This window comes from Mixophyes fleayi, chromosome 7 (genome assembly GCF_038048845.1).
Source record: "Mixophyes fleayi isolate aMixFle1 chromosome 7, aMixFle1.hap1, whole genome shotgun sequence".
NCBI classification, from domain to species: Eukaryota; Metazoa; Chordata; class Amphibia; order Anura; family Limnodynastidae; genus Mixophyes; species Mixophyes fleayi.
The window spans coordinates 112,862,451-113,006,629 of record NC_134408.1 but is presented as its reverse complement, the minus strand read 5'-3'; the positions used below and the strand labels follow the sequence as shown (position 1 = coordinate 113,006,629).

The 144,179-nt window shown below is 39.2% G+C and overlaps 1 protein-coding gene across 1 annotated transcript; it reads right to left on the bottom strand.

The window, feature by feature from the left end:
* Window positions 1-31,048: 31,048 nt before the first annotated feature.
* On the bottom strand, window positions 31,049-138,946 carry COL6A3 (collagen type VI alpha 3 chain). Its single transcript, XM_075180382.1, has 47 exons — window positions 138,750-138,946; window positions 111,348-111,473; window positions 106,655-107,254; window positions 103,708-104,310; window positions 99,810-100,403; window positions 98,420-99,001; window positions 97,321-97,902; window positions 94,928-95,542; window positions 92,100-92,714; window positions 90,307-90,915; window positions 89,098-89,703; window positions 79,671-80,276; window positions 76,755-77,101; window positions 76,514-76,592; window positions 75,470-75,615; window positions 75,119-75,211; window positions 72,398-72,451; window positions 72,138-72,209; window positions 71,990-72,016; window positions 70,264-70,308; window positions 69,274-69,327; window positions 68,805-68,867; window positions 67,689-67,754; window positions 66,797-66,850; window positions 64,710-64,745; window positions 64,365-64,427; window positions 64,218-64,280; window positions 63,702-63,764; window positions 62,801-62,863; window positions 62,269-62,319; window positions 61,753-61,788; window positions 60,551-60,613; window positions 60,258-60,320; window positions 60,118-60,150; window positions 59,998-60,034; window positions 59,587-59,598; window positions 57,724-58,217; window positions 56,201-56,297; window positions 54,855-55,550; window positions 54,184-54,286; window positions 53,881-53,969; window positions 50,027-50,317; window positions 45,793-45,873; window positions 43,744-43,914; window positions 42,215-42,262; window positions 34,295-34,468; window positions 31,049-32,008 (listed from the first exon to the last, which is right to left on the bottom strand). Exons 2-47 carry the CDS (start codon window positions 111,442-111,444, stop codon window positions 31,968-31,970), a joined length of 10,077 nt encoding a protein of 3,358 aa, XP_075036483.1. The 5' UTR covers window positions 111,445-111,473; window positions 138,750-138,946; the 3' UTR covers window positions 31,049-31,967.
* Window positions 138,947-144,179: the final 5,233 nt, after the last annotated feature.

The window sequence follows — 144,179 nt, the reverse complement described above, 5'->3', positions numbered from 1 at the left end:
ACTCAGACCCATTGTTCAGTCTAAATAGCTGAGTTTTATGGTTCCTATCGTGATTATGGCATAATCAGTAGTGACGAAAAAAATATACCAATGTGGTCCAAATCCCTCTTTCCAGAATTGTTTTAACTTGTAATTAACTGTATGATGTAATCCAGGGGTTAATATGCTGATATCTACCTTGAAGATCTGCTTTATGTCACCTAGTAAGAAGTGTGTTGCAAAGACGCATGAATGTCACAGGCTATGGTTTATTCCGCTCCTAGATGTTAAAAGATTTCAAAAACTCTTTTTACTAGAAAGGAAAAGCGAGGGAATTATATATTTATGCTGGAAATACACCTACATTAAAAACAACACCTTCCATAATCCCTATTTGCGAAGTTCACAGTACACATTTATAATCAATGAAATCCATTAAATAGTATGTGTCATCAATAGGATATTAGCACCATAAGCAACCTATAGAATATTGTATCTTCCCAAGGAGTTCATATAATATAACCATGTTTCCTATGCATCTGTGTAGAAAATTATACTATGTTTAATGGGTTGATCATCATATATCTGTTTTAGAAGAGAGCTAAAATATGAACTTAGTACTAGAAGTGTGTTTGAACAAAGTGCTATAAACCAGCTGTAAAATATATCAGCAGCTTATATGTGAGATAAGATTGATCTTATCTCACATATAAGCAAACTTTAAATTCCTTCTGCATTCTAGCACTTCATGCAGAAAAGGCCTACGACAAGCTGTCATGGACCTATTTAAAGGCCCTACACACACTCTACCATGCTCCCATCACGATAAGCAATGGTACAGGCAAAGTTGCCCTCTCTCCCCTCTGTTATACACGTTATGCATCAAACCATTAGTTGTTATGATCTGAAGTGTATAGTCAAATTCAAATTACTAACCCTTACCTATAAAGCCACTGCAGAAACAACAGTATTCATGGTCTGTCTGCTTCATATGACACTGATGAAGATTGTAAGTGTAATAGGCCGTTTAACAGGATGATTTAATCCATTTTGCATGGGATTTACTAGCATTGGCTTTGACTTTTTCATATACTTCTGTGGCCTCTTTGGTTTGCAAAGACGTCTACTTGACATATGAACTGTATCAAATACTGTCTGGACAGATGTCTGTGGTTTAATTATTATTCATACTAAACAAACTTATATTTATATTTTCAAACAAGAATACCTATAAATGGGAATTAGTAACAGTTGGACTGTTGATCCATCTAGTTCACAATGCATATTTATGAATTTAACATTTTATGTAATTTATTAATAAAATACTTTAATTTAATTTATTTATTGGATCATGCTCATCTTTTACCTTTCCTATCATTAATACAATATCATTTAAAATAATAATAATAATAAAAAAAAAAAAAAATAGGATTATTAAACTCTCTTGGATTCCCAGGAACTATAGTTTATCCTCGGTATACTCCATTTCTTCCATACACTGCATGTTGGATATTTGGGATAAATCCATTTTCCCTAAATTGGACACACCCATCCTACCTACCTGTTAATAATTTTTGCAAATTTGCCTTCTCTGGATGCATTTTATTTAGAGACTATGCCCCAAACTAATTTTCTGATCTGTGTGAAAAATATGTTATCCAATGGGAAGCATGGTGGCTTAGTGGTTAGCACTTCTGCCTCATTGTACTGGGGTCATGAGTTCGATTCCCAACCATGGTCTTATCTGTGTGGAGTTTGTATGCTTTCACAGTGTTTGTGTGGGTTTCCTCCAGGCGCTCTGGTTTCCTCCTACACTACAAAAACATACTGGTAGGTTAATTGCAACTATAAAATTGCCATTGCGGATTTCCCTTTGCATCCCTATGGGGTGCGAAATGCAATCCGTAATGTCATAGTAATGGGAAGTATGCAGAAGCACGTGACTGCAATCTGCCATCTTAATTGAATATGCCCCATAGATTGTAGACTCATTTGAGGAGGGCTATCTATATATTCTGTATCATGTTATTTATTTGTATCATGATAAACTCAATCTACAGTGCTGTATAATATGTTTCACCTTATTAATTATAATAATATAATAATAACGCTGGACAGAAGATCAAGGCAATAAGTCATGCTGTGTTCATGTCTGCTGATTGTTCATTCTTGTTGCATACTGCCAGCGCTTCCTTGCTGACTGCAGTGCAGGTTTATTGGCATTTACCAATCGGAGAACACATCATAGGCTGAACATACCACCGGTTTAGGAAAAGTGGATGCGCTTGTACTCAAACACACTTAAAACTGCCTAGGACAATATAAAAAAATGAAGGAGTTAATTAAGTATTCTTCATACTTTGTGGTTTTTTGCTAAATATTTTCCAGAGTGTACCAATTAATAGAGAACGTCAAAAATCTGTTTAAAGTTAAGCATTCATCAATCACACATCCCTCGGCCTTGGGAAAGACAATACATGTAAACTGGGAGAACAGATGTTTGGAGAAAAGAATCCCAGTGTTTTTATGCTGCACAAACAATGCAGAACACACAGAATAGAAGGTTGTGGTGAGTTTCTATGTCGATTAGCTATCTGCTGTAGAACGTAGTCATCATTTTTTAAGCCATATGACAAGTGCAAAGAATTTGACAACACAGAGATCAATTGTACATTTATTGCTCATTTGCCTTGTGATTAAAATAATAGTAAATCCTCTCTTCTGGCAAGGATGATCAGAGCTGATACAAATGACGGCTGTATTGTGTGCAGCTAGTCTTGAGTATACAGGTCCAAAACAGAATATAATCAGCTTATTCCTGCTTCTGAGTAGCAGCAGGAGAACTGAGCTTTTCATTTTTCATAGAATCAGAACACCCATCATCATCATCATCATCATTTATTTATATAGCGCCACTAATTCCGCAGCGCTGTACAAAGAACTCACTCACATCAGTCCCTGTCCCATTGGAGCTTACAGTCTAAATTCCCTAACATACACACACACACACACAGAGACTAGGGTCAATTTTGATAACAGCGAATTAACCTACCAGTATGTTTTTGGAGTGTGGGAGGAAACCGGAGCACTCGGAGGAAACCCACGCAAACACAGGGAGAACATACAAACCCCACACAGATAATGCCATGGTCGGGAATTAAACTCATGACCACAGTGCTGTGAGGCAGAAGTGCTAATCACTAGGCCACTGTGCTGCACCCAGTTTAGCAAAATATAATCCCCACAGTGCCCATGTGGCATCCTTGGGTGCTGAGGTACCTTGCCTTGCCACTAATGTTGCTTAATAAACACTGTTTTGGCATGACAAGGAGCAGGGCGTTGGTTTAGTTGTTTAATAGCCCCTTGCATCTATGAGTACTTTGATCCTTGCAATGGTGCCCCATATTCAGAGCATCCAGACTTAGGAATAAAGGAATACTTGTCTAAACCACTCTAAAGAACAACTAAAAACACCCACTGAGTTTACTACAAACATATGTTGATTATGCTTTGGTCTCTAAACTGCTGAAGCCCCCACTTTCTATTCTCATTTGAAGCAAGCCCGGGATATATTATTGAAAGACTTGGCTGCTCTTTGTAACATATGGAAGATATTTAATTTGTAATGACTGTGAATGATTCAGTGTGACATCCTTGTACAATAGAGAGACTAGAGGGTAGTTTTACTAAAGTGCAGTTTATAAACACTGGTTTTGGTGTTTTCTTTTGTGCAGTTTGTAAATTGTGTAAATGTGAAGGTGAGAGGAGGAGCAGGAGCAGCACGGTGTGCTGCATAGGATCCGCAGAGTACAGGTCTCTAGATCCCTCTCAGATCAGGATGTGATTCAAATGTCTCACCTCAATCTCACAAACTTGTTGACTCCATGACAGCTGAGGGATGATGAGCCTTTACCTGCATGCTCCAATGAAGTCCAGCCCTGCAAAATTATTATTTGATTTACACTTCATGGCCATAGGATCATTTCAGTATGTGTACTCCAAAGTTAAAAGCAATACACAGGTGACATGTTCAAAGCACTTTTATCAAGTGCACTAAAAGATGCATACATATATCTGCTTGCCTAGCCAGGAGGCACAATGACATCATTTACAGTTAGTTTTCTATAATATCTTAGAACTCCCTATTATCTCGGGAGCTATAGATTGCACAGTGATGGATCTGAGGCCACCTCATCAGAGTTTAAGTCGTCATAATTTTCAGTCTCTGAAGTGCTAACATACGCATCATGAGTGTGGGTGCTTGCTATCTTGCTTCATGTCATGTCCAATAAAACAAGTTTGAGATAGGGGAAACGTCGAAGTGATGGCTACTAGGTATGTAAAACAATCATCACTTTGTAAATGAAGTTGTTTTATATGGTTCACATGTGCCACCCACCATCTATGTTTACTAAATGTAAAGCTAATTACACCACTGTTGAATCCACATACTCCTGCTCAGCACAAATTTAATGAGGGACATATTACGACTAGAGGTGTGATAGTATGTACATTTGGACTATTGAAGACCAGATTGAGGCTCCTTGATAAATCTGCTGGTGTACTTCTTTATACACCTGCAAAGGTGGCAGATATAATTACTGCTTGCTATCTACTGAACAATCTGGCTTTACAACCACATAGGCCAGTTGAAATTGCAGTAGACAACAAGGAAGCAAGGTTTTTTTGACCCTCAGGTGATGTGTCAGGTAAGAGAAACAATAATTCAACAATATTGCACATGTAAGTGGTGTTCAAAATGTGTTTTACATTTTAACAGTTCATTATAAACATAACAGATAATATTGAAGTTTTTTTAGAGGATGATTGACTTTGGAGGCTCCTGCAGTGGAATCTACCTATGCCACCCCTGGTGCGGAGAATGATGCTCACTATGCTTACACTGATATGTCCGGCACTTTAATGCAACATAAAAATTCCGAAGCCTAACAGCGTGGCATGGCATAAATTCAGACTTACCATTATACACACAGCATTTCCGACAGGCTTTCAATAAACTGCGTCTACTGAGAAGCGTGAAATTTACGTCACTTAAAAATGCGACTATAATATTTCCGTTTTTTTAAGCGGCAATGCATGGACCCAGCGCAGTTGGGTTTACAGTTAGGGTTAGTTTCAAGCGCCAGGTCTGTGCAGTGTCGCTTTAAAACCGTAAATATCACAGTCGCCTTTTTAAGTGACATAAATTTCAACTGTCATGAATTTTCTGTACAGCATTTTTATTAATGATTATAGTATTAACAGTTGTTATTGTAATTTTTTGCCCCATGCATTCAGATGGTACTTTCTATTGCAGTGTGCTATATCTGTGTGCATAAGGCGCGTACCGTATAACTAGAGCATACTTATACTCATTTTCAAATGGAAACATTTCTTGATATCCGCTGGCACTTGAATACGGGCAGGCATGCGTGCAAGTTACATGCGGTTTAAAATGCATATTGCGTTCAGTTTGCGTTTCTTGATGATTCAGGGCCCCAGAGTCTACCTGGCTGATGGATACCCCTGACTCACACCTTCTTGTTAATTGACATGCCTAATTATTATTATTTTTATTATCCTTTATTTGTTAGGCGCCACAAGAGTTCCGCAGCGCCGTACACAGTACCAACAGTAGACTATACAGGGTGAGACATAACTGAACAGTAAACAATAAATACCAAACTTCAGAGGCTCCAGGCAGGCTGATGCAGTACAGATGGAGCAGAAGAACAGGTATGGAGACAGGAGGGAAGAGGGCCCTGCTCAAATGAGCTTACATCCTAAGGGAGGGTAAACAAAACTCAAGCACAAAGGGAGCCAGTTGATGTGTAAGGGAGAGAAGAGGGGCAGGTAGGACGGGTTAGGTGGAAGATTGGTAGGCTTTAAGGAACAGGTGCCTAATACCTTTCAATACCAATATCTCACTATATTCACCCAAAAAAATCTTAATTTACAGTAACCTTTATGGATGGCAGGAAAGAATTGGATTATCTGATGGTTGTCCGTAAATATGTCAGGTCTATGACATGCATATGCTAAACTTGGCTTCCAGAGACTATACGTGCTCTTTGATTCGGGGGGAGGGGGTTATCTGAGGATTATTTACTAACAGTTATATATATATTTCTTTATTTCTTTATTTGGACATTGCCTTATATCACTACAGAATATACTTATAAGTTTGATTAATAAACATGAAGGGATACGCACATGGGTGTATGTGCATGCTAGAACTTAAAGTACCACATTTCTACACTATAAATTGTGTCATAACTTGGAATAATAAGCGTTGTCCTGTCACAAATAAATTCGTATTGCTCCCATTATAAAATAATACATTTATATTGCCTCTGTTATATAAACAAAATAAGGTAATATTGCTCCGTTATAAAATGATCACGTTATATTGGCTCCTTATTATTAGAACAGTTGCTATTCTTTACATGTGAAAAAATTGGTATGGCGGTTCCAGATAAGAAGAGCTACCCAAATGAGGCAATGAAGCACTAGGATCAAATAAGGTTGAGTGAAAATCTTCAGAGTGATGTTACATAGGTTCTGCTGCTACTGCAATCTTGGATCACCTGGACCTAGTGTCCACCTCCAAATCAGTGTAATTAGAATTAAACAAACACTTGAAAGGGGGACACCACCACCAATAGATTAAATGCAGAATAAAAATAAAGGGAATAAAGTATAAAATTAATTTAAAGTCTTGAGGTGTGTGACGATTTAGTAGTATATCTAATGACTGATTGTTATTTTCTGTTGAATTCATGTATGACAATGTATATTGTATGTAACCTCAGCGTGTGCTTTGCTAATGTCATTGATCTGTTGAAAATAGCCAGACCAGGGAGAGATAGGATCTTGGAGGAATTTGAAGCCCCAAAGTTGTAAACCATCAAGCAGAGCAGAGGTGAGAATTCAAGGTCCTGTGAACATTCCCGATCTCAGGACATCCTTAGCTCCCTTTGGAAGTCCTGTGATATTTGTGAGATCAATCTATCCTTATTGACAGCTAAAGTCCAAAGGTGGGGGGGTGAGAGCTATGTGGCAAAAAGGTTTTAAATCTTCTGACTTTTAACGTGTGCACTTTCATAAGGTGGTCTATCAAGACTGAAATGTCTCAACTTTCTCAATTGTGTTCCCTCACACACCAGGGGGTAAATGTATCAAGCTGAGAGTTTTCCAGCGGGTTTGAAAAGTGGAGATGTTGCTTATAGCAACCAATCAGATTCTAGCTATCACCTTGTAGAATGTACTAAATAAATGATAGCTAGAATCTGATTGGTTTTTCAAACCCACCAGAAAACTCTCAGCTTGATACATTTACCCCCAGGTCTTAACTATCAAGTAGTAACTCTGATTTTATTTCCTATTTTATTTTCTGAAATTTATTTGTGCAAATATATTGTATGTCTTGTTATTAATTTTTGCAATTAAGCCTTGGAACATTTTTTAGATTAAATAATTAAATAAATTTAATCTAGTGTGATCTCCGTGATTCTTTGTGAACTTACGAAGTGTATATGATTTAAATGTGAATCATTAATAAGTGGTTCTAATGAACGTAAGGACTGACTGCACTATGTACTCATGGAACCCATGCTCCAGTGGCAAACACTACAATGATATGACCCCACTACTACCCTTTCTACTTTTGCCACTGCGCACTCGCCAATGAGAAACTGGTTGAAACATGCACGTGTTTGCGTATTCTGAGTACAAATGTTAGCGTAAGTTTTTGGTGCAATACATTATTTTTAGGCGGATTTTTTTATTTTTAGTATCTTCATATACATATTTAAACATTATATATTAGTATTTAATGACTGTCATAGTATATGTTTTTGTTTACTTTTAGTTATATGTTAATTTTTTTATAAAAACTTTTTTATATGTATCATAAAGTTAAATAAGTAAAATAAAAAAAAATATATGAATTTTTCAATAAATAAATTGTTTTGCAATAAATGCAAATTCCTAACAAAAAAATTAGAACCCATTTTTCAAGGGGGTGTGAGACCATATTTTGAGATTCAATGGGGAGCTGATCACTAAAAAGGTTAAGAACCGTTGCTCTTACACATTTCAGAGGAGCACATTTGCCTCTTTACTGCCTCCTTCCTTAGACAAATGAACACTACGGGCCTGAGTCATTAAGGCATGTATACTAAGCACAGCATGTAACTCGGCTCTGCATAGAAAACATATCCTGGATGCCTTTTTTCTTACCTTTACTATACCTTGTATTACCGTTCTTAACTAAAATAAAGACACAGAAACTATATACGTGAAAAAATAGGTCACTGTTTATTATATATAAAGAACTTGGTGGTGATGCACTGCGGGACTATTATGCACGTTTAATCGCTATCCAATAACGATGGTCGAATCTCGATTTATGTTTCCAACGCACAAATATTTATTCTCAAAAAGTAGCAGAATAATTCAAGCGAAATAATAAAACTACAGCCGTTACTTATAGCAGACGCTATGGATCCAGTCAACAGTCATTCAGGTCTGAAGTCTGTGGTCAATGTGACTGAACACTAGATGAGAACTACTGCTTATATGCAAACAGAAATACAGTGAAACAATGCAGATGGTATGACTTGCTTCTATTGGTCCAGGCTTCAGGAAGGTCCAGGGGGTTGCAGATCATAGGCTAGTTCAAACTAAAGAATCCAAAGGTGGGGGTCATCTCTCCAGGGGATGTACTCCTTTCTTCCTGCCCAGACTCCAATTACAACTAGTCCATTAGCATTTTATAGTCAGCATCATATTAAAGGTTTATTCCCTAACATCAATAACTAGAGTATGCAATGTGCGATCTCTTCGCCGAATGCACCGGACAGCTGCTGATGTAAAGGGGATTAATATGATATCAGACATGACACCTTTCCTTTAACCTGAACCATATGTATCACTAATATGCATATAACTTATAATATTACACATAAACACTACTATATTTCAACATAAATAACTATGTGTTGCAACTACGATTAATGTGTACTATTTACAAAAGTGTGTGTTTGCGCGAATGTATATAAAAGTGTAAAAACTGTTATTGCCACGTGTTTCGGCTGGATACGCCCTTCCACACCGTAGCGTGCTCTACGCATAATTTCAGACAAAGACAATAAAGTTTGCTCGATATTAATTGAAATGACTTTATCCAATTTGCTGACTTCGACAGGACAGCTAACGAACTGATAACTGGAATTAAGTGTGGATGGCCAACTGGCCCTGAATCCACTTAACACACCGGGGGATAGTTCCTAACTGCTTGTCCGGCGCTAAATCGGCGGCAAGTGACCACACCCCCTATTTACTCACAATGATGTGCTTCTAAGCAGGTTAGGAAATCCCTCACACTAAAAGGACCAAGAGTAACTTTACCTCAAGGGGGGCAATCATCTGAGGCCAATCAGCGCTAGTGCCATATTTATCAGCCTCTGCTCGCAGTGCCCTTCCTACCACCACTGGCGTCTAAGGTACCGATGGCCCACCACCCTCAAGCCTAATGAAAGAACTTAGGGAGCTACAGATCCTCTTTATGAATCTACTTAAACCTTCTGTAGTGAGGTGTACCCCGTCTTTACAGTATAACAGGACTTGCTCTATGGATATCCATTGATGGTCGATTGTGAAACCTTCCAGAGAGCTAATGATCTTTTTGACTATTCGGTTGGTTTTCTTAACTAACTTGCACATGAGCTTTATCGGAAAGTTCATTCTCCAATTTAGGGGGGGAATTACCGTTGACCAAATAACTAACATGGTCGGCCATTTATTGTTAATGGCGGTCAGATCCTGTCTAATTCTAATGATTAAGTCAAGGGATTTTCTTTTACCTAGGTCATTTCCTCCCGTATGAATGACAGGTCAGGTGGGCCCCATCGCTCAATCAGCTTGGTCAGCCATGGGAGAAGGTCAGGCCAACATAGGCCACGCCTATCTAACCAATAAATCTCCACGTACACATGGCCATGTCGTGTCCGACCGCCCAGAACATATATGAATGGTTAATGATCCATATGGACATTGGTTTTTTCGAAGACCTATAAAAGAAACTACTACGAATCAGCATACAGCCATATGCAGTATTGTACAGTGAAGCCTCTGTCACTCCACCATCTTGACTGTTAACGCGCTAAGCAAAGAAATATAGGGGATATGAGAAGGAAAGAAAGGTAACCCATCTAAAGTTAAAAAAAAACAAACACACCACTAATCAGGCCTTGATCCGGGGAAAACCGGGAAAAATCCCTTCATGTCCTCGCATAAAAGCGACAAGCAGCAAAGCCCTGGGTAACTGAGGTAAAATTGGAAAGATAAAGGAGAGACAAAGACATATCAAATCAAACATTCGGCCTAATATACTTTTTATATGTGGCTGATTTCCATCGATCTAGATGTCTGTTACCGACGATCCAGCTAAAGCAGCAGATGTCGCTGCCCCAATGCAAAAAGCGTGGATAACAAATAGGCCGGGGTCTAAACCCAGTACTGTTAAAGTCTTTTTAAATATGTCCTGAAATTGATATCTGGTTAAAGGAAACCCATCCTTGTATACTAGAAAATAATGGACAATTATGGGGCCTTCTACCATTAAATTGTGTTGCTAGAGTAAGTCGGCACATTTCAGTGTCCGTTTGAGACTGTAATTGTATCCAGCAGCCTTTTCCTGCTTGATCCGTCTTGGACTTGCTAATCTTGCAGGAAAGTTGATTGCCATGTGTGACTGGATCACTTATAAGTAACCTATGGTATAAATTTATTTAAAGGAAATAGCGCAGGGAGCTTATTTATATAATTGCAAATGCACTTATTTTTGATATTGTGTATATTTTGGTAAGGGAAATCTTTATTGCTGACAGCAGGGAAGGAATTCATTTGTTACCTTACTAGAGGAAATGCATTATTTCTGCTGTATATATCTGATACAATAAGCCTTTGTTAGGAAGTCTTTTGTATATCTTGGTGTAAGGAAATGCCTTGTTTGAATTTTTGCAGCTTTTCTTGGGAAATTTTTTTCTTTGGAGGAAATCTGTATTCTGCAACTCTTGGAAGAAAGCACCCATGCTAATCTCATGTTTATTAGACCTTTTGATGTGAGTGTCCAATACCCCTTAAGGGAAAGGAAGTGGTAATTAGACTTGCTGTCAGATGTCCACTGTGTCCAAAATAAGATGCAGGAAATCACAGCAAGATTTTAGGATATCACAGATAAGCGTAAATATTGTTACCTTTGCATTGCACGTAAATCCATGTTTGGGTAAACAAATTGCATCCTGATTCTAAAAATAGCCTGTGAGGCTGTGTCTAAAACTGTACAAAAAGAGAGCCCTTCAAAACTGAAATGTGTCATTCTGATGTTCCATCTGACCTGACCACTGATACCCTTTAATCAGTGAAACTGTCCTTGTCAGGACACTTGAACGAAATAAACATCACTCTCTGCTTAAAGACCATGCTTAACAACTTCTTTAATATTGCTGTAATCCTGTGACCTACAGATAAGACCTTAAATCAAATCCGTCCTCCGGCTGTTCTGAAGTTTGGACCCAGCTCCTAGTTCCACCGCTCTGTCCGCTATCCAGCAGCTCTGGCCAGTGTGATAGGCCAGGGGGATCCATCTACAGCACCCTGATCCATAGCAAGCGGTCAGGGGTACCAGCACAGGAGTACACTAGCAGCGACAATTACCCAGAAGGAATGTGGTTCTGGATGCCATAAAGGAGTCCAGTGGTGGCAGCAGGCTCCTCCTACTGTGGCAGGAGGGGTGTATTCGGAATAACGAAAAGGGATGGTGGCAAAGTAAGCCCACACGGTTCCCAGCAACAACAGACAGGGTGGCATAGGCGGTCGATCCTGTCACACCCTGAATTACAATGTTTTGTGTCAATAGACCAGTTAATGCTTGAGATTTGGATTGGGTGACTAGTTAAAAAATTCTGAAGGCTAAAAAACACAAGTGCAATTGCTGTGTGAAATAATAATAGTTCCTAATTATCATTGGTAACCGTTTGCAGGGCTTGGATTCATTTAAATATCTATTGGTCTTCTAGAGTCTGCTGCAACCGGTCTATCTTGAGCCCAACCTTTTAAGGCTTTAGATAATATAAATCTCTTTATGACATCTGTGTGACCCTGTAACCGAGACATGAATGAGATACCTGCTAGAGTGGCAGCCATGGCTGTCTTTGATGTACCTTCGCTGTATCGTTCCCATATGAATGCTGTCATGGCATCTGCCTGACCTGAAATGTTTTGATTTGTTTGGTTTTTTTTTCTTGAAAAACATTTAAACATTTATTAGGGTGTACTTAATATCTACTGTACATACAGACATTTTTACAGTTGCTCTTGATTGCAGACACATGTTATAGCAAGCATACACGACCGTCATAACTAGGGCTCAGACTAGACCTCTCGCTGGGGCAAGAGATACGGCAGAAAACCAGCATACTGCTATGTACGCCCGGGTCTGACCTGGACGTGGCTGCACGGGAACGCTCTTACTATGCATTGTCTATGTGCACCTCCCTCCACTCCCTCCCAGAAATCATAGGCTGTAGTAAGCATCGTTTGCGCTCGAAGATGACTTGTAAGTGGCTGCATTCTGTTGCGTATCGTTCGGTTCTGAGCATGCACAGATTGATTTTGCGGACAATATGCACAAAATTGGCAGACACTTTCCTTAAGGACTCAGGCCCTACAGCTGCTGTAAAGTAGGCAAACTATTTATTGTATGTGCAATCATACAATAAATAAATATTTAATGACATATAATTTGTTATAAAAGAATATACCAAGTAAAAAAAGAGTTAAATAATATCAGTAAAATTGGTGACATATTAAAAGCTCCAAGTAGTAACAAATAATATTAATCTACCTCTGATGGTTAAAAAAGTTTATCAGGCTATTTATTTTTTTAAGTAAACTAATTAACTATTGACTACTACTGTGAGCTGAGAGTGGAGATTCGGATGGAATATATTTGAATGCGGAATGACATTCCATTATACATGGCCCATATTTCATGTACCTAAAACAGTGGAAATCCACTGAAGGATCATAAAATCATCAGCCCATTTGAGATAATATGTTTGAAAACATTTTGTTAATAAAAGATTAATTATGCATACGGTCATGAGATCAAAGCCAGCGCTTACTATTTAAGGTAAGGGCTCTTCAGTATAAATCCATTGAGCCTAATGACATTAATTAATGGTACCAATGTATTTGAGAATTCCCATCAAATAATTAGGGATATTTAACTGATATTGTTGGGATTGATGGCAGTGAACTAATTATAGGGTGCTCATTGAGCCTAAATATATACCTGGTCCAGGACTAGTTAGGAGTGCAACATAGACATTAAAGTATAAGGACATTACAAAACACACACAAGACAGTCTCTGTTGACTTGTAAGGGTTAAAGAGCATAGTCACCCTATTGCTATTCCACTCCAGTCCTATTAAGTTTACTAGGGGTTAAACAGCATAGTCACAGAAGCTAATTACACTAATCACAGAGCAGAGCTGCTGACACTGGTAATCAGTGTGACTTTGATAATCATTTGCATAATGACTTTGGAGATTAAACAGCAATCCAGTGTTATACTACGAGATAATTGGTTAATAAGGGAGAAAGTGGATACTAATAATATTCAGGATCATTTAATCAAGGTTATTCGATATAGCAAGCAATATGTAAGGGGGAAAACAAACAATAAACATAGCCCATCAAGATGATTTTACATGTAGGATTGGTGGATAATGAAAACTAATATACAAAATATATGAACGCCATTTAGGCTTGTGAATTAGAAAAATTGATGTGTGTTGCAATATAATTGAGATTGTTTTTTTTAGGATAATATCTGTGAAGTGAGCCAAAAATAAAGTCAATCTTGAAGGATTATAGCCCCTTGTAATGACATCAGAAACTGATCATAAATTTATTATAATTACCCTAGACAATGGAACCCGATGTGTTGGGAATCGGAGGAAAGAATGATAAGAAAGGGGAACATATAATAACTAATTAGAGAGGAAGTATTATTTATGTGGTGTTTACTATTATCCACATCATATAAAACTTATAAACCATTGATACGGTATGGCAATTAGTACAATGAATTAATACAATTGTGTGCAAGGTTAAAATATTATAATAAATATAAGATTGAGGCAGTGGATCTTTCTAAAAACACCTTACAATCAACATTCAACATTGTCATTGAATCCACTAGTGACAAAAGTATTTATTTGGAAAATTACAAAGGTTTTCTTTTCTCTTTAATCAATGGCTACTGTATCTATTCCATGAAACTTTAATAATAGAGGTTCAGAGTTGTGATATTCCATATAATATCTATATATGGTGTGTGTGTGTGTGTGTTGGATTTTAATTGGATATGTGTCACTGTAAGGTTCAGATGGTTCTTCTAACGAATTTGGTTCCCCAACGTCAATTCAACACATACACAACATATGTAGTGAGAATCCTTAAATGTTACATTGTTCTTTCTTGTAATATTAGAAAAAGGTGAGTGATTTTAAACACCAGTTTGTGCATGGTACATTTTTACAAGTCTCCCATATGTGATCTATCTGTTTGTTGGGAATAGCCAGGAGGAAAGGACATTTGATTTTTGAGGTTCAAGGCTTTTTTTAAATAAATTAATCTGTGCTTAACATCAACAAGAAGATCATTTAAAATTGGGAGCATCCTGAGTATACACCAGTTTTTAGTAACAGTCTTTTCCATAAATCCATTATTTTTCTTATCGCCTGAAATAAAGGTATAGGGGAAGTGAATTGCTTTCAGGCAGTGAAACTACACAATATCTCATTGAAACATTTTGGTCATGTAGCTAAATTAGTTTCAACTAAACGCAACGGGAATGATTCGTCAAGGAATGCTAATGTCCATACATGCTATATTTTACGTTGAATTGTTCTGTGCATACACAGAAACTAACTATATGGCAGACAATGCAAGGGTTTCCAATTCATCTTTGAGTGCAAAGGACCCATACTATAGTTTATGATTTCAGGGGCGGAACGAGGAGGGGACTGGGCGTATGCACATAGTCAATGTACAGTGAGGGCAGCAGTGTCGAATTCAAGATTTGTGCTTTTTTAAGGTGTATGTTTTTTTCTGTCGTATCACTTGCTTAAGCTACAGGTCTGGTGTTAGAGCCAACCTGTGATGACGATCATGTCTGTATACTAGAACATGTGTTTGCAATCAGTAGCAACTGTAAAAAAATAAATTTTTCATACAGTAGGTGATCATAGCATCCTAATAAATATTTTATGAGGGAGGAAAATTAAATATAAAAAAAATCTTCTTTTTTTCCATTAAAGACTTTATAATTAACAGGTGACAATCATTGAACACTTTTTTTTTTTTTTGAGTGTGTTCTTTTGGGACTTTATATTCCACATATGTATTGGACACAGGGGCTAGCAGAGCTGGGAGGCAGGGGGCATCTGTTCCCTTTGCTGGTCCCATAGTGGGTTACCTTTTGATTGGTCACTGGGCATTTGCACTTTCTTTCCCTTAAAATGTTTCCAATAGGCTGCTGAGTTGAGTCTTGCCCCACCAGGCTAATATTTACCAGCCCTCCCCTAATTGGACGTATCCTGCAGTGCATTCTCTGTTAGAGCAGAGAGTACCTTCACCTGCATTCAACAACAGACACATATCTTTACATCCGCTGATGTAAGTTCCCTGTACGGCATTGTGGAATTAGTGGCACTACATAAATAGCTGATGACGATCCTTGGTGAATATTGATGTGTGTATGCCTGATTTCCGTGTTTTGTTTTTTTAAAAACAAATTTACAATACTTTTTTACAATACATTTTGCGTGCCTTAATGAATAAGGCCCACATGTGTTGCTATAACCTGTCATAGTAAATCTAAAGCGGTTATTTAAATCACTCTGCTTCTGAAACACATAGCTACAGCGATAGTGGTTTCATTGTTGAAACCAGACTGCTATTTGATTAGTTCCATAGGCCTCAGGGGATGAACAGCACTACAATTAGAGAGGGTTTAATGGCAAGGCCAATTTATTTTCATAGCAGGGACAAGGCTACCCAGGGAGACCCACAGACGAACCTGCTATTTGTTGTCATACTTAGCTCTAGAGTGAATGGAAAATTGTCAGGTTGACCCTGTTGTGCTAGGCAGGGCCACCTAGTGGAGGGGTACTAATTACCTGGACCCGGACATGCCAGGGAAATTAGTACCCCCCTGTGACATCTCATGACATCACACCCGACATTCAGTGAGGAGCGGCGCAGAGAGGACCCAGGCAGAAGACAGAAGAGAGGAGATGAAAGAAGTCAATACAAAGGTAAGTAAAGGAATGGAGGAAAGGAAGGAAAACAGAAAGGCACCGAGTGATGAAGAAGGGGTGGGGCACCAAGTAATGAAGAAGGGTTGGGGGAGAAGGGAACGGAGTGATGAAGAAGGGGGTATTGAGAGAAAGGCAGTGATAAAGTAGGGGGGGTGGAAAGTGAGAGGCACTGAGTGATGGAGGGTTGGGGGCACCGAGTGATGAAGAAGGAGGTGGGGGGGGAAGAGAAAGGCACCGAGTGATGAAGGAGAGGGGGGGAGCAGCATGTCACTGTGATGAGAGGGGGGCAGGAGCAGCATGGCACAGTGATGAAGGAGGGGGATCAGCAAGGCACAGTGATGAAGGAGGGGGGGAATCAGCATGGCACAGTGATGAAGGAGGGGGGGAATCAACATGGCACAGTGTGATGAAGGGGGAGCAAAATGGCACAGTGTGATGGAGAGGGGAAACAGCATGGTACAAAGTAATGAAGAGGAGGGGGGGCAGCATGGCATAGACTGATGAAGGGGGCAACAAGGAACAGAGTGATGGAGGTCGGCACATGGCACAGTGTGGTGGAGGCGGTCAGCATAGCACAGAGTGATGAAGGGGGGCCAGGTGAAGGGGGTAAAAGCAGCATAGAGGGCGCAGTGTGACCATAAGGGGGCACAGCGTGGTTGTTATGAAGGGGAACAGTGTGATCATAAGGAGGTACAGCATGACGATGATGAAGGGGCACAGTAATGTGTGTGCGATGGCAGTGGGGTTTTGTGGTAATGTGTGTGTGATGACACAGGGGGCTTGTGGGAGTGTGTGTGTGATGGCATAGGGAGCTTGTGGTAGTGTGGTGTGTGTGAGGTAAGTGGTGGCTAATTAATGGGTGCTATTTTGTTTGTGGGGCGATGGTGGGGAAATTAAATAGTAGTCCCCACTATTTAATTTAAGATTGGGTGGTTTGGGGGCTATTGAATGTGGAAGTGAGTTTGGGGAGAATGAGGTCTCTTTATTAAATGTGACTGTGAATTCTTTAATGGCAGTGATGGTTGCGGGAAATAGGTATATTTATGAAATGTAAATACTATTAATTTATTGCTGGGACTGTTTGGAAGGAAGGAAATAGGTTTATTTATTAAATGGGAATACTATTATTTTAATGTTGGGGCTGGAGGAAGGCCTTATTATTAATGGGTGCTTATGATTTAACGCCGGGGCTGGTTGAAATTTTCTAAATCTGCCTTTTTTTTTTTTCAAATAGGGCTCCCAACATTCCAGGATCTAGACAAGCCACACCTAAAGAAACCTGCAACCACAGGTGGTGAAAGTGACAAGAGCAGGTAGGAGAGAGCAAGACAGTCTGTGAAATGCTGTGATTCTAGTGAGACAATCCCAATTTTTGGTGACTGTTCTGCCCAATGTAAGGCCAAGACTGTGAACTCTTTATGTACATACTGCATTCTTTATATACTACACTATGGTGCTAGGTGTTTGAAAGTCAGGAGTGCTAGGACATATGTCACGCTCTGGTGAGTGGGCACTGCACCCTTGTGCCAATGGTGTACACAACAATGCAGGTTTTTTTTCTGTAGGAGGGTGGCCTAGTGCTTTTAAACCTACTAGCCACGCCCCAATTATGCATAACCACGCCTGCAATTGTATGAACACATCTAAACACACTTTTGCGCCGCCGCAATTTTTTTTGCCATGCTCAACTACAAGGGGGGCCCCATGAAGTTGTTGTACCGGGGTCCTGAATTCCTCTTGGCAGCCCTGGTGTTAGGGACCTTACATTGACCAAAGTTAAGAAGCTCTCATGACAAAATTAAACATCTGTCAATCGCTTGAGAACATTGATCCACATACTTTCCCTAATTTACAAATTTACAGGTCGATACTCTTAGTTCCTCTATGAAAAGACTAGCACAATTATTCATTCAAGGTGGTTAAAAGTTGGAATTGTTTGTATTGTTACTGTTTAATAAAGGAAGCAAGGCAGAGAGGAATGTATGAGAAAATGAGTTGGTCACAGCTGTGGCTAGTCAAATGCTTATAGTCTGTTGAATCTGGCAGTAAGTTCACAGCTGTAGCCAGTCAAATACTGAGTCCGATCTGGCAGTGATTTTGTGCAAGACTTATGACTTACGTCATATGAGTTATGGTGGTGCTTCATCTGTGTACATAGAGTTTGATCAGCCTTTTATGTACAAAAGTAAAACTGAAATCCTGCATTCGTGATGTCATTGCACCTGTAGTTGCACATTTGCAACCAGTTAGGCAACCCAAAACATTAGCTGTACAGTGGCTCATCATCATTATTGTTTATTTGTGAGGCGGCGTAAAACTCTGCAGAGCTGGTTAGAGAGTGAAAAATATTTCAGAATGCAATCGCACCTGAAAGAGAACAGGACTAGACGCTGTTGGTGAAGTAGGTGCAGATGTGAGGCAAAAGGTAGAGAGGGCCCTGCTCTTGGGAGCTTAGAGTCTACAGGGAGAACGCAATACTGAGAGAATAGGAGATAGTGGGACACAGAGTGGGCATGGGACTGAAGCTGGTAGAACATGCAGACGTGGTAGTATCAGGTGTGGGTATGATTGGCTATAGTGAAGAGGTGGGTTTTGAGAGAGTGCTTCAAAGACTGAAGGTTGGGAAAGAGTCTAGTCAGGCGGGGTAAGAAGTTCCATAAGTGGCACAGGAGAAGCGCTACTCTGTTGTACTGAGGAGTTCCTGCCTATGCAGTCTGTGCTGTACTCCCATTGGCTGAGTGACATCACACACTCAGCGAATCGGAGCACAGACACACCCCTTACCCACACTGCCTCAAGCCATAGAGGAAGCTGGAGGTAGCACAGTAGGAACACGTCAGTGTCATGGAGTTTGTGTGTCAGTGTGTGTGTGTGTATGAGAGAGATAGTGTGAGACTGTTTGTAAATGAAATGTGTGTGTGTTTGAGAGACGGAGTGTTTGTGTGCGGTTGAGCCTAATAGTCCACTCGCTGCTTCCAGGAACCCCTTTAGACATGTTATCCATCCCTGCTACCATATACCCCAATCTGTCACATTCCCACTCCCTGCTTCCAGACACCCCCTCTGCCACACTCCCCTTCCCAGCCTCCAGAAAACCAATCTGCCAAACTCCACTTCTTACTGCCAGACACCTCATCTGTCACAACCACCCACCCTGCTTCCAGACACCCTCTCTGTCATATTAACCCTGCCTGCTGCAGACCTACCACACTCCTCTCCTTGCTGCCAGACACCCCAGCGCTATGCCACAGTGTAATGGATCAAGCCCTACAAGGAAAACCAGGCACACAATGCTACCTGGATGACATAATAGTAGAGGATGAAGGCCATCTAAAAAGTTTGGAAAGAGTATTAGCCCGGCTACAGAAATATGGACTGCAGCCTAGTCTGTATTATGTATTCCCATGGTAAAGGCTAAAGACAATGAGGCTGACAGCTACCTCCACATCTTCATCCAAAGTAGTCCTCCGTTCTGTTATATAGTTCTGATTTATTTAAAAACGAAATGAGTGACAAAGACTGCTTTTAAAAAGTCAAGTATAGCTGAGTTTCGAAAACACAGAAACTTAAACATAAGTTTGTTTTTATCTACTGCATATTATCCTGACGAGGGGGCACTATGAGAATATTAACTTAGGGTGGCCTGAACCCTTAATTAGGCTCTGCTCAGATACTTCATAAATAGGCTCCCCCATAACAGTAACCCCATTAAAACATCCAGGGACAAAAGAGATTTTCACTCTTTGGTAAATATGCCCCTTCATCTCTTATCATTGCACCACTGAGTGTGAGTGGGACAGACACAGGATTCCATATAACTCTGGACCCTGGGCTTCTGTCACAGACACCGCAATAATCTGCCATGCACTCCTCCAATGTTTCTCATACTTGCCTACTCTCCCGGAATTTCTGGGAGGCTCCCGAATTTTGGGGAGTCCTCACGGACTCCCGGAAGAGAGGGCAAAGCTCCCTCATTTGCCGAATTTCATGGCAGTGAATGGAGAGGGCGTGGTTTAATTGTGCCATTAAGCTCTGCCCCCTCCATTCAACGCCGTTCATTTTGGCTTTTCATAGTGGGGGCGGGGCAATGGTGACACAACTAATTCACCACGCCCTCCTCCTATCCAGGGAGATCTTAAAAGTTGGCATGTGTGATGTTTCTTGCTTGCTCGTTTTCTGCCCTACATTACAATAAGAACATTATATAGCATCAGGCTTAGTACGTTCTATCCTGAGCAATGTAGCCAACAGACACATCATTTCCCCTGCACTGTGTGACTGTTCTGTCACATAGTTTTTATAAGGCTGATGTTTTAGCTTCTGCTGTAAATAATCCCTTGTCATGGAGTACATTCTCCAGAAACAAATCTGTGCACAAGGATAACAATTGGAGCAAAGAACACAATATGTCCTTGGGGCAGTAAGAGTGTGATTAATTTTATCCACAGAATGATGAAGCAGTGTTCGCTGTAAATAGGACACTTTCTTCTAGTGCCATGGGGTATTCTCCATTCTGTGATGTGGGAGAATTATAAGAAGTAATTGGGAACTCGCCTTTCTTTACTAGGCAGGGAGCGCCTGATTAAAACTTCAGAGCTAATTGTTAACAGTAGAGTCATTCTGTGTCTTGGCAATGATGGTAAATCTAGTTGTTTGTCTTTACAGTATTTATATCAGTAGTACAATTCGAATCCAGGAGGGATTAGAAATCATTGCTGAATCTGTCATATAAATGGCTTTACAGGGTCACAAAAACTAACATAATTATAACAACGGATTTGTTGTAGTATAAAATATTTGAATCTTGCTGGCAGGGCAATTCTATTTGTGTCTGCTGGCACTGACTTCCTAAAAGAAATACATGCTGAAGTTTGATTTATTTTTATGGTAAATAAATCAAGTATACTATTATGTTTAAGAACTATTTTAATAAGGTGTAATTATTTGCTAATTCACTGCAAGGTCTACCATTTTTCATATGTATGCTTCCATTGGGAATCAATGTAAAAGGCCACTAAACCCCACAAATGCGTCTTTCCATGAAGGTAAAATGTATTGTTCATCGTGACATTGAACTGAAGTTCTATTACAAAGTACTATCATCATCATCATCATCATTTATTTATATAGTGCCACTAATTCCGCAGCGCTGTACAGAAAACTCATTCACATCAGTCCCTGCCCAATTGGAGCTTACAGTCTAAATTCCCTAATATAGACACACCCTCACACACACAGACAGATAGACAGAGAGGGAGAGACTAGGGTCAATTTTGATAGCAGCCAATTAACCTACCAGTATGTTTTTGGAGTGTGGGAGGAAACCGGAGCATCCGGAGGAAACCCACGCAAACACAGGGAGAACATACAAACTCCACACAGATAAGGCCATCGTCGGGAATCGAACTCATGACCCCAGTGCTGTGAAGCAGAAGTGCTAACTATTCCAATATATATAGGACAGTGCCCTGATGGGATCTGATGCAGTGCAAAAACCCAGTTGCTCTGCCATGACTGCCTCTGCCTCTTACTGCAAAGCAAGTCTGTTTTTTAGAGATGCACCTCCCTCCTAACTTGGTAACTTGCTGAGGGCCGAGAGAAAGCATATTTAGTTAGTTATGTATACTCCAGTTATTTCATATATTTTATATAACCTATAGTTTACCACTCTCCCGGAATATTAGGCGGTAGACTAAAGTGTCGCATCTCTGCCATGCATCACATATTGCAAGAAATGGCTGCCGTTCTCCATAAAGACAACAAAGGGTTACTTTCATTTAATATTATTGGTCTAAATAATAAATCATGAATTGTGCACTAATTATTCGGACATGAGAATTTTATTCTGAGCCCCGGAAACCACACCCCTGATGAAGTAGCAGATATGAAAAGCTCAGGCTGGCTTCCTGTATCGTGATCTTTAGTGGTCTGATTGACCAGAAATGATTCAGTGAAACCAAGAGGAACTTCCCGGGTACACTGAGTAAGTTTGGTGTCCAGAAAGTGGCAGAGGAAAATATTTACAAATCAGCCTAACAATACTTTTAAATTGCATGAGTTTTAAATGGTGCCTCATTAAATAGTGTTTAGATATAATAGACTATTGAGAGCTTTTTTGGTTGTCATTACTGTATATGGCTCATGCATGGTGGATGGTAATGATCCCCATTGCCTGAATGAATCTGCAGTTCCGATAAGCATTTGCACCAGAATCAAATGTATGTAAATGTATTGCGCATACCTTTATTTGAAATATACTACATTATTGCACACTCTATTTTTCTAATCTTTTCAATCGAGTAGATCCTTTTGTGCTGGTGGGTCCTTAGAGGAGCAGCTGCAGCGCAAATTGACTTTTTATTAGAATTTACAAATAATAGATTTCATGTAGCTGTGATTATTTGGTTGCGCTATAATGTGTAGTTCTATGTTATATATGCAGAAAGCAAAGAAAATTCTATGATGGCCAAAATGCTTTTTTTCTTCTTTTTTTTTAACATGATCTATAAACAGAGGACTTTATTTATTGATCCATGTCATTCGATGAATATTGGATCGACTTTTGCAGAAACATGGCATCCTACAATGAGCAACTCCTGAAATAAATGTTGAATCAGAACTAGTTTATCTTTCAATGAAAAACAAGCCAATACAGCTCACACTATTCTACAGCGTATTTAACTATGTTTTACTTCCATACTAATGTGTATCATATTCCAGTTGTCGGTATGCTTAAATGATTTATTTTTAGGTAATGTGTAAGTACCGATCTTTAATTGGCATTTGACGTAAAGCTCCTTATAGATTCCTTGAAGATTGCCTTTCAGTTTTTCAAGATTCCACAATGGGAAACTACTGACATAGTTCATGGAGTTAACAGAACATTTTTACAGCCAGCTTGAGAGAGGGGAAAAAAATGAAATTCCTGCACTTTTTATTGAGTAGTTACCATAGCAACAAGAACATAACAATGTATAGAGAGAACTCCATTTCCTGCCTTATTTTTTTAATGAGCTGAACTTGGAACACACTCCAGTTTTCCATTAGTTGGTTGTTTTAACCCCTTGCAGGCTTCCATCACATGGACCCTTGCCTATACACATTTTCCATTCTCTTCATTTCATTTTTATCTCACTGATGTGGGTTTTTTTCTCATCATCTTCTTGCCCTGCTCCTTCCTTCTGTGCCTTAATTGATTTGCTGTAGTAATAAGATGGGGCTTAGACTCCCCTAATGCTCTGTATCTTTTAATCTCCTATCCCACACCCCAACACTGGCCTTCTCTTTAGTTAGAACTACATCTGCTTTACATTTTTGTGATACTATAAATCAGCTGTCTGCAGCTTCCCTGGCTTTATCCTCAATCTCTGTCCATACCATGTATCCTTGCCCTCTCCATTACTTCTGATTACTAACTACATAGCAGAACAGTTATTAGCGTGTTTGCGCTGTTCTAAAAGAGATTAGTGAGAAAAAGGTCACACGTGTCACAAAAACTATACGTATGTCGTAACGTCCTTCAAACTGGTTCTGATCCCTTGGGTAACATACACTTGGTTAGTGAGACTCCATAAACTGGTTATGTAGTTTGGGTTTGTTCCAGCTCTAGGACAATGTGACTCATGAGAACATAACCGGGGGAGACCATCTATCCGCATCTTGGACAGACTGAGTCAGAAGATGTGTTATTGTCATTATTTACATGCCAGGTTACTAGGACTATTCAGCAGATTGTGTCTGATATATTACATGAATGACTGGAGAATCTTCTCTTCTCTGTCCTTTATGTTCTTCGTCCAGTGAAGTGCAGACAAGTATATGTCCCTGTTTTATATCAGTTATGCAGTGTTCAAATGTGTTCTGTACAGTGCATGCCTGAAAACACTGTTGGCTGTAGACTGCATTCCAGTAAACTCATCTCCTCTCAGGCCCTGCACTCCTCCATATATATCTTAATGCTAAAAGATATTTCTCCCTTCTGCATCTAGTTTTCCTTCACCAGGATATTTTATCTATCCAGTATCACAGTGTTACTATAATGTAATGTCTAATGTTTTTTCAGTTGTGGAAGTTTGATGATAATGTGCTCCCTTTACTAGTGTCATCACTGAGTTCTAGACTAGTGATTCTGGCAGTCACAGCAGCACCTAGAGAATGTGTCCTACAATAGGGTGAGTTTGTACTGGCTCCTGCATCTCCATGGATTATAGAGGGTAGTATTGGCTAATGTTAGAGGTAAGTGGAATGTAGGTGAAGGTTTTATAAGTCTGGTACATTATTATTATTTATATAATTATGATTATAACCTTTATATAGAGGCAACATGTTATTGAGTGCCTTTAAAGTGTCTAATAATTCACTTCAGTCCCGGCCTCAGTGAAGCTTAGTTTCTGTGTTCTCTACCAAAGAAACACACACTAGGGTTAATGTCATACTTGCCAACTTCTTCTAGCTGGCGTCTGGGAGCTGCTGGGGGGAGTCGGGCGTGTCCGGGGGGCAGGGACGTGATGTAATAACGTAAACGTGTCATTTTACAGCGGGGATGGGGCCAAATGCCGCGATTCCCGGAGAATCGCTGCAGTTTGGACCGAAATCTGCCTACTTCACTAGGAAGTGAGCAGATGCGGGAGACTGCCATGCACTCCCGGGAGTCCGGGAGACTCACCCCCAATCCGGGAGTCTCCTGGACATTCTGTGAGAGTTGGCAAGTATGTTTAATGTCATCAGAAGCCAATTCACCTACCAGTGTGTTGTTGGACTGTGGAAGGAAATCAGAGCACCCAGTTGAAACCCATGCAATCACGGGGAGAACATACAAACTCCCCAGCTCTGTAAAACAGCAATGCAAATTGCTGTGCTCCCTATGCTGCCCATAATATGGACTTAATTGTGGGCTTACTGCCTGTCATAAGTAAATGTGCAGCTGATCACACTCCAAAACCTATTGTTTCTGTGTTTTATACTAATTATTTTCTGTCACGGCTGATTGGCATATGCTCACCAAAACTGTAGAACACATTATTATTATTAGTAAACTGCATAGTGTTGATGTTTCCCTTTCATGCACCCAAACCTCCTTTGTATGTTCAGATTTATATTACTGTGTTGAGAGCGTAAAATAACCAGGGAGGGACACAAGTTTAAACTTGGCAAAAGGTCACAGTTTTATTTAAAATAAAGCTATTTATAGTGGCGGCGAGAGCAACACAGTCAGCTGACAACTAATTTCAAAACCAAACAGTGGAAGGTCAAATTGTCATTACACCACTGGTCCTAGGTGCTGGCCACCTTGCTTGAATTGCATGCAGATCTTCCCAAATAGAGATCAGTAAATCCAACAGCTTGCCCCTCCCTAAGTCGTTACCCTGAGGGGCAAGACCTGTACATCGAGGAGACCCATCAAAGCCACCTTGGCATTCAAGAAGGGGATAAGGGAGGACCATCTTAACCCCCTTCTCCCCATCCACCTGATGTCCAAGGGGCGATATAAAATGGACCACCAATCATGGGCTAGACTGTGTCTGGATGCCCAGCTCACATATCAATGGCTTATTACCCTAATACAAATCCTCCGGCCGGGAGTATGTAGAACAATGAAAACAACATCCAGTCAAGGGTAGGCCATAGTTGTACATGCTAGAAGTGGCCACTGGCAGAGCAGTAAGCCATACACATGAGAAGCAGACACCTGCCAGAGCAGTGGGCCGCACACAGAAGAAACAGCCCCTACCAGAGAAATGGGGGAAAGGAGGAGGAATAGTAACTCATATTAGGTTATAAAACCCGGAAGCTCATATCTATCCAGGTCTTGATCTTGGGAAAATGGGATTAAATCACTTCATACCCTCATTAAAAGCAACAGGCAGAAAAGCCCTGGGTTACCCAAGGATGGGGAGGGAAAAGAGCCCGGCATCACCTCAAAAATCCTTGGTCAGATGTAAGTTTTAGTGGCATCTGACTTCCATCACCTTAATTATTGCAATCAAAAGAGCCCCCGTCAGCAGCGGTAGTTAGTCCCCCCCCCCAATCAGTAAAGAATGGGTGGCGGAGAGGGCCGGGTCTAGACCCACGAAGTCCAAAGACCTCCTGTATTGCGCATTGATCCGAAATTTAGTGAGGAGGACTCATCAGCATGAACCAACGAGAGTGCACCCACATAGGGTCTAACCCCAGTGAATTGGGTAGCCCAAGCCAGTAGGCCTGGCATATGCCTGGGTAGGGTCGGACTGGCCTGCTGCGGAGCCGGGGTATCCCCCGGTAGGCACCGACCCTGATTGCGCCCCTCTCCTTTGGAGGGAGGGAGGAGCGAGTGCTTTAAAAAAAAAAATGCTCTCGTGATTGCGGCGCCAGCGCCCCTCCTCTCTGCAATGTTCGCACTGAATATTGCGCGTGACGTCATCACGCCCACCGTTCAGTTAGGAGCTGTGCAAAGAGGAGTCGTCAAAAAGTCAGTAGAAGAGTAGAAAAGAAAGAAGCCAATAGAAAAGGTAAGTGAAGGAACGGAAGCAAGGAGCTGCAAAGGCAGCATGGCAGATTGTGAAAGGGGAGCAAAGGCAGCAGGGCAAAGTTTAAAGGGGGACAAAGGCACCATGGCACACTGTGAAGAGGGGCAAAGTCACCATGGCACAGTGTAAAGAGGGGCAAAAGCAGCATGGCACAGTGTAAAGAGGGGCAAAAGCAGCATGGCAGAGTGTGAAGGGGGGCCAAAGCAGCATAGCAGAGTGTGAAGGGGGGCCAAAGCAGCATGGCAGAGTGTGGAGGGGGGCCAAAGCAGCATGGCAGAGTGTGAAGTGGGGCCAAAGCAGCATGGCAGAGTGCCATGTTTGTTTGTAAGTTTGTTTCTAGCATAAGTTACTGAACTACAACCAAAACCACTATTGACAAAGAAATTGAAAATATGATTACATTTAGATTGTTTTCCAAACCAAACCTAAAATAACTGGCCAGGCAGAATAGCGTTTCCTATGAAATCAAAGAAATTTTTAGAGTGGTCAAGTTAGCAGTTTTCTAGATTAAATCTTTCAGTCCTGGAGGGTCACTTTGGGCTCAGCATACACACGGACATTGAAAAACAAAGTAAGATCGAAGCTCTATAAAAGTGGTAATTTGATCCTCGCTTTACCATAGTGTTCAATGCATGTTTCCAATGTGTTTATTAACAAGTTTCACAGCTTCTCTGAATCATCTCAGCAGCATTGTGTACAAAGAACATACATCCTGTGACATACATCTTATTAAAAACTTACTTCCTCCAAAACACAGAGAGCCTGATTAATCAATTAATGCAAAATGAACATACTATGCGTGCTATTCGTTAAAGGAAAAGAAAGAAACACTCCTTCCCCATAGATACTGGAGAAAGGGGAGATACATAAGAAAAAAGGAGAGAGGTTGAAGTAAAATTGGAGTTATACAAAATTAATTTTGCTATTAACTTCTCTTTTAAGATATTTGGTAACTGGAGAAAGTTTCACCCCCTAAACTTTCACGTTTCTTCTTGGGAAGATAACAAAATTGTGAGATTGTACACAAGCCTTGTCAAATCCCCTTAATGTGCCTGAAAAGCAAAGTAATGGTAAAGGCTATGAAGGATATGCAGAGAGCTATCAGGAATTTGTGAAAATTATACACTTCCCAAATGACCTTGATACAATGGATGGCAAGCACATCTAATTCATATGCCGCCTGCAAGTGACTTAAAGTACCTATGTTGAAATGGTTATGTATGCGTCACTTTTCCTACATATCTTTGAATAAAAGAGAGAGCACAACATCAACATCGTCATCATTATTTATTTATATAGCGCCACAATGTTGAAGCCTCCTCTTCCTACCTATTGGAAAGGAATAGTTGTTAGTATTCCAGGGCGTGCACTCAAAATAAGAGACAAATGTGCCCAACACTGGTGGTCACGTATAGTCGGATGTAAGTCCGACTCATTGTTATGATCTGCCTTATATCTTTGTGTGCATTTTACCCTGTGTTATTATTTGCCTTGTTTCCCTCTGTGTATATTACCCTGCAGTACCTGTGATCCTCCAGAGGAGCTGCTGTTCAGCCTTATCCTACTATCAGGGGTTAACTACCACTGCTAGTTATCAGCCACACCTGTCTGTGGCCTATTTATGCCTGCTTGTTCCAGAAGCCTTTGCTGGTCATTGATGTTCCAAGCCTGCTCATGTGTTTCTCTGTTCCTGATTTACCTGCATGTTTCTGACTACTGCTGCAAACTGGTTTCAGTTAAGTCATCTGCTGCATTTCTTTATTATTTACTGCTTGTTTGCCAAGATCTGGAAATCCATTGTTCCATTCAGCCTGAACTGTTACTATTTATTTTTGCCTTACCTGGACTATACTTTTCTGCAATAAACAGTTTAAAACGTTTATATCACGTGTCTGGCTCCATGGCTGTAATTAGGGAAGTGGTTGTGAACAGAACCCTAATACTCATAAGCACAAAATGCTCTTTCAATAAGTGCGCGTGCAGAGTAGAAAACTTTACATCTCTGTCTGCTCTCGGAATGTTGGTTTTTTTTATTGAAAGCCTGAAAAACCTGCTTTCATGCCCAAGTGCTCAACAAAAAAGTGCAAAAAACTAAAAAATGTGCACAAGGGTGTGTTACTAAGTGCTCCTTTGGAGAGGAAGGGCCCTAGTCCTCGACCCCTGAAACCAAATCCTTTAGAGGGCAGGGGTCTTCAGACCCCCTTCAACGCAAGGCTGGGGGGGTCCCTTAACCCCTGCGATCTGCTGAAGCTTCACCCAGGGCTTGACAACAAGCCCAACCCCTGAAGGGAGGACAGACAATGGATTCAGGGGGGCCGGAACCTCAGAGCCACACAACTTCCCCTAGATCTTTCGGGGATGGACCTGCTTACTCACACCCCTAAAATCTTTGGGAAAAAAAGTGATAGTAAGAAAACATGGAGAAAAATAAATAGTGCACATGGATGCAGTCCCAGCCTAATGGCTGGGCTGGTTATAAAAATGTTCTTGCCCCGCCAAAAGACCAAGGCAAAGAATATAGGCGGTGCTTAAACAAAGTGGTCAAAAAGTGCTGAGTGCCAATAAAATCAAGTGATTAAGGTGTGACTCGTGATTTATGGCACCCCCGAATCGCCCCTCCGGAGGCATATTTTATCACAGGCTTAACTTTTTTAGTAATTCGTGCTATAGTAGCTATTCCTTGGGATTGGACCAGATGGGCTAGCCTTCACCCCCTACATGCATCAATGAGCGCCCATGGCCCTGTCACTGGATCACCAGTTGTCCTTTGTTATGAAACAGGGTCCCACTGGACTGAGATCTTTTTATTCAACACCCGATCTTTACAGTTTAATGTATTTTTTAACCCTTGGCCCAGTCTAAGTATATACACCAGCACATTGGTCTATTATGTGTATTGTGAATTCATGTTATCGGGTACCTTTGTCCTTGCTATTACCTGCAATATTGTATGTATTAGAAATATAAGCATATTGTCATATAGGATCTGATTCATTAAGGAAAGTAAAGCCCAAAAAATGAGTAACTTTGCACCTTGGCAAAACCATGTCGCATTGAGGGGGAGGCAAATTTAAAATGTGGGGACAGATATATATTTGGGGTAGGGCATGTCCTAGATCAACTTTAAATTTCAGTGTACAAATAAAAATATCAAGTATTTGTGTGCTATATGAAAAAACAGCCAGTATTTACCTTATGTGCAAAATAATAAACTATTTTGCACCCCTTGCGTTGTAAATGGTTTTGTCCAGGAGAAGACTTACTATTTCTTTGCCTTATTTTCCTTAATGAATCAGGCCCATTGTGTGAAAGTAGCAGAACTGCAGAACTCATTTTGCTTGTGTTAGCTAAGGTAATTAGCATTTGTCTCAAATTGCCACTGCTATGAGGTGTGGCTAAGGCTGGGTAGACACTACTGGTTTTTCATCCGATTATCGGGCCAATCACCCGTAAACAGACTGTTTGACCCGATATCGCAGTTGTGTGTAGACTTACATGATGACTGAGAGTCGTTCCAAAGCACCAGCTTGGAATTTGATTAGTTTGTAAAACTAATAGTCTCGTTGCAACCGCCTTCCGATCCTGCAGTGTGTATGCATTCAAAATCAAGATCTCCATACACTTTACAGAGTCATGATCCTTTCAGCCAATTTCGGCAATGAACATGTGTACATTGCATAAAGCAGGCCTGTCCAACCTGCGGCCCTCCAGGTGTTGTGAAACTACAAGTCCCAGCATGCCCTTCCAGCTATCAACTGGTTGTCTACTGGCAAAGCATGCTGAGGCATGGCATAAAGGGACATTTATATATATATATATATATATATATCAACACAAATCCAGCATAAGATATTGTTACACAGCTCTTGTATAACAATGTCTGAGGTGTCACAGTACTCTGATATGACCATAGTCATCTGAAGTTGTCCTTAAGATATCATAACAGGTCATGATTTCAGGATCTCCTGGCAGCAGATATGGTTCAACCATAACATGAGGCTAAGGATTAAAAGATTATTCTGCACTTATTTCTTTGAGTTAACACCATGATAAGCGGTCCTATTAAGGAAGGCAAAATAAACAGATTTAAAGTCTAGTGGATAAGAGGTTTTGAGCTCCATCAGTTTAAGTTCTGCTGTGTTTCCTGAAAATCACCACACTACAAAGGGTTAAACACCTCTTCATTCTTTATTCAAACTTTGTATCATCTCCCTTCTTTACAAAAAAAATAAAAACATATCAAAGACAAGAACAACCCCGTTCCCAAATTTAAAACAAGTAATTTCCCGACCCAAAGTTTACAGACACAAATAACAACAATAGACCCAACCAAACAAATTTATTCTTTCGCTCAGACTGCAATGATTGCAGCTATCTTTTTACATCCAAAGTGGTAAACCCTAAAACTTTTACCCCTATGCTGCCAGAAGGGCCTGCAAAGCACTGCTCTGCAATATTTTACATGCTCCCAACTAGCGGAAAAAGGGTTGACACCCGTCGCTTTTAAAGGGACCTGTTGGTGATGAAAATGTCCACAGTGCCCTGCTATGAAGAGTGGAACTTGTGGCTTTAAGTACTGATATTAATAGCAATATATATTCTTTCATTTGTTAAAGGGACTCACGGTTCATTGTCAGAGCACTTGATGTATTAAGAAATTTTATGGCAGCAATAGGGTTATAATTCTAATGGATAGTGGAGAAATGAGAAGGGAGGTTGGAGGAAGAAGCAGGTGTTATTTATAGAGGCACTGGGCTAAAATTTAGTCCTGGAGTCCTTGACATTGAAAATTAAATCTGACAAGAATTAGCTGTTGATTGGTTGGAGTCCAAATAACCCTTTCAGAGCTGTAGAGATCAGAACAGCGTTAGGACAAGAAGGAGCTCTGTACTGCTAGGCTCTCTAGAGCAGTGAAAGGATTAATATTCCCGCCACAGTCTGCACCAAGTCCACAGAAAAAATAGCACCATATTGATAAACCTTTTGGGCCTCCCTCTAACTGCAGGGGGGGCAAACTGATAAGGGGCAGAGGGTGAGAGGAGGGGCATCCAAGGCTGTCTCCTCTTGAGTGGTAAGAATCTGAGTCCATTATGTTCCAATTGAGGAGACCACACCAGGATTCAGAGGTGCTGTAAATAAATAATGGAATAAATAGTCAATTTATTTGAAAAATATATATATTCACCCAAAAAATAATAAAACACCCCATTACATAAGGTTAAAAAATCAGATTAGAATGTGTGAGAAAAACTCCGTAGGAAGTGATTGTTAGAAAGAAGCATTCTGGAATAACACCAGAGTGTAGTAGACCTGATAGAGTATGGATGGAATGTATGGTGACAGTAGCTTTCATGTACTGTTCTTTGGCAGGCAGCCTAGTGATGATGACTTAACACAACTCTAGCACGAAATACATAGCATTTCTCACACCACCTGCTTGTCTTAAATTAGTGTCAAATGTAATAAAATGTAAATTCCCAATAATATATTGAGTTACACACAGAGGCCAACCTTACATCTGCTTATCCTCACGGCACAATTGTGTTCGCTAAAGGATAGAACACCCATATAAGAAGGTTTGATACACTTTTTTACAGCACAGTGAGATGAAAAGTTTCCTACTCAATTTGCTCAATTTTAAGAAATGAACACATGGGTGGGTGACAATCTATTCACAATACAATCAAATGTAGATGACCAAGTGGATCAATCACTTATTCAGTTTCAGTGAAAAAAATTATTCAGAAGGATAGTGTTGATGCACAAAAGTCTTTATGCTGTGTTAAATAGTACCTGAATTGTAATTTTATGGCCACAATTGTAAAACATTTTAGCATTTTAGTACCATTGTATCAATAATGGGTTTTTTTTGTTAGATTTTTTTTGTGCTTTTTTTTTAATAAGAATAAGGAAACTTTCATCAGTTTCTTGTGAGGGGATTCTACTATAACAGGATGCTGTGTGGATGAGGCACGGAGGTTGTGCTGGGTGTATTTTATGACTGAGGTAAGTTCGAAGGAGGAATACAGAGATGAAGGAGAGAAGATTTAAGTATTGTTCAAATAGTATATGAACACATGTAAATTATCACTCTCTGACATGCATAATAAATGTATAGATATTATTATCTGTGATGGCTAAAATTGAGGATATCTTTGACAGCTGTTTATATAAGAATTACCACCACTCATGTATGACATTAATATACAATATATATGTCAATGACTAGCAGGAAAAAGCAAATAAGGTAAATATTTTACTGATCTTTAGAAACAATAATGAACACCTGGGGCTAGATTTACTAAGCTGCGGGTTTGAAAAAGTGGGGATGTTGCCTATAGCAACCAATCAGATTCTAGCTTTCATTTATTTAGTACCTTCTACACAATGACAATTAGAATCTGATTGGTTGCTATAGGCAACATCCCCACTTTTTCAAACCCGCAGCTTAGTAAATCTAGCCCCTAATCTTTTATTAATAATTATTAGTCCTACTAAACAGGACCTGTGCCATTCTGGAGAATATTATAGATCAATATGTATGGAAGGTGACTGTGTATAACATGATATGTAACATATTAACTAGTGCATTGTTTTGACACAATCCCAAAGTCAACAGCATTATATATTTATTCTTTTTGGATACTATTTAGGTCACTGAATCCCAACTATTGTGTCACAACATATGTGTGTATCATCCCGACATTCTGGTCACAAGAATTCAGGGATAACCCAAAAAAGCGATTTTTAGAATATGTTTGAAAATATACAGTGGAGATTATATATGAACCATAATGGTAAATGCCACAAAGCTGTAATTCCATTTGGTCTTTAAACATACAATTTATTCAGATTTTTTTTTTTTGCAAGAATATTTTAATATTGGTGTTTAACAAAAAAAAACCATCATGCCACATCTGTATCACAGAAGTTGGGCACACTTTATATAGATGTTCAGCCAATACAACAAATCGGCACGCCTTGTGCCTACTATAACATAATAGTAATTCATTAAACAAATGGTCATTACAGCACAGATGATTAAGACATTTCAGTCTTTAAAGTTAATTTCCAACACAGTCAAATAAATATTCAGGGGGTCATGTTGAGTTGGAATCAAATTGTGTTTTTCAGCATATAATATGCTTTTTTACTACTGAGCATGCGTGCAAAACGCTACTCCCAGAACTACTGTTATGTGCACTTAGGAGAAATAAAATAGCGCATTCTGCACCAAAAATTTAATTTGTGTCCAACTCAAAAAAAAATTGCCGTTTGAGTAACAAACAACTTATTAAAAATTGTACAGATCATTTACCTATAGTTCATATGCACAATGGTAATACTTGTCAACAAGTCTATAATTATAGTTTATTGATTCTACATTAAAGTATTTTTTTTATTAAGTTACCCACCTGGAATACAAATCTTTTCACATTCTTTCTGTGTGCTGAACCTGTTCTCGTTTCCTCCACAGCCACCGTACCAGAATCGGGCACAGCTCTTTGTTTCTGGGTCATAGTGCCACTTCAGAACAAATTCCCTGCAAGTACCTTCCTCCTTCTGCAGTGTACAAACCTCAGGACCCACTAGGAAAAAGACCCATAAGTTTAGTAAGAGTAGAAATCCTTGTGCAAGGATACCCATGCATGCATATTTCTTGGTAATATAAAATATAAACCTAAATATATTTTATGGGTTTTGAGTCATTGTTTGACAGTGTAAACAGATGCAAAATGTTTTAATCTTGAATATCAAAGGCTATGAAATGTCAATCTGAATATTAAAACTTTATATCCTTCATCTAAACCGAGAAAGAGATTTTCCCAACTATATATGACTTTATTCATTTGCTTGTCTACTATGACTACATCTTCTGCCAATATTACCAAGGATGTTGCTGCGTCAGATGTAAGAAAGCAAAATTAAGCAACTCTGCCCACTGATATAAATACATACCTGGGGCCTGATTCATTAAGGATCTTAACTTGAGAAACTTCTTATTTCAGTCTCCTGGACAAAACCATGTTACAATGCAAGGGGTGCAAATTAGTATTTTGTTTTGCACATAAGTTAAATACTGACTGTTTTTTCATGTAGCACACAAATATCAACTTTAAATTTCAGTGTACAAATAAGCTATCAAGTATTTGTGTGATACATGAAAAAACAGTCAGTATTTAACTTATGTGCAAAACAAAATACTAATTTGCACTGTAACATGGTTTTGTCCAGGAGACTGAAATAAGAAGTTTCTCAAGTTAAGATCCTTAATGAATCAGGCCCCTGGAGAGCACAAAGAGAAGCTATAAAGATCAAATAAATTAGCAAAGGTAGCAGATCACATGTATAAGTAATCTGAAGTTGGAAAACCCCTTTAAGCAATAAATGTTGGCTACAGTGCTGCAAATGCAACTAACTAGGCCAAAATAAATTTCTGAAATCAAATTGAACTTGGGATTTGTACATAGTTCAAGATTAAAACAAACCAGTTTTAAATATTTTTCTGCACTCTAAAATTAACGCCAGCAAAGATGCATTGCATTGGAATGAAAAATACAATAGGGATTCTTTAAGGACTTTTAAAGGTTATGACACATTTAGGAACTTGCAGCTAGATGTTTATTGACAAATATTGCATTACCCCAGGGCCCGCTAGGACAGAGGGTCAACCTACTATGAATTATTTTTATAGGAAGGCCATGAATGGGCTTCTACTTCATATCTGAGCTTTCATCACACCCCACAAATACTACAATCACAATAAAAGTGTAGCACTGTGGTACTTTTGCAAATAATCCTGTGCTGTAAAATAGGAGGCCAACTAAGGTCTTAAAGGGCCAGTCGCTGATTATTGAATACAAATGTATTAGTCTACTATTTACAATAGTTTTCATCATGTTTTATGGTCCTATTTTAGAAGCGCTAGCAAAATGTCCTCCACTGGTTAAAAAAAAAAATGCTTGCAATTTTCTTGCTTCTTTGACACATGTTCAAGTAATAAAAAAACAACTAACATTTGTCATGCGATAGGATAGCTGGATAATGCGTTGCAAATGCATGCATGTTGGATATGATCTACTAAATGTCAAGACCTTGTTGGCAACAAATCACAGTTAAACAAAAAGCATATGTAGTTGGATCAGGCTGAGATTATGTCAGCTTGGCTTTGGTGGCTTTCCCTACAATGATTGGCTGTTATAATTAGCTTTTTTTTTTTTTTTTTTTAAATCTGAGTTGAACTCTATAGGCCTCTACTTGCTATATAAGCGTGTTTCCAAATTTGAAGGGGGAGCGAGTAAAAGCCACTCCTTCAGGGAATTCTGGGTAAAATCGAATGAATTGCTGCGTGACTATCTTTATGCTTATCAGTTTCATGTGATTTATGTATAAGGATAACGCGACACAGATGGGCAATTACTCAGAATTCTATAGTACAGCAACCTAGTTCTTAGCAAATAGAGGCTAAACATATGTCCAAAAGCCTAAAACCTTCACCATGGAATTATAGGTAAAGCCTTTAGCTAAGTTTATTGGAAATTTATAGCTGTAGGCTTATGTATGCCTCAAAAACAGCTTTATGATATAAAAGAAAAATGGTGGTAGATGTTTTAGGATATTCTGTAACTGTCATATTGCAACTGGTAAATGTGACTGAAGATATGGGGGTAAATGTATCAATATGCGGGTTCTTCAACACCCGCGTGTTCAGCCTCTGCCGCGATTAAATTTCAAGCGGCGCTGCATTGTAAAGGGAAGTTAACCCTTTACAATGCAGCGCCGCTTGAAATTTAATCGCGGAAGAGGCTGAACATGCGGGTGTTGAAGAATCCGCATATTGATACATTTACCCCATGATATTGTGTGTTATTTTGTCTACATTTATTGAAATCTAATGACTACCTTAAATTTTTAAATGGTAATCTTAAACCTACTTTTTAATTTAATGGATTACTATATAAGACATTTCGGCCTGATTCATTAAGGAAAGTAAAGCAAAAAAAGGAGTAACTTTGCACATTGGCAAAACCATGCTGCATTGGAGGAGGAGCTAATTTAAAATGTGGGGACAGGTTTATAGTTGGGGTAGAGCATGTCCTAGATCAACTTTAAATTTCAGTGCAAATATAAAGCTATCAAGTATTTGTGCTACATGAAGTTGCAGCCAGTATTTTCCTTACGTGCAATATAATAAACTAATTTGCACGCCTTGCATTGTAACATGGTTTTGTCCAGGAGAAAATTTACTCCTTTTATGCTTTGCTCTCCTTAATGAATCAGGCCCTACATATTTATGTACCATGTATCTTTCCATATTAAATAACCGAGGCAAAAACATCAGGTAATCACTCCAATGTTCAATATCACGTATAAGCTTGAATTGACAGCTCTATGCATGGGAGGCTGTTAATTTGATACTTGACAACAGTATTGTATATGCACATATCAAATATAATTGGTATATTGTAAAGAGTACAATACAGATGCTTAAACTGTTTTGGAAAAGGTTTCTTACTAGTTTGTGTAATCTACGCAAAAGTTTGAAATATCGCATAAAATTCTCCAAATTTTGCAAATTTGAAACATTTTACTGCAATCTAGGCCTGTTGGAAAAATCCAGAACTTTTTCGACATTCGTTATGAATGCATTCAACCAGCGTGTTAAATGTATGCGCAACACATTTCTTAAACATTAAATGCATCTGAATTACGTTGCCATTCTAAAATCGAACTGAGAGCAAAACCAGCTTCAAATCATAAGTGAACTATGAACATGTTTGAAGCTGTTAAACTGGCTCGAGAGTTTTGGGAAAGCATTTCTAAACATAGATTAAGCAAAGTTTATTGCAGGGAATGGTTAAGGATTAAATGATGAATCTGCATTATCTTGCTTCAGATCATTGATTCATTTAGCTGTGAATAGGTCAGGGTCAATATAACTGCCATGTTATATGCCATAGCATGCCGTACACTGCAATAATCTCTTAAACTCTCATAATCAGTAAAAACCACCATAAAAGAATATATCTACATCATATGCTCATCGGTAACTCAAAACAAGCATTTCCAATCTGACCATTTGAATAGGGAATATATCTGTGAACTATATATGGTTCAGACCTTTGGTAAGATAATGTTAAGTGACAATAGAGTAGTTTTACTTCTTCTGGTACCTAAAAGGAAGTATACTGTGGGCTGTATGAACTGAACATGTCATTTTAAAAGGGGTATCCTAACTCTATGTTTTAAAAATCTAAGTATATAAGTCCTAAGAGGAATACATTTAAGGCATACACATATGAGCATAATTTTTCCTCCCAACCTCTGTTGCATTTTCCCGATGATGAACAAAGCTTGTATAAAGAGTGCAGAGAAATATCACTGATCCTTGTGAGCAGATGGAAAGAAGCAGGGTCAAGGTTGAAACTTGTTACTAAATGTACTGACATTCCAGTAGAATGGATTCAAAGAATCTTCACCTGTCAGTAAAAAAAAAAAAAAAAAAAAAAAAAGACCCCCTCCTGACCCTATAACAAGATTTACTGAAACACTTAATTACACTCATTAGTTTTTATCTGAGAAACTGTTACTTACAGTCCCTGATCCCACTGTTAAAGTTGCTTCTACTTTTAATTTTTGGCCTTTTGTAAAAAAAATATCTAATAGCATAATAAATTCCTAGTTGAAAAAAAAAAGCTATCAGTACATATATTTTTTTAAAGGTCAGTAAATACATATTTTAAAATGTTGGCAGCCCTGCCCTGTGTGTATGAACGCAAGCATTATAAGTAACTGCCCAATGGACTATGAAAAGAAGAAAGTAGAACACGTCTCCATTGTCTGTCACCCTTGTCTCCCTTTTTGTCCCTCATTAGCCTATTGCCCAAGCTTTGGTCACCATTAGGAAAAGGTGATGGAGCTTGAAAAAAAGAAAATCACCTATGTGAAAGCAGGTGTCACAAGACCCGTGGGTTTATTGTATCGTTACCAATGAGAAGCTAATCAAGATCATGTACCCAAAACAGAGGATCATTGTGACACACAGTTGACTGTAATAAAGTTCATAAGGCCTATGATTCAAACCTATATAGAAATATGTAGGAAAGAAAATCCTGCCATTTATTATGCAATTTTATGCTCCATGCTAGATTCCAATAATGGCCATGTTTAAACACCATCACTGTAGGTGAACTCTTGTTAATGTTGTATTTTAAGCAAATTCATTCTCCTCATATGTAATATTATGTATGTAAATCTGTCAACACACAGAAGGCATAATTTGTGAGGTCCATTTGTATTTATGAGAATGCAGCCCATACATTCACATGTGGCTAATACCAGTATTTATGAAAATACAGCCTCCCAAACACACTGAGAATTCCCTATGGGTCTGATTAATTAAATAAAGGCAAAAAAATTAGTAAGTCTTCTCCTGAACAAAACCATGATACAATGCAAGGGGTGCAAATTAGTTTATTATTTTGCACATACGATAAATACTGGTTGTTTTTTCATGTAGCACACAAGTACTTGATAGCTTTATTTGTACACTGAAATTTAAAGTTGATCTAGGACATGCCCTAAACCAACTATAAATCTGTCCCCACATTTTAAATTTAGCTCCCCCTCCAATGCAACATGGTTTTGACAAAGTGCAAAGCTACTCATTTTTTTGCTTTACTTTCCTTAATGACTCAGGCCCTAGTGCCATCACCGGTTCCGACTAACTGTATTTTCATGCTGGTTCAGGCCACAAAATGGTACTTAACAGCATAACAACTCCTAAATTCTGCTAATGGACCCAGCAATTTCTTTTATGTCCCTGGATATCAGTAATTGTAAAAATATGTTGTTAACACACTGGAACTTGTAACTAACTTATTTCTGTATAGAGAATATTAAGTCAAATCACTGGTTTAATTTGGAATACTGCCTTGTTAACTTCTTTGTCCCCATTTACTGAATTAATATGTTCAGCACTTATAAAAGAACACTGGCTTATTCATTATGTAGTTAGTTCAGGTTGCTTTCTGTGTTTCCATCATATATCAATTGGAACTTTGTTATTAAGTTGTTCATTTTGGTTAATGCCTAGATGTAAATGTGTTTTAAGTACATTTCTGTTGGGTGGTATCTCTTTACACTAACCAGGCAAGCATCGTAGGTGGTTCTTGTTTTAGCCCAAACACACCTAAAAAGGTTCATGTTTTACGTTCTTGCAAGATTCAAACTAGGAATGATACAAATTATGAAGAATAGAATGTATCAGTGAATGTTACAAATCCCAGTAACTGACCATTCTTATTCTAACATTTATCTTTTTTTCTTAAGCAATAATTTATTTATACAGTTACAGTCCGTTGGCTGCACATTTGCACTATTTCACAATTTGTATCACCTGTCTTCATTGGCTGCCTCTCTGCAAACAAGAACGGTCCGTACCAAAATGTTGGCTATGTGACTGCCACTTCCCAAAGTTCATTAAATGGCCCAAGTAATGAACACTCACATGTGCTTCAGTTTACTTTTTTTATTAAGTTTGCATCTGTTTGGGACCAAATTACATTTAAAAACTGAAAACAGATTCATGAATCATTTAAATGAAATATTTTAGAAAACAAATTGCAGACTCACATGTGTGTATTAGATTTTCCATGACTTGGGAGTACATTCCTAGGAAGAGGAACACATTTGAAGGAACGATTCCCCTAATAAACCTCTATGGAGATTTTACTCTTAACCCTTACATGCAATCACAGAGGTTGATTTAGTGTAGGGTTTTTTTTGTATTCGATACATATTTCCATACTGTGCATGTACACCAAACATACGTATATAGTATATAGTTTCTTGGGTATCAATGACTTGATTCTCCTTACACCTGGAGAGGCAGAAGAAGGCAGACAGAGGTGGAAAGCCCAGGCCGAATACAATGAGTGTGTTCACGTAACTGCGACACAATTAAACATGGCTGCATCTGCAAGTATGCCTTTTAGGAGGAGTATCTCTTTCAGGTGCTGGAGACAATGATATGCAATGATAATGATATCCCCTCAGGCTGATAGTACTTAAATCATTAGTGGTTATATTATATTGAAGTTGCGGCCGTGTATTCGCATTTCTTAATTGACATTTAAATTGGGATAATTGCAGGAAAGAAGATTCCTATTAATTTTTAATGGGGAAAACAGATGTATTTAATTTGTATTAATTACAATATATATAGAAAATGTATTTGTTAATGGCACAACACTATTCTAGCTTGTGTATACTACACTTCATTATATTATTAAATTGTGTACAAGTATGGTAATGTGATTTCAGCATTTACTACTAACATTGTCAAGCCAGCTTTCTATAGTATCCAAGTGGGAGTGTATACATTGGTATGTTATACCGCCACTTCTTCATTGGAAAACTATCAAATTCCATTCACTTACATTCCCCTTACATTTCTCAAACTGCCACTTCTAAACTTCCTCTTCGACCACTTATACTATCTCAATGCTATCACGGTGGGTAAGTATACACACTTGTTATGCCTGACGTATGTCTTGAGCAAATACTAATGTTTGTGGTCTGGATGGGTCGGACTCAACATATAAATGAATACACGCTTTTTTAATGTGCACTTTTTCCATATATCAGTTCTGAACATGTGTGTGGCCATCTCTTAATGGGCCCCACAATATATAGTCAAAGGGGTCCATATTATTATAAAATAAATCAAAAATAGTGCCTTAAAAATACGTTATGCTCAATTTAAAAATGCAAACTGTGTTTATTTACAGTGAATTTAATAGGAAAAAAAAGTCCTGCTCAAAAACTTGAGGACAAAGTAAATTTCACAGCTGGATTTCCAGTGGATTTAAAACCTGGTTATTCCTAGAATTTGCTCTATCTACTGTTATTTCATGAATTTATTTGTCTTGTCTTCAGATGTTCTTCATTTACATGCCTCCCCTGAACCTCCCACCCCAATATAGCATGGTCTCTTGTGCTGGTTCACCTCTATCATCTCTTCAGTTTATCGCCCTCGTTTTCTTTGTTCTTTGAAATCGCATAATATACCACAGCTTAATCTGAGACAAACCATGGGAGATGAATCATCAAGGGGTCTTTACCTATGTAAAGTACACTCATGTTGTTTCATAGGGGTTAATGTGAGGTTCAAAGTGGCAACTGACAGATGCCTTTCTTAAGACAAAAAAAAATCCATCAACATGCGTGTCTTTAATTCATATAAGTCCTCTTTTGAAAAAGGTGAGCTCTTTCTGGGTGAAGCCTTCTGCGTCTGAGCAATGGTCTCATGCCTGGACGTCGGTTGTAATTACCTGCTAGTGCTTTCCTTTCCAGCGCTGGTAGAATGGTTTTCTCAACTGCTGAGAATAAAAAATGAGATTTACTATTTTTAGTATTGTTGCATTTAAGATAGATAAAATAAAAATATGGAATAGTAATTAAACTGCTGGACAATGGTGTGTTGGGTGAAGAAGATATTTTCAACAGATTATGGAAATCTTATAAATGACCTCTCGCTACTCAACTAGAAAGAAATAATTCATTAGCAAAGCAAAACAAAGATGCTTGTTATAGAAGCAACCTAGGGATGATAAAATGAAGTTAGTTATGAAATAAAAATGGGGCGTGAGGAACGTGAGTATAATTAAGTTTACACAATTGTTACATCTTTGTCTGTTTGTTTTATTGCTGTACTTGCAATATATATATATATATATATATATATATATATATATATATATATATATATATATATATATATTGCGAGCAGGGCCTTCTCACCTCTTTGTCTGTTTTACCCAGTTTGTTTATTAGTTTACTATGTTTGTCCCCAATTGTAAAGCACTACGGAATATGTTGGCGCTATATAAATAAATGATGATGATGATGATATGTAATGTGTGTGAATAATTATTATAATAATAGAAGTGGATAACTGATACCATGGTACAAGAATAATATATTGTATACACCAGGGCTAGAGACATCCCAAGCGGCAGGAATTGAAGCATAACAGTTGAGGATCTATCCATGCATTTTCAATATAACTATACTGTGATTTAATGTTATTCTATCTTTGGACCATGTATAATGTTGGTCCTACTCTCTTAAGATGCATATATAAGATTCGGTTTACTATCTCCCTTTGTGTTACATTTATTGAACCATCACAAGTACACAAGAGTATACTGGGTAGCACAGGAATCCAAACAAGTTCCAGATGTTTAATACATTAGGGTATTTTATACCACCCCCCTTTTCCCTTACGCTATTATAATTATGAGGCCCCTGCCTTGGGATCCCTGGCATTTGTGAGATGCAGCTGTCACCCAGATTCACTTGTATTGTAGAATGCTGCTAGGACCACAGCTGGAGTACAACCGGAGAGCCGAAACACTGGGTACAATAAGGACTGACTTCTGACTGCATATCAGCAGTACTTATACATTCAGCAGTTGGCTGACATTTCAGTCAGTGCTTCATATCTCTCTTTTTGGTCAGCTGTCCCCCGGGGTGGTCCAAATTCACTGCCCCATGGGTTAATCCAGCCTCATGCACTGAAGCAATCAGCAGCTATTATTTTAAACTAAGAATGCAAATTACTGCCCTGTTGCTGAAGATGATTGATGGTTGGGTTATGATGATGAATGTCATTCATGCTTAGTATTTTCATGCAAGACAAAGAGTACAACAGAAAAACTAAAGGTAGACTTCATCCCTCAGGTTGCCTCTGAATGCTGTAAAATGTAAAGCCTGTGGGGGAAGAAAAGGTCCTTAGACCTTATAATAGTTATTTCAAAGAAAAGCGAGTAGTAGAATACACCCCTTGTGTGATACTTACTTGTCTTTTGACACCTACTGACGCATTCAACTTCTGTGTCAAATCTATTGGCATTGCCACCACACCCACCATACCAAATCTGTGTGCAAATCTTGTTTGTCTTGTCAAAGAACCATTTAACCTCATTCTCCTTGCACTGGGTGCCCATGTCCAGATCTAGCTCACAAGGATCTGTTAAAGTGGAATTTCAGAGAGTGTACAAAGAGTTACAAGGTGATCAGGTGAAGGCTGGGCATACCTGTAGGATAACCATGGGAGGGCTTGTATCCCAATTCTGTTAGAAGACAAGCTGCAAAACAGTGGCCTCCTATCTCCTGCACTCATTTTATGCAGAGAATATTAACCAAAGTCTAGTCTTAATTTTAACCCAATCTCTCCTTAGACCGAGATATCTTATAAACTCTAAAATCATTACTACCAGTTTAGGAAATGGCAAAAATATATACTCCTGAGATCCAAGCAGATGAATGATGACTAATACTGGATGCTGCATCTTTAGCACAATGTTTCACCACAAAATAGTACCATCAAATAATCATGTTATGGCTGAAGGACAATACATCACATTCAAAGCTTTGAGAGTTGCTAGAGCCTATAAATGGCTAAATGCTATCATCATGTAAACACAGCTGAGTTGCAACATATTTTGCAGCATGTATGTATAACCTGAAGATACAAACTCCTATATGGGCTTTTGTGTGTTCTAGGGTGATAGTAAAAAGTTCTTGCTGTGTTATAAGAGGACAAATTGGCTGTTAGAATGTTAGATAAGACTGTCAATAATAAGTAAAAAATGTCTACTGTATATCAAGAAGAGCCTTCACTTAAAATCCAGTAGCATATTGCTAAAAACCTACTGAAAAGCCGACAAGAATATCCCCGACATGAGCCGGCACCTCCTTACATGAGCACCTTAATACCACCAATCACAGTGTCGCTCTCAAAAATGACGCCATTTTGCCCCAACGAGTTGTTGATTCGTCGCATTTCCTTTAACTCTGAAGAGACTGTCGGTAAGCAGAGTATCGCTGTTGTCATGTCGGGGAAATTCCTGTCGGGTTTTCAGTAATCGGTAAAGTGACTACCACCGGCTCATGTCACATTTAATTGGCATAATTTGTGATAAATGATCATTTATTTGAACAAATTCTGGAAACATAAATGCAGCAAGGAGTTTTCAAAAGCAAAAATTCTTGAACCTTAAACTAAAGCTTTATAAAATCATAATCCATATTCTGGTAATATCCACAGTATGGACCTTTACCCACTGGCATAAAGACATGCTTTTAATAGTGTTTTTATTTATGCTAGGAAAAGCATGTAAAAAAAATAAGGGGGTGAAATTTATTGGTTCTCCTGACCTAATAAACATTTGTGCTTGCGGACGGGAGCGTTTGATGTGTGATTGGGTTTCTGGAACCTGCATGCTCCATTTACTGTTCGCAGCAAGTTAATGCAGTGGGGTAAGTGGATTGTTCTTCATTGATTCCACCCCCCTTCTCCCCACCTCCCTCCCTGCACAGAATGTGAGTGCAAGCTCTGGGTAACCAGCCTATTTGTGTGGATTAGCAAAAGTAGTTGCTATGTGCTTTCATGTTTCATAACTACCTTACAATGTAAATGGTAAAGTTATATATTCAGTCCTTGCCTCTGGTAAATGCACAGTGTTTATACAAAGAATAGCATCTATTTTTAATTATCTCTAATAACAATGATTAAGTAACTATGCACAATGCAGGCCTTGCTTATAATACATCTTCAAATCTCAACAATATTTTACGGTCATAAGTAGACTGCCTGAGCCTCAAATGGCATGCATGAAAGAACTGATGAGTTTCTTGTTGGGGAAATTCAGAGGTTCTTGTAGCAGGATCCTAGGACCCAACTGTGAAGCACTGTGCCCCATGTCCTATTTGAAATGGTTCTTTCTTAATAAACAGAAGTGTGTGTGTGTGTGTGCGTAAGTGTATGTGTGTGTGCGTGTACATGTGTGTGTGTGCGTGTGTGTTATTTAAGCACAATTTATTCAGTCCCTTCCCCAGCACTCACCTATTGCAGGTGTGTCCAGAGGGTCTGTGCTCAGTATCTTATCAGAGCTCTCCACAACATCTGGCTCAGGCTGAGATTTACCTGTAAGACAAATACAACCATTGTCTGGCATTGCTTTTGCTGTGTAACAAACGCATACAATATAATTGAACAGACGATTTGCAGCAATTGTTCTTAATTTTTTCTGCTGCCCTCAGTTGAAAAACAGCATTTCAAACTATCAGCTATTAGACTGCAGGGGTGGGCAAACCTGTCCTCAAGGGCCATATCCAGTTCATGTTTTTAGGATTTCTGTCTGTAGAAACAGGTGGGATAATTACTGACCCAGCCAAATAGATTAACTCAGCTGTACATGATTAAAGAAATCCTAAAAACATGAACTGGATATGGCCCTTGAGGACAGGTTTGCCCACCCCTGTATTAGAGGATTAACTATTTCGAAAAATGTTTCAATCAGTCTTTAAAAAGCATTAATGACCTGAGTTAGGTTATTTCTCATAGATGCTTTTTTATGTTCTTAAAATGGCATTTTTATGTCCTTCGCTGTGTCATTTAGTGGAGTGTAAAAAATGATGCCAGGATGTGGTGGTTTTGAAAGACAATTGCTCTCATATGTTTACTGCATTTATGAGCGGATCTTATAAAATTTACATTGTAGCTAATAAAGATGCATTTTAAAGTGCACATATCACCTACAAACAGTGGAGGCAGCCATTGTGTGAGCTGAACCAAAATTCATGAAAATGCAGCATAAATTTACTAGGAACCAGTAGCTCATCAATATTTAAATGTGAAAACATATTTTAAACTTTGTAGTTAAGCAAGACTATTATTATTATTATTATTATTATTATTAAGTCATTAAGGATATACCTGTCACAATGTCACCTTCTTAAGCTGTACCTGCTACAATGTGAGTATCTAATAGGACAGAGTGCTAATTACATAAGTAGCAATATGGCACATTAGTCTAAATTACATAGCCATTTTATCCTCATTACTTTCCAAATGGTGTAAATGCCTGAACAAATTAATTATGAGGCCCTAATAACTTTGTACTTTAAGGCAAATTTTTCCTTTGGAACTAGACTGCAGAGCCCCATAGCAGTCAGATGGACTGATATGGTCAGTGGTGGATTCAGGAGGGGACATTTGAGGCACTTTCATCCCCCTGTCATTACTTCCCGGTGCTATACTCCCTCCTCCCTCCTTCTCACTGACTGTCGGCGTGACGACATCATCACGCAGTCAGTGAGAGGCCGCGCAGAGAGGAGCCACTGCCAGAAGAAAAGAAGAATAGAAGACTGTAGGAAAGTAAGCGGAGACTGGGATGATGAAGGGGGCACAGTGCTGATGAAAGAGGGGAGCTGTGCAATGAAGGGGCAGAACAATGCGACAAAGAGTGGGGAACAATGCTATGTAGGAGGGAAGCAGTGTGATAAAGGAGGGGAGCAGTGCGATGAAGGGGGTGATGAAGGAGGGAAGCAGTGCGATAAAGATGGTAACCAGTGATATGAAGAAGGGGGTGATGAAGGAGGGAAGCAGTGTGTTAAAGGAGGGGAGCAGTGTGATAAAGGGGGTAACCAGTGCTATGAAGAAGGGGGTAATAAGGGAGGGAAGCAGGGTGATTAAGGAGGGAAGCAGTGTGATAAAGGAGGGGAGCAATGCTATGAAAAAGGGGGTGATGAAGGAGGGAAGCAGTGTGATAAAGGAGGGGAGCAGTGCGATGAAGGGGGGGACCAGTGCTATGAAGAAGGGGCTGATGAAGGAGGGAAGCAGTGTAATAAAGAAGGGGAGCAGTGCGATGAAGGGGGTGATCAGTGCTATGAAGAGGAGGGTGATGAAGGAGGGAAGCAGTGTGATAAAGGAGGGGAACAGTGCGATGAAGGGGGTGACCAGTGCTATGAAGAGGAGGGTGATAAAGGAAGGGAGCAGTGTGATAGATGGTTCATATTTAACAAAATTCAATTTTACAAAATAAAGTGCTCATTTAAGATGCTGATGGCATGTTAATATCTGCAGAGGTCTATGATCATAATACTACCCTGTAGTGCCAATACACATGAGCTTGTAATAAAGTTTACGCATCACCTAGATATATTAAATGCAGTTTTTGTATGGACTGAGCTAATATTGCAGCCTATCCATTCAAAACAGTCATACTTTAGGGATTTCCCTTTCCTACACCAGCCTCTGTGCTCATCCCTTGCATGTGCCAGCCTCTCTGCTCATCCCTTGCCTGCGCCAGCCTCTCTGCTCATCCCTTGACTGCACCAGCCTCTCTGTTCATCCTTTTCCTTGCGCCAGCCTCTCTGCTCATCCTTTGACTGCACCAGCCTCTCTGCTCATCCCTTTCCTTGCGCCACCCTTTCTGCTCATCCCTTGCCTGCGCCAGCCTCTGTGCTCATCCCTTGCCTGCGCCAGCCTCTCTGCTCATCCCTTGACTGCACCAGCCTCTCTGTTCATCCCATTCCTTGCGCCAGCCTCTCTGCTCATCCCTTGACTGTGCCAGCCTCTCTGCTCATCCCTTGACTGCACCAGCCTCTCTGCTCATCACTTACCTGCGCCAACCTCTCTGCTCTTCCCTTTCCTGCCCCAGCCTCTCTGCTCATCCCTTTCCTGCCCCAGCCTCTCTGCTCATCCCTTGACTGCACCAACCCCAGTCTCTCTGCTCATTTCTTGCCTGCGTCAGCCTCTTTGCTCATCCCTTGTGTGCACCAGCCTCTCTGCTCATCTCTTGCCTGTGCCAGCCTCTCTGCTCATTCCTTGCCTGTGCCAGCCTCTCTGCTCATCTCTTGCCTGTCCCAGCCTCTCTGCTCTGCCTTTGTCTGCCCCAACCTCTCTGTTCTTTCTTTGCCTGTCCCAGCCTCTCTGCTCTTTCTTTGCCTGCGCCAGCCTCTCTGCTCATCCGTTGCCTGCCCCAGCCTCTATTCTCAGCCCTTGCCTGACCCAGCCTCTCTACTCTTCCATTGATATAGTGATATAACTATCATTATACTATATTGGTAATTGGTCCATTGATAGCAATACATTAGTATTATGGTGCCCCCATGTCATTTTGTTCTGAATTTGGATATGGTTATAGTTATGCCTTTGGTGTCGCTGTACAGAGAAGGTTTATTCATTCACCTGCACCAGTGGTGCTTACAATCTGGTTTACCTATAGCAGACACTCCAAAGTATGCACACACACAAGGGCCATTAGTTAGAAGCCAATTAACTTACCAATATGCTTTTAGACTCTGGGAGAAAACTATTTCACATACAGCATTACACAGTTGCAGATAAGAGTGAAGACAGGCTGTGTACTAGCTTATTTCTGTTTGAGTCAATTATTGCTATCAACTTATTAGTATTATTGTTTATTTACATTAAGCCATCATATTACACAGCGCTGTACAGAGAATTTTTATCATTCACATCAGTCCCTGCCCCATTGGAGCTTAAAGCCTAAATTCCATAATACACAAAACACACACATGTACTAGTTAATTTTGTCCAACGTATATTTTTCAACTGTGGCAGGAAATCGGAACACCCAGAGGAAACCCATGCTAATACACATCAATGGTATCTTTTCGTGAACTAGCCTCTAAATGAGTAGATCCCTTAATAACTTACTATATGTTGTAATGTTACACTATATGAAAGAAAATTATGTGTTTTGTTTGTTTGGAGATATACTATTCATAACTATAGTTTTGTAGCTCTTCTTACAATATGTTAGTTAGCACCTAATTCTCCAAAGCTGACATAAAGGTATATTTATTAAACTGCGTGTTTGAAAAAAATGGAGATGTTGCCTATAGCAACCAATCAGATTCCAGTTATCATTTATTTAGTACATTCTACAGAATGACAGCTATAATCTGATTGGTTGCTATAGGCAACATTTCCACTTTTTCAAGCCTGTAGTTTAGTAAATATACCCCATAAACATATTGCACCACTACAAGAGCAGTGATTTAGAGATGCTTAACTACAGTACTTTTAATATAATCACCATCATAGATGAAGTTTTACTGTATGGAAGCAGTGTGTGATATTCCTGGGATTTCTTATGTTGTCAGTCCGTCTATTTTTATGATGGGAAAATGTATTTTCTGTATGAGTCACCCCTTTTAAGAATCTGTATCCAAGATTTGTTTTACTATTGATTTTACAGCCTCTTTATTCTTGAACCCTTTTGTTTTTTAAATTGTCCCATAAACGACATTATTATAGAGCCACTTACTTGTACTAAATATTGCTTGGTCGCTGAAAACACCATGGCTCTTGTGCTGCCCTGTAACAGTGACCTGGTAAAGTTGTCCACTCTCCAGCCCTCCAACAAGCTTCTCAGTGCCAGTAACATTTTGTTTAAGAACTAGAGTCTGGTCAGATAGTGAGGTGACGCTTAGCTCATAGTCTTGATTCTTCAGGGGATCGGCGCTGGCCCAGTTCAGACTTACGCTGTTCTCTGTTACATCCAATACTTGCAGGTCTGCCCCTGACAAAGTTGGAATTTCTGGAGCCAGGGTATAATCTTAGGAGAAGTATAAGAGAAGTATAAGAGACGTATAAGCGTTTTATATGAGCTCAGTGAATGAAAAGGTTAAAATGTTCAGGCATCAACATGTACACTAATAGTAACATTTAAAAATATATGTCTAAAAACTGGAAGAAATTATCAGAACTACAGATATTAGAGATAAGGCATCTATAGTGGAATCCGTCATTCCTATGGAATCTGCAGTAGGGAATCTTTCATATCAGCGTGCATCTGGTACTTTAAGTTTAGTGACACTATAACGTTGCAGAAAAAGTTGTCATGATATTTAAGGAATTGCATGGCTGGCCTGACCTCTTTCATCATTAAACATTTAATATCCATAAGCAAATGACTGGCTATTGACAATGACTGAATTCCTTACACTTGGTTCTTTGCTGATTAATTCTATGCATACACTGCATAGAAAGTAAAACTTAAGCACACTCGCGCAAACAACACAGACTAGATGGACCTTTAAGGTATTTTCTGCTGCTAATTTTTATGTTTTTATGTGTATGCAAGTCATAACATTATCCAGCCATGCTAAAGTTGTCCCTTTGGATCTGGTTGTTTGGCCTGAGTGCTGAATGGACAGATCTTACAGATTTGACCAAATAAGTGTATGTAGATGTATTAACAAATCTGACCTAGAGGGTCAACCGTCAAGCTGAGCTGTCAAACTGTGTAGGTACTGTACTTATATACATATGTTTGTTTGTTTTGTTTTTTTTATTGAATAAAGTATTTTTATTGAGATTTATAAGTTACAACATACAAATAACATATTTGACATCTAATCTAACTAACCTCTAACTCTGCCTATGTTGCTATAAACATTATACAGTGATATCTAGTGAACTTTTAGGTTGATGATATCATCATAGCATTTTCACTACACTCCAAGTCAGATCAGTTGAAGCTGCACTGGGCTGAGAGTTATCCATCCACGCGGTGACTCTCCAAACCCACCATATCATCATGGTGAGGATGGATAACATAACTTGATTCATACTAGTGGTGCCATATCTTATGGTATTTATGTATGGCCTTTCTACATTCATACATGAACCGTTCATGCCTCCATACTTCAATAACTAGATTAATCCAGTGCGGTACACTAGGTGGTTCAGTCGCCATCCATCCCCTAGCTATAATAACCTTAGCCAGGGAGGTTAAGGTAAATATATATTTTAAGTGTGGTTTACTTAAATTTTCTTCTAATGTAGTGCCAAATAGACAGATCTTAGGGCATACCAATAGGGTCACAGGTAGGGTGGAGGAGATGCAGTCCCATATATGGCCCAAGAAGGTCTGGACAACTGGACATTGCCATAAAAAATGCCAAAAAGTGCCCTATATAACATATATACCTATGTTTTTATTGCAACTTTTGTAAAATACTAGAAGGACGATAGTTTAGTTAGCTATTTAAGCGCTAGAATGGCTAGACCCCCCCCCCCTCCCTCCTGCAAAGACTATATTTTCTGTTCTATACAACAGTATGTAGATCTGGTAAGTGATGGCAGGAGGGTCAAGGGGTCATTTGCCCCATGTCAGGTTTTGTTACAGAGGGGGCAAGCCCTAAAAGATGGGTGGGATGGGAGCAATTCTGCAATTAGCTAACTAGCTCTGTACAGGTACTTTACAAACCACAAAATCTGCAGCCCTGCAAAAAAATTTTCTATGTGTAGACGTGGCTACTTCTCTGCAAAACATATCTCGAGGTGCACACATAGTTAATGGTCTTTGGAAACACCCCTGTAAAAGCAATCTACAGCTAGATTTATAGGTTGGCGTCTCCTCTGGAAAATATACTGGGTGAAAACTGTAAAAATGTCACATCAAAGTACAACCTACAACTGTTATACTTCTATACTCTTTGGTCATTTACACATTTACATTTTTCTAAATTTTCAAAAGTATATTTGGTAGTTTTACACTTTACAGTTGGCCCTTTTATGTCTATTTATTTGATCTCATTAGCTTCAATCATTCCACTTCCTATGGGCTAGTTTTATTATAGCATTATTTCAATGGAATTTTCCTATTGCTATTCTATTTTTATTTTATAAAATTTTATTAAATTTATATACCACAAATGTTAACATTTTGGTATCTTTTCTTTATTATTTGGTTTAAACATTCACCCTTCACCCATTACTATGCCTCCAATTATATCACAATGACCCCAGGATGTGCACTACACTACACTATTTCCACTTGTGTTCTCAATAAAAAGAAATTCCTATAGTTATTGAAATAAACTAATAGTAAGTACTTTTTCCAAATGTGGTCTTTGTTTTGGCAATATTTTACTATACTTGTTTCCAAATCACTGAAATTAAGCACAATGGGTAACTTACAAAATGTACCTTGTACAGTGAAAATACGTCTTGCATCTGTTTTAGCACAAATGCTTCCAATTTTATGCAATGCTTGTGAAAATGTTAGTGTCTGCGGGGTGCAGCATTTTGCATCTTCTGATTGGACAGGGAGGATGTGGGCCTTCCTTGTAGGCAGCACGGTGGCTAAGCGGTTAGCACTTCTGCCTCACAGCACTGGGGTCATGAGTTCAATTCCCGACCATGGCCTTATCTGTGAGGAGTTTGTATGTTCTCCCCATGTTTGCATGGGTTTCCTCCGGGTGCTCCGGTTTCCTCCCACACTCCAAAAACATACTAGTAGGTTAATTGGCTGCTAACAAATTGACCCTAGTCTCTCTCTCTGTCTGACTGTCTGTCTGTGTGTATGTTAGGAAATTAGATTGTAAGCTCCAATGGGGCAGGGACTGATGTGAGTGAGTTCTCTGTACAGCGCTGCGAAATCAGTGGCGCTATATAAATAAATGGTGATGATGATGAATGCAGGCTTGGTGCGTAATCTGAACGTACCTAGTTAGGCACCCATGTGCAAAAGTGAGATTATTTAAATAAGATTGAAGGAGTTGAGAAGATGCAATTAAGGGGGTATTCGTTGCTTAGTGGAGGGCCACAGAACATGTTTTCCATTGCAAAGCACTGGGTTTTTACTTATGTGGTGAAAATCAGGCCTTTGCCCACACCAGAGGCAGAGCTAGCGAGCTGTGTGCCCCAGTGCATGGAGGCGGGGAGGAGGGAACCGGGGCCCCCGACCCTCTGTCACTCTGCCATGCAGTGTGCCCCATTACCTCCATGGGCCCCGGTGCACTGGACCTGCTGCACCAATGGTAGTTCCGCCACTGGCCCACACTTTCAAAGGGGTACCTTCTGCCTCCTTCAAAACACTTTATATGGGAAAGCACATTCTAGGCGGATTTTGCCCATTGTCACCAAATATTCAAGCACACATAAGTGATATGTAATAGAGTCAGTCAGAGGCTGAACTAGCAAGCTGTGGGCCCCGGTGCAGGGCGACGGCAAGGAGGGAACCGGGTCCCCGATCCTCTGTCACTCTGCCATGCAGCGGGCTCCATTATCTTCATCAAAACAGGCTCCCTGGCAGTCATCCCACTGAAGGAGAACAGGTGAAAAATGAATACATCTGTGATTTCCTAAACAGGAAACAAGTAAGGTAGTTACCTGCAGGGGTGTCGGGACTCGCACGCACTGTCATGACTTGAGGTTTCTTACTGGACAATACCTCATCCGGTAGTACATCGTTGTCTGATCTGTAGTCCATACAGGAGAGACAATGGGGTTAGTTATACAAAAAGGGAAAATCGGGAGTAAATGGGGTTTACTATATTTACTAGCAAAATGCAACAGTAAAACATCTGCAAAATCCTGTATCAACTAATCAGACATTTGCTCTCGTTGTCAAACTTGTGACATAGTAATCAAGTCATCAATCCTTTAACTTATGAAGGATCAGAACACACTCACCCTTCATTGGTACTCTCATTCTCGGTGGTGCTTGCAGGCTGGTCATTCTGGAACCAATTACAGTGCTTCTGGATTTCAGGAGACAGATGGAATGCATTTTCACCTATGAATAAAGAGGTAACAGTAATATTAAAACGATGAAGCCCAACCGACTCCTCCACTTCTGATCCGGCTGCCATACCTCTATAACCCGGTTGACGTCTCCACAACTGTGCTAACCCCAGACCACCCAACAAGATCATATTGCTCCATATCTGTGAACTATGTACCCCCCTTCTTTCCCCCATTTAGTTTTTCTGTACCCCCCTCTCCATACTATTAAACCCTTAATAAAAAGCATTGATGTTAAAACGACGAAGCCTACTCAATAACATAAGGTTATTGCTGTAGCCCTGCTCAGTGCACAGTAAGGGACTGTAAACTCTGAGCACAGGTTAAAAAAATGTGCTTGTTACATTTTTGCTGTGTTCCATCTACACTGTTCATATGGGATCAAGCAGTGAAGTTTTCTGATGGTGATCACAGGGATCAATTATTTCCACACCCACCTGCATTTTCAGTGGGGTTACCATGCGTCACTTATGTAAAGGGGAATTGCATAGAGACTCCATTTACTTTTGTGGACGTTAGGTTTAATGTGTGCTTAAAGTGATGATTGTGTTGGTACTTACTGCTGATGAATCCTGGCAGTTGCAACCCAAATCTCAGCAGTGTCTCCTCATGTAGCTCTGATGCCTTATCGGCCTTCTTGGAGAAAACACTTTGTGGCTCGCTAGCCATTGAGCTCAAGTGTCCAAAATTCACCTTCTTCCCTATGCCCAGGATTACAAAGAAGAAACCCTTGCATTTGGCATCGATGACAGTTTGACGAAGCTGTTTGAGTTCATGAGTCTTCACTTCTCCAGTCAGTATGAGGAAGATGACCTTCATAGTCCTGGGATTAGGTGCACTCTCGAATACATGTTCCACCACATACTTGATGGCGCTGTTCAGTGACAGTGTTCCATACAGCTGAGTCATTTTACTTTGAATAAATTCCTGAAGTTTCTCCTTTTCACTGTACTCAGTCAGTCCAACGTCTATTCTCACAGGGGGGAAGCTTGTGTTGGTCTGATGCTCATAGGGGGTATGTTGAAGTACTGATATGCGTGCGTGATGTGGGGAGTCTTTAGGGTCTGGGCTAAGCTCCAACTGACCCACAACATGTGACACAAACCTCTTTATCTCTGCAAATTGGGCTGGATTTGTGGATTCAGAGCTATCTATCAGGAAGGCTAGGTCAATATCTACATCAGTGGCAGCTGAACGCCTGGCACGCAAATCTCCCCTCCTACCAATTCCACATTCACCAGGTGGCTCACAGACATCTATAGATATAGTGTAAAATGTAGTTAGTTTCTTTATATAAGAATGATAAAATGTGTTTGTAAAACTGTGCGTTGCATTATGATCATGGTCTAAGGAGCCATGCTATCCTATGCTCAGAGACATTGTGTTTTAAGCATGCAGTACCTATTAGAGGATGCTATATTACACTTCCTAAGTATAAGGACTAAGCATCAACTTCCCGCAATGACCATAATAATAAAGGTTATTTAAAGTTGTGTTTCCTTAAAATTTACATTTTGCATCTGCTTTGGCTTGACATTAACTTTACAACATAGAAGAAGTGTAACATTCACAGTATTCCCCTAACACCCACTCTGCAAGAAATTCTTTCTTTTAAAGTTAACTAACACACATTTGCTCCATGTGTCATTTATTAAGGGCACTGGTTAAAAGCATAAACAAACTCCTATTATGTACTCACTTTAACAGAATGTACGAGGTGCATTCATTAGCATGTCTCAAAGTTTCCTTGCAACATAGTATACTATGTACTTAATGACAGTGTACACCTCTAATTGCTGCAGGCAACATTGCAATTGACACAAAGCAAAGTGAACACTTGTAGGACAGTATATGTACAAGCCCATTCACTTACAGTAATTTTACAGGGAAAGAAGGTATCACTTACCCAGACACACATGACAGGAGAGTATTTTGCGGATAGTTTCATTCAGTTGAGCTCCAGCAGTAAGCACGACAGCTTGACCCACGTCTGTGTTATTAACCTAAGAGATAAACAAATGAAAGAGAAATATTAGAACGCTATTAACATGGGACAATGTTAAATGAGTTTTCATTGGGAAGAAATAGTTTTCAAGAGTTGCCACTCTTCTCTGAAAGTCTCGTACACCAAATCAAATTTATACCAGTTTGTTCATATTTAAGCACTAAAGAGTCATCAATTCAGATAAGCTTCCCATAACTGCCTTCTACATCAACAGTGTTTTCCCAAACAAGACACACTAACACAGGGCCCTTAGATGGACCATAGCTTGTTTCTCTCTTATTAACGTTCTCCTTTAGATTTTAAGTTTTCTCTGATAGGTCTTCCTTTATCAGTTTTTTGTATGTAATGAATATTTAGCCTTCACTACATCCAAAGCAACTGCGGGAGAGACGTTTCCACCGTGAACATAGAAAGTTGTTTTGCACCCTAAGGGTAGTCAGGCTGTAGCATTCCCTTCTAAGGGAGGTAGTGCTGGCCAATCAACTAAATGGATTTTAAAATAGTTTGGAATTATATTTTTTTTTACAAGAAATTGTATTCACAGCTTTAATTATTATATCATGATTGGAGTGATTAATACAGAGAAGTAAAGGAGATGTCCTCCTAAATGAAATTGCTAATGTCAAAGGTGTTTCCCCCCCCAGAGGATTTTACTTTATTGTCTTTCCCTCTTGAAAGGCTTATTAAATACACTGCATTTCTGGTAATATAAATATATGACTATAAAGAAATAGCAAAGTACTTAAATGTTGTAGGAGTCTTGTGTAAGCCAATAAATTAAACGTGTTCAAACCCCTCTCCTGCAATCAACAGATTGGCAAGAGTCCAACATGGATATCTGCAGAATACCCCATGGCGGGTCACCTCTGTAATGGTTAATTCCCCAGCTTGCGAGATCATTTTGGGGGCATCTTCTTTTATCTGATTACCACATTGTCTGGAAAGATGTTTTTGCAGTAAGTTTAAATTGGCAGTTGCCTTATTGAATGTTGTCTTTTGCATTGTCCTGAATTAACACAGCTTCAATTTAGAAATGGTTAAAATTATTGGACTTTTCAGCCCTGTATAGTGCTGCATTAAACGTTTAAAAATGTTGATTATTAATAACGACAATAGTTTTTAATAGGTTATTTAAAGTAAACATTCTAAAACAGTCATTTCCAACTTTAGTACATGCTGCGAACTGTTCAGGTTTCTATGACATTCCTACTTAAGAAACAATTAGATTATCAATAACTCAGTTATTTTGACTGATCATTCTTGTGGTTTAAAATGTGACCCGTGTGTGACGACCACTGAAAAGTACTAATTGAGAAGATACAAGTTAAATTGAAAAATCTCTGCCTGGACTAATTCTTTGTCCAGTTGCTGGTTTCTTATAACTTACGTCAGTGTCAAGTCGTCTGCTAACGTGAGTTACTCACCCTCAAAGCATTCGTCAAAGGCCTGTCCTCTCTGGCTGTTAGGAAAACTGAGGACACACCAGCATCATATAGTTTGAGCACAGCTTCATTGAGCTGTGGTGAAGCTCTTGTTACGGCATTACTGAAGAAAACTGCCACCTTCCTTGCCAAGAATCCTCCACGTGCCCTCTTAAATGTGTTCCGGGCTACAAAGGACATGACTCCGTCCAGGCTTCTCTGCTTGCTGCTTGAGATTAGTTGTAAATTCTGGATCTTTTCCAGCAGCTGTGACTTCTTAAGACCTTCAGAAAAGCGAACCTCTGTGGTGACATCACTGTTGTAGGTAAGCAGGGCAACACGGGCTCCTCTAGGACAGTTACTGTTTGTAATTGTGAGCTGGTTTACCATCCTCCGTACTGTTTCCATCATGTTGTTAAACTGGTTGCGGTTCACATCCGAAGAGGTGTCAATTGCAAACACGAGGTCAGTGGGAAACACAGGGCATTCTTTTGGACCTGAAGATTGAACAATACATGATAAATCTGTTTGGAATCTGTCCAAGTTATCAATATTCACATGTAATGTGCATACTTTCAAACTTATTCAGAGGGGTTGTTATACATTCATTGCCCTAAATAGCCAATTGTTGTATTAAAAACAATCAATGTGGAACACAGCAAAAACTGAAAATAGCATGACATGTTGAACCAAAGCTGCTAGTGCATGACTGCCTCTTGTGACCTCTTCACACCCAATCACGTCTACCTCTTCATCCCAAAATGCTGTTCTTTCCAATGATTGTACTGTGTCAACATTCGATACAACAACAGATAGCACAAACCTTTCAAGAGAGAACTGCAGATTGTAATAAAATGTTATCCAAACTCCCCCTCCCCCAACTAGTTGAACTGCATAGGTCCTTCTGATGGTATAACAATTATTAGTTTGATAGTCACCCTGTCTGCCTTCTCCCATGGTATAACTGTGGCTTATCAAATAAGCCGAGTCCGACATATACCGTCTGTTTTATCACATCAGTTGATAGTATAAGTCACAGTCAGCTCCAATCAACACCCAGTCAGTCCCATTCACTATTGTTATTATCCAGGCTCAGAGGCACAAAGAATACACAGAGCAGAAGAAGCACCATAAGTGTTGGGCAAATAGTGGATGCTCTGCAGAAGGGCTTCTGTACTCCAACTAGGTGGTGGTAAAGGGAGGAATATAATTTATTGGAATATAAGGCTATCAATTAATAAAAAAAATAGTGAAAACAATATTAGGAACACTTAGGCCAAGATCCATGTTATTTTATAGCCAATCAGAAAGACTATCTGATAAGTAGGTAGGACTAGCAGCTGTATGGGTGTGAAGGCAAAGTTTGCGGAGCACTTCTATGGCAATGCACCATTTGTAATGCTGCACGGTAGCTACGTGGTTAGCACTTCTACCTCACAGCGCTGAGGTCATGAGTTCAATTCCCGACCATGGCCTTATCTGTGTGGAGTTTGTATGTTCTCCCCGTGTTTGCGTGGGTTTCCTCCGGGTGCTCTGGTTTCCTCCCACACTCCAAAAACATACTAGTAGGTTAATTGGCTGCTATTAAAAATGTACCCTAATCTCTGTCTGTCTGTCTGTCCATGGGTGTATGTTAGGGAACTTAGACTGTAAGCTCCAATGGGGCAGGGACTGATGTGAATGAGTTCTCTGTACAGCGCTGCGGAATCAGTGGCGCTATATAAATAAATGGTGATGATGATGATGATGATACTTCCTATTTCAAAATAATATTAAATTTAAAACATAATTTTGTGACTTTATATGGTATTATCTGGAATAATAAAAACTGGCATGTAAAACCAAGCACAATGTAATTATACTCACCATAACAACAAGCTGTGACAAGAGAAGATCAGCCACCATGGAGAAAAAGATAAAGAAAATGCTTAGAGCTTAAACGAAAACACATGACTGTTGTATCAGATTTAATAGTAGTCTGACATAAAATCTGGCTCTCCTGTCCTGATTAATTTGTTAGGTATGAATACAATTAAATCTTCAATATATCACTCTAAAAGTATACTTTATATATTTTTATATTTTATCATACTTGGCAAGTTTAATAGTATTATCTGTTATCATTCCAAAAAGACGTTGACAGGATTTACCAGCACTGGCTGTTCGTTCCCTATTTTCCAGAATAAATCACAATAAGCAGAGAGAAGCTAAAGCCTTAATATGATACGCAGTAATTTCATCAGAAATTCTGTGGCAGGAACTTTTGATGATACTTACGACAATTATCTTTGATTTTCTTCACAAGAGCACATTGCTGTAAAGCAATGAAAAGTGCATTAGAAAACAAAATGAACTTTGGAGCAAAGCTGTACCAGGTCTGTGTGGTCTAATACTTACATCTTGGGAGCCCCCTCTTTCTCCTTTGAGGCCCTGGGGGGGAAAACATGTTTCATGGTAAATGTGAGGTCTCTGATACAACTGAAGATAACAAAGTATCTCCCTAATACAAAGACATATGCTAGCTATGTGTTACTTACAGATGGTCCTGAATATCCTGGGTCCCCTGGAGAGCCAGGGATACCACGAGGTCCTAGGCTGCCCTGGGAACACAACATATAGAAAACACTATAAATGGACATCCAGTTGTAAGAGTGGGTTCAATGACATGAGTATTCAATAATACAACGAACATGCATTCTGTTGACAAAAATAATTCCAATTGTTTTTGAGATATAAATACAAAAAAATGGCCCCGCTTCATGATTGGCTCAAAACAAATTGTAAATCTAGGCTTGTGTCCTCTCACTGAAGTGCAACTATTCACACTCACCCTGCGACCTCTGCTTCCTTTAGGCCCAGGATCACCATTTGTTCCTTTATCTCCAGAGTCTCCCTAAAAATAAACATTAATAACATCTTTATTAGTTTACTATTCCTTATAGAGTATACCCATGAACATTAGACACCTCTGTGTAGCTTAAAAACTGTACAGGAGCTATAGCCACTGCAGTACAGAACCTGGGAACATATACGCTTATATATTCATACTTGGCAGTTTTGAAATATCGCAATGACTTTTTATCTGTGTTCAATTACAATTGAACAAGTCTCCACGTTAATGTTGTAACAAAGATCCAATAAGAAAGATATAGCATCAAAATACTGTGTGGTTGTAAATATGGTTGTAAAAAGGGGCCTCATCCCTGAGCAATGTAATTATTTTCTAATGAATGGACTGAGTGCATTTTAATGAATAATGTTTCATGCCACATAATAGCTTTTTATACATCTCCAGTGTCATTTTGATAAGCTTTATTCCAGGAAAATCACAGATGCTTTGATTGGTCCTCCAGCCCACACACCCCCTCTGCAGCAACACACATCCCTGGTTTTTGGGTAGGGCTGTCAGATGAACCATTGGTGGGAAAATCTAACATTATATGTATGCAATGTACAATGACTTCTATACATTTGAAACAGAAAATCAATACACCCATGGGTCCTGAAATTTCCTTAGGACATAAAAGTCACTTTATGTTACCTTACGGATGCCAACTGCAGGTAAACTGCTTTTGGATTATGTTCCCACAAGTCAATGGCAGCTACTGAAGGGGTGTGGCTGCTACAGGTCTGGAGCTATGGGTGGGCAGCCATTCCGGACCACTCTCCCTCCCAAGGCCCCCACACTGCTCTTCTCAGAACGTACAGAGACAGCACTTGTTGCTATAAGGCCCAGCGATGCCAAATTCTGCCCCTACCTCTAATCATGTGTTTGTGTAAATAACTCATTCTGGGATCCAGTTTTCTAATGAAGATCTATTTATGTTTTAAAACTTTTTTTCATAAGATAATGAAGGCTGGATGCCCATTGTTGTAAATCTCATTATATGAAGCACAGACTAATCCAGATGCAACCTACAGTATCTTACAGTAAGTATAAATTTTAAGAACATAAAAATTCGGAGTTAAAAATTTAAATTGGACGAAAAAGGGAACACCATGGGAAAACTGGGGCAATGAGTTTTCGCTTACCTTTGGCCCATGTTTTCCAGGGAATCCAGTTTCTCCCTAGAAAAATACAAAAATACAAGTATGAAAAATACATTTTCCAGCCTTCATAGACGTGAAAAAAGAGTGAAACTGACACAGTACGTAATGATCTCTATGAAACTACATAAAACAAGTCGTGGAGGACAGTTCATTTGCTAGTTATATTGTTTAGTTTTACCACATAATATAATATTTATAGATGGCTTGTTCAAGCTTTAGGCTGCACATGGGGTCTTTGTTTACCAGCATCTTTTAACCCTTGGAAACTGGCACTAACACGTGTGCACATAGCAAGCAGTGTAAGCGCTGATCTGCAGCGTTCATAAAATGTTTCAGCGCTAGCATGCCTGGGACTGATCCTGTACACTTCCTGCCATGTACAGGAAAATAAAATGCAGAAATGTGAAATTCAATATGGAAATGCCCAATGTCTGCTCCTGCGCAACTAAACCTTTAGATACAGGGACTACATTTTCAGATGGACACGTTCTGTCTTACTTTTCTGCCTTTCTGTCCTGGTTTTCCAGCTCCGTCCCGTCCATCATCTCCCTATAAGAATAGAACGAGTGGATGAATGAATTTCCTAATAAGTTGCTTACACAAGGACACATGCGAGATGAATGGCTTGAAATAATCTGTGCTGCTGTTAAGATGGTAATGCTCTGATTGGCTTTGGTTTGTCTGGTCTCCACACACTTTATTTTTTGCTTATCTGTGTGTCACTGGTTTTGAAGATAGAGAGCAATTGGTGCTCTGATCCTAGTCAAATGCCTCTAAAATGTTGTTTTCACCAGTGGAATATGCAGCTGAAAAAGCTATTTTATTCAAATTTCTTTAGTTAAAATAAATGTTTTTTTAACCAAATTAATTTCAATTCATACATAACCAATTGATCTTACAATTCTGTATTTGTTGAAAGAATCTCCTATTTCACACATTTGTCTCCATTGGTCTAATTTTTCAAATGTGTTGAATCAATGAGCTGCTATGGTTAGACTGCCACGGGATAGAATGTATAGAGTATACTCACTATCTCTCCACGTGGTCCAACAGGTCCATCAGAACCTCCGGGTCCAGTATCTCCTGGTTCACCCTTAAAAGTGGAAGAATGGGAATAAAGAGAGAATTATGGACAGTTATGTGTAACATGTTCTTACACTCTGATTACCTGTTATAACACATTTGTGTTTACTACTTGTTTCTGTCTGTTATCTATTTACAGTACATTAAGTTTAAATCCTCTGAAAATCCATTTAATACATGATTTACTCATACTGGGGAAATAATAAATTAAATAATGAATAAACTAATTAATTATCCATTTCATATCTGGTTTCATAAATAAATACATTTTAACATGAAATTAAACCAGAAAATATCATTTACTGTATAGGAGGTAATCATATTGTCTTAATGAGCTTATTATAAATCAGAAGTTGTTCACTGCATGCTGATGAGCATTGGTGTATTGCTGTGATACATCTTCCGGCATAATATAACATTTAGCCCGCATAATATAATATCTAGCAGACTTTTTTTAAATACATCTTTTACCTGTTTACATAAAAAAATAGTTTCCAAGTCTTAAATATTTCTAAGTGATCGTGAGATTGCAAAACTGATTTAAAGCAGTTTAAATCAACAGTTTATTAATTTCACATGGATTCATGAACTCTAAAGTAAGTGCTTTCATTTTTTTGATTGCACTTAAACTTTTATATGGAAAATATACACAGCCCTTCTGATTCATTGAACACTATAAACTTTTTTGTAGTACAAAGCAATATGTGTAATACTTTAAAAGGAATTCATAGCTTAAGTTTTCAACTCTGCTCACTGATATTATTCTTTACAATGGGAAAAAGTGAGTGGGAGTTATAAGAATGAGATATCTCGAAAAGATATAGGAAACACTGAAGCTAGAGACAAACCTTGCGTCCAGGTGGTCCGGGTTTGCCACGATCACCAACAGGTCCAGGAGTACCTCCTGCACCCTAAGACAACATAGAGAACAGGATTATGTTTCTATTCACAGAAGTCCTTCCATATTCCCTTCTCCAATCATGTCCTCTAGATCAATCTACACTGGACAATTTTTGGTTATATCCAAAACATATATAAGCACTGTATTATCGCTACGTAGCCAGAAACCTACTCTGATAACTGGTTTCATTGCAATCTAAAATATTCAAAGGTCCAGAGAGTCTACACCATTGTTGGTTCGCTAATTTAAAAACATAGGATCATCATGCATTACATGCACTCAATAATTATCCAATATTCTTATTTATGTATCCAAAAACACTAGCTAAGAATAACTTCATTGCATACTGCTTCTAAGGGTCTTCTTGTTATTTTGATATACAACATAGTATTTGCTTATCGAGTTTGAATTGTCTATTCACCAATATTAGCTTATATGTGAGATTCAAAGCTTGGAAACTTACTCTTGGTCCAGGGATTCCCTGCTCTCCCCTTGTGCCTGGAGTGCCTAGTTGTCCTGGAGGGCCCTGAGCATTAGACAGACATATTGTTAGGGGCTGGGAAGCACAGATTGGACAGTTAAGATACTAGAGATTTTCCCAGTCACTTACCTGAGGACCCCTCAGCCCTTGTTCTCCCACTCCACCTGAAACACCAGCGCCCCCTCTGTTGCCCTAAGGAATACAATTAATATTGTATCAGAGAAGCAATGTACTACTGTAGACAGATGATACAGGAGAAGCAATGAATGGATCAATAGTGGAGATAAGGAAGAGCAAACAAAACAAGAGAATATTACCAAAGCAAATATAAAATAGACTCAGGGAGAATGAAAACAGCATGTGTTTAAATGTCAGTAACCAAACAAATTGGTCACCATTGATGTACCCTCACCCCAGGGGAAACACCAACACTGTACTCCCACCTGGATGACTGGCAGTATTCATGACACTTACCTTGAGTCCAGAAGGTCCTCTACGACCCTGAGGTCCCTGTCATACAAAAGAGCAGAAATGAAGAGGTTCAAAAAGTGCCAGCTGACATCATCCTACTAATGTTACTAATGGTAGCTTAGGAATAAATGTTCTTCATTTCACTTTTATCTGATTTAATGCCATTGTCAAAGGGTAAATTATGCCAAAGGGTTAGAAGGTACAATAAAATAAATAGACAGCACTATTAAGAGGTTCTGATAAACTCATGCCTGTCGTTCTAGTGCAACACTTGCAGTTATAAGAACCTATGGGCTTTAGTTCTAAATGTGTAGTGTTGTCATACTAAACACAGATTAATTAACTGGTCATTCAAATGTTAATATTTTTTAAAATAATTGTAAGTAAACAACTTCAATAGTTAGAGAACAAGTGTTATTATATAAGGACTTGTTTTATTATCTCTTGTTGTCAGCATATAAGAGATCTTAAACGTCTTTAAAAAATGTAGTTAGATATACAGACCTATAAGAAATGCTCTGATAGTGCCATCAGCGTGTAAATTAGTACAGCCCTAAACTCTCTAGCCTTACACAACTTTTTACTTCCTCTTTATTCTCTAGAAAGGTCAACCACACCATTTCCCATGTACAGAACCTACACTTGTTTCACCTCTTGTTCCCTTATCTTTCAGACACCCAACCAACCTATCTTTACTGTAGGTAACCCCTCTAACTTCCAAGAAGCTTAGCAGTAGCCCCTATGAACCATGAACAACTTACATTCTTGTTTGATGATTAGATCAGAATTTCACAATTTTCTGTAATAGTAAACTATACATGTAGCCTCTCTTATCTCCATACATCTCAGGACTACTGTTATATTTTCTATCATACAACACTGTAACAGTGTCACTCTCTCTTAGAACACTACTGCAGCAATGCCTGTATCTAACACAACACTGTTACAGTGTCACCCTCTCATAGACCACTGCAGCAATGCCTGTATCTAACACAACACTGTAACAGTGTCACTTTCTCATAGAACACCACTGCAGCAATGCCTGTATCTAACACAACACTGTTACAGTGTTACTCTCTCATAGAACACCACTGCAGCAATGCCTGTATCTAACACAACACTGTAACAGTGTCACTTTCTCATAGAACACCACTGCAGCAGTGCCTGTATCTAACATAACACTGTAACAGTGTCACTCTCTCTTAGAACACCACTGCAGCAGTGCCTGTATCTAACATAACACTGTAACAGTGTCACTCTCTCTTAGAACACCACTGCAGCAATGCCTGTATCTAACACAACACTGTAACAGTGTCACTCTCTCATAGAACACCACTGCAGCAGTGCCTTTATCTAACACAACACTGTAACAGTGTCACTTTCTCATAGCACACCACTGCAGCAATGCCTGTATCTAACACAACACTGTCACAGTGTCACTCTCTCTTAGAACACCACTGCAGCAATGCCTGTATCTAACACAACACTGTAACAGTGTCACTCTCTCTTAGAACACCACTGCAGCAGTGCCTTTATCTAACACAACACTGTAACAGTGTCACTTTCTCATAGAACACCACTGCAACAGTGCCTTTATTTAACACAACACTGTAACAGTGTCACTCTCTCATAGAACACCACTGCAACAGTGCCTTTATCTAACACAACACTGTAACAGTGTCACTTTCTCATAGAACACCACTGCAGCAATGCCTTTATCTAACACAACACTGTAACAGTGTCACTCTCTCATAGAACACCACTGCAGCAATGCCTTTATCTAACACAACACTGTAACAGTGTAATCCTAAAACAATACTGTAAAACTGCCTCTCTCTAATATTCCCATTATCATAGTTATGCATCTACATTTAACACTTTTCTTTAATTCTTAAAAGCATATTTGTAGCTTCCAAAGACCTCCTCAGTCACTTAAAAACAGGAATAGAAAAGTGTAATACAAGCAGAAGGTGTGAATGAGTATTTATAGCTTATCCCCACTATAATCTAATTAAATATTATCTTTTAGTGAGGAATAAAACTCTCTGGAACACTTGGGGAGCATAATGTTCATTCTATAAAATACTTACAGGTTTCCCTGGACCACCTGGCTGTCCTGCTGGACCATCCTTTCCATCCTCTCCCTGAAAACAAGAAATTCAGTGAAACAAAACATCTTCCTGTGATAAAACTATTTTCTTTTTTTTTTTCCTCAATGTGATATGTTTTTAAAAAAATCTGCAAATTGAACATTTTACTAATTGTTTTTGTCCAAATAAACTCACTAGTCATTTTCTTTTAAGATGCAAACTGTAATTAATACAAATAAACTACTTAGCAATTAGTTTTCAACCTTTTTTATTTTTTTCTCTCTGATCCTATGCATTGTCTATATGGAATACACATACAAATTTTATTAAGGAAACAAAATTCAATGACGATATTAACAAACTGACTGGTCCATCTAGTCTGACCATTACAAGAGCTATTGTAGGTTTATGTTTTCTTTTGGAGAGTGGTTTTGTGTATACATTATAGGTGTACACATAATACATACTTTATATATTTTTGTTATTGGTCTCTGCTAGAGAGTAGTAAAACTACTGATTTCCATTGACAAAATATTTAATATTGGGACAACATTTCTATTTTCATCAGATCGACACAACACTTTTATTTCCGGTTTATAGAAAAATAATAATTTGTCATGAATGACCTATGCATTTAAAGAAAAATATCTTCAATTTTTATGTTCAGTTTTTCACATTTTCCTTAGACTTTTGGTTGATTTGCTAAAGCTTCACCAATAGCAACCAATCAGATTCTAGCTATATTTTATCTAGTACATTCTATAAAATGCTAGCTAGAATCTGATTGGTTGCTATGGGCAACATTTCCCCTTTTCCTATTTGGAAGCTTTAGTAAATCTATCTCTTAAACTCATAACCTCACCCAAAGATAAGAATATTAGTGATACATTACCACACTTCCTGCTTCTCCTTTAAGTCCTTTTGGCCCTCTCTGAGTAGAGTCCGATCCTGCCTCACCCTAAAACAGAAATCAAGAGATTAGGAATGATGAGTAGCTATTGATCAAAGTGAACGTTTATTGTCTGTAAGTTAAACATAGAATTATTACTATTCCATCCTAATTAATCTTTATAGGTTATCTGCTGCACTGACTTTTCTTGATGTTTCAAAGGAAATTCAGCTCCTGTCATTAAGTAATGTAATGTTGCCACCTCTCAATAAGGGTAGAACCCAGGTCATTACATTAAGATCACCAGGGGGATCACAGAATTTATTTTACTGGTAGCATACAGGTTATAGAGCCAAGCATCTGGAAGACAAGTCGCGCTAAGAGTAATTCATAATCGATTGAAGGGAAGGAAGCGTGTGAGTGAAGATTTAACCTGACTGATCACCCTTCACTCACACAACGAACTTCTACATAGCAAGAATTTCTCCTAGTGGCTCATTGCCAGCCGTTCATGACCTTCCTGTCTTCCAGGCATCTGATAATCTAATAATTGTGTCAGTCTTCGCAGTGATTTCAAAAGAGGGGAGTGAAGTTTGCTTAACTGTCACCCGATAAAGGAATGGGGACATTATGTAGGGTAGGTAGTAATGTTGGTAGATAGATCTCCCATTTAGTAATATGATATTAGATAAGGATATTCCCCAAAATATAATTTCTATACCATAGGTAAACCAGTACACTCAGCATTGCTAAGACTTCCTGTACCCTTATGCACTCTATGTAAGAATGTGTAGTTCCCAGACATCCTGAGATTGCCTGACTTTCCTGATAATCCCCAACATTCCAATGACATCTCCTAGACCACACTGGAAGTCAAGCCTGTATTGGAATCTTACATCTAAAGAAAGAGCTGGACAGAATATTATGCAGATCTTTCACTACACTTTTCACGTGACAGGTTCTTGTGCTTTTTATTTATAATATTTGTCTCTCAATTTTACCGCAGAATAAAAAGTGTTGACACAATTATGGTGTCCTGATTGAACTCTATGACAATAAAAATGAATCATTTGAACCATTAGAGAATTTAGATCTATAAGGTGTTTTTAAGGCTCTTACCGGATCACCTCGAAGTCCTTGGTCTCCTCTATCTCCTATATGTCCTTTCAGACCCTTCTCTCCCTATGGAATAACGATAACATCAGTCAGTCAGTCTATAAAAACATACAGGCTAGTTGGTCTATATGAAGAGAGATAGAGACCCAATCATATGACCCAGTATTTCTAATGAGTAGGATATGTTTAGGAGAATTACAATAGGGAATAAGTGCTTGTTTCCTTCTCTGTTTGCCCTTTTAGAGTGAGCAGGACTAGAAATAATGTGAAGTCAATCAATTCAATCTGCACATTGCAAAGGGCAACAAGCAGAAGTGTGACTGGGCTCTATAGAAGATCCTCGTACCTGTCAGTGCTGTGTTAATATTTAACGTTATGAGTGTTATGTACACACAGCTGAAACATTTATGATAGAGGATGTGTCCTACAATACACACAAACCGATTTCTTAATAAACAGCAAAACTACTAACCCGTGGTCCAAAGCTGCCTCTTTCCCCTGCAGTACCAGGGCTTCCCCTTTTGCCCTAAAAAGGAAAATGAACCATTGAATTTTACATTTTCTCAAAACACAAGATAACATATTTTATTTGTACATTGTTACCTTAAAGAACAATTATTTGTTTTATGCAACAATGATAACATGCTACTTTTAAATATTAGGGTAATTTACACCTGAATGGCTAATCGCAAATGTGCGTGCCTTGTTCTACTGCTGATGATGCATACACTTACTGTGAAATTGTCCAGGGTGGCACAGTGGTTAGCATTACTGTCTCACAGTGCTGGGGTTATGGGTTCGATTCTAACCAAGGCCCTATCTGTGTGAAGTTTGTATGTACTTCCTGTATTTGTGCAGATACATATTGGTAGGTGAATTATCTTCTTATAAAATGGATCTCAGTGTGTTTATGTTAGGGAACTTCTAATGTATGCGCCAACCGAGCAGGGATTGGGTTGAATGATTACTTATTCTCTGTACAGCTCTACGTGATATGTTTCATAATAAATGATAATGATATAGGTATTCAGTAGAATTAGCCTTTAGTATTTACCCTGGTTTTAAATTCTGCAGACATTGATGCTGTCTTTATTTCAAGTTTGCTGGCGCTATATAAATAAATGTTGATGATAATATGTATGGATTTTAGAATGTTAAATGCATTGATTTACTTGGCCTGACAGGTCACTGTTTATCTTGTGCATATGGTCTTTTACTTGGTGAAAAAGTCCTGAACTGCCATGGTCAGTATGTAACCTTTCAAGTTTGCAAGCTTAATAAAATATAGTTTTTACACCTTTGTAAACAGGTTGGAGCGCAAATGCAGCTAGATCTTTATACAATACAGAATGCCCCGAATTGCCCAGATCCACCCATCATTCTTAGCAAATAACTGCCTCATAAGATGATGTCTTAATGCTTAAATAACAGAATCAAGGATTGAAGATATATGATAACTTACTTCTTCTCCATCAATACCATCTAGGGCAATTTCTCCTATTTCACCCTGCAGAGAAAGTATATATTAATATATTAGTGTGCTTTTCATGTTCGTCTAACACCATCACAAGAAACTGGTTTGGAGAGGTGAAAATAAAATATACCAAGTAATATGCAGAAATAAGCCACACAAGACAAGTGCAAGTTAATAAAAAAAAGTTAGTAAATGACTAGACAAGGAAATATAATTTGTACCATTATTTTGCATTAAACACAGACAATCTTACCCAGTGCTGTAAATTGACATTTATATGCATGGTCCACTTCCTATATTTATTTAAACTGGTAAACTTAATACTAGAGGATGTAGCAACACAGAATGAAGTGCTTTACTTAAGGATCCTGCAAGGGACTATGAAAGGTATTTCATAGTCTTATTGGCAGTGTTCAAAACCACTGAGAAAACTTCTACCCAAAACTAGGACAATATTGAAATGCCCTTTTGAGTCTCTAGATGTATTTAAGGGTATAGAGGAGGAGATCCTCTCTTCAGCTCAGACAGCTTTTTGGGGGGTTGTCAAATGGTCTTGACAATCCTGGTGTCAAGTGTGAATAAGGCCTGCTCGTGCCAATCTCCTGGTTGGAGCCATTTAGATTTATCAGGTAACCCACCAGATCAACTTGGCGCAGATATGAAACATTACAATTTTTATTCTGTTTTACCTAAGTACACTCAAATCTAAATGATTTTTTTTGGTAGAATTAGCATTTAATACATACCCTGGTTTTAAATATTCTAAAATCAAAAATTAAATGCTGGAGAGGAAAGTTGTAGGGCAAAAAATAATACCAACAGAAAGGAAAATTGAATAAAGAAGAATGCAGATGAATGTTAGATAAAAACATATTTTAAAGCACCAATCCCAAGTAGAATGTTTATCTATTTGGTTCTTTAAATAGCTCGTAAATGACATATTAAGCATGCATCTGATATTCATTTTCATTTGCTGTCCTTCTAAAAATCATGATCTCCTTTACAAAATCTCTCTGGAGGGCACAAAATATGGCTACCAGTGACACACAGGCTCATAGGTCTCCACATCTCATGTGAAGAAGGGGGAGGATATTACAATACACTGTGCAGACAGTGCTTAGAGGGGCGTTCCAAAGCCTCTCTATTCACTACATCTGTGCAATGTGACTGTGGTCACCATGGTAATCCATGACTCTGCAGAATTATAAATCATAAATAAGAGCTTGAAGAAACAAACCAAGGAAAATGATATATACCAACATTCTTCTTCTAGCCTGCCACAGTTATGTATTTAACATGAATAACTATTAATATAATAATATATAATAATAATATTAAATAATAATGTAGTGCAATATATTGCACCAATTACACACATTTGTAGGCATCAGTGTTACTACAGTGTGCTAACAATGATGCTTACAGTGGCAATGTGGCTGCTGAAAACCAAAAAACTATAAGTTTAAGGATGAAATCAGTTTAGAATTTTTGAAAGTCATTAGTATCTCCTATGACCAAAATACTCTTAACAATGTCTGATACCATAGTGCACATCTCATTCACAAAATATCTATACTGACTGTTAGCAAAATTGACATCTGTTAGTGACGTAGCAAATATGTTTTCAGCTATGAGAGAAATTGTGTTATTTAAAGTGCTGTTAGAGAAGCAGCGTTATCCAGAGTTAACTAGAAAGTAATTTCAAATGTCTTACCTTATCTCCAGAGTATCCACGAGAACCCTAAAAAGATAGAAAAATGCATTCTTTGTAAATAAACTGGAAAAGATAGATAAATTATGGTTTATGTGATGACTCTGTTGTCAATGTGTACTCAGCTGCCAGAAGAAAGAGATCATCCCACCTTGCTTCCTCGTAGACCTGGACATCCCTGAAAGCCTTGAGTTCCATTCACACCAGGAAGACCACGTTCGCCCTATGAAATAATGCACAATATTTGTACTGTCCATCGGATGATATTGCTTCAATTTATATTAGAACTCCATAGAAAGAATGGCCTTTACATGGAATAGAACTTCTATGTTTTGTTAGCTTTTGAATATGCAAAGAAGTAGATCTATTTAACATGAAAAGACAAGTATTAGATAAGTCAGCAGCACTTACTGGTCCTCCTTCTTCTCCTGGGAAGCCTTGGTGTCCTTTCAGACCTGGTTGACCCTACAAAAATAAGACAGCAGGGATTTAAATAGACATGGTTTGATTAAAAATAATATCCAGAAACTAATAAACTAAATAAACTAATAACTTTATCATGCATTCTACCATATAATTTTAGAACATTTTTGTAAAACAGACCAGTTGAAGGCTTGGTGCTAGCAACAACACCCCTTTTGCCGAATGTCACAATGGAGTAACAGGATTTTGAAACCAGATGGAGAAATGATCAAGCTAGAGATTTATTTAATAGTGTAGTCAAAGCTACAGGGGCAAGTGGAGGATAGTGTCTAAGACTCTATTAGGTGAGAGAGTCTGATGATTCCTTGATACCTCGGAGGACAGCAGATTGTACTGGGAAAATATGTTGATAAAGGTTCCATTGTATCTGTCACAAGACTGGATATTTAATCACCCCTAGGTGATATATACACTACCATTTTGATAGGATTTGATGCATTATAGTTTGAAACAATGAGCTGTCTTGTCAATTTGAGATTCAACTGTCCAGAGAGGGGCAAAGAAAAAAGGGCTATTTTTACTTTTTTGACAAGTCCTGGTTTAGACAGGACAATCAATGGTATGAAATGTTTTAGAGCCTATGGATGTCATGGTAGATCTATTGGATTTAGTCCTTTGGAGTGTTGGGAGTTTAAAGGGCAGCACTGAAAAGTTTTAGAACCTCTTAGATATAGAGATACAATATTGAGATAAACAGTAGCTGTTGAAGTACATGACAATATTTTGGATAACTATTGACGAGGTTCAATTAATGTAGTACCATATGCAATTTTTGGATGTGCACTAGACTGTAATGCAAGACAAATTACTGGATATCAAAATGCTAAAGAGATATTAACATGTAATCAAAGGGTAAGAAGGTGTTTAGTCTTCTTCATATAATGGTTAAATTGGGATATATAAGCTACTTGAAGTATTAAGCCTTTCAAAATTCTAAATCTTAGAGCAAGTTGCATTTTTTTTAAAACGAGCACGGAATTTGAGCTTATGTGCGCCCGTATTCAAATCCAAGTGGATTCCATTTGAATCTGGGTATGAGTACGCTAATCAGTACTTGTTGTATCTTAATGGACAGAACAGACTGCAGGATATGCACATGCATATGTGCAAAATAAAGTCCCATTAAAAAGTAATACACAAATCAGGATGTTGCGTACTGTACATACAATGCATTTATATTGTCAATCTTCTTTGCATGCACAGTTTATTTGCTATCTAGTGGTACGCATATGGAGGGCCTTAACTAGGGCTGTACGAGAGGGACAGCAACCCAGGGCGCAAATAGGAAGTGAGGGCGCAGGGAATGGATATTTTACATTCATTTACAATTGAGGGTTTGGGGGCATCACATTTCCTTCTTGCCTTAGGCGCTAGAATTTCTAGTTACGGCTCTACGCATACGTGTAGTTTTTAATACAAAGACGGTGCCGTGACGGTCATTATTGTCATTCCCCACTTACACCTGCTCTGTAACTGGTGCAAATGATATGGCTACAAATAAAAATGTACTTTCGAGAAACACAGACCTTGAATCGGCCACATCTGCATTAGTATGTCCAAGTAACACCCTTATTGCACATGTGCCTATGTTATTCCGCCCTTTCCCTCCCCCATTCTGCCTCCAAAGTAGTCAGGACAGAGCTGGAAAATTTTAGCCTGGGGTGCAAGACTTGACTCAGCAGCCTATTAGGAACATTTCCAAGGGAAAAAAATGCAGGTCGCCCAGTGACCCAGCCCAAGGTAGCCCACTATAGCCCACTATGGGGGGGGTGCAGCCCAGCTTGCCTCTGAAAGTAGCAGGCTGTCACAAGTGTCATTTGCATTCAGACATGAATTGCATGCACTTGCGTTCACTGGCCTAGGGTCCATTTCTCAGCATGTGCAGAGCTATGTCATACAAGATACAGCATGCAAACGGACTCATGTCCGAAGATGGATCAGGCCCTCTATGTTGAAACTCAATATTTATGTCTTATCTGCTTCAAAATAATGTTAAGGTGGAAAAGTAAACCTTCCTTCAGCAAATTCTAGTTGCTGATGATAGTTGGTAAAATATGATTATATTGAACCTTGCCAATGACAAAAGAAGGTTTCATGTATGTTTTGATAATGTTATCTTTTATCATAGAAACGGGTTTGACTAGTAATAAAGATTTACATTGTTCACAAGTGGTGGCCCTACCAATTTGTTTGCAATACATAAACAGCATCTAAACAATAGAAAATCTGACTGAAGCTTTTCCTGTCTCCATCCCATTGCAAAATCCAAGTTTTCTGGTTTGCCAAGCGACAATCTAAGAGTTTATTTGTCCCGTTGGCATAACATGTTCCTTACCCCTTTCTTTTTTACAGGATCACATTTAGCATTAATAGTATCAGACGATAGCACAAATTTTTTGTATTTTATTCTGTTTACGCTTGACTTACATGATAGTCCATACTTTATGGTATACTGTATTGTGTATTATACATTTGGTATTACATTTCTGGTTCTGCCTAGACTCGGTTAGAAACACTTTAAAAAAACTTAATAAATAATACGTTTTTGTACTTTATTTAGATTTGTGTTTGTGCAGAAGTCACAGTCTGTTAATCCATGTCTATAACCAAGGATTCTTAATGCAGTTACATCTCAAACCATGTTGTTACCTTTACTCCAATGACTCCTACAGGTCCATTATCACCTCTATGTCCAGAGCACTTGCAAGGAACGCGACAACACCCTTTCTCTGCAATGCTATCCTGTGATAAAGACAAAAACAATTACATGTGATCCAATCAGCCACCAGGTCATTTATGAATTATGTCACGTCATCTACTTATCATATCTTATTGATTCAGTCTAATCTAGATGACAGTGCTGTAAATACATGTGTAGTGACTGTACGTATGGTGTATATCTGGAATACACTGACATGAGAAATAGTACTGTCTTCTGCTAGCCAAAAGTTTTAGTCAACATTAAATTGATTTCCAAAGACTAAAACACCAATGACTTACTAGTTCTTCAATGATCTCATAATCCAAATCCCGTCGGTTCAATCTCAAAGGGTTTTTGTAAGTGAATCCTCTGCCAAACTCTAACTCCATCACTTGATCAAACTTGGGAACACTTTCCAGTCCAACAAAAAGCAGAGCCCTCACTCCTGTGGAAGATAAATGGTGTAAATATTGAGGAAAACTAAAACATAATAGTCGTAGTAGTAGTAGTAGTGTGATACAGGCTTAAAAATGACAGAAATCTGTATTTATTTTCCGATCTCTGCCTGTTATACCATATGTACATTCCTTATTTCTGTCACAAATGCTGCATTTCTCTGACTAGAAACCTCTGTGTTTCTCAGCTCCTGTTATTCTACCTGAAATTAATGAATAGATCATATAGCAAATCTCTTACTGCCTATCATGGAGCCAGTTCTCCGGTTTAGAGAAAAGAAGACTTACTTTACCTGACAGAATAGAAGAAATGTATAATATGGTCCTGTACTGTAGAGTTGTGTTGTGGTTAACTATTACCATGTATAGAGAAACGATGAGCAGTAGTTGGCTTGTGGGCCGTATAGAGTCCTAACAGGGGTAGCATAAGATCCACCTAACCTGAGTAATTGTCTTTGGTCATTTTCTTAGTGATTCTGTTTTCACAGTGCGAGCACTGTATATTCCCACAGTACATGTATCAAATTAGTATATGACTGGATGGTGATGTCTACTCACCAGCTTGACTGGCCCTTACTTAGTGAACACTTAATGCTGGAGCTCTAATATCAGTGTAGATATAATGAACAGTGATTTGTTGCTTATCCAAAGTTCCCATTTACTAACATTGCATTGAGGTGCAAAACTTGCACTGAATCATACCAACCAATCAGGTACTTGCTTTCACTTTAACTTGCACTAAACAGGTAAGTGCTAATTGGTTGTTGTGGTTTAGTGTAAATGTTTCACCTAAATACTATGTTAGTAAGAGGACTGCAATGTATCGCCCCCTTTATGGGAACAAGGACCACGTGTGACTTTCTTGCCCAACATTAGTATAGAGGTTACCTGCTTTCTGCAGAGCTGAGGAAGCTTGTTGTAGTTCAGGCATGGCTGCATCAATGCCATCTGTCATGTGAATAACCACCTGTGTGTCAAACAATCAGTTATCAATATCGTATAAAAAGCGACCCCAACAGCAAGCTATTATATATTTTTAAAAATGTAAATGAGTGCAAACCCGCTATGTCTTAAGAAATTATATCATAGAGTATATGAGATAATCTTTAAACCATCTTATCTTTCTTACCTTAACGCTGTTATCTTCTCCAGAGGTCTTAAATTTGTTCAGATATGTCTGTAGTGTTCGACCGTTCAACACAAATGGCCCTCGTGTTCCCATTGCAGTGATTTTGCTGAACAGTTCTGGCCGGTAATCTGAAAAGTCAAATGCCTCTACTGCACCTGTTCTCCCCTGCGACAAGAAGGCAACTTTCACAACAGGCTTCTTATCGCCACTACAGCTTATTTTCTCCATGTTGGAAACACGTTCAAGAATTTGCTTCACTTTAGGCTCCAATTCCCTCTGAACGTCAAATATGTTTTGCCCAGGGCTGACATCAACATCAAACCCTATAATCACCTCCAGATTACACTCTGTAAATAAATAATAACTTGAGTATTACAATATTATCATTGTCCTACAGAATAAAATACACAATATACAGTCATGTCAATAAAAAGTATATCTTCTTTAAAATCTGTGTTTTTTACATCTCAGGCCTAACAATAATTTATTCCTTAATTAAAATTTGATAAATCTTATCGCGTTACAGATACATTATCATAGATTTTACATTATTATATTTATTCAACAAAAGTAAGCCAACATGAAGAAGCCATTGCTGAGAAAGTAAGTGCACCACTTGATTCAGTAGCTTGTAGAAACACCTTTAGCAGAAATTTAAGGATTTTTTTCCAATCATTACAACACTACTTTAGTTCATTGATAATGGAGGTCATTCTAATCTGCACAGCTCTTTTTAGACCCCAACACTGCAGCTCAATGGGGTCGAGGTCTGGACTTAGTGTTCTATAGATTTACTGGTGGGCTTAGGACCGTGATTCTGTTGCATGATACAATTTGGCCAAGCTTCAGTGGTTGGACAGTCATTTACCTCCAGATTTCTCTGGTATAAAGAGGAGTTCATGTTGGACTCAATGATTGCTAAGCGACCTGTGGCTGCATTCAACCTCAAATCTCCACCTCTGCACCACAGTGCTTGACTATTGGTTTATATTGAGTGGTGTTACACTGTGTTTGGTTTTCTTCTTAGCCTGTGTATTAAGAAAGACCAAACAACTCCACTTTTGTGCAAACCTAAGTTGTAAAATAATGATATTTTGGGAGGGAAGGAGCACTCTTCTGGCGGCTCTTAAAAGAAAGCCATACTTGCTCAGTCTCTTTTTCTGATGGTAAAGTCATGAACATATATTTTACCATGTTAACAGGCCTGTAAATGACTGGGTAGTTACAGGTGCTGCAATCTTTGCAATTTATCTAAGCATTACATAGTGTGATCTTTGGGGGAATTTGATGGGACACCCACTCCTGGAACGATTGGCACCTGCCTTCAATGTTCTCTGTTTGTAAATAATCTTTCTCCTTGTAGAATGATGGTCTTCAAATTGGCCTCATATACCTTTTAATGCCGTTAAGCAGCTACAATTGTTTCAATGACATCATTGCAGATGTCTTTTTAACTTGGTATGATGCTAACACAAATATGAATGCCCCCAGATTGAAGTGTTGAAGGATCTCTTTTAATATAGCATACCTCCCATCACTGGAGGACTTCAAAGCGGGACAGTCGACTAAAGGGGGTATGCCTGCGTCATCACGGGGCGTATCTATGACACTGTGGGGGCTTGTCTGTGTCATCGGGGGTGTGTGGCCACACCCCCGGGGCATGCCTAGAACTTTTCAAGTGCTAGGTTGACACATACTCCCCTCTTAACATCATTTCCACCCCCCATTCACTGCTGCTCTGCCATGCAGACTAACAGTGACCAGAATACCTCTCAACTTTCCCACCAATCGGGGCTGTACCGCTTAAATTGGGCCAGATGGGAGGTATGATGTAGAGATATTAGCACTTCCTGATGATGAAGTAATGAAGTGTACTTGATTGGCAGCATTTGGCTTAATTTGTCTTCTTTATTAATATAGAAACAGTAAGGGTGTACTTACTTTTGCACACAAGGCTTTTTTATGTTACTTTATTTTATGTTAAATAAATAATGGCAAAGTACAAACTGTTATGTATTTCTTACCACAGGAGATTAGTTTATTCAAAATGTAAGATTTTGTGAGGACTAGATAATTAGTTATTTATGTCCTTAAATAAAAGTACTCATGTAGCTGTAGGTACAAACACCGAAGGGTTCAGTGGGTAATGAATACCTCCTCCTCCAAGCCTGTCAGTACTAACCATTATGGTAACATGTTTTCAAGTAAACAGCAACATCAACAGTAATAGAATGTACAGAACGTAAAGGATTTTTTATTGAACCTAGCCTTAGGTGGCTAAGCACGAAGAATCACTATGGGTCATTTACAGATATGGAAAATAGGCTGGCTGGGCTAGGGGACATGGGGGCAACTGCCCCCCAAGTAGGACCCATAGTGGGCTACCTTGGGTTGGGTGACTGGGCTACCTGCATTTTTCTTCCTTTAAAATGTTCTTAAAAGGCTGCTGAGCGCCCGGGGCTAAAATTTGAGAGCCAGCCCCTGCCGGAAAAATGCGTGGGCACCGAGCAAATGCCATTGCTTCCTCTTCTGTGATGTGGTGTGTACATTTTGGCACATTTCTGCTCATTTTATGGATCAGTGCATGGATTAGTGCATCACGATAGCAGCAGCTACATGGTAGCAAAATTCTGCCCCTTCATATGGGAGGAGAAACTTTAAAGTTTGGGGGGTGCACATTGAAAGCATTAAAAGGTAAATTACAGTTTTTGGCTTTTTTTAGGGGTCAAATTTTAGACTGATCTCCTACCTATAACTGTTTCCAATATATAGCCTCTAGTAGAGCACCTGTGTATGTTCCCACCAGACTAATAGGGACATTTAGGAAAAAGGAAATATGTAATGCATGCATTTTTAATGTTCACTAATCGACTCCAATTGAAAGTTTATATGGTGTGAATAGGAAAGACCACCTACCTTTAACAGCATCCACTAATTTTGGACAAAAACTCCTTTGCTGTAGGGCAGTATCAAGAGTCACCAATATCTGCTCATTCAACTCTGAGAGCTCCTGAACATTGGGCACTCGGAAAGCACTTGCAGCATCACTAGCTATCTTGGTAATCTCATCAGCACTGATGCTTCCCACTCCGATGGCAAACACTTTGACTCCCTCACTAGTTAAAGCCAGGGAAGCGGCTTGACCCTCACTGACTGATTTTGCCCCTGTGATAATGAAAGCAATCTGAGGTGCACCAGTGCTTATTCTACTGCCTGCTTCTTTTACAAAGTGCTTATCCTGCAAGTGACGAATAGCTGTGCCTAGGTTGGCCAGACGACCTCCTTTATATTCTGCTTTTGGCACAGCTTCAATGACAGAATCCTTTTTGCTGAAGTCCTTTAGGAAAAATTCATCTGTCACATCTGAGTTGAACTGAGCCAGCCCGATTTGAATAGAATCTTCTTCCTCAACCGCAGAATCCACTATGTCTGACACAAACTGAAGAACCGCTTTGAAATTGTCCCTTCCCATGTTCATGGAGCCATCCACAAGGAAAACAATATCTGCTTCTTTCTTCCCAGCTAAAATAAAATAAGAAGAAGATACTTGTTAGTGTTGCGTGGCACCTGCATTTGTACAAGCTAGTGAAAAGTTGGTAAGGGAAGTAAAGAGCATTCCCCCCATGGTCTGTCTCCTCTCTGAAAGTGAAAGTCAATTCATGAAAATAGCACATCAGGTCTGACTTCCTACTACTAGGCTTCTCACTTGGCAGCTGAGTGGTATAGCCAAAGCTGGCATGCTAAAGTTTAATATCATGTCTTCGCTGCAATCATTCCCTCTCTTTATATTTGTATCAAGTCTAACTTACAACGTATGTGCAGTTGTTTTGGGAGTGATTAACTGCTGCAACTGTCTATCTAGTGCTTTGTGTGGCTTAATACCTATTTGTTCTATCATGTCTTCTCAGTTGCAGTGTTTGGTTTCCAACTGATTATATGAAAAGATTCTCATTAAACCAAGGAATTATCTTTGCAAATACACCTTAAAATAATTTAAATATTAGTTCTCAATATAAAATATATTTAACTCCATAATTTAGATCCTTTGGTCATACACAATATGGAAACATCTTCTCATTACATAAATGTGAATTGTGTGCATCATCATATTATCATTGTCATATGTAATGAAATAAAAACTATATTTACAGTGCCTAAATTCCATGTGATTGGCAAATACAAGGTAAGAACATTTTTTGCTCCTTGTGATGGGAGGAGCTTGGCGGGTCAGGATATTCCTTGCTGAATGGAGATGAAAATATTCAATGGAACTTCAATGATTGTTGAGTGCACTTTTAAAGGTAAACTCCATCCATGTGACAAGATGTGCTTACTACCACCATGACAGGGTTTTACAGATGTTTCTTGGTTTTTCTCTTACCATCTACCCCACAACTGACCACTCCTACTGGTGCTACTTGAACTTCAGACACTCATAGACTGTAAGTGTCAATGACAAACCACCATTGCCCTGACACTTTCCAGCACCTGGTACTGATTGCTTCTGGGTGGTGTGCATATCTGCTGTAGCATCTCTATGGCTGAATCCTTTTGACCACTTACTTTGGATCAGGATATCTGGGTAGCAGACAGAGCACTTACTCAGAACAGTGGGCTCAATTCAGCCCAGCCGAGCATAGGTGAGAGTGTTAGCCCTTATCAGTAGGTTCAGGAATACAGCAGGTATATGTGTCTAGCAGGATCTTTAGGAATAGTAACATTTATGACACAATAGATCCTAAAAGACAGGGCCTGATTATCCAATAGGCACATTCCTTCCTTTATACAGTTCTGGTTTTAATGAAAACAAAATAAGTGATAAAGATTGCCGTGACCTTTTTAAAAAGTCACGTGGAGCTGAGCTTAGAATACACAGGAACATTTACATAGGATGAGTTATTACCTACCACATATTATCCTGGCGTGGCAGGTGAGGGGGCGCTGCAAGCATATTAGCCGAAGGCGGACTGAACCCTAAATCAGGCCCTACTAATAGAGCTGTTTCGCCCACCACCTACTTAAGGGTAGTGGATGTGTTAGCGATCATTACTTCATATTGTATAGTTGTAATATATTCTGATTGGTCTTGAAATGGTCAAAGATAATTAGATAGAATGAGAAAAATATACTATATAATCTGTAACAATTGTATTATAGGGTGCTTCATGTAACCAGCCAGCCTTGCTATGTGACATATATGCTGTTTTTGTATCTTCCTACTACTGCCCGCAAAGACTGCAAATAATAAAGACTGATTGAAGATCTTGGTGTTTTCTTAATATCGGGTAACAAATACACTCCCTAGACTTATACATTATTTACATGGGGGTTTCTGCCCTTTTTATAGAGTTGTAGAGACACAGGTAAGCAGGGGATAATACAGCTCCCCGACCCTTTAACTGGTGCATACATTTAGTATCTTGGATATGGAACAGCTAGGACAATGTTCTCACATTGTCCACAGTGGCTTGGGTGTGTGATTTCCCCACATCCCCACTGTCCATGCTGTGCCATGGTGAGGAGAGGTTCAGCCCCCCTCTCACCCTGCCTCCACTAAGTCTGGGCTTGGAGATTTATCTATTAATATCCCACCCAATAATCTTTCTAGGATATGAATCTTTGAGGTCTGGTGCCTACTTCAAGCCTAAAATGGCTCTAGGAAGATAATAAGCAGACGTTGGAGCAACAGAGCTAATGCTGCCACAGCCAGAACTCTTTGAGCTCAGCTATGGTGCTTTGATCCCTGGGAGCTGCAAGTGGCAGTGCACCAACAGGATTCCTCAGAATCCCTCTAGTGTTACAGAAAAGGGGTCTGGCACAGCTGCTCTCTGCTCCTCATAAAATACAATGTGGACAAACAGCTGTGATAGGTGCATTAGTGCATAAAAGTATGACCTGTGTGTTTTTTTCTTCTGCTTATAAATAATTCCTATTGAACTAAATATTTTAATAGGAAATTTACCAGGAATTTTGAATTTGTGACCAGGAATTTCCAGGAATTTGGGATTGAAACCAGGGAAGCCAGAATTTGAAAATGGTAATACTGGATATTAAATACTCCATGTATATAAACTGTGAATTTCAGATAAGGAAAAATGACAAAGGGATAAAGTAAAAAAAAGAGTTATTAGGAGCCTATAGAATAAAGTAAAAAGTGATATATAATCTGACAGGAGAAGAATTTTGAGAAGGAAAAATCTAACCTGAGAAAGTTGACGTAGAGGGAGAGACGGATGGAAAACTTGGAAAAGAAGGCGAGCTGAGAGAAATAGTTGGAAAACCTACAGGATAGACATTGAGGCCGTGGTGCTGAAGGTTATTTTGCTGCCGGGAATGCTACACGTTTAGAAGTTAATTAAGATGTGAATAAGCAGATAGAGTGTAATCTTATTTGAACGTTAACATATAATTCGATAATATTTATTCAAGGCAAAAAAAAATCTAAATGGGTATAGCACTTGCTGTATCACTTGCTATTTTGGAAACCTCATTAGCACCAATGCATCCTACACCTTTGGCAAGCACTTTGATTTTCACTCGCTAAAGCCGGGTAAGCAGATTGATCCTCACTATGTGACTGTGCCCCAAGCTCCATGTATTGTACACTACAATTGCTCTTATTCTGTATATAAAGCATAGTTGCCTACTCTCCCAGAATGTTCGATAGACTGACGAATTTCTAGGAGTCCTCCCGGACTCCCAGGAGAGCAGAGCAACCTCCTGGTTCCTGGACATAAGTAATTAAATGTTGGGGGGTGGGGCTTATGATGAGAATCACACGTCATCGGGGCCTGCCCCCTAGCTACAATAGCATAGAACTGATGATGTTTATTTAAAGGGCGGGGCCAAATTACACGATTCGCCAAGCCCCATCCCCACATGCCCACCTGTCCCCCACATCTCCCGGAGGCAAACTTGCCCAAATTGGCAAGTATTATATAAAGACTTCATAAAATTTCATTATAGCCAACACTTGCTGCCTTACCTGACTCTATTAGTGTAGGAATTGTAGGAAAAGCAGCCCATTGGGCAGATCCAGGATTCTTAATGCTCACCTACGCAATTGTCTGCTGGGAAGAATACATCTCCCATCAGCCTGAGAAACATGCCGATAAATACTTCTCTAGAGCTACTATTACACTCCATCTGTGGGCCAGGAATGAGGGAAGGAACAGCCTGAAGTTGGTTTCTGCGTTAAAGGACTGCATACAGGATTTCGAGCCTCCATGACCTGATTCTCATGGAATTGCATAATTTTAGCCCACCCTAGTGATAAAATGACAGATTTGAACCATTTCAGCGTGGGGGGCGGGACCAAAATAATGTGATTTGCCTAGCCCCGCCTCTACACGCACGCCTCTCCCGGAGGCCAACATTGAAAAGTTGGCTTGTATGGCATATACACTAATGCGATATAGGGCCGAACGGTCGTTTAGTGTAGTGTGTATCCAGCTTAAGTGCATAGCACCTATTGATGAAGGTTATCTCTCTCTCACATATCAGCTGTAATAAACTTAGTCACACTGCATTGCGTTGTTTTATCATGTCATTTCACTGTGATTGCTTTATCAAATTACCTTTTTGAAACTCCTACCTTATTATTAATTTTATTATTCGTGTTAATTTATATTTTGTATGTAAGCACAATTTCCTCAGTCTCCCAGCCCACTGCCTTGGTGTCACACTTGACTCCGCCATCTGCTTTATTCCTCACATCCAGACTCTCTCCCATTCCTGTCAATTCCACCTTAAAAATATTGCCAGAATACACCCTTTCTTACTCAACATGTTACCAAAACTCTTATCCATTCTCTCATGATCTCCTGTCTTGACTACTGCAACCTCCTGCTATATGACATTCTCGACACCCATATATCCACACTTCAATCCATCCTAAATGCTGCTGCAAGACTGATCTTCCTCTCTTACCGCCCCACATCTGCTGCACCACTTTGCAGATCCCTACATTGGTTCCCTGTGTCCTCCAAAATCCAATTCAAATTACTCACCCTTATCGACCAAGCCCTCAATAACACCACCCCTACATCTCAAATCTCATATTAAAATACTCTCCCTCCCGCCTTCCAGGGGCGGATCTAGGCAATTGCTCTACCCGGGGCGATTTTAGGGGGGGCGATTTAGGCCCCACCCCCTTTCTGATTTCTAAGGCTGCAGGCGTCTGCACAGTATGTGAAGGTCCGCTTGGCAGTGACAGTGTGCTGCCCTGCTGCTCTGATTGTGTTTAAAACACAATCAGAGCAGCCGGGCAGCACACTGTCACTGCCGAACGGACCTGTACAGTGTGCAGCTGTCGGCAGCAAGCCCCTGCTAGAGGGGGCGATTGCCCCGATCGCCCCCCCACCCTGGATCCGCCACTCCCGCCTTCTTATATCTACCTCTGACCTACGCCTTGTCTCGTCTCTGGTAAGCATCTCTCACTTACACCTACACTTATGGAATTATGGAATTCCCTACCATGTCCAATCAGGCTTTCACAGAGCCTTCAAATATTTAGATGTTTTTTAAAGCCCCATTTTTTTTTTAAAGCTCACCTTATCCCTGATGATACTATTCACACTAATGCATCCTCACAGCTCTCCTAATCTCCACTCTAAGTCACACTCTCTTCTCTTGTTTTAGCTGTGCCCTCTTCCAGTTAGAATGTAAGCTCTGTAATGAGCATTGTCCTCCATACCCTTTATTTTCATGTCTGCATTCATTTTGTCTACCTTGTATGTCCTTGTTTTATGTCCTGTTTTCCCTACTGAAAGGTGCTGCGGAGCACTGTGGCGCCCTGCAAATCTATGATAATAATAATAATAATTTGTAACGTGCCACAGTGCTCAGTGGGGTTAAAAACAAAGCATATATAACACTGACATACAAAAAAGACAAATAAACTATACAAATAAGTAGTGAAATAATGGGAAGGGCCATGTCCACGAGAGCTGACAATATAGAGGGAAAAGGGGAGGAATTTGAAGTGTGGTATCTTAAATGCGGAGCTGCGAGAATGGAATATTTTTTTTGCCACAGCATTTAGGCTAGATTGAAGAGAGGGTAGATGGCTGTGGGGAATGGTAGATAGGAGAAAGTTATGGTAGTCAAGGTGGGAAATGATAAGAAAATATTCTGAAGGTGAAGATGAGAGGACTATCTTACGTTTATTCACAGACCCCTATTTCAAACATGCTTCCCTGCAATGAATGTGCCATGTTGGCTTGCTCCCCTATATATGTGCGCATTTGATCTGCTTTTGGCGGTTCTGACCGAGGTTCTCCCGATTTGACCACTGGTGGGATGGTGGGGTTAACATATCCCCTATTACCTACTGCAAGCCTTTTGAGCACCAAATGAGGCTTCACTGCACAAGTGCCGACCCCTGTGCATGCTCAGAACAGCAGCGTGGGGGCTTCTTGGAATGCAGTTGCTGTGTCCCCTGCACTGGAAGTAGTTATGTCATTGTTGAGAATTATGATCCCACAATTATTATTATTATTAGTTTATGTATTGGTGCTGAAAGTGGCTGTAGAGTATATGGTTAATATAGGGAATCTGGATTGAACCAGATGGAAGCAAGATGGGTGTAAACACCTTTTCCACCTTCAACTCCCTCCTCTCCCCCCCCCTTCCTGTCCTGCCCTCCCTCTCCGCTACTGACTTTGCCAACTTTTTCTCCTCCAAAATTGAGGCCATCAGACTGAACACCTCCTCCTCCCCCTCTCCCGCCACCCTCATCGCCTCACCTCCCTCCAAAAACCAACTCTGGAGCTCCTTCCGTCCCACAACAGGGGAAGAAGTTCGCTCCCTTATTCTTTCCTCTCCTCCCTCTACCTGTCCTCTCGATCCTATCCCCTCCCACCTTCTTCGCTCTCTTTCTCCCACTATCTGCTCTTACCTTGCACACCTCTTCAACTTATCTCTCTCCTCCGGTGCAGTCCCCTCCTCCTTTAAACACGCTCTTATCTCTCCTATCCTTAAAAAACCCAATCTTGACCCCACGACTCTCGCTAATTATCGCCCTATCTCACTACTCCCCTATGCCTCCAAATTACTTGAGCGGATTGTCTGCAGCCGCCTCGCCAGTCACCTCTCTGACTTTTTCCTCCTTGACCCCCTCCAATCCGGCTACCGTCCTCTCCACTCCACCGAAACTGCCCTAGCCAAGGTTACTGATGACCTCCTATCGGCCAAATCCAAGGGTCACGTCTCCCTACTTATCCTCCTTGACCTCTCCGCAGCCTTTGACACCATGGACCACCCCCTCCTGCTGCAAACTCTTCTCTCTCTCGGCCTCTCCAGATCTGTCCATGCCTGGTTCACCTCTTACCTCACTAACCGCTCCTTCTCTGTATCCACGTCTGGCTTTCCCTTCCCCCTACCCCCTCCCTGTTGGTGTCCCGCAGGGCTCTGTTCTTGGCCCTCTTCTCTTTTCGCTCTATACTTCCTCCCTTGGTGCTCTCATCTCCTCCTTCGGTCTTCAGTATCACCTGTATGGTACATTCAACTCTACATCTTTTCTCCTGACCTTTCTTTCGCCGTCCTCTCTCGTGTATCTGACTGCCTCTCCGCCATCTTCTCCTGGATGTCCACGCATTTTCTCAAAATCAATATCTCTAAAACAGAACTCATTGTCTTTCCTCCGTCGAGACTCCCATCCCACCACGACTATCATACACTTACTCATCATCTCCCGCCTGGATTACTGCAACCTCCTCATCACCGGCCTCCCCCACTCCCCCCTCTCCCCCCTCCACTCTATACTCAACGCGGCCGCGAGACTCATCTTCCTCTCACGCCGCTCCTCTTGTGCCTTACACTGGCTTCCCTTCCCCTACAGAATCCTTTTCAAACTCCTCACCACCACCTACAAGGCTCTCTCCCACTCTACTGCCCCCTATATTTCTAACCTCCTCTCCATTCACACTCCTGCCCGCTCCCTGCGCTCAGCCAATGATTGCCGCCTCTCCTCCACTCTTATCACCTCTTCCCACTCCAGAATCCAAGACTTTTCCCATGCAGCCCCCCTTCACTGGAATGACCTCCCTCGTTCCATCCGCCTCTCTCCTACTCTGTGCTCCTTCAAACGTGCACTGAAAACCCACCTCTTCCTTAAAGCCTACCAACCATCCGCATAACCCCTTCACCTCCTCCACTCGCGCTCTCCCTTGCCTCATTTGGTTCCCCTTGTGCCTGTTCTGTTTTCCCTCCCTCTTGTCTCCCTACCCGTTCTTCTGCTCCGTGTTTATTGCATTAACCAGCCTGGAGTTTCTGAAGTACTGGTATTTTTTGTTTATTGTTTTGTACCGTTTCACCCTGTATAGTGTACTGTGTGTGTGGTGTACGGCGCTGCGGAAATCTTGTGGCGCCTAACAAATAAAGTATAATAATAATAATATTAATAATAATAAACATGTGGGAAAATGTACAAGATGAGAAAAGTGTATGCCTAGCAGTAGTATCATAGGTATGATATAATGGCTCAATAACTAGCGCAGTACTATAACTACTAGCAGACTTGCAATTCCCTAGTAATGTCACTTATATATCATTCTACATTGTCATAGGTGAGCTAATTGCTATAACCATCTACAAGATAGTTATGACTATATATTTTTTCTCTACTAACTATCAGCCATATACCGCATTTACAGGAGCGTACCTCATCATAGGCAGCAGAATGTGGAGGACAGATGTAAGTTTGGACAGTAGTTTCCTTGCCCTAGTCTGACATAACTGGCTGGCTCAGATGGCGCTACGGCCAGCAAATTACCTGAGTAACTGTGTGCTACATGTACCAGCTGCAGTGTATACAAATACCTCATCCTCCTCTTAGTGGCCAGCATTTCAATGAACTATAGTCCCTTTAAAACAATATTCTTGCTCTGTGCAGAAAAACTGTGAGCCCTATACTGGACAAACCTGGGGAGATATACATATCCACAGGGCAGGCTTACGTAAGGATTAACTACGATATGAGAATGGAGTGAAAGCATTGAAAACAATTGAAATTATATGTAATCCTTTAGGTTATTAGCTGTCTTCAGTGTTCCTACATCACTGACTTTCATAAAGTGACATCTTGTTGTGCCCTTTTAAGAGACTAAAGAGGTCCTACAGGTCTAGCAACCAGGAATTGTAGTCTTTATATGGAAAATTACTGCACAACCTAAAAATTTCCTGAAACTTTTACAGGTGCGTTTGTTAATGCTTTTTTATATAAAGTAATTTTCGCTTTAGATTGGTTGTTCCTTCAATCATACATCTAAAAAAAACAACTTAATAATTAGTTATTTGGGTAATATGGGGACAGGAGAGTATATGATAAGGCAAAACTACTTACTGCCTGATGGTTGCTGTACTGTTGGTCCCACATCTGTCACAACAGGACCTTCAAAAGACTTTATTAAAATGCTTTCGATATTTGGAAGGTCCTTAAATTCTTTAATAGGGAAGACATAGCGTGGGTCTGTTACAATGCTCTGTACTTCAGTGCTGTCAGCGTTACCACTTGCTACAACAAGAGATCTGATCCCATTATCACCAAGTATTCTGACTGCTCCACTGATATCATCTTCAGACTTCCCACCAGTAAGAAGCACTAAATGTTGAGGTACTCTCTCTTCTATTCTGCTTCCAGCTGATTTCACAAAATGATTCTTTGCCACAAAATCCAATGCTTTCCCAATGTTTAGTGGTGTACCTCCCTTGTATCGCAGGCGACGGATATTCTGGACCAAGGCAGGTTTGTTCATGTTAGTCCTTAGGAAGAATTCTGTGGCAGGTTCATTACTGAACTGAACCAGGCCCACCCTAACTTTAGTAGGTCCAATTTGGAAGTTCTGTACAACTCTCAAAATAAAATCTCGAATGTTAGCCAGGCCATCCTGGCCAGTTTTTGTGGAACCATCGACCAGGAAGACCACATCCCTTCTGTCCGGGTCAGTTCCTATGAAGAAGAGGGCGATGCATGTGAGAAAAAACTGAATAAATGGTAATGCTTTGGTAGAATATATCACAGCTGTTATACTTTAACACTTTTGATGTGTTGTGGAGCTGTAATTTCATTTAAAGCACAACAGACAATAAGTGATGTGATTTAAGACTACAGTACATATCTACAAGAAATTGCAGTAAAAATCCAGGACTTACAAGACTTACAGATCATTAAATCTATTGAAAAATACAATTTGCTACAACCCTTGAGGCTTTTGGTACAAAGCACATTATAAAATCACTCATTAAATTAGATAAAATATGGTCAGCCAGAAGAGGAGGTGTGAAATACTATACAAATGCCAAGTGAATCATATTCAATAAAATAAACCATACACACCATAAAGTTAGTCTTGAACAATGTATTAATAAGTCTTAAGTACTTTCACGAACAACATTTAGTTGTTGCAGAACTTTCAAACAGTCATAACATTTTACTACATCACCATGATTATATAACTTGTTTTATTTTGCGTAGCTTCACAATCTCTTTGAATTTTTTTGAGTTTTGATACATTCTTATTTGGGACAGTTTCATAAAATCTGGGCCCCTTACCTGTAGGGGGTCCAGGTTGTCCTGCAATGATTTCAGTTATCTTTTCATGGTCCAGGCTGGTGACAGATGAAAGCAGTTTTGACTCTAGGGTTTGTAGTTCCTGGAAACTAGAAACAGAATTTATAAAATTGCCTCCAAATGTTATTTTATTGGCTTGCTCCGTATTTATGTTCTTTCCAATTAAGAAAGGTACCACACTAGACTCTTTAACCTGTCTTGCTCCCTCTTCTACATCATCTGATGACGGTCCAGAGGAAGTCACAATAAGGAACTGTGGAACTTGTTCTTCTATCCGGCTTCCAGATGGCCGTGTAAATATATTCTTAGATACATACTCTAAAGCATTTCCAGTGTTTACTGATGATCCACCCTTTGGACTTATCCTTCTCACTGCATTTTTGACCTCATCTTTGGTGGAATGTGCATTTAACAAGAATTCAACCTTGGGATCTTCACTGTACTGGACAACAGACACACGCGTACTATCTGGACTGACATCCATAGTCTCCACAATCCGTCCAATTAGCTCTTTGACATGTACAAACTCAGGAGTAGCGGCCCTTGAACCATCTACAAGAAACACCACATCTCTCTTTGCTCCTGCAAGGGCTTTAAAGTAAATACAAAAACATAGTTATTAAATTATTGATGATAGCACTTATTTTTTTGTAATAGTTTGCACATTACTTTGACATATAGGACCTGAGTTATACGCATATTGAACGTAATTTACTCTAACAAAGGCTGCGCGTAAAAACTGCGTGTTTACATCCATATGCTGAGACGAACACATCACAAGATGCATCAAGCTCTGCATCAGTGGCATATGTACTAGGTTTATGTTAGGCATACTTACATCCAGATACACTTACACCCAACCAGGTCATAAAAGCAAGAGACTTCGTTAACATTTGATTTGACTGCAGAAAATGCATTCATTATCTTGTTTGATTTAATTAAAAAAAAACTCTATAGTACAGCAGAAAAAATATTTCATATGACATACAAATGAAAGTAGTAAAAAAAAAAAATCATTTTCAAAATACGCCCATAAAATCGTGTAATATTATAATTCAATGAAGAAAGCACCTATCAGCTTTAGAGCTGAATTCACCAATCAGCTTGTATTTGCACCAGCCCTCCGGCACCGGCAATTGATACTCCCAACAGGCATTCTTCTGCATCTGTTCACAATTACAAGAACATTCCCCTACTGTACTTGACCTATGTTAGACCCTTTCCTCCCCCATTCCTACGTTTCCAGGCACAAGTATGCAAGTGTCAGATATGAGTAAATCTGCTTACATGGCCTTATTTGTGTGGAGTTTGTATGCTCTCCCTGTGTTTGTGTGGGTTTCCTCCGGGTGCTCCCGCTATCAAAATTGACCTTAGTCTCTCTCTTCCTCTCTGTCTGTCTGTCTGTGTGTGTGTGTGTGTGTTAGAGAAGTTAGACTGTAAGCTCCAATGGAGCAGGGACTGATTTGAGTGAGTTCTCTGTACAGCGCTGCGGAATCAGTGGCGCTATATAAATAAATGATAATGATGATGATTACATGCATATGTGTGCAGCTTTTCTTGTGGGAATGTGCAGTACAACGTTGCAGATTTTACACTACTCAAACAGGTGTCTGTCCAACTCAGTATCAGGTAAAGTGATATTATATTAACGTACAGTAGTTGTATATGGTTTTTATAGCATTGATATTATATATTTGTTTTACATATTTAATTCTATTATGATTGTGTCCTACTCATTAATTCAAGGTCATGTTTTAGCCACCTTTTTCACCTACCTGGGTAAGTCACCGATGGGATTGACTGTCTCACTGTTTCTATTTCACGACTGTTAAGCCCAGTAACTCTCGTTGCTATGGTCTGGTAAAGAGTCAACAGCTGGTTGACATCAGAAACAGAAACTGCAAAATCTGGTGTAAAAGAGATGGTCTGCAACTCAGTTGTGTCAGCATTGCGGACTCCAATAGCAAATGGAACAGCGCCAGAACGCTTGAGTTCTGTGGCTGGTCTCCTGACATCATCCCTGGACCTGCCTCCAGTCAGCAAAATCAAGAATTGGGGCACTCCCTCAGCTGACCGACTTCCTGCTGAGCTGGTAAAGACATTTGTGGTGACATAGTCCAAGGCAGCCCCTGTGTTCAGTTGGGATCCGCCAACAGGTGTTAGACGTTGAACAGCACTCAGAACTCCTTGGCGATCGGGGTGAGTGTTAAGAAGGAAATTGGGTCTTGTGGTATCACTGTACTGAACAACGCCAATCCGAATCCTATCCTTATCCACATCAAGGTTCTGCACCATACTCTGAATGAAGGACCGAAGAGATGGAAAGTTGGATCTGCCAGCATCAGATCCATCAACCAAGAACACAATGTCCTTTCTATTGTTTACATCATCTAAAGAATAAAAGGGGAAAAATAAGGGAAGACAGGTCCATGGTATGTCAACATGTAGATAGCACCTGTCACATATTTTAATTGTTTAAAGAAACACAGCAGGCAAATGACATTTTGTTTAAAATTTCCACAATCTTGAAGATACTAATTGATATATTTGGGTACATGGAGCAAACTGTGGACATATTGTGGTAGATTCAATTAGCCGAGTTGTTCGCATTATTGTTACTACGGTAATTTCTCAGCTGATTTGTGCTTGCAGCTCTGTGAGCCACAAGCAAATATCCGCTGAGAAATTCCCGTAGTAACAGTAATAATGTACTGGCCGCGTTGTTCTAAAGAACAATGCAGGGAATTTAATCTACCCAATTGTTTACTAAATATGCAGATGGATAGGGTAGCACTGTGCAGGGGCAACATTGAAATTAATTTATATTTGTTTTCTTTACTTTTTTATTTATCATTTCTATTTTTGCTGCTCAGTCATTACCAACCACCTATTCTACATGAAAAATAATGGAGGTGGGATTAATTGATACTACTACACATAATAATTTAGTGTACACTCATTCCCAATGCTTAGAGCTAAATATATTTTATATATACTATGTATGGCAACATGAAAATAGAAATGCCAGATTGGTTGTTGCTACCTAATGAACAGTTATTTACTCTAGTGTTAAATAGTACATATACAATTCACCTAAAGCTAATGTTATTTTAATATAGTTCAAAAAAAGAAAAGGATAGTTGTCTGTATATGGTGCACCCTCTTCTATTTCAAGTGATATAACATAATGGTCATTAAGGAAAGCAAAGCATAAAAAGGTGTAAATTTGCAACTTTGCAAAACCATGTTGCATTGGAGGGGGAGGTAAATTTTAAATGTGGAGACAGATTTATAGTTGGAATAGAGCATGTCCTAGATCAACTTTAAATTTCAGTGAAAAAATAAAGCTATCAAGTATCTGTGTACTACATGAAAAAGCAGCCAGTATTTAACTTATGTGCAAAATAATAAACTAATTTGCACCCCTTGCATTGTAACATGGTTTGGCCAGGAGCAAATGTACTCTTTTTTTGCTTTGATCTCCTTAACGACTCAGGCCCAATAACTTTTAGCACTACTATTAAAATGGAAACAACTCCATAAAAGGCAAAGTATTAAAAATATATGTTCACACTTCAATAAAATAAAACATAACGGAAAGCTACTTATGGATATACAAAATGTCAAATACATATTAGTGGTGCTAAGTTTTCATAAAAAGCTCTTGTAGAAAAATGTGCATGGATAACCATAATAACCCACTTTATTCTCTTCATTGTTGAGGTCCACTGATTCAGACTCATTTCAAGATTGTGCTAGATCTAGGCACTGCCTGCTTTGATTACAATATATATTGGCTAGTCTGACAGTGGTATCAGTGTGGTGTTATTGACAGTCTAGTGTGAAGCCGGACAGGGGCCTTCATTAAGGACCTTTATCCCCAGTACTAAAGAGACTGTAGTGGCACATCAAGGATGCTGAATAGAGAGAATGTCCTGGTCCTCAAATCACATATATGAAAACTAACCTGAATAGGTTAATAAAGGGTTAATTTTTAATTGGGCAGCACAGTGGCTTAGTGGTTAGCACTTCTGCTTCACAGCACTGAAGTCATGAGTTCAATTCCCGACCATGGCCTTATCTGTATGGAGTTTGTATGTTCTCTCTGTGTTTGCGTGGGTTTCCTCCAGGTGCTCCGGTTTCCTCCCACACTCCAAAAACATACTGGTAGGTTTATTGGCTGCTATCAAAATTGACCCTAGTCTCTCTCTTCCTCTCTGTCTGTCTGTCTGTGTATGTTAGGGAATTTAGACTGTAAGCTCCAATGGAGCAGGGACTGATGTGAATGAGTTCTCTGTACAGCGCTTCGGAATCAGTGGCGCTATATATATAAATAAATGATAATGATGATGATTACGTGCATATGTGTGCAGCTTTTCTTGTGGGAATGTGCAGTACAAAGTTGCAGATTTTACACTACTCAAACAGGTGTCTGTCCAACTCAGTATCAGGTGTAGATAAAGTGATATTATGTTAAGGTACAGTAGTTGTATATGGTTTTTATAGCATTGATATTATATATTTGTTTTACATTTTTAATTCTATTATGATTGTGTCCTACTCATTAATTCAAGGTCATGTTTTAGCCACCTTTTTCACCTACCTGGGTAAGTCACCGATGGGATTGACTGTCTCACTGTTTCTATTTCACGACTGTTAAGCCCAGTAACTCTCGTTGCTATGGTCTGGTAAAGAGTCAACAGCTGGTTGACATCAGAAACAGAAACTGCAAAATCTGGTGTAAAAGAGATGGTCTGCAACTCAGTTGTGTCAGCATTGCGGACTCCAATAGCAAATGGAACAGCGCCAGAACGCTTGAGTTCTGTGGCTGGTCTCCTGACATCATCCCTGGACCTGCCTCCAGTCAGCAAAATCAAGAATTGGGGCACTCCCTCAGCTGACCGACTTCCTGCTGAGCTGGTAAAGACATTTGTGGTGACATAGTCCAAGGCAGCCCCTGTGTTCAGTTGGGATCCGCCAACAGGTGTTAGACGTTGAACAGCACTCAGAACTCCTTGGCGATCGGGGTGAGTGTTAAGAAGGAAATTGGGTCTTGTGGTATCACTGTACTGAACAACGCCAATCCGAATCCTATCCTTATCCACATCAAGGTTCTGCACCATACTCTGAATGAAGGACCGAAGAGATGGAAAGTTGGATCTGCCAGCATCAGATCCATCAACCAAGAACACAATGTCCTTTCTATTGTTTACATCATCTAAAGAATAAAAGGGGAAAAATAAGGGAAGACAGGTCCATGGTATGTCAACATGTAGATAGCACCTGTCACATATTTTAATTGTTTAAAGAAACACAGCAGGCAAATGACATTTTGTTTAAAATTTCCACAATCTTGAAGATACTAATTGATATATTTGGGTACATGGAGCAAACTGTGGACATATTGTGGTAGATTCAATTAGCCGAGTTGTTCGTATTATTGTTACTACGGTAATTTCTCAGCTGATTTTTGCTTGCAGCTCTGTGAGCCACAAGCAAATATCCGCTGAGAAATTCCCGTAGTAACAGTAATAATGTACTGGCCGCGTTGTTCTAAAGAACAATGCAGGGAATTTAATCTACCCAATTGTTTACTAAATATGCAGATGGATAGGGTAGCACTGTGCAGGGGCAACATGAACTTAATTTATATTTGTTTTCTTTACTTTTTTATTTATCATTTCTATTTTTGCTGCTCAGTCATTACCAACCAACTACTCTACATGAAAAATAATGGAGGTGGGATTAATGGATACTACAACACATAATAATTTAGTGTACACTCATTCCCAATGCTAAGAGCAACATCACAGCTAAGTATATTTTATATATACTATGTATGGCAACATGAAAATAGAAATGCCAGATTGGTTGTTGCTACCTAATGAACAGTTATTATCTAGTGCTAAATAGTACATATACAATTCACCTAAAGCTAATGTGATTTTAATATATAGGGCATGTCCTAGATCAACTTTAAATTTCAGTGAAAAAATAAAGCTATCAAGTATCTGTGTGCTACATGAAAAAAGCAGCCAGTATTGAACTTATGTGCAAAATAATAAACTAATTTGCACCCCTTGCATTGTAACATGGTTTGTCCAGGAGAAAATTTTACTCCTTTTTTTGCTTTGATCTCCTTAATCACTCAAGCCCAATAACTTTTAGCACTACTATTAAAATTGTAACAACTCCATAAAAAACAAAATATTAAAAATATATGTTCATGCTTCAATAAAAAAAACCATAGTGGAAAGCTATTTATGGATATAAAAAATGTCAAATACATATTAGTGGTGCCAAGTTTTAATAAAAAGCTCTCATAGTAAAATGTGCATGGAAAATCATAATAACCCACTTTATTCTCTTCATTGTTGAGGTCCACTGATTTAGACTCATTTCAAGATTGTGCTAGATCTAGGCACTGCCTGCTTTGATTACAATATATCTTGGCTAGTCTGACAGTGGTATCAGTGTGGTGTCATTGACAGTCTAGTGTGAAGCCTGACAGGGGCTTCATTAAGGACCTTTATCCCCAGTACTAAAGAGACTGTAGTAGCACATCAAGGATGCTGAATAGAGAGAATGTCCTGGTCCTCAAATCACATATATGAAAACTAACCTGAATAGGTTAATAAAGGGTTCATTTTTCATTGCCTGAATAATGGGTCTTTTTTCATATACTGGATTATGATGTACGGACATCAGAGCACCTTTTGTTGCTGCTCCTTTTAAGTTAAGTAATTTTAAACAAATGGACTTCTGCCATTTACTATAACATACATTTACTAATTTTACTAATACATAATATTACAAGATGCCTGTTCATATAGGAACAACTTGAATTTTCGTTTTAGCTGTCTTTTAAACTACTATATTATGTGCAATCCATTAATTGTGCCAATTTTTTGTAAATGTACTTTATGTATAATAAATAGTTTTTCTTTACCCTATGCACCTTTTATTCTTCAGAATACAAAGATAGAAAATACTTACAGGTCTCTGTTTGCACCACGACTGAGGCGGTTTTAATGAGATTAACAAAGTCGGATTGGATAGTGGCGAGATCTCCCAGGGATTCTGAAGTCACAATAAATTGTGGTGCCAAAACAATCTTCTCGAGATCCTCAGCTTCAGCCCTATGTGTCTTGACGGCAAAAGTCACAACACCAGCTCTCTTTAATGCATCAGCTGCTTGGTCTACACTGTCTCCAGATTTCCCTGCAGCAAGCAAGACTAGGTATTGTTGTACCCCCTCTCGGATCCTACTTCCTGACTCTGGTGTGAAAAGATTGTCATGGGCATAATCCAGAGCAACTCCAAGTTTGAATTCTCTGCTTGGTCTGAATCTTATCTTTCGCACTGCACTGACTACCTCGGCCTTGGTGGGAAATGAGTCAAATTTGAACTCCACTTTGACATTATCTCCGACTAAACCCACAGAGACACGAGTTTCATCTGGGCTAACGTTGAGGCCGTCTATGATGTTTGCCACAAAGTCTCTCACAACTGGAAACCTCCCAGCAATATTGGTAGAACCATCAATCAGGAATAAGATGTCCCTTCTGTTATCTGTTGCTGCACAAGATAAACAAACCAAATATTTTAACTGGTAAATAAATTCAAAAAACATGCATGCTCTCCACAAAACGTTCTGTATAAATCTAGAATGTCCTACTATATAATGTAGATAATCCACTATAGTGGTTGGTTAACATACTATAAGCAATAAATGAAGCAAAATAGCTCTAAATTACATGCATACTACTATTGAACCTCAAGATTTCAAAGGTGGGATTACAGGTTTCATTGTTTATTTATACCCAACCATTAGTAAGCACAGTAAAGCTGTAATTACATTATTATCAACAAGACAGTAGCCTGAACTACATATACATTCCGTTTATCCTCAGCAATTAAATGCATCAATATACAGCAAGACTGAGAGTCTTTAGAAACAAAGGCTTTCATATGTGTCCTGGGAACCCTGTGCTTACAGAGCCCTGTAACAGTCCTTGCTCAGTTTCTTAGTTATGTTGCTATGTGATAATAATATATATATATTAAATAACCTGAGCAGTTTAGATGGCCTTACCAGTGCTTATATCCTTTGTAGTCATTGCTTTGACGCGCTGGGAGAATGTTTGGTAAGCGCTTTCCAGCTCAGTGACATCCGGAACATACAGAACAAAATCAGGCTTGAAGGAGATGGCCTGAAGCTCAGCTCGATCAGCTCTACCAGTTCCGATGGCATATGGCACAACTCCTCTAGACTTGAGAGAAGTGGCAGCTCTTCTTACATCATCTCTAGACTTCCCAGATGTCAAAAGTATCAGGAATTGTGGTACTCCTTCAGCTGCTCTACTGCCAGCTACCGCAGTAAAAACATTGCTTGACGCATAATCAAGGGCAGCTCCTGTGTTCAATACAGAGCCTCCAATAGGAGACATATTTTGAATGGCTCTTATAATATCTTGACGGTCTGGATAGGTGTTAAGAAGAAACACAGACCTGGCGGAATCACTGTACTGGACAACTGCAATACGTACTCTGTCTTGACCCACATCAAGGTATTCTACAACTCTCTGAATAAAGCTCCTGAGATTTGGGAAACCAGATCTGGCAGCATCTGATCCGTCAATCAAAAACACTATATCCTTCTTGAGATCTTCACTCTCTATTAACAGGAAACAACAGAAAATAGGTAAGATAGGATCCTTTTTAGTAGAGCATAATTATTGTGAGGTTAGTGAGTACAGTATTTATAGCTTGATATTAAAATGTAAATGAGCCACCTACTATATACTAAATATATCACCAACACCCCAAATTAAATGTAATATGTAATTGTGAAAGGACTCTCTGATAATTGGATTTAGTTATCCAAAAATATATAATTTAACTGTCTTAATCTATTCATAACATAGAAATGCTGTTAAGGAGTAAACTGCGGCTATTTTGGTTATTGAGGAACATAACAGAGAAAGGATGGCCAGTGTTTTTTCCGAGGTGAACTTATTAGGTCAGGAAGAATTGACCTTGAACTATGTTACTATTTTTCCTATTTCTGTTTATTGACTAGACTTCCTATTATGAAATTATGAACCTGTATTTCATCATTGGGCAACAAATAAAAATACACCCTATTTCTCAGGTTAAATGGTTATTCTAGTGCTTGGAATCCCATCAAGTCAAGAAATAATGTTCAAAAGTAAAAAAAAAAGTAGTAAAAGAAGCCATAAAACCTACCAATGACCACCAAGTGGCAATACAGAGCCCTGCTGTTCTTCCAACCACATATTTATTATACACTGTAGTTTGTAGTGTATACTAGAGTGTGATTCATATATACCATAGCTGTGTGTACTATATATACTAAAATGATGTTCACTGAAGTCTTTCAATGAAAATATTTTTGAAGTGCATTTTTTTTAGGACTACCTAGATTAAACAAAGAAGACTAGACAAAATGAGTGAGATTTTACCTGAGGTCACTGTCACTTCTGTAACTTCTCCTCTAACGTAGGTGGTAAGAGGTGATAGAATCTGCTGGCTGAAGCCAGACAAGGAACTGAAATCATCCATCGTATAAACCAGACTTGGATTGAATGCAATTGTTTCCAGTTCTTGCCTATCAGCATTTCCAACCCCGACACAAAAGGTCAACACCCCCGATCTGGTGAGGTCATTAGCAGCAATCTGAATGCTGTCTGAGGACTTCCCAGCCACCAGAACCAGGAGAAGCTGTGGAATCTTGTCCTCTATTCTGCTGCCCGCACCTCTGGTGAAATGGTTGCGGATAACAAATTGAAGTGCAGAGCCAATATTTAGGACATTACCCCCCTTGATTCTCAGCTGCTCCACACGGTCAACAAGGTCAGATTTGGAGGTCAACGTGTTTAGATAGAACTCAGTTCTGGGGGTGTCACTAAACTGGGCTAGGCCAACTCGAGTACCTTCACTGCTGATACCAAGGTTGTTAATTACATCGATGATAAAGTCTCTTACTACTGGAAAGTTGGCACTTCCAACGTTGACAGAACCATCCAATAGGAAGACGATATCTCTTTGGTTAATTACTGTAAATGGTTTAGTGGAGGATACAGAAAACAATGAACATGACATCACAGCAAATTCAGCAGAGCAAGATTATGTAACGCATGTGTTTACGCAACGTAGACACATAACTCTTAATAACGCTTACAGGGCATGAAAAGAAAGAAGTGATAATGAAAGTAGAATACTATAGCATAGTTAGTCTTGGAAAATCCCTTCCATCTACTGAAAACCAAATCCTACGGTATACAAATTCTATCAATCTATCTATCTATCTATCTATACACACACACATCACCTGAATATATCGGAATTGGACATTTTGATAATTCAGATGCACTAGTATTGGCTTTAAACTGTTTCTGAAAGTCAACAGTACATGTTTTCAGGATTCTCAGTTTCTTTTTTTGTGCTATTTTGTTGCTAATTGATACACAGTTGTTGAGTAATAAGCCTGAGAGTAAATGCTTTAAAACAAAAGCCTTTCATCCTGTCCATCTTTCCTTGCGGTCAGTATTAAATGTTAACATACTATATTCAAAAACACTGTGTTCTAAAGTTTTCAATTGACTGCTCAACTTAGCTATTGGCGGCAGTGTTAGTTTCTATGGAATTATCTTCAGTGCTCCATTTCCAGCAATGTTAACGGCAATTTCTACTGGGATGCAAACCATCACTGGGCAATAACCCAGGAATGACTGGTGAAGAATAGCAATCAGTAATTTCCATCAAGCTGCTTGACACAACATTGATATCAAGTTTTTGATGGGGGCATATACTTTCAGTGAAACTAAATGCTGTATTTGACAATTTGACAAATATAGTAATATGGACTCTAAACATTAAATTAGATAAAACATCTAAGTAGATGGAGGCTGTAAAGGGAAGTAAGGAGAGCAAACACTATTTAATACAAGAATAGGACAAGAGAAGAAAAAAAGGAGAAATATAGTATATAAAAATCAGTAAAGAAGAGTAATAAAAGGGTCTTAATGCTGCATGTTTCAAGTTTGTTTTCATGTCATCTCACATACTGATCCTAAACAATTTATAATCTCAGCGATTGAAACTGAATGTAGTCATCTGTTGCTAAACTAGGGCCTAATTCATTAAGGATCTTAACTTAAGAAACTTCTTATTTCAGTCTCCTGGACAAAACCATGTTACAATGCAAGGGGTGCAAATTAGTATTCTGTTTTGCACATAAATTAAATACTCACTGCTTTTTCATGTAGCACACAAATACTGGATAGCTTATTTGTACACTGAAATTTAAAGTTGATATTTGTGTGCTACATGAAAAAACAGGCAGTATTTAATTTATGTGCAAAACAGAATACTAATTTGCACCCCTTGCATTGTAACATGGTTTTGTCCAGGAGACTGAAATAAGAAGTTTCTTAAATTAAGATCCTTAATGAATCAGGCCCCTAGGGCTAGATTTACTAAGCTGCGGGTTTGAAAAAGTGGGGATGTTGCCTATGGTAACCAATCAGATTCTAGCTTTCATTCATTTAGTGCTTTCTACAAAATGACAGCTAGAATCTGATTGGTTGCTATAGGCAAGATCACCACTTTTTCAAACCCGCAGCTTAGTAAATCTAGCCCCTAGTGTGTACAGCTGGATTATCAATATTAACAGCACAGGGTAAGATTCAATTATGGCATGAGATAGTTCATAAAATACTAAGCTACAGACTTTGAAACCATATTGTATTATGCCTTTTTTTTATATAACAGCATCAAAGAGCTCACATGGTTAAACTTTATAACATACTAGCTGTTTTGCAGAGAGGTGCTCAGGTTCGATGACACAATCTTTGAGTTTGCCTTTGCACTGCAATTCTGTACAAAGGCATCATAAACTACATTAATAAATTCTGGATTTGGTGTAAAGTAGAGTCTATGAATAAAGCTGTGATGAAGGCAGTGTCAGTTCATTCTGATCTACCGTGTGGTTGGGGTAGGAGTAGGGGATGTAGAGAAATGTGTGACATTCAGCACCCAAATGTGGAAATGGGAAATATTCTTATTGAATATTGAATATGATTACTTTTACTGTTGGGTGCTAAATATTGTTTGCAATAGATGATTAAAGCTGCCGGTAAAGTTGGCATATCTGGAATGGATGAAAGTAAAAAAAATAAAAACTTAACTAAGAAATTATAGTTTAGTGTAACACCCCTCTACTTGGACAATAGCCTTTTATCTATTATATTAGGGATAGGGGTTCCCTATTTCCTCAGGCAGCTCCACTTGCAATAGAAGTGCTGTACTACTCTTTATCTCTATCAATAGCCATTTATGAGATGCTCCAACTACAGCAGGATAATTGACCATTGATCAGTTGCCAGAGGAGCAGAATATCTCACAAATAGGTGTATAGACACTGGTCCCACGCAAGTTAGTGATAGAATATTTTTGCACTATAATTTAAACTAAATTGTAATTAACAACTGGAATCCCTCTTTGAACTCCTTGTTCCTTTAGGTATAAGTCTAATGTTCCCAGCTATAAATTTAAACATGTTTCTACCATAAGGTTACTACCTCATGTCTCCAGACCTCAGTTTATACAGTAGTTTCTACAACTGTTGGTGGTCTAACATTTTTCCATTTAACCATTATCTTAAGTGACAAAACATCTTAACAATTAATGTAGTCTTCATAGGGTCACATGGAAACGGACATACACATTTTTGCATTTTGCTTCCATATGTTCAAATTCCCCCATCTTAAAGGTGGGAATAGCAATAAATGGCAATTGTTCTACCTGCCAGGACCACAATGTTGTCTTGAGCCCTGGTGCTGCTACTTCTTGTGGTTGCCCTCAGGTTGTGCATACAACCTAAACAAAAGCCAATACTACATGCACAGCCTAGGCAAAAGCCAACGCTATGCATGCAGCCAAAGAAAGTTGTGACCGTGCAGACCAATTGGAAACTACTAGTCCGTTGAGCCACTTGGCGCAGCCTTTAATGTGGCTCAACTGGGGTCGCCCCCAGCATGATCTGCCACTGCTATTCCACAAGGGAGGCCCAGCTCCGAGTAACTTGTACTTGCACCACTGCCCTCTAACTGCGCACAGACAAGAGTAGTGGGTAAACGTGATTACAACTGACATTCAGAAATAGATGATGTACCTAGGTATCCACTAGGCTAGTACTCCCCAATGTTTAATGTTTCTATATAAACTACTATATAACATACAGCATACTCTATAGACAGGAATATGCAGGGTAAACATTGTAGATAAGCTTCTCAGGGCCACCAATTCAAGAGCACTAAACACATTTGAAATATAATTATATATTTGAATTGTTGTTACCTTCAGTTGGTCCTTCAGTAATCACAACTCCTGTGAGTGTTTTCAAAGGAGTCAGCACCTTAGGCAATAAGGCTTGTAAAGGATTTTGTTTGAATTCTGCTGGCTGAAAAGCCAATGAGGAGTCAAAAGCAATTTCTTGGAGCTCAGCTAAGTCAGCATTCTTGGACCCTACTGCGAAGGTCAGTATTCCTGCTCGCTTGAGATCCTGTGATGGCTGAACAATGTCATCTCTTGACTGTCCACCAGTAAAGAGGACAATCAGTTGTGGGAGTCTTTCGTCCACACGACTTCCTGCAGAGGCAGCAAAGAAATTTCTCTGGACAGCGCTCAGGGCAGCACCAGTATTTAGTGGTGAGCCATTCAAATGCTTTAATTTTTTCAAATGTGTGATAACATCTTTCTTATTATTGAAGGTGTTAAGGTAGAATTCAGGCTTAATATCTCCGGCATACTGGGCAAGTCCCACTCGAATAAGATCCGGACCGATTTCCAGCCTGTTGATTATCTTTACAATTAATTCACGGATTGCTGAAAAACTTGCCCCTCCTAAATCACTGGAACCATCAACCAGGAACACTATGTCCCTCTTGTTGACTTCAGTAACTGTAAGACAAAATATAATCAAGTTAAACCTACCCAAAAGCAGCTAGATTACCTTTATTTAAACTTCAAGGTCTTTCCGAACTTAAATAATGTTTCTTGGTGCTTGACCGCCCACCCCCCGCAATAATTTCTCTTATAAGTTCCAAACCATGATTTTATTTTGCAATCCACAATAATGTAATTAGCAGCTGAGAGTTAAAGTTAAAAGCTGTCTGAAGCTGTCTCTTATACTAGTTGTGACTGTATAATAAAACCTTTACGATACTATACAGCAGTGGCGCACGCAGGGGGGGTTTCTGGTTCTCCAGAAACCCCTACCCTCCGGGAACCAACGATACTGTACAGCAGCCGCGGCGCTGTCAAAGAAGCGCCCGCAGCAGTGCTGTATTGTAGTATAATACAGCACTGCCGCGGATGCTTCTTGACAGCGCCGCGGCTGCTGTAGAATTCAGACTCGCTGAAATGGAGCTGCTATTATGTGTAATAGTGTAATAAACAAGCTTCATTATAGGAAAAGAATTAAGAGAAGCTAAGGGGCAGATTCAAATCCTCTAGGAGCCACTGATTTTTACTTGAGCTGCAAGCACAAATCAGTGGAGAAATTGCTGCAGTAAAGGTAATAATGTGTACCCGCATTATTTTGAAGAACAAAGCAGGGAATTGAATCTACCCCTAAGAGTCTAAACTGACGCTATGGGTCAGATTCAAATGGCCGCGATGTTCCCCAGAACATTGCGGCTGCGCTTTATTACTATTTATACGGTAATAAATAACACTTACTTTGCTCGCACCTATATGAGGCGAGAGTAAAAGCGAGCGTTACTTTCACTAAAAAAAAATCGGGACACTATGTGGCGATTTTTTTAGAATTGAACCTGCCCCTTAGAATGAATTGAAGCCCTCCTCCCATCTTCCCCTGAATTAAAAAAACTGATTTCTACTGTATATTAAATTCTGTCAACCAGAACGAAACATGTCACATACTTAAAATGGCCAAATGTTTCTGATAATGAAGACTGCAAAAGGCTTTGCGATTGAATTGGAGATGATCGCTTGACACAGTCTCCAGCTTACATTCAACCACATGGCACCTTTATCGGCTTGGAATACCCCACTGTTTTATTCTGCTGAGTGGTCAAGTTAAAAATAGTTTTGTCGGTGAATGCCTTTTATGTTAAAAATAATGACAATTCACATTGTTTTATTTACTTCTAACTTATTACTTATTAAACTAAAAGTTTTACAGACTCAGATTTACATGATTTTCATATTATAAACATCTAAACCTGTGCTAGGTTATTTCCATGTATTTTTTTTAGAAAGATAAGTTGCCTATCCGTACTCGGACCACGCATTGCTACAAAGCAAAGAGAGAGAAGTTAAGGGCTGTCACAGGAAAAATAGCCCTGGGGGGCAAAATATTTAATTTCAAGCATGTGTAGAGTAGCGTGAATGTAACCAGTTTATGTTGGCCACAAACATAGCGATCCTACCGCTCACCCTGTCAGTGTCCAATGGGTGGCCAAATTGGTGGTTGGATTATAATTTGGCACACAAGTTTGATTATTATCTGGCAGTCGGCTCGCTTTGGGAGACTCATGCTGCAATAAGTGGCCAATTGTCCAACATTGTAGCATGTGTGACAGCTATACCCTTCGTTTAATATCAAACAGATCTGCTTACTCTGTGACTGTTACTGTCCAGTTAGATGGAGCTAACGGCAACCACTGTACCAGCAGTTCTTCTTTTCCCCGGACTCATCAAGTGGGAATTTTGCTCGCTAAGGTCAGGGGAAACTGTCTGTGACACCAGTAGTGACGCGGAAGACAGATTTTTAAAAACAAAATGCAAAAAGGGATGATGATAAGAGAAGAAAATCAATGAAAAAATGTTTTATTCTGTTAATAAAGCATTTTTCCAATGGTCAATATTTTTGAAATCATTTTATTATATTTTTACATATTTTTTCTATTTTTTCACTATTTTTTTGTACTTAGTAGAACTAAAAGCCCAAGCTTTTCTACCAGTGGCCCCAAGCTTCTCTAGTATATTTGATATAGAAAAAAAAATAGTCAGATAACTGTAATTATCTTCATGTATCAAAACATGTCTCCAAAAAGTCCACATATATGTATTTCTAGGTATTAAACTATAAAACCATACATTATTTAATTTTGAACTGACAATAGACCCAAAAAGGATATTACATGATGGGTATATGTATTTTCTTGGTAAATGTTAAATACTATCACCAGGCAATATGTGACCACATTTTTTTAAATATCCTTTTTACCTTATTCTGGGATACAGTAAAAATCCACCAAGATGCCACCTTCCTACCTACCTTCTGTTATAATAGTTGGGGGCTCTAGGATTATGGTCCTTTGGGCTACCCCAGAAATGTATGGAACAATTTGATTCTCAAGTTGACCAAGAATCCGGACCTGGGGTACGGTAAACACAAAGCTGTCATCTGTTGCAACCTGCTGCAATTCAGAGGTGTCTGCCCTTTCCACACCAATGCCAAATGTGATAATACTATTAAGTCTTAAAGAATTGGCAGCCTCCCTCAAATCATCACTTGATGGTCCACCAGTGATCACCACCAGTGACTGTGGAATCTTTTCTTCTCTTCGGCTGCCTCCAGCTGGGCTAAACAGCTGTTCAACCACATACTCAATGGCAGCCCCCAAATTTGACTCTTCTCCACCAGAATACTGTAGATTCTTCAGGGCATCTATCAGGCCACTTTTGGTAGTATGCTCATCCAACGTGAATTCTATTTTGGCATCATCACTAAACTGCACCACTCCCACTTGCATCCGACTCCTTCCCACCTCCAAACGCCTTTCCACATAATTCACCAAGAAGTCACGTATGGTGGTGAAACCCGTACGTCCGACATTGTTTGAGCCATCAATGAGGAAAACCAGGTCAGCTGAGTCTGGTATTATTGTTGGGACAGTGATGATGCATGGTTGGTTAGATGAAAAAGATGGAAAAATGCAACAACAAAAAAATAAAGAAAAAGTAGAAAATAGAGGAGAAAGAAATGCAAAAGGTGACAGAGTTAATTTAGGTGCAGTGGTAACATGCGGATGTATAGTGTACACATGTTTCTCTGAAACCACACTAAGAAACATGATGCAATGGATGCAAGGGACTTTTACCATATGCATAATAGGTTTGTGGCCAATTTCATAGTGTATGTTGACACTGGAATGGGATGATTTAAACTGTTTTCTGTTGTTTTATTAATTTCTTTTTTATTGTTTTTACACTTTTGGTAAGTTTAGAACTTTTGAAAATGTGGAGATGTTGCCTATAGCAAACAATCAGATTCTAGTTATTATTTATTTAGTACATTCTACAAAATAGCAGCTAGAATCTGATTGATTGCTATAGATAACATCTCCACTTTTTCAAACCTGCAGTTTAGTAAATATACCCCTAAGTCAAACAAGTAGTGAAATACAGTCTTAAGACAGTATTACACATATTTGTGATATGTGATAGTAAAACACTTATCAGCAAAAGTTATGTCCTATCTTTTGGACCAACAGCTTTATTAGTTACAACTTTTCTCTTTTTCTCTTAATTAAGATATGAGAGTAAAACAATATCAAGACCATATTATTACAAGTACCGGAATTGTACATTGTAATGGTTTTTCAGACTAGTTTATAGTTTTTAGTGTGCATATAACTGTCCATCCTGGTTCAATTACACCAGGATGATGAAAAAGAAATTGAACGGAATGTCTGGATTCAGCATAGAATGCCCTAATCTGCCCAAGACTAGCCAACTCCTTGTATAACAAGGAACAATATTTTGCCCCAACAGACGCTATATTGATGTGCTAACCCATGCATGTGCCCATAAACAGGGGTGGTAATTTGACAGTGTTGCCAAAAATAGTGCTAAATTATTTGTCAATAATTATTTTGTGAAGGTGATCAGTACAACATACACTATGCAGAGGGCATCAGGAACCAAAATGCTTTATGTTAATTGGTAATATATCCATAGCAAACACTGCATAAAACAACATTTTCATTACATGATAGCAACATTTAAAACCAGCGTTCTGCATTCTGATTGGATAGGAGCTACCAGACCATTAGTGTGGGTCGATCCAAACTAATAAGCATTTGATATGAAAAATACCTCAGTGTGTCATGTTCTGTGAAACAGTATGTATTACCTTTGTAAATTGCTATACTATTACTATTCAAGGAAGATTAACAATATGAAGCAGCTTAACCTGTTGTTACCAGTTGATTTTAATTGAGTTGCTTAGAAACGTGCATTTACAACACAACAGATGTTATTATGAGTGTGAGTCTTGTTGGGTGGGTGTAGGGTCTTATGTCTCTATAGGGTATAGTGAAATATTACGATCATTTCCAGCGGACAGATTATGTTGCGCTGATATAAATATTGTCTATACAACTTAGAAAACAATTGTTTACACAATATATAAAAACTCTTAGGGGCATATTCAATTAGCCACGTTACTCGCAAAAATAACGCGGCATTAAAAGTATTGCCGTTATTAGGGTAATTCTAACCCGGATTTCAGCTCCCAGCTCCATGAGCTGCGAGCAGAAAGCCGGCGGTAAAGGTACCGTAATAACGGTAATTACATGCACTATTACCGTAATAACGGTAATAGTGCCCAAGCCGCGTTACTTTTGACAGTAACGCTGCCAGTTGAATATGCCCCTTAGAGTGTACTTGGTATCTTCTCACAGTGGTCGCTTTGATCACAAAAATGTCTGGTTACTTTGTGTGTAGTTGACAAGAGTACTTTAAGCCTAGCACTTTTCTGACACGTCCTTTTAGTCTTGGTTTTGTGTTTGTGTTTAACTTATAAGGGTTTATAAAACTAGTCACACAATGTAATCTGGATGGATCTGGTAAACAATTATTCAAACAAGTAATGCAGAATCATGTTAAGGCATTCAGGACAATACCAGTGATGACCAGACCTATTCCAAGACTCCAGCATTGTTCCATACACGGGACAATAATGCTAATAGTTTTGTTTAATGCAGTATATTTAGTTTGAGATGTAATAATTAGTGGTCTTTGTGAATAAGTGTCTTGTGATACGGTTTTAACTAAACTATACATTTCAAGAGTTAAATGGTGTTTCAAATAGAAAGCTGTTATGTGCTTCTAACTCTTTTAGAGATTATTTTAGCCTTAAGCTACCTAAAACATAGAATTTAAGCACAGTTTATCATTTTTTTCATTAACCAAAGATCTTATATAGTCAGGCTTATGTCACTCATGGTCCATGTGCTGGGGTGGTTAACAGGCTAGAATCTCACTTAGTGAAAATAAAGATATGTGCCATGATGGAACAAAATGGCTTCACATAACTGCAAATTCCATATGACAGATGGAACAAGATCTAGCTTGGCACAGTTCCAAAATTAACCACTCTGTTTTTTTCGCTCCATTTGAGAGTACGACTTATTTGTATAAGAATTTGTGTGGTAAATAATTGCATGAGCATTAAATACAATAAGATTAGCATTCACTGGGTGGTCACTGGAGTTAAGAAGAGTCATCACTGTATAAATTACATCAACAATTAACATTTAAACATTTTCAAGCGGCTGGAATTTTAAACAGACCTTGAAATGGAGATATGGATACTATACTAATATATAATACATTTTATATGTAATAATATATACTAAAAGATGATAGTATATATGCTAAAAAACTAAATATTATATATGGTACCTTATATATAAATACCATACATAATATATACATTGCACTATAGTAAAGCACAATAGCCATTCCATACACATCCTTTGCGAGACCTGAACTCCAGCCTTTCAATTAACATTGGAACAAGATGGTGGGCCACACAATAAACATGCTTCTGATATCTTCAGAAAGCATGTATTTTGACAGTGCAAGCTAAGATTCAACATCTAGTGAGAGTATATGAGAAAAGATATACTTCAGCAAAATATTATATTTTGCACAAAACCTTCCTAATGGAATCTTCTTTACCTCATGAATTGTATAATTGCCATGGCAAGAGGGTGTGAAGTTTACAGAGAGATGTTGCATCATGGAATTACAAACTCATTAGGAGGTTAAGTGAGTACATGTTGCATCAGTCGTGACCTTGAATCTTGTAAATCTAAGGTTTACAAAGTCACATATTCCAATCATTAAATGTTGTGTGTAAAGATATTTTTGGGTGGTAACTGGCTGAGGATTCTCCTTGGGAATGTGCAGCTGACGTGATGTCATTTATGAGATACTTTGCACACTTGACATATTCATAAAACACTACTATCCACCAACCAATATGTACTTCTGATTTAAAATCGTCTATGCCTGGAAATTTAAAAGCATTATTAGTGTTTTATGAATAGAATGTGTTTATTTCATCGTATGTACGTCTTAAATTGGTGTCTGAATTAGTGAAACATCCAAATATAGCGAACCTTTTTCCCTCCACAGTCAACAGTAGGATTTCCTGATCTGACGGTTTTTCTGTTGCAATCCCAGATTCTCACAGGTAGATTGATTATTGTGGACAAATTCACTTAGGGAATCTTAAGGGTGCAGCCACAAATAATGTTCATTATTGAATATGTGGAAAGAAACGTTCTTTACGTGGCATTTCCATTTTAACAGACATTCTTTTTTGCAAGAAAATTACTTTACTTACCCGGTTCAACAGAAAAGTGTAGCTAAAAACTAGTAGGACCATACAAGTTACTATACAAATGAAAAAAATATTTTATAAATGTGAATTTGAAAAGTGTTATGTAGTGGTGTCCCAGTACAGATAATACCCATAAAAATCAGGGTCAATTTTAATAATGTGTTATTGCTGTACTCACATCTTATTCCTGCTATGTACATATACACAATGGGAATAAATATGAAATAGTTACATTATATTGTTTAATTGTTTAATGTTTAAGTTAGGTGCAGTATCTACACACTGACCTACCTTATTTTGCCCACTGGGCCATTCTCTTTGAATTTACACCTACCTTCCTGTTGCTGAGCATCCAGCCTGCTTATTCCTGAGAGCATAAGGCTCAAAACAGCCACCAGCCTTAGGACGTGATGCTCCCTCATCTCGACCATGTATGGTTAGTAAGCACCAGATAATCGAACTGTAACACAAATAAAAAATATGTAAAAATAATAAATTGTCTTCACTTCTGGATTATGACTATAGTTTATTTTCCCAAACTTTATTATTTAGAATAATGGACCTGATTCATTAAGGATCTTAACTTGAGAACCTTCTTATTTCAGTCTCCTGGACAAAACCATGTTACATTGTAAGGGGTGCAAATTAGTATTTTGTTTACTAGCTTATTTTTACACTGAAATTTAAAGTTGATATTTGTGTACTACATAAAAAACAGTCAGTATTTAACTTATGTGCAAAATAAAAAATACTAATTTGCACCCCTTGCATTGTAACTTTGGTTTTGTCCAGGAGACTGAAATAAGAAGTTTCTCAAGTTAAGATCCTTAATGAATCAGGTCCAATGTGTTTAGAAGAATGAGAAAATAATTACATGTAGCTGAACCAAATTTAGACGTACAGTAAGAAGTCTTATTGTGCCTGATTCAATCTGTGATCAAATGTTGGATTATGGATAACACTTTTGAAAAAAAAAGTCACATGAATACATTTAAGCATAATGGCACATACATGGATAGCCATGAGCTAGCAATTACAGTTAGCTTGGATACTAATACAAATTCCAGGCGTGCGAGTGAGGAAACAACAGAAGATTCAGCTTAAGACGTGATATCAGGGTCATACGAGGTAGACCGACATGAGTCACAGTGTAGAAAGAGACCTGCTTGTGAGAGCTCACATTCTAGAGCGAGAGACAGTATGCACAATTAGGACACGAGCGGATGTGGTGGACGGAGGACATAGAGGGAGTGGTCTTGCGTGTCTAGGAGGTGGTAGGGTAGGCAAGCACGAAGAGGTGAGTTTTCATTTGAAGGATAGTTGGTTAGGGGAGAGTCTGGTAGGGCAAGTCAAGGTGGTGGATATTATGTTTTCTCTTTTTTCAATGAAGAAAAATATATAAATAGCATTAATAAATATTTTTGAGGGAAGCAATGATCTGAATCTACGAGATGTTCTGTGTTAGGAAAAGGTGTGGCTACTTGATAGGTCAAGGCTTAAGGAACTGACATTATTATACTTACTGGACAGCGGGGACTAATATGGAGGAAAATATAGATTTGTAATATTTGCCAGAAAATTAAACATATGATAAGTGGGACAAATTTATCCAAGGACAAAACGTCAGGTGTATTTGACAGCAAAAGGGCATTGTTGTGCTTCGCCCTACACAGTCATGGCCAAAAGTTTTGAGAATTATACAAGTATTGGTTTTCACAAAGTTTGCTGCTTCAGTGTTTTTAGACCTTTTTGTCAGATATTTCTATGGTATACTGAAATAAAATTTCAAGCATTTCATAAGTGTCAAAGGCTTTAATTGACAATTACATTAAGTTTATGCAAAGAGTCAATATTTGCAGTGTTGACCCTTCTTTTTGAAGACCTCTGCAATTCTCCCTGGCATGCTGTCAGTAAACTTCTGGGCCACATACTGACTGATGGTCGCCCATTCTTGCCTAATCAATGCTTTGAGTTTGTCAGAATTTGTTTGTCCACCCGCCTCTTGAGGATTGACCACAAGTTCTCAATGGGATTAAGGTCTGGGGAGTTTCCTGGCCATGGACCCAAAATTTCGATGTTTTGATCCCCAAGCCTACTTCTCAGTCAAGGGAGTGGGCTCACTCACAATTTTGCCTAAGAACACAGCCATGAATAAAGAATTGTACCAAAATATATTCCAAGAGCAAATTCTCCCATCCATCCAAGAACAGTTTGGTGACGATGCCTTTTCCAGCATGATGGAGCACCTTGCCATAAGGCAAAAGTGATAGCTCAGTGTCTCGTGGATGAAAACATCGAAATTTTGGGTCCATGGCCAGGAAATTCCCCAGACCTTAATCCCATTGAGAACTTGTGGTCAATCCTTAAGAAATGGGTGGACAACCAAAAACCTACAACTTCTGACAAACTCCAAGCATTGATTAGGCAAGAATGGGCGGCCATCAGTCAGTATGTGGCCCTGAAGTTGATTGACAGCATGCCTGGGAGAATTAGAGAGGTCTTCAAAAAGAAGGGTCAACACTGCAAATATTGACTCTTTGCATAAACTTAATGTAATTGTTATTAAAAGTCTTTGACACTTATGAAATGCTTGTAATTTTACTTCAGTATACCATAGCAACATCTGATAAAAAGGTCTAAAAACACTGAAGTAGCAAACTTTGTGAAAACCAATATTTGTGTCATTTTAAAAACTTTTGGCCATGACTGTATATGAAGGCAGTTACCACAAACAATGAAAACAGTTACAGCTTTTAATGTTTTTGTGTATGGCAGTGGAACTGGAAGCTCCAACCATGCTTCCACTTCCATGTTGGGCCAGGCTCAGTAGAGCAGAATATGAGCCTCCAGCCGAATGTGTTACTTACCGCAGTCTATAGTGCTCTCAGAGTTAAATGATCAACTAAACAGCCAATGCCCCAGCAAAAACAGCTTATTTTAGACTGAATAGATTTAATATGCATGCATAGTTGTCATATCTGGAAACCAGAATACTTTCTGTAATGCCACATTAAAAAGGAAATGGAAATGAAAGCTGAACATATTGAAAATAGTTCAGCATGAGACATTTTTTCGTCTAGTTTTATCATTGTAAAATGCTACTGTATCTAGCCCTGGGACATCTTTATTTTCTATTCTGTTGCGCCAGTTCAGAGATCACGTTTTGAAAGCTGGACAATAGCATTGGCTTGTAAACAGTGTCCTTGTCCTACACCAGGTCGGACTATAAGGGGGCCTGAGCTGAGGGGACCCCACAAAGATTGCCTACTTTTGAACATGTGTTGGTAGAGGCATGTGCACAGTAATGCCCTGTTTACGATTTCTCCTCTCATGTACTAGCCCCTGCACATAATAGAGGGGGAGGGGCCATCGTGAATGTGGACCAACATCACTGGGTGCTCCCCCATATTTTGCTAAGGAGCCTGTCAATGCCATGTTACTTCCCTGCTTGTCGCAACAGATAAGTAGCGCTGAAATATATCACACAAGGGCATACCTCCCAACATTTATAATCCCAAAAGCGGAACAAGATAAGCCCCAACCTCGTTCTGACCAAACTCTGCACACATATGGGCAAATTCTGGTAAAACTCCACCCACATCCCTGTTAAAGCCTTTTGTGGTCCGCTAATCGGGATGTCAATCCAAAATCAGGACAATTGGGAGGTATGCAATGGAGGTAGCCATTTTGTGGCCTGAACCTGAATCAACATTCTGCTTTCTATTCATTACGAACATTATTGACGTATGACCACTGGGTCACTAGTGTCAAGTGTATTGTACATTGTCATAGATATTGGTTCAACAAAATGGCTGACTCTGCTGTGAGTAGACAACAGGAACGATGTAAAGCAAAAAAAACCAAAAACTATAAGGAATAGTGTAATTTAAGAAACATTTAATTTAAAAGCTATGACAACTATAAATGGCTAACAATTATATTGTTTAGACAGGCTGATGTTAAAAGCATCCATTTATTAAGGTGATGTGTTCCCACACAAGATGTAACCCTTGATGGCCATCACTCATTCTGGTAAACAAAGGCAACGCAATGTGAGAGCACAAATGGGATATGTCCCCACCATTATCTTGTCATGAAAACAATGGTCTGACAAAATATAAATATTTTTAGGTTTTATTACAAATATTTACAAGAGGTGTTTAATGAAGTTAGATGGATCTTAGCGTAAATGTTAAATAAGCTGATTTTGTGAAGTATGGGTATAAGTTTATTGAAATAAAAGGACACAGCAAAACAAAAGGTGGTTCTTTAGCTGCTGCTCACATGTAAGACCCTATATGTCACTCTAAACCACTAATTCCATCCACTTGAATGTGGCAAAGCCATCAAGGAACTTTTTCTAGAACATTCTGATAAGTTCCATCTGGCCCTGAACTATATGCTGTCCATTCATCATGGAGTAATTAGACAAATAAATTGTCTTTACGGTTGTCTATCTAACCCCGCTTGGTGAATTAAGCAACTTCCCGTGGAGGATTTATTGTTGATGTCAATTATTTACGCTTGGCGCTCATTTTGCCACATGTTCACTTAATGGGTAACCATGGTGCAGTCTGCCAGTAAAGACAGCAGCCGTAGATCTTTGGAGATTTTGTTAATACCCAACACATGCTGAAAATTTATATATATCTATAAACAGTCCTGTAACAACCGAACCCCTTAGAAGCACACACGTAATGAATTACAATCTGATTTTTGCTAAGCTCATACTTATGTGAGATTAGAGTCATTATAGTCCACACTAAAGCTAGAACCAGTGACAGAGGATGACTATATTGTAAATACAAAGAACTTGTTAAGAATGATATGAATAATATTTGTCTTTTTACAGCGACTGCTCTCAGATTCAACAATACTGCTTGCAAATCTCACTGTAGCCACTTATGAATGTGTATTTTTATGGCTTAGAGGTCATTTTGCAGCATATATAATAGCCATCCGAAACTCCACTCTGTACTAGAAATGGGCCATTGAATATATGAAAAAGAAAAGCTGTTATAATATAAATTGCAACGCCATAGATGTCCTTGCTTTGTATTCACTGTGCACACAGACTTGGGGGTAAATGTATGAATCTCCGGATTCTTCATCTCCGGCGAGTTCAGCGTCTTCAGCGCTTAAATTTAAAGCGGCGCTGCCTTGTAAAGGGAGACTTCCCTTTACAAGGCAGCGCCGCTTTAAATTAAAGAGCTGAAGACGCTGAACTCACCGGAGATGAAGAATCCGGAGATTCATACATTTACCCCCTGGGTGTAAATGTGTCAAACATTCTAAAAATTAAATGTGGAGGTGTTGCCCATAGCAACCAATCAGATTCTATCTATAATTCTCTAGAATGTGCTAGATAGATGACTGCTAGAATTTGATTGGTTGCTATGGGCAACACCGCCACTTTTCCTTTTTAGAAGGATTGAAACATTTACCCCTTGATGTATATACTTTTCTATAGCAGGATATAAAAGTCAGATTATAATTGAGGTTATTCACTATTCAGACTCGGTGTTACAAAGATGACCTTGAAAAAAGATAAAGTGAGTTGTCCTGTTCTGGGCAACTGTGAAAGATGTTCTTTATGTTTACTGAAAAATACTTCATAAAGCTTGTTGGTTATATTAAAGCATCTTCTTGACCAAAGGCCCAATGGCCTCACCCATGTACATCTCATGTTGGAAACAGTGTGTCAGCTTGACAGTTAAAATCCTTTAAAATGTTAAAACATACTTTAATATTGCAGAAGTGGGAACATTAATATCTGGATTTAGGTCCTGCTCACCATTCCAGTCTAATGGAACTGATTAGTTTTGGTGTTTCTGACATGGACATGAAACGTGACAAAATGCTGTAGTAAATCTGCCCTTCCACAAATGCCACGTCTCTGCCGGGATCACCAGCCATTAATTGTGCTTTCCAAGTTCCGTAAATTAGACATCTATATGGAAAACAGTTCCATTGGCCCAACAATAGTCTTGTTCTCCATCTCTGTGTCAGAATGTAACATTACCTCAGCCTACTCACACGCCAGCACAAAGTACTCACACTTCTCAAATTAGAAATGTCTTCATGTTGTTGGGCCAATAGAGCTGTTTTCCGTATAGATGTCTAATTTAGAGAACTTGGAAAGCACAATTAATGGCTGGTATGTGTCATTAAAAGCATACGTTAACTGCCTGCCCAGGAATGTCCTTGTAAAGTAATTGCAGAAAGCTAACTAAAATCAGAATTATTTTAATAATATATTACATCTGGAAATATTGACTCTAGACACATGCGTTCTGCATTTTATTAATCATGAAAGATCCATTGAGGACACATATTTTCATGTACGATGGGAAACTTTAATAATTAATATAAATGTATTTTTAATATCATACTAAACAAATAGCAACGAACTTCAGAAAATTGTTTATTGCACACATATGTAAGAATATGAGGATCATAATATGCTATTCTGACTCCCCTGAAGCCCAATGGCTCTAGCACTCCTAATTTCTTGCGTTTTGGAACAAGACCTACTATGATCTACCACTGTACCAAACTACAGGAATGGACAGATGAAGAGCTAAGGTTGTTAATTAAAATAAAATTTGTGTGAGTATGTGTTTTATATAAATGATAGATTGAATGATAGATTGTTTGACCTAAGACTTAAATGTCATCAGATTTTGGCCATGAATATATACTGATTTGTATAAGAAAGTAAGAAACCCTTGAAGCTATGCTGGACACACACCATGATTTTTCATACAATAAGATCAGGAAACATGTAGATCATAGAATTGTCAAGTCATGTAGACAAATGTACATACATGAATGTACATTCCTGCCCATCTGAACAATATTAATGCCAATCTGTCAGATTATTAAAAATAAAATTGTTTAATTAGATGCAGAAACTATCAGCATCCGATACAATCTTAAGTCAGGAAATAAGTTAAACTTTCTATATGTAAATATTGCATCTCCCATTACAAATTTTGCTGGGAGCTTTAATGGCTAAAATGTAAAAAATAATTTACACAAGTACAGATAAAATCACCTAATAGTGGGTTACTTATCATGAATGCAATTACATTTCCTGCCCCCACTGACCATCATAGCGAAAAGGAGTCTAGCTTATTACCCACAGAGCTTTAATGAAAAGGCCGTGATTGCCATAGAAAAACGAATGCTATTACGGCACTAATCCTGCACCAGGTCAGACTTGATGCTGAACAAGTGCAAGGGGTTTAGTCAGCAGCACAGTTAAAATCATAAAAATCGTCAGTTCAGTTGTTAGAAATGTTAAGCATCTTGTCCATTCATTTTCGCCTGCTTGTGCACAGATTTTCCTTGTGACTGTTTATAGATAAGAAAACAGCAAGAGACAGACCTTCACTACTGTGTTAGGCCAAAGTACTCTATGATTCAACAAAGACTAACCCTCTTAAGTCAACAGTAAATATATTTAGGCGGGATGTAAATATTTACACAGAGGACATGACAAATGTGTACAACTCGCACTGTGTGTATCAGACACTCCTGGCTTATAACCAACATTTATTACAGCAGGTCCCTAAACTCATTTAAATTGTATAAGTCTGTCTTCCCCCAATAAAATGGAATATTAGGTGCACCTCTGTTTCCTTTATTTCCCCAACCATACCCTTATATTTACTTAACAGCAGGGTACAAAGTACAGAAAGACAACAGTCTAGGAAAATTACCTGATTGGCAATTTCGGTGTCAGGAATTTGTTTCCCCATTTTAAGACTAAATTGGGCATATGTCACACTGCAGATTTTGTTTTGCCTTCCTCTGGATCCACAGAATTGGGATTTATGGATGGTGTCTGGACACACCAACAGATACAGGCTATGGTCATACTAGTATGTAGCAAGGTAATCACTGACAATGTACTATTGGTTGTTATAGGCTGTGGAACATTGGAGCTATACGCACAATGTCATTAAAGAGCATTTTCATCTACAGACAGTGGAGGCTCTCATTTTTAACTATCTATCTATTCAATCTATTAATTGACATTTTAGCATAAAGCAGGTTATACCCATAATTTGACAAATCACACCCAGAACCACCACACTAATTGTGTGCAAGACCATTATATATGATAAAAACTCTGAACTGAAAATGTTGACTGTTGTGTAGACCAACAGCTTCAGCTCTGAATTCACCAGGCACTGGTTCCTACTAGGCACAGGCATGCACAGCACATTTAACTTGGGTGTGCACATTAGGGAGTGTACCCAGGGAAATCCAAAGAGGTATACTCTGTGCCACAGCTCCCTTCCGGAGGGGTGTGTCTTCCTCTTCTAGACACTCGCCCCCTAGGAGTGCCCCCAAATCATTTTATGCTACAGAGTAGTGCCCAAAAACAAATTACACAGATCACTCATTTAATATAAAGGCATGCTTGCTTCATGTTAGCTTATTGTCAGTTAAAGTATATGCAGGTTAAGGTATATGCAGACGGTCCCTGAACTAATGGCAATGCAATTACAGGGCCTGTGTTTCTATATATGTCAACTTTTAAATGCCTTAACTGATAACCCTACCTATATTAGAGAAACAGAAAGATCTGGTCATATCAAGATAAGTAGAAATTGTCTTGTGCTTGTCTACTGGACAATAAAACACTAGCACAGCAAAGCTTTAACATTAGTTCAAAAGCAAATGTTTCACTTGCACCATTTTTATGGTAATAACTTTGCTTTGATCTGAACATCCTAGTCATGTGATCTGACTGTTTCGTAGGTTCAAAGTTCATGCTACGTCTGATTTATGCAGTTTTAATTTTAGTGCACCAAGCTAAGGATGGGGATGCAATGTGCTGACCAGATGAGGAGATCAGAAGGATGTCAAATTCAAAGGGATAGGGGGCAAAATAACTGAAGCCAGCTGTTCCCCAGCGCGGCTGATTCATTGCACATGTGTCTGTGTGGGTTAGTGCTGTAGGACATCTCTTCTCCAGGGGCTGGGAGAAGGCCCTGCTATTTTAACACAGCTGTTTTTTATTATTGTTATTCCACCATTGTCTTCTTTTGGGTACATATTCTACCTAAGAGCCCAGAAAATAAAGACAGGCACTGGGAACTAGATATTTTAACTACTTCTGATCTGTTCATTGTGTTTCAGCTTACTTAATATCCTTTGGTATGGTCTGAATAAATAATGCATAAACTAAATCAGTTAAACTCTGGAGAAGTCTGGAAATCTGCCTTCCGGCAGAGCTTAGATTCAGAATGTGAAAAAGAAAGAAGACTATAAAAAGAGACACCCTAGTTCCTTCCTGCCTTAGATCATTTTAGTTATTTTAAAATAAATCTGCAGAACATATTTAAAAATGGTGAATATGACTAACTTGCATGCAGTTATAGTCAGGTGTATGCCCACCCTACCCAGAAATTGGGAACACGCATATGCTCCTATGCAGACCTGCATATTTTTGGCACTTACGCCCAATTGCGCCTCGCTAGGCGGGACGGGGTAGAGCAGGGGCGTGCAAATGCAGGCTGAGTACAGTAAAGACATTACTCGCAATTTGCATCCACCTCTGAATAAAGCCCATAATATTATACATAAATCAAAAGAATAGGTATAGTATATGCACAGTAATAGAGGACATGTGAGGCCTGATCCATCAAGGAACGTAAATGCTGATTTTGTGCGTATAATCCGCAAATCTGTTCTGCGCATGCCCAGTACAGACCATACGCAACTAAACAGAGCAACGATCAATTCATCTTCATATGCAAAGGACACTTAATACAGCTTACAATTTCAGGGAGGGAAAGGGACGGGGAAGGGGCGTTCACCCTTAGCCGATGTACAGTAAGGGCATACCAAACTCGAGCACACAGAGCTATGTCCAATTCAAGCTTTAGGCATCTCAAAGGTATTTGATTTTCTGCCGTATCTCTTGCTCCAGCTACAGGGCTAGTCTAAGTCCTGATTACTAGTGATGAAAGTCACGTATACATGCTATAACATGTGTTTGCAATCAGGAACAACTGTAAAAACATCTTTTATGTTCAGTACACATTAAAAACTTCTTAATAAATGTTATTCAAAAATATATTAACTTTTTTTATTTATTTTTATAAATCTGTTTTATCACTAATGTCTATATTATTAACAGGGGACATTGTTTAGTTTTTTCTGCGCGTTCTTATGCGACTTTAAATTCCACATAGGTGCTGGACTTATCGTGCAGTGTCTTGTGTAGTAGAGATGAGCAGACCTACACCAGAATTCATAAGCGTATGCATCTTCAGATCCGCTCCTTGTTGAATTTGTGGGTGCGTATGCTGGAATTCCGTGCGTTTTAAAACAAACGCATGTTGCGCTCAGTATGTGTGCATTGTTGAATCAGGCCCTTGAAGCTTAGCATTTTTGATGAGTGGTTGAACTTTATGAGGACGGAAGCCCTGTCTAATCGATATGGCAGCCAAGTGCACAAGTCTCAGTCAGAATTCTCCACAACCCCATAACAAAATATAGATTGAATGCGTCATATTTTATATAATATAAATGTACCAGTATCTCTACAACTTTATTTAATTTATAACTGTATTACTTTATTTGCTCCATAAGTTATTTTGTTACTAATCTAATTGACTGGGCTTGCACATAGCCCAAATGCTCCCACATATAAATATCCTAAAAATATATTACTTGAGGAGAGGTTTGAGAAAGTAACCAGCTAATACTGCGTACTTCTGCACCAATCTTGTGCTTGGGTTGTATAGAAAGGTATGACATACCGCCGCTTCTTCTACTTCCTTCATTGCAAAACTATCAAATTCCATTCACTTCCATATTTCACTTCTAAATTCCCATTTCGACCACTAACTGCAATATTTCATCAAAGGGTGAGATTGGGCCACTTCCATGTAAACTTAAGTATAGTCCAGTGAATCCCAATCTTTCTCAGCTCAAGACACCCTTAGGGTCTCCATAATTTTTTCAAGGCACCCCTAATCCAAAATAATTACTAAGTGGTCCCTCGCCTTGCTTACCACTGTCCCTGGCTGTGGCAGCCATGTGAGATCTCCGCGGCACCCCAGGGAGCCATGGCACACAGTTTGGGAACCACTGGTATAGTCATACCTATACTTATAGCCACCTGTGCTGAATAAGGTAATTGACGTTAAAGGAACACTCTTAACATAATTTAATGAAAGGAAATGAAAGGGGGGTCCTACCTTTAAGGAAACCCATACCCATTTCTTACATGACAGTACCACATAGGAGGGATCTCTACCCTGGTATTTCAACTTTTTTGCACAATGCATCAAGGTCCTGGTTCATACAGTGACTGGGGGCTGGGCAGTGTCTATAATAAGATATGAGAGGTCCAAGAGGCACAAATCAACACAAGAACTGAAATAACAGCCACGTTCTGATAGGGCAAGTACCACATGTATCCAATCAGGAGCTATATGGCATTTCTACCTATGTGCCAGGTTCTTTGGCTCTCCTACAGCTTCACAAAAACTCTTCATGTTCAGCAGATGTCTCCACTCACACCTCATGTCTGGACTGATGTACTGAGCAGATGGTGGAAGAGACATCCCGACAATTGAACTAACTTGTGATAAGTGGGTTTGGGTAAACCCCCCTAAAGTTGGAAACCTCCTTTAAACCAGCACATCGCTACAAAATTGAAAAATGGATGCAGCTGTGTACCAGGAGGAATGGGACGTATTGGAAGAAATGCTTAGCGGGTGTGCTTGTAACACGTCATTAATTGAGACTTTCCTCTTCTGTCTATGTGAATGGTAACATGCAGTCTGTATGGTAATGAAGCAATGTGTCCTAGGAAATTAGCTAGAAGTGCAAAAACTAAATGGGCCCCAAACATGCAGAAGTAAACTGTCCACCTAATATTGTTTTCCTGCATCATTTAGAGAATGCTTTTGTTGCAAAAATTTTTCTTTTTACTGTTTACTTGTCTGAGGCTTTTCATCATGTACCAGGTTGCTCTGCCACTGTGCTTCCTCAGGCCCTATGTGTTAATGTCACAGCTGTTTGAATAAACTTTCTGTGCTGAGGCTGTTCATGTCTCACTACATGATCGGTGGAAACAACAGTCAGAACTTTACAGGCTACACCAAACATGGACCACCCAGCTATAGTCAAGGCACGGGGAGCCGTGAGAAGAATGTTGTATAGAAATAGAAAGTAATTGTTAGAGCATATGCCCAATCCGAATGCTTACTTTTGTATATATTAGTCTAGTGGATATACTTATTCTGAATGCTCATATTTGTATATATATCAGTCTTAGTCAATAGAAAGGGTGGAAAAAATCGGAAACAGAGAAAGCAGAGAAAGCTGCCTCTGTGTCATCCTCGACTCCTCTCTCTCCTTTGCCCCTCACATTCTCTCACTTGCAAAATCTTGCCGCTTCCAGCTGCGCAACATTGCGCGCATTCGGCCCTTCCTCTCCCAAAATGCCACTAAAGCTCTTGTCCACTCTCTTATCATCTCCCGCTTAGACTACTGCAACCTCCTCCTTACTGGCATCCCCCGCTCTCATCTCGCCCCCCTTCGCTCCGTACTCAATGCTGCCGCTCGGCTTATTTTCCTTTCTCGCCGCTCCTCCTCTGTCTCCCCCCTCTACCAATCCCTTCACTGGCTCCCCTTCCCCTACAGAATCGTGTTCAAGCTCCTTACACTTAACATCAAGGCCCTCTCCAACTCCACTGCTCCCTACATCTCCAGCCTCATCTCCATCCATGCTCCATCCCGCCCTCTGCGTTCGGTCAATGACCGTCGCCTCTCTTCCCCCCTGGTCACCTCCTCCCACGCTCGCATCCAAGACTTCTCCCGTGCTGCCCCCCTCCACTGAAACCAGCTCCCCCGCTCCATCAGAACTTCACCCAACTTGTCCAGCTTCAAATGGGCCTTAAAAACCCACCTCTTCCTTATAGCCTTCCAGTCCCCCACTTAACTGCCCTCCTTCCTGTCTCCCACCTACCTCCCTCCTCGTCGCTCTCCTCTCCCCCCCCTCCGTCTTTGCCTCCGCTCTCCCCCTTTCCTCCTCCTACCCTTGCGTCTCTGTCCGTCCTACCCTCCCCTTAGATTTTACGCTCCTTCGAGCAGGGCCTCCTCTCCTCCTGATCTCCACCACCTTAACTCTGCTCTCCAGCTCCTTGTCTATTCCGTGAGGCCCTTCTACCCCTCTAGCTACCCCGCTGGGGCTCTCGCCTGTCATCTAGCTGTACTTTGAGCTTCCGAGTTACTGTGCTTTTTGTTAACTGTTCCGTGATGTCTCACCCTGTACCGTATTGCTGTCTGTCCCTGTACGGCGCTACGGATACCTAGTGGCGCCCTATAAATAAATAATAATAATAATAATAATAATAATGATGACGTTTTTTTCATATAAACAGAAAGAAGTCAGTAGCTTCAATTTAATAAATTGAGAAGCGTGGACCTCTTCTGAATAAGAAATTATTGCAATAAAGCCTTTCTTTGGCAGGGGCGCATGCAGGTGGGGGTTTCTGGGTCTCCAGAAACCCCTCCCCTCCGCTAACGAAGTGCCCCACATAGCGCCACTGTACTATACAGCAGCCGCGGCGCTGTCAAAGAAGCATCTGCTGCGGTGCTGTATTGTATTGTATACAGCACCGCCGCGGATGCTTCTTTGACAGCAGCTCTCGCTTTTATTTTTTTTGGTGAAAATCCTGCGTGTGTCTCTGTTTGGGGTATGGTGACAGTGATGGACATTTTACTGAATCAAAGAAGGATACAAATTACTGATTTCCATGCAAAGCCAAATAATTTAGGAAAAGTAAATCTGCACATAGATTCTGGGTAATTGTGGGTATTTGCCTTTTCAATGGTTCATTAACATTTAAAGTAATTAATGAAAACATGGAAGAGTATGCAAAACCATCTTTCCAAATTGTGAAATGCTGCTTAAACCTTCTCAGTCTCATCGGTAGGGCATATGTAATTATGTGCCATGTAGCTGATTGCTGAGATAGTGACAGCATCATATATGCAGACAATATCATTTATAGGACATATTTACTTCTCTGCCTCGTACTGAAGCTGCTTATGTTGGGTATGATGCAGAGCTTACATACCTAGGACTAGAATAGGCTGTACTTAATGGATTTTTTTTTATAATTAATCTTACTCTGTAACTATCAGTTGAGCACAGCAGTGGTGTGAAAGAGGCATAACCCAATGCAAAATGTGTTGTACCTTGTCACACAAGGGGTATGGCAAGTAAGGAACCAAGTTCCACTTGTGTCAGCTGAAAACTATGAGGTTGTGTTTCAATGGACTAAGAAACACAAACAGATCTTACTGTTTGGAGGACATAGATGTTGAGACAATGTGCTTGAGCCCATGTATCCATCTTACCAGGTGAAAACAATACAGACTAATGGTGTAGGGTTAAAGGTGTGACATATGTACTCATGGCACACTTCATGTCCTTTGGAAACTGTAGGGCAATGTTGGTATGTCACACAGTATCTTAATCTTGTGGCCGATATCTCTTCATGACAGGTACCCATCTATGAATAAACCATTGTTGCCTACTCTCCTGGAATGTCCAGGAGACTCCCAAACTTCTGGAAGTCCTTCTGGACTCCCGGGAGAGCAGGCAGGTCTCCCAGATCCAATCCAGTTCTGTAAATTAAATGGTTAAATGGAGAGGGTGGGTTTAGTGACGTGGTGCACCTGTCACCGTGGCCCCACCCCTTGTTTTATTGGTTATAAATAGTGATGACAGTTTGTGGGGGGGTGGGGGGGGGGGCTAATGACACGATTCTCTGAGCCAGGCCCCCAACACACCCACCCGCCCCCTGGACCTCTTGGGAAACAAGTTGCCATGTTGGCTAGTATGTAATGAGCACTTTCAGCTTCATAATGCGCCATGCTACAAGGCTATGAACATTAGGGAATGTTTCCATAAGCTTAAAGTAGTGCTCTCTCCAGGGGCGGACCTAGACTTTTATCTTAGGGGGAAGGGGAGTGATTTACGTCCCCATCCCCCTTTCTCTCTGTGCGGCTGCTGCAACATACTATATTCTCATCCCTGTCAGCACAGACCAGACACAGGATGCTGCCTGGCCACTCTGATTGTATTTAAAACACCATCTCTGTCTGTCTGTCGGGAACAAGAATATAATGTGCGGCTGATTTTGTCTTTGAATTGTTTACATTTTCAAAAATCTCATACTTACGTCAATCAAAAAGTTTAAGTTTAGATGAAAAGTTTATTTTCTGTTAAGTAAACTATTGCAATGATCTATTCTCAACCGTGACCTTCAAAGTATAAATTATACACCATTCCCTCATGTTTACTTAATGTAATAAGTATGTAAACCAGAAAATGATGTAAATGTTGACTTTAAAGATCTTTTTTTAAAGTTTCTTCCCCTGCAATGCTGAACTAAGGAGTTTTGGAGATTTCCCTTTATACAAACTCTGAGTGGCCTGGCTTCTTCCCTCTTCCTTTGATATACATGTTACAGAGCAGTGTTCTGTGACCAGCTGCGTGTGATAAATGCAGAAATCTCAGGAAGCCCCATTTTTACAATAGATACAGAACACGTCAATAACTTCTATCAAGGTACTTATCTATCTACCAAACGTGTTACTGTCAGGCGCCTCCGACAACAGGTAAGCATTTATGTGCTTGTTAATTAATATATTTAGAGCTTCTTTTACCTGTTTGATGTCCGTGATTGATAGATACTTGATGCATAGGATTACTATATACAGATGGAGCTTATTACTTTGACACAGAGGTGTCCCAAATATGTATGCCCTGATTGTGCCATATGCCAAAATCCTCTCTATTGTTAACCATGCTTCCTAGTTTACCAAAGACAGCATGGTATGGTTAATGCATCAAGTGCCAGGTCCTTATCATGCGCTGCGGGAATAGTGGCGCTATATAAATAAATAAATGATGATGATCACACTGTTTGTCACAAAACAATGCTCCATCTTTAAAAAGCTTTTACTTATAGAATTTGTAGAAATTGTGTATGTGTATATTTAACGTTAGAAAGAAAATACATTTATTAGAATATATATATTACAGTTTTATTACTTGCAACAAATATGCTCTTGTGAATGAGATCGGCCACTACTCTTATTCTCTGCTTTATGCCCAGCCGAGCTTAACCCACGTCTCCCGCGATTAAAGATAGTTTGTGCAATGAGTAAAGCTCGCCCAGTTACAAAACACAGAATAAGATTGAACTTGATCTGATTACTTGCCCGAAGCAGCCAACTTCCGCATCACATGACCTCTTCCTTAGCACTAGGCAGGTTGGTCACACAGCACCAGCAGTACATTTGATATCAAAGGGACGTAGAGTGTGCACCAGATGTTCTCCATCCTTTCTCCTTGGTAAAGAGCTGCATTACTCCTACCTACTCCATTAAATCAAGGTAAGGAATTTTAAGCCAGACGCTGTTATACAGCAGTGTGCTGCAAAGTTGTTATGTCTATTTTTGATTCCACTTACACATGTGAACAGAACATTAAAAACAACTAGCGCAACAGGCTGTCGGATGAAACCTCTCTGCAGCATTGTGTAGTGACTATTACAGCCTAACATCTAACTCTCAAAGGCTGGCGGAAAATCTGTCCACCTAGATGACACTTTGAATTGTCAGACTTGATTGGTTGTAGTTTACAACATACTTGCCAACTCTCCCGGAAAGTCCGGGAGACTCCCGATATTCGGGTCAGTCTCCCGGGCTCCTAGGCGAGCTGGCATTTCTCCCGCATCCCAGGTTTCACCGAGAATTGCGTCACTTGACGCGATTCTCGGTGATGCACGCCATTTTGGAGGGCGGGAGGGGGCAGGGCGAGGCCAATCGCGTCATTTTGGCCCCGCCCCGTGATGGGGTCGCTGGGGGCGGGGCCAAAATGCAGCTATTGCCCTCGCCCTGCCCCCTCCCACCCTCCAGTCACGCCCCCTCTAGTCACGCAAGTATGGTTTACAACACTTGATTGTCTTAGATTAAGACCCTGGCTGTAATATTATTACTGATTGGTGTTTCTTTCTTTAATTAAAAGTATTGTTTTAACTTATTACTGAGATTAAGGGTAATGTACGGACCTTTTGAGGCGGCCCTCGAAGTGTATCAGGTTGCCCATCAATTGGTATTTATAATGACATTTGTTCTTGTGTTTAAAATGTTATGTTCTGGTGTCATTTCTTTGCTTTACCCACACCAATGCATAATACAATTATTGTTCTTAACTTAATTTTATTAATTACATATTAAGAAAATAATATTTGTCAAACATCTCTCAAGCAGGGGTAGGCCCAGGATCACAAATTAAATTATGTGGGACCATAATTCTTATGGGTGGCCCCGTGTGTGTATGAGGCCTTATATGGGAAGGGAGTTTCATGCTCCCTCAAGCAGAGGTAGAGTTAACAGTTCTGCAGGGTTTTATTTGTTCAAATATTTATACTAAATATTTAATTTTAGATACTGGTGGGATTAGTCAAACATTAAAGACATCTGTCAGAACATAATCACAGCCTCGGTTAATAATACTTCTCACACACAGAGCATCCCACTTCCTGCAAATGGTTCTAAACTCCCCCTTATACACAGAGGGCCTGAGTCATTAAGGAAAGTAAGGCAAAAAAAGGAGTAAATGCTCTCCGGGACAAACTATGTTACAATGTAAGGGGTGTAAATTAGTTTATTATTTTGCACATAAGATAAATACTGGCTGTTTTTTCATCTAGAACACAAATACTTAATAGATGTATTTTTACACTGAAATTTAAAGTTGATCTAGGACATGCCCTATCCCAAAAATAAATTTGTCCCCACATTTTCAATTTATTTCCCCCTCCAATGCAACATGGTTTTGCCAAGGTGCAAAGTTACTCCTTTTTTATGCTTTACTTTCCTTAATGACTCAGGCCCAGAGTGTCCAGCTTATTAGGTTACATATGTCATCCCATATAATACTATATAATATAAGTGACAACATCATATAGGCAGACAATGTGACTTACAGCATTTAGACAGGTACCAAGAATTTGTTGAGTAAAATACAGCGTGCGAGGCAAAAGATTCAAGTGACTAAACGCAGCCTAGTCATGGGTGCACAGATGTGTCAGAATGAGTACTGGGATTGTTATAGTGTTATGGATGTATAGAGCAGGGGACACCCCCCAAATAACATTCAGCCAATGGCACGTCTTTAATGAAGTGTACCAGACTGTTGATGAAAGGAGCCGAGAAAGAGTGACACAGCTTGTGCAGGACTAAGGAACACAAACACTGGAGGATTAGCAAAATACACCAGGGGTATATTTACTAAACTGTGGGTTTGAAAAAGTGGAGATGTTGCCTATAGCAACCAATCAGATTCTAGCTGTCATTTTGTAGAATGTACTAAATAAATAATAACTAGAATCTGATTGGTCGCTATAGGCAACATCTCCCCTTTTTCAAAAGCGCAGTTTAGTAAATATACTCCTTGGTCTGTACTGTTGTTTTACACTAATGGGAGAGCCAGTTTATGGCAAAAACTGCACGAGTCTATGGATCCAACCGGCTGGATATCAATAATTCATGCTGGTGACATTGGCTTTCTTATCAAACAGTGCAAAATGTTTGACTGCCAAAAGAACAAAGGTAGGAAACATCTAGAATGGTAATAGCAACACAACAGTGAATTTAGCTTAATACAGTGGCCTCCAGGGGGTAAATGTATTATGGTCCGTTTTTTTCAACTCGCCGGAAATCGGCGAGTTTACAGCTAAAATTTAAAGCGGCGCTGGCTTGTAAAGGCAAGTTTGCCTTTACAGATAGGATTCCTACCTTCTGTGGTGGCTTTGCATGGGGAAGCTTATATCTAGCAAAACTCAGCAGTGCTATTTCTTGCGGTGACCCTTTGATGTACCTGTTTTGTCGGGACACAGTGCTATTTCCCTATGATATATATGCCCACAAGTTTTAATCTTTTTTACGTATGTATTTGTATCAATGTGAAATCTCATTTATTTACATTGGTTAACAGCTGTAATAAACATTATAAAATACAGTATATTTGTCAGACTACATGTCCATAGCACTATTTAACCAAACATGCCTTATCTTCTGGAATGTACGGGCGATTCCTGAACTCCAAAGAGTCCTCCTGGACTCCTGGGAGACTAAGCCACCCTCCCAAATTCTTGTGACGTGGGCGGGGGTCTTGATGACATGATTTGCGTCATCAGCTCCCGCTTCTACTCTAAGAGGTTGTGATTCACTTCCCCCACACTTGCCCTACATTGCCTCCCTCCTGGATCTCTTCCCCCACACACTTGCCCCATATACCCCACTCCTGGATCTTTTCCCTCACACACTTACACCGTATAGCCTACTCCTGGATCACTTCCCCCAACACACTTGCACTGTATACCTCACACCTGGATCACTTCCCCCACACACTTGCACTGTATACCTCACACCTGGATCATTTCCCCCACACACTTTCACCGTATAACCCCTCCAGGGTCATTTCCCCCACACACTTGCCCCATATACCCTCCCCTCCAGGATCACTTCCCCCACACACTTGCCCTGTATACCCCCCCAACCCCCCCCTCCAGAAACTCGCAGAGGGGAAATTTAAAAAATAGACAAGTATGTCTTTAACTACAAGAGTTTCAATCTCGGATGTGACAGTTTAAACTTGAAAAGCAACAGAATGATTTCTTGCTATTATCCGGAGTGCGGTTTTCTAGTATACTGATCTTCTTGGCACCATTTTATCTGATGAGGAGAAGATAAATACAGCTCACTGGAAGAATTCCTTTGAAGAGCATTTTTACTGTCTTCAAATGAACGCTTTGTTATACAGTATAAGATAACTGCGATTTTACAGGATTAAATCCTGATTAGGGATCTATGTATTACTGTAGAATATTGTACTAACTTACATAGGGCTCGGTGCTCTGTTTTTGATGCAGAGCGGCGCCATATGTAATATTAATAGTTTAACAATAGCTATTATCTGTAAAGCAGCTCTTTACAAGAACCGAGTACAACTGACCTCCGAGATCTCAGACATAATGGAGGATTTTGCCGCACATAATAGGTGAGAGAGCAACCTAACGCCTGCAATGGTAATTATTAATCATGCGTATATCGTCTGGCTCCACCCCATTCCCCCTCCAGCATGCCCACTGGTGATGGCAATAAAATGATCTTAGTTAACCTAAAGGGTCATTTATGAACAGCAAGATTTGCAGACAAATAATAATGCTTCTTTATGTGTTTACAAATGTGCCTGTTTCTATACATGTCTTTTACATGTGATTATATTATAGTCCATGCTGTATTACATACTTAGCTATGTAATAGATTGTTTAGTCATATACAGTCATTGCAAAGTGACCCAGTCATTGCCTGATATGAATTTATAGCAGGATAAAAGAAAACTGGGGTTGCTGGGGTGTAGGTGGATGTAATTGTAAATGTAACATTTTAATTAATCTAGAGAAAATGTCAATGAGCCTGATTCATTAAGGATCTTAACTTAAGAAACTTCTTATTTCAGTCTCCTGGACAAAACCATGTTACAATGCAAGGGGTGCAAATTAGTTTTCTGTTTTGCACATAAGTTAAATACTGACTGTGTTTTCATGTAGCACACAAATACTTGATAGCTTATTTGTACACTGAAATTTAAAGTTGATATTTGTGTGCAACATGGAAAAACAGTCAGTATTTAACTTATGTGCAAAACAGAAAACTAATTTGCACCCCTTGCATTGTAACATGGTTTTGTCAAGGAGACTGAAATAAAAAGTTTTTCAAGTTAAGATCCTTAATGAATCAGGCCCAATGTCTAGAATCAATTTCTAGAATCAATGTCTAGATAATGATTTACTGGAATAGTGGTTCGGGGGGAAAAAAACATTTTTCTGTGTCTGAAAAATTGTAACATGTCCCTGTGAGCCTACTATCTAATTACCTGTAACTAAGAAAACAAAAATAAATTAAGTAAGTCTTGGAGGACGAGAGGATTAAAACTTTAGTTTGATCTGAATGACAGATGTGGGCAAGACAGGTAATAAATTACAGCATTTGGGTTATACCAGTGTCTAGAGGGCATTTAACAAGTCAGATTGATGAATGACCCATTGGGTTAAGTAATCACAAATATCCTTAATTTATCTATAAACAGTTGATTGACAAACCTATAATGGCTGAGGGGCTCACAACTCCTTTTCTGGAAATACTGTACTGTAGATCATCATGGTTTAATTTATGTCATAAGTAATCTTAATCATTTTAATTAAAAAAAAAACAAAAAAAACTTTCTGTTCTGTATTACCAGTATGCTTTGCAGTCATGCCTTTAAACTGAGGAATAAACGAGGTTTATTTTAATGACTTTGTTCTTAAAACAGATGTGAAATCAAACAAACGTTGTCCATTCATTCATCGGTAACACACTTGGCAAGGGAAGTTTATGTACAGTAATACTGCCCTCTGCTGACCTGATTTGGGAACTATACATCCTACAGAGGAAACAGATGCTATTACTTACTGTTAAATGGTTGAGATGAACCAGGTGGCGTGCTATTACACATAGCGCATAGGTCCCTATAGCCTCAGCATTACGTCTGTTACATTATCACCCAATAAAAGTGTACATAATTCTTTATAATGGTAAATAATCACAAAAAAACATCTAGCTAATGGAATCAAAGCTCCCTAAAATTAATGCACATTGCGATATGCAATAATCATATGACCTGAAACACCATATGTATCTTTACACCACGCATTTTAGTGCATTGCTTTAACTATCTTCCACATAGAGGGTAATATATGTAGTGTATTCACAAACTTTTCTCCCCTCATTGCTTTATAATACTGTTTCGGCAACTAAGGAGTTATAAATGGTGTCTGGGACATACGCTTACTGTGTCTGCCTCTGATGCCAGAATTCTCTACCCCTGAAAACTCTCCATTTATGGAAAGCTATTGCCTTCCCTGCGCTTGTCACTCCAACAAGAAGAGGGAACTTCTTTAACCCTACAGAAATATTACATGAACAGTTCATTTCTACCTTGTGATTTTCATTGCAAACTGCTTCAGTACATTATAAAACATGGAAATCTGAATAACTGTACACCCTGAATGACTACTGACATATACAAGAGAGCTTGTCATTTTAAAGGGTCTTTGCCTAGGATAAAATGAGCATGTGCCATTTTCATATATAATCTACTCTATCTATACCAGTGATGGGCATCCTGATACCCTATGAGGGCCGCATGGTGCGACCTTCTAACCTTTATAAGGGCCTCACATTATCCTTATTCTTAGTAATAACTCAGAATAATACATTTAATCAAAGAAACAATCATCAGTATTACCATATTAGTAGGTATTTTAATTAAGAGTTACAAGCTAAAAGAGGCAAATCTGGCTATTAATTATACATGCTCACTTTTAAAATTTTGGGGGCAGAAGTCATGTGACATGTGGCAGGAGGAGGGCATAGTGACATTTCACGTCACAATAACCCCGCCCCCACTTTAAAAAGCTGAAATTCACGGTATTGAATGGAGAGGCGGGGCTTAATGATGTGATTAAGCCCCGTCCCTCCATTCACTGCCATTAATTTCGCCAAATTTCAGGAGTTTTGCCTACTCTTCCGGGAGTCCGGGAGGACTCCCCGAAATTCGGGAGCCTCCCGGGGATTTCGGGAGAGTAGGCAGGTATGCTATTAATAAAGAAGGAAGGAGCTGGGGGCTGCAGGTGAAGGCTAGGAGGGCTGTTGCCTGTTGCCACCACTGATCTATACAATCCATTTGCCTGTTCCATAAGTGCATAGTTTTAGATATATTATTATATAGTGCATGCAATATACAAAGTGCTGTACACCTAGAATTTGTCAGCCAAACATGCTCTGCCAGTTTGAATGTACAAGTGACTTGTTTAAGGGCCTAAGCAGATTGTGTGTGACTAAAGGGAGAAGGGAAAAACTATTTACACATTCTTTCAGTATTCCTATTTAATTGTGGTTAGGTAGAGAGAGATATGTAACTTATTAGCTGGAACAGTTCTGTCTACTAACTGATGATGGAAAAAATGTCCATATAGGGCTAGATACTAAGTTGAACGCAGATGCGTTAAAAAAGAAATGAAAGTAGCAAATAATTAACTCTAAAATACGTCCACACACTCATATAATATAAGCCGCTTAAGACGTCAATTCGCAATCAGCCAATCAGAAGCAACTAGCTAGTGCTGGCGACTGTCATCATTATCAGTGTGTATTTGCACCAGCCCTCAGACCCGGCTATATCTGCGTGTCTGTGCCAGTCTTCCTTGGTCACAGTTCCGTGAACATGCCCTTACTGTACTTGGCCTGCGTTTGACTGCCCTTTCCCTTACTCATTCCTCTTCTCCAAGCATAAATAGGCGCAAGTGTCAGATCTGCACATGACATGGGCATGAGCAGTGCAAATGGGTGTACATCCAGCACAGCATGAAACCCACAGTGCCCACAATTTACACAAAGTAAAGTACCACTTTCTATGTACAGTAGTAGAGGTGATTGAATTGTTACTCATTGGTAAATTATACTTATTTGCGGGTAACAAACCTGCCCACTTTGCTGTTGCCTCTCAACCAATATATGCTATATATATATATATATATATATATATATATATATATGTATATGTATATAGCTGCTGATGACGATATGGAACAGCTATTTAGAGCCAAAGCTCCATAATTCCCATATATTTTCAGGTCAAGTAGTTCAAGTATTTCTTCAGTGCATAATTTGCATGGCCAAAAAAGGCATTAGAGACAATTATTAAAATGAATATAATGTACCTCTTTTTGCACAAAAAATATGTTGTAATGTCCCCATATTTAGCAAACCTGACAATCTACTTTAATTTGTACTGTTAGCCGCCCACATTGCAATGTCTGTGATGCTACCAACATGGGTGTGGTCTTCTTGGCAGAGGGACCTGCACATTTCTAAGCACAGTTCATGAAGCCAATGTGGAAGATGGGAATTTAGAAATATAACACATAGAACTGGTGTTTTCCTACCAACATTTAGTCCACAACTGGCGTTTCAAGTGGTCAAAAATGACAATTGAAATGAGTCTATAATAATAAATGTTGTCTTGAATTGCAACTACATACACAAGTATTGCCAGACTAGCCGTTTAAATCCAGGTACATATAAATTTCACATGTTGATTTTCTGCACTGCAATTAGTTAAAATGCTGCATACCTGCATATAAAACACTGTGGTCATGCAAGCTAACTGTATAGCATTTGTACAGCATGTTTGCAATTCAATGGGTCAAAATTAACATGGTTAATCTTGGTTACTCCTACGTAAGGAATATCATATAACCCCAATGGTAAGTTTATTTACTGCGCTACAGATTGCCCTAGTTTAGACTTTTACTGTCATAGTAATGCTAAGTAAAATAACCCAAAGCCATTTGGGCAGTATGGATAATTAAGTAATAAAAACTAGAAATGTATTATAATGTATCCATTATAACAAATGAGTTAGATTCCCGACCATGGCCTTATCTGTGTGGAGTTTTGTATGTTCTCCCTGTGTTTGTGTGGGTTTCCTCCGGGTGCTCCGGTTTCCTCCCACATTCCAAAAACATATTGGTAGGTTAATTGGCTGCTATCAAATTGACCCTAGTCTCTCTTTCTCTCTCTGTCTGTGTGTGTATGTGTGCGTTAGGGAATAATATATTCCCTTCTGTAATTTAAGCGAATATTAGAAGTCATTGAAGGGTTTGGTAACCTCCTAAAACCATACTGGTGTAGGTTGAGTGGTTCACACAGGACACAGAAATCCAAGGTGACTTCCAATACATATATAATAATTTACTCTAAGGAATGCATTATTCCTTATAATACAGACATTTCCCTAATGAATACTGAAGTGATGACATCATTACTTATTGGTTATAAGAGATGACATCACAACTCGCTGTTTATAAAGATATTATTCACATATTGACATAACTTGCATATTATATTAATATAATTTATCAAGTTTAAGTGTTCTTTAAATTTTCCATAAAATTTTAAAATGTTGCTTTCTAAGAGGTGCCACGGAAGTCTGACCCCTCGTGTATTAGTTACACCACTGAAACAATTGAAGGACTTCAGTTGAGGTATGTTCACCATACTGGTTTGACTGTGACACTATGATTTCTCACTGGGGAGTGAGCGGAATGGAATAAAGAGAACATTCTCTATTTATGTCTTGGAAAACATGACTTCTATGTAATGCTCTGCTTGTTTATGATAGACCTACCTACAAACCCATGTACAGGGGTGTGTCAGCAATGTGGTAAGCTGAGGCAGTTGTCTCATGCAGCAGTTTGTGTGGAGTAGCCACATTCAGGATATTAGCAAAATGCTTATTTTCCAAGTGCAAAATCAACTTATATTTATATTGGTCAAGGCAGGGTTTCCCAAACCCAGTCCTCAGGGCTCCCCAACAGTGCATGTTTTCCATATCTCCTTGCTGGAGCACAGGTGTATTCATTACTGACTGACACATTGTAACAGATCCACAGGTGGTCCTAATTATGTCACATGTGATCCAGAAAACCTGCCCTGTTGGGGAGCCCTGAGGACTGGGTTTGGGAAACCCTGGGTTAAGGCACTAATCTATAAAAGCACAATATCTGTCTATGTTTCTGTGTAGAATTCTGCACTGATAAAAGTACATCAGATAGGTAGCTAGACAGACAGTGATATATATTATAAATATATATATATATATAATAAAATTTATAATAACGTAAAAGAAGGCAGCAGGGAGGTTAAGCACACCCCTGTACATGATGCTCCTGTATTAATGTAAGGGTGCACATCATGGAACTTGCATATTTAATTAAACAGAGATCAACTGTTATGTGTGAGACAGACAAGTCCTTTGGATGATCCTAAAATCAAACAGTGAACATCAACTATTCATGAATAAAACCAGAGCACAAACACTGAACTGGTCCCATCAAATTGTTTCACACTAAAATAAATCCAAAGCAAACAGACACTGTGCAGCTGTTGTATATCATTGAGGTCCAAACTTCTTATAGGGGGAAAAATCTACTTTATTAATAACGTCTACTATGTCTTTCTGCTAATAAAACATGTTGCTACTAAAACAAGTACATTTTATTACTGGGGTATACCTTCTTATAATGGGCATATAACTATTAATTTTGGAAAAAGCATAGCATCCCTTTTTTAATTCAAAGCACTCTATTTTTTGAACAGGGGAGGGACCAAATATAAGGTTGCGCTGACTACAATCACCTGGTCCAGAGGTAGGCAGTTTGTGGCTCTCCTCAGGCTGTGGAACTACATGTCCCAGCAGGCTTTGTATGTCTCTGTCTAAGAGAGTGCTGGGACTTGTAGATCTAGAGCTGCTGGTGAGCCAAAAACTGCTGCCTCTAGTCCAGATGTATGTGACGTAGCGCTCTATAGGCAGAGAGATACTAAGAGTAAGTCAGTGCCTCAGTAAACTGCAAAACAGTATAACAGGACCACATACATTTTGTAAAGAACATCAAAAGTACAGAATGCAGAATGACATATAAAACACAGCATCAGACTGATTGAGGTAAAACAAAAAATGCACAGCACCATTATTACATATAACATAGAAGGGAATATTTACTAATCTGCGGTTTTGAAAAAGTGAAGATGTTGCCTATAGCAACCAGATTCTACCTGTCATTTTGTAGAATATACGAAATAAATGATAACTAGAATCTGATCGGTTGTTAGAGGCAACATCTCCACTTTTTCAAACTAGCAGTTTAGTAATTATACCCCATAAGGTCAACCTGACAGACGATAGAGCAACACCACAATGATCAGTGAAGGGCACATTTAATCACAGAACAAACAGCTCCCAATGAAAAGAATAGATACAGTAGAAAAGAAAACAGCACCAGTATTCCTAAGTGCAACATAAGACTACTGCGCGGGCATAAGAACAATTGTATTAGAATACTCGGATATTGAAAAGTACACGAGCAAAGCAGTGAATAAAACTATACATAGTACCACATAGAGAGAATATGCTCAGTTATGAGTTAACTCCTAAAATAAATGTGTGGGGCCAGATTACTGGATGACCTGAATACTACATCTCAATAAAGAAGCACACATACATGTCTGTGGAATATCCTACAGCAAGGATCTGCATCATGTCATGTTCAACATCTATATAGATCACTAGATTACAAAGTTCCTAGTACTCACCCTGTCTCGCTTTTAACCTACTTCATCTATAACACTTGCATCTCATCTCACATCAGTCCTCTCTCTGATCTGCATATTACTAATATGGTATTGCAATTAATCTGCATCAACTGTAACTCTGTATGACACAGATTTCACTGCACCACTCTGCTCACACTACGTCTCACTGAGTAAATACGGTAGCACTATCTAGTAGTGTGGCTCACTAGTAGTTCTTTATAGTGGCGATTTTATATTTGTGCTGTGTCCTTGAAATAGCAAGCAGGCACTCATCACCCCACTTTACAGCACAATATACATTCACTAGCAATGGCAATATCATTCACTGTCCTCTATTGTTCCTTTACAAAGAAGTATTAGTGCCCTAAACACCTAACATGTCACTGTACTATCCAAATGAGCAGTGCCCCTCCCTGCATACCCCCGAGCTGAAGAGATAGAAGGTAACTTGTCAGCTTCAGAAGTGTGTGCCAGGCATGTTCCTCTCTCAGGACTCCTCTGATGCTCTGCGGGCAGTGGTCGCCTTGTCTCCTATGGGTTATGGGAAAGAGAGTGGTGAGGGGTCCAGCTGCACAGAATGAGGGTAGCAGCTCTGGACTGAAAGAGGGAAATCCAGTCCCCCACAAACCCTGCCCAAATGAGAAGCTGTTCAAACTACCTTCCCTCCCCCTCCAAACCTGCCCCCTTTCTCCCCTCCAAAACTGGCCCCCCTTTCCAAACTGCTCCCATCTGGCTCCTATCACAGCCTGATGTAACTGCTTTATGTTTAACCCTCAAACCACTTTGGAACTTCTGCATCATAACCACCTCCAAATCCCCAGACTCCGTCAATGTAATGAAACCCAGGTGGTCTGGGCAGGACTGTCCAATCTGTATATAATAGTGTATGAGTAGAGTGGAAACAACCACACAGACATGGAGAGTATGCAGTAAGAAGCTGCAATTAAAAAGCTGCAAATGAACCAAAAATAGACACAAGCGTGTGAAAAAAAATCACTATCTAACATTTACCAGGTCATTTCACAGTAAAATATTTAATGCACTTTGGACTGGATACATTAGCAGAATATGGATATAGGATATATGTCAGCGTTATCTCCTAGATAAACTGTACTTTGACTGTCCAGCTTGCCCCTATCTCACACTCCCATTTACTTCTATCCTGAAGTCTGTGAGGAAGTAACTGTCCGGAAGGCAGCTTCCAGAGTGGGACTACACAGCTTATTTGCACTTTTTGGCACATCTCGTTGAAAAGAGGAAGTTATGCAAAACTTGAATTTACAGGAATTTCAGGAGATGTTCATATATGTTTATATCTTTATAGTAGACTTATCATACAGATTTGCGGGTATGGGTGAATACCGGAACTGCCGGAACCCTGGAATGATGTAGCTCCCTGCAGCTCCCCAGTTGGTATCTTGAGTGAAGCTTGCTGTATTTTCTCTCCCTCTGTAGTGCATTCTGTTCTATATAGTGTGTGTATATATATTATGTGTATATATTATGTGTATATGTATTTCTGTATATTGTAGCTATATATTCTAGTTATCCGTTATGCCTGCCTCAATCTGTCGGAATGGAGCATTGAGTGCCGGAATCGGTCTGCAAGTACCACAGCTATCCATTCCAGGTGCCGGAATAGGTCTGCGAGTACATTACCCATCCATTCCGGGTGCTGCAATGGGTCTGCGAGTACCTTACCCATCCATTCCGGATTCCAGAATGGGTCTGCTAGTACTCTACCCATCCATTCTGGGTGCCAGAATGGGTCTGCGAGTACCTTACCCATTAATTCCGGGTGCCGGAATGGGTCTGCGAGTACCTTACCCATCCATTCTGGGTGCCAGAATGGGTCTGCGAGTACCTTACCCATCCATTCTGGGTGCCAGAATGGGTCTGCGAGTACCTTACCCATCCATTCCGGATTCCAGAATGGGTCTGCTAGTACTCTACCCATCCATTCTGGGTGCCAGAATGGGTCTGCGAGTACCTTACCCATTAATTCCGGGTGCCGGAATGGGTCTGCGAGTACCTTACCCATCCATTCTGGGTGCCAGAATGGGTCTGCGAGTACCATAGCTATCCATTCCGGGTGCCGAAATGGGTCTGCGAGTACCTTACCCATCCATTCCGGGTGCCAGAATGGGTTTGCAAGTACCATAGCTATCCATTCCGGGTGCCAAAATTGTTGTGAAAGGTGGGTACCAGACACAATAACGGTTAAGCTCGCCGGGGACCCTACTATCATCGTGAAGTAAGTATTGTTTCTGCTCCTTAAGTGTCTATTTACTGTATAATCTATGTGTGTACAATACTGTGTAGAGAAGCTGCTTCCCTTATCTCCTCCATCTACCTGAACACAGAGAGATGTTGCCCTTTTTCCAGTGTTCCTAATCGGCCTGATCATGAATCTTACCTCAGAGAATAAAAGCCCAGTCTAACGTGATTAATCCCCAGTGGTACCAGCAGGGCTGTCTTTCCGACTGGGCACGATGGGCAGGTGCCCGTGGGCCCAGTGGGGAAGGGGGCCCAAGAGAGCAAGACAGGACTGCGGTCACCTGACCATTCAGATCAGGTGGTCAGGTGGCGACCCGGCTCCCTCCTTGGTCCCCTCTTCCGTGCTGTGCTCGCAGTGAATGTCGGGCGTGACATTCACTGCGAGCACAACACTGAGGAGCACAGAACAAAGAGACTCATCGAGGAAAAAAAGAAGAGAAGGGGATCGGACTTAAGATAAGTTAAGGGGGCCCATATATATATATATATATATATATATATATATATATACATATATATATATATATATATGTTTGTGTGTATAAAAAGTGATATATATATATATAGGAGCCCCGTTGCACTGCTTTACCCGGGGGCCTATACTGTTATTACGGTGGCCCTGGGTACCAGAGTCCAAATCATAGTGAGTAACATAACAATCCACTTGCATGCAGGGACAATAAGAACGTAGGGCCAGATTTAGGAGATATTTTAGGGTTAGCTGAAAGCAATGCATGCTTGCAAAATAGGGAGCCGAAGAGACCATTTGAATTTGGAAATAGGCTCCTCTTTTATTGATTAACTTTATTTTCAATGGTTTTCTATCATAGTGATAGGAAATTTTCAATATCATAGGGTCTTGATAAATAGACCCCTAAATCTGCCACTTATAATTGAAAATAAAAATAAAATAAAAATGGACTCAAAACATATATTCAATAAATGTCCGCTCCCACAAGTTTTTTCACCTGTATCTTGAGTTGTACACATGTTAAGGGAGGTGCAAGAGCTTATATCTAGTTTATAGATGTGTCTGAAGCAAAGATACGTCCAGAGCAAAACTGTGTCAATCATCAACACGTAAATATGCACCTCTGGGAAGGCGCAAATTGTCCATCTTCAAGATGCATCCAACACAAATCAGATCTCAGCTGCGTGCCTCATCTTATTGTACTGTACGCGCACATGAGCGCAAGGGTCAGCAAGTGCCAAATACATGCAACTCTACATACAGATTAATTATTTACAATTTTTGATCTCAAGCCATGATTAGACTGTGCAAATGCATTTACCTGCAACTTTAAATCAAGCCCCTAACATATTTATTATACAGCAAGTTAGATCGTCAATGGAACTGGTGTACATAAAAGTAATTATTGTACTTTGTGCAATTAACTGCTACACAAAAAATAAAGACTATATTAGTCTGTTTTCTGTCTACATTGTTTCAGTTTTCCAGTAGATTTCTTTTAATATTACACCTTTTAACTATTAATGAGGTAGTTTTAAATATGAACCAATAAAAAAATTGAACAATTCTATAATTTTGCATTGTTTAATTATTGTAAAACTTGCACAACCTAAGCATAAACTTCACACTGCTGTTCTCTGTGAAAATGTACTTTAATATTGATTTCAATATTTCTGCCAGCAGTTTTCTATATTAGTAAATAATTGTGGTCCTCGGCAATTACTTATTTGTCTTTATAATGAAAATAATCAGTAGAAGCTGACAGTTTTCCAACATACAGCAGTTTATTTATGTGTATGATTTTTATAAAAATGGGGGTTAGTTCCTTTCATTATACGTACGCAAGTCAATGCTATTACTACTCCTCATTTTCAGTCAGTCAGTCAAGGGTTTTGTTTTACTGCCAGTTCTAAAATTGCAAAAATTGTGTACAAACCCGCAATACTGCTTTTTTTCAGCACCTTCAGTGCAAAGTCAGCCACAATTTCTCCATATTTTATACTAACTTGATGTGCACAAGCCCCGCATGTTATATATACACTAGACAAGTAGACTCATATATGTATGATCCACAAACATGAGCCTTCTCAGTGATTTGTCAATTTACCTTCTGCACGTGCAAAGCTCTCGTGACGAAATGTGCGAGTCTCCATGAGGTAGGAATCACAACAGTTTGATAGAATGAACTGTTCTTATCTTTTAAAAAGTTGGCAGATTGAAGTACTCTAAATAGAGCTACAGCACGAACCTTGGTCATGCAAAGTTTGCCAATTATACTCCTATGTATATGATTTAATTGTGGCCATTGATGTTGGGGAAAATAAGGACCTGAGGTGTATCAGCTTGCTCATCAATAAGTGACTTTATTTGAATACTCTACTATGAGAATGGATAATGATTGCACTGGCTATAACACTAAACTCCAAATGCTTAGCTTGATGCAGTCAAATGAGTATCAAACTTATTAGTTTATTTCAAAACAGACTTAAACATTGCACCTCTCCCCAGCAAGCTCCAATGAGCTTTCTTCAGATTGTTCTGCATGTCTGTCTTTCACTTCAATCCTTTTTCTTTTTTTAACTGTACAAACCAGTGATTACTATTTTATGCTACAGTTTTCTGAAATGATAACTAGTTGAAAAGCGCAATTGTGCTTTAATTGCATTCTGTCCTTTGTGCAAATACAATAATGTAACAACCAAATGTGTACAAGCTGAACATTAGTAGCAGCAAACGTTATATTCTGTCCAAAAACAATGTTTCTTTTTATCAAAGAAGGCATTGTTAGGAAGATTATTTTACATTTCTATCAGCGATATCGGTCGTCGTGAGCAAATGAATAGTAGTAATTTGGGATATGTTTTAGTGAACTGTTATAAGTCATCATCAGAGAGTGTTTTGAAAACTTTTGAGCTTTCATAACCTTAAAGGTATATTCCAATAATAAATATGTGATGTTAAAAGCTATGTATGGTAATCTATGATGAACTCTAATGTATGTTTCATTAAAATGTATCCCAACTTATTTCTGTTCTACAGATTTGCATTACTTTGATTGACATTTAGGACAAACATACTTCCCCTGTGTTTTGGTTGCCTTTTTCTCAATGCATTCTAAGTGATACCAGTCTTAGCATTTCCGTCACACAATATCATATGTGACTTCTCTGGATGTTTGTATTCTTCTCTTGTAAAACAAGTAGACCTTATTTCATTTGTAGGAAATAACCAGATGTCTTTTTCTAGTATGTTTTCATCCCCGAAATTGAACACATCAGTTGTCCCTCCACTAATATCAAGGGACTTCATAAACTGGGAGCTAAAGACACAGAATTTCACATCACTCTCTCTCAGATTTTCCACTGTTGTTCTGGTTAATACAAATCCATCATTTATGGCATCAATTAGCCATTCTCTGGCAAAAAGAGACTCCATATCAAGAAGGTTAATGGCAGCATTTTGTATTTTAATAGTCCTTATTTCTGAATAGGTTTATAAATTATCCCATGGAGCTGGCAATTCCTTCCTATGTTTAGGAGCGCTTGTTATCAATGACTCATCCAAAAGGAGTTCTTCTATTTCCTGGCTGATGTCTTCAATGGT

Coding starts and splice junctions, on each gene's coding strand:
- COL6A3 (XM_075180382.1), bottom strand. CDS start 111,444: ATGGTCGAGATGAGGGAGCATCACGTCCTAAGGCTGGTGGCTGTTTTG. Junction 67,755..68,804: donor AAGGACTTCGAGGTGATCCG/GTAAGAGCCTTA, acceptor TTTCTGTTTTAG/GGTGAGGCAGGATCGGACTC. Junction 34,469..42,214: donor GGAAAGGAAAGCACTAGCAG/GTAATTACAACC, acceptor TCTTTTTCCTAG/TGGGTCCTGAGGTTTGTACA.